Source organism: Photinus pyralis, unplaced genomic scaffold (genome assembly GCF_008802855.1).
Source record: "Photinus pyralis isolate 1611_PpyrPB1 unplaced genomic scaffold, Ppyr1.3 Ppyr1.4_LG3a, whole genome shotgun sequence".
Taxonomy (NCBI): Eukaryota; Metazoa; Arthropoda; class Insecta; order Coleoptera; family Lampyridae; genus Photinus; species Photinus pyralis.
Window position 1 is genome coordinate 12024556 of NW_022170509.1, and position 144179 is coordinate 12168734.

At 35.5% G+C, this 144179-nt stretch overlaps 8 protein-coding genes and 1 long non-coding RNA gene across 10 annotated transcripts in view; 6 read left to right on the plus strand and 3 right to left on the minus strand.

The window, feature by feature from the left end:
* LOC116165764 overlaps window positions 1-1329 on the plus strand; it is a 5617-nt gene extending 4288 nt beyond the window's left edge. The window contains exon 3 of the mRNA XM_031480432.1: window positions 365-1329. Within this exon, the coding sequence (XP_031336292.1) occupies window positions 365-1329 (965 nt within the window). The remainder of the gene's footprint in view (window positions 1-364) is intronic.
* LOC116166023 lies at window positions 1325-9312 on the plus strand. Its single transcript, XM_031480844.1, has 4 exons — window positions 1325-1949; window positions 6628-8433; window positions 8488-8751; window positions 8805-9312. Exons 1-4 carry the CDS (start codon window positions 1346-1348, stop codon window positions 8999-9001), a joined length of 2871 nt encoding a protein of 956 aa, XP_031336704.1. The 5' UTR covers window positions 1325-1345; the 3' UTR covers window positions 9002-9312.
* Window positions 9313-20098: 10786 nt separating this feature from the next.
* LOC116165446 lies at window positions 20099-20619 on the plus strand. The gene is made up of 3 exons (XR_004144149.1): window positions 20099-20197; window positions 20248-20379; window positions 20459-20619. It is a non-coding gene; the product is annotated as an uncharacterized LOC116165446 (long non-coding RNA).
* Window positions 20620-33187: 12568 nt separating this feature from the next.
* On the plus strand, window positions 33188-35577 carry LOC116166033 (insulin-like growth factor-binding protein complex acid labile subunit). Its single transcript, XM_031480856.1, has 2 exons — window positions 33188-33341; window positions 33494-35577. Exon 2 carries the CDS (start codon window positions 33531-33533, stop codon window positions 35463-35465), a length of 1935 nt encoding a protein of 644 aa, XP_031336716.1. The 5' UTR covers window positions 33188-33341; window positions 33494-33530; the 3' UTR covers window positions 35466-35577.
* A 6289-nt stretch (window positions 35578-41866) lies between these two features.
* LOC116166099 lies at window positions 41867-76492 on the minus strand. The gene is made up of 3 exons (XM_031480938.1): window positions 76381-76492; window positions 43015-43707; window positions 41867-42964 (listed from the first exon to the last, which is right to left on the minus strand). The coding sequence occupies exons 1-3, from the start codon at window positions 76396-76398 to the stop codon at window positions 42020-42022; spliced, it is 1656 nt and encodes a 551-aa protein (XP_031336798.1). The 5' UTR covers window positions 76399-76492; the 3' UTR covers window positions 41867-42019.
* Window positions 76493-88346: 11854 nt separating this feature from the next.
* On the plus strand, window positions 88347-89336 carry LOC116165984 (ADP-ribosylation factor 1-like). Of its 2 annotated transcripts, none has more exons than XM_031480783.1 (4): window positions 88347-88531; window positions 88619-88834; window positions 88885-89010; window positions 89061-89336. In XM_031480783.1, the coding sequence occupies exons 1-4, from the start codon at window positions 88460-88462 to the stop codon at window positions 89142-89144; spliced, it is 498 nt and encodes a 165-aa protein (XP_031336643.1). In that variant the 5' UTR covers window positions 88347-88459; the 3' UTR covers window positions 89145-89336. The 2 variants fall into 2 exon arrangements, with proteins under 2 accessions (XP_031336643.1, XP_031336642.1); XM_031480782.1 differs by having other exon boundaries at window positions 88347-88526; window positions 88572-88834; window positions 89061-89334.
* Window positions 89337-107340: 18004 nt separating this feature from the next.
* LOC116165855 (vegetative cell wall protein gp1-like) lies at window positions 107341-109327 on the minus strand. The gene is made up of 3 exons (XM_031480561.1): window positions 109255-109327; window positions 108600-108760; window positions 107341-108182 (listed from the first exon to the last, which is right to left on the minus strand). Exons 1-3 carry the CDS (start codon window positions 109267-109269, stop codon window positions 107357-107359), a joined length of 1002 nt encoding a protein of 333 aa, XP_031336421.1. The 5' UTR covers window positions 109270-109327; the 3' UTR covers window positions 107341-107356.
* A 10566-nt stretch (window positions 109328-119893) lies between these two features.
* On the minus strand, window positions 119894-120970 carry LOC116165735 (activating signal cointegrator 1 complex subunit 2 homolog). The gene is made up of 2 exons (XM_031480399.1): window positions 120887-120970; window positions 119894-120813 (listed from the first exon to the last, which is right to left on the minus strand). Exons 1-2 carry the CDS (start codon window positions 120896-120898, stop codon window positions 120061-120063), a joined length of 765 nt encoding a protein of 254 aa, XP_031336259.1. The 5' UTR covers window positions 120899-120970; the 3' UTR covers window positions 119894-120060.
* Window positions 120971-142851: 21881 nt separating this feature from the next.
* Window positions 142852-144179, plus strand: part of LOC116165938 (nose resistant to fluoxetine protein 6-like) — a 13469-nt gene continuing 12141 nt past the window's right edge. Inside the window, exons 1-2 of the mRNA XM_031480710.1 lie at window positions 142852-143461; window positions 143628-143809. Of these exons, the coding sequence (XP_031336570.1) occupies window positions 143128-143461; window positions 143628-143809 (516 nt within the window). The 5' untranslated portion in view covers window positions 142852-143127. The remainder of the gene's footprint in view (window positions 143462-143627; window positions 143810-144179) is intronic.

The window sequence follows — 144179 nt, forward strand, 5'->3', positions numbered from 1 at the left end:
TTTAAATTTTCCCCATTGACGGATTGACATTTGTTAACTTAATTTTCCGTACTTGATAATGAACATGTTGATATGTTTGAAACATATGTCTTACATTATTTTCAATAAATTTCGATACATTTATGGGGAGATATTGGTTTTGATTCTGTGACAACTTCGTCTTGGACCCCATTTAGAGAGAGATGGACCGACACAACGTTTTAACTTTGCCCGTTTAAGCGACTTTGTATTTCTTATGGTTTAGGAGATCCCAAAGTAAACATTGGAAAAACTCATCCTGTCTGGCAAGGTTAGAAAATGTGTGGATAAGGTCTTATGTAGGATTCAAATTTTAATACATGTTACATGTAGGTTGTTGTTGCAGCATTATATTCCGACAAACAACAAGGAGATGAAGTTTCTGTTGCCAACATGATACAACATGATAATTCATTTAAACGTCGTTTAATGCTTACTGCTGCAGACAAAACAAATTTGGTGAAAACCTGCAGGAACAAGGACAATAACTTTACAGAAACCGCTCTCCTTAATAAGGCTACACAAGAAGGTGTATCTAGTTCCCTGCCATCTTCTTTAACAAAACACAGTAGTAACTGTTCCTCTGAAATTGGTTTGGTAACTGATGCTTTCACTACATCGCCACCTGACAGTCTAACTACATTAATTCCCCTCGATCCGACTAGTCCCTCCACTTATGATGCAGAAAATGGATCCGTGGAAATAATTTCCAGAACCCGAGTAAACATTTCCCCTGATATTATTCGTTTTACCGAAGAAAATAGACAGTATGATATTAATACTAATTTTTCTACTGCATCTATGGACCGTTTGCTTTGTCACAACGAACCATTAGTTATTGAGGGCAAAGTAGTAGATTACTCTAATGATTATTTTGAAATGAATGACGTGGACTTGCAAGACGGTGTCATTGCGAATGTATCACATCCCGTACAAAACACCTGGAATCTTCCTAGTGATTTGGAAGACGCAACTTTTATTAATGGAGAAACGAATGTCATGGACTTGCAAGACACTGTCATTGCGAATGTATCGCATCCCGTACAAAACACCTGCGATGTTTTTATGGATTTGGAAGACGCAACTTTTATTAATAGAGAAACAAATGTCATGGACTTGCAAGACACTGTCATTGCGAATGTATCACATCCCGTACAAAACACCTGCGATGTTTTTATTGATTTGGAAGACGCAACTTTTATTAATAGAGAAACAAATGTCATGGACTTGCAAGACACTGTCATTGCGAATGTATCACATCCCGTACAAAACACCTGCGATGTTTTTAGTGGAAGACGCAACTTTTATTAATAGAGAAACAAATGTCATGGACTTGCAAGACACTGTCATTGCGAATGTATCACATCCCGTACAAAACACCTGCGATGTTTTTAGTGATTTGGAAGACACAACTTTTATTAGTGGAGAAACATCAGAAGGCACAGCTTTAAAAATTATGTCCAGAACTTCAATACAGACTACCCCCGTCATCAATACGCTTTTTACTGCAGAAGTAGATGGGCAATGTGATACTAACGATGTTCATTCCTCTCCTTTATCAACTGATGCTTCAGTTGCACATGTCATCGATGATTTACATAATTCTAGTTCTGCATGTCCTGTCGCTACAGTTTCTATACGGAGTAAAAGAAATTTGGTCCAGATGGAAAATCCTGAAGTACAGTGCAATAAAAAAAGAAAACCTACTCCTCTCACTTATGATAGAAATGTGGTAATCACACCATCTCATACTTCAAACGCTCAAGTACTTGATAACATACCTGCCACTGCTTTATCTGAAAACAAGAAAACTAACCCGAGGAAATACTTCTGCGTATATTGCAATAAGTTATATGCAAAGTTTCCTCAACATCTGCAAACGTCACATAGAGATGAACCTGCTGTGAAGATGTATATGTTTTTACCATCGAGTAAGTTTATCAAATCATTTTTATTTTAAGATTTTTGACTTTTTACATTAATGTATGGATAATCCGAAGAGAAAGTTGGCGGAACTCGTTCAGATGACTCATGTTACCGGATTATAGAATTCATAATAAATGATATCTTTAAGTTCCGTTTGTAGATATACTTAACCATATACAGGGTGGGTCATTAGTGTGTGGGTGGAAGGTTCTGGGTTTAGTAACGCACATATTAAAAATTCATTATCAGGACATGTTGGAAGGATTCGTTAAGGCTACAACCTAAAGATATTTTTAACGAAATTGCAATTGTCATGCAAGGTGATTTATAACGAAGTTGGGTTTTTTAAATAGAATCCCCTGTCTATTATCGCATATTTCAATCCTTTGTTCAATTTTAGTGTGACTTTGTATCACATGCTATCTAAAATGAGTCGTTTCGTTGCAATTCGTAATTTTTTTAAAAGAGTTGCCCAGTAAAAATTAAATATCGCAGTTGTAATAAAACTTAAAAGGCTGAGATTCTTCAGTGTTACTAATCATGAAATGTACTAATATACGCCGAACAGTTAGTTACTTTTAAAAAAATCACTCGATCAATATTAAAAATTTTTATCGAGGACAACTTGATTTTTAGTGCACTTTTAACATTTAAAAAAAAAGTGCACTATTGTCCTCACAAAGTCTGTCCGTCCGTCAAGGTTTTCTCAGCGTGTAGTGGACCAAATTGGTCAATTCCTTTTGCATTTCATGGGGAATTTCAAACCCTCCATGCAAACAAGCCTCTTTTTTCCAAATTTTTCTCAAAAAACTAAAAAAAAGTTAAAGCGCACTCCCTAGCACACTCCGTGGGCTTTACAGAAATTTTTTTAATATACCAAGTTTTTTTATTCTATCAAATGTAGGATTTGATTACCTTTCTAATGATATAAGCATGTCGGTACCTTTAACTTTTTTTGTTATTCAACAATTTTTGATAGTTCAGTGTTGATTTTCAAAGCCTCTCGGTGAATTAGTAGGCTATTAAAAACTATAAACGCCTCCTTTAGGATTATCCATACATTACTGTATTAACCTTACTTGAATCACGATAAGCATGCTGGTAGTTCTGTGCATTCTTAAGCGAAAGCGAAAGTCCATTGCCCAGCGTGCCTTTGAAAGTATGGAATATTGTGCATATATATTTCTTCATAAATATCAGTTTTATCGAAAAATTGTTCAAATAAAAGTTATTTGGTATTTAATTTGTCATAATATATTAATTTTTAATTTTTTTAAAGTAAGCGCAACAGAAAAAAAATTTTATGACAAGATATATTTTTCGATTAAATTTGTCGAGTGTTTTATTCTTTTTTCAAAAATTTAAAATATTAATCTGCTTGCACCGGTAAAATGTTGAGAAAACTGCGAAAAACCGGTGTGTAGGTGTATTTTAACAATGCTCATTAATCTAGTCACTCATCTATTTTTAACAAATTTCAAACTCTGCCTGCGTCCTTCATTCTCCATAACCCAATACATTGAAAATTTCAGTATGTTGCCTTTTGGTTAAAAATGAGTTGTTTCTGTTCACTTTAAAAGCATATTTCACTCTCAAAAATGGATGCTTAACCCATGGCGTAAATATAGAGGGTGTGTGCATACCGTAACTTCGCGCAGCTCGTGTGACGTCATCTTCGAGTCTCGCGTCATCTTCGAGTCTCGAAGATAGCGCTTCGGTGTAACAAATTTACAATTGAGCGTTATTTAACAAATTCCTAAAAACTTGTTCTCACAATGCCTTATTGTGCAGTAGGAGGATGTTATAATAGTAATAGAAATACCACAGGAGTTAGCTTTTTTCACTTTCTCACTTATTAATCCCCCTCTGATATATTAATGAATATAGCGTAGTATGGAATTCAAATTTATCATTCTACATGGAGACTTCTTCGATAAAAACCCATTGGTTGTGACGAGAATTTTAAGTTCGTTGAAAGTGGAATTTTAAAATTTTCCGGAAGAACTTTTGCGATACCTTGTTAGAACACGCACCTATATCAGAACTAACAATTTACACTTCGTTTTCAGGGCGTAAACAGAGCAGATACATCGAAAATTGTAAAGAAAATGAGGAAAATTATTAGTACCTAGTTACACGGTACATTATGAAGTATGAATTAATTTATAATTAGTCTACTAGCTACGTCGCTGTTATTGTGTAGTATTTGTTTTGCGTTTTAAGCCTAACCCAAGTACGTGTTTGTGTACACAATTGAACAACACTTTAGTTATACGGATGAGTTTTACTTTTTCGATAGCGTAAGCCGTAAAGCATTCTATTCTATTCATGAGGGGAGCCCATCAAGGCAGCACTTAGGCACATCAAAGGCCCATTGTGCTTACCCCCTTTCTTCGCAACTAGGTTCAGAGCCCGTTAGGACCCTGTTTAGCCTGAGTTGCTGAGTTGGGATATTAAACAGGTCGCCCCCTTACTGTGCTGCAAATTGCTCTGTAAGAAAGTTACCTCGTCCATCACTGATGTACTAAGTTCCTCCCTTCCCTAGAGATGCCGACGGTTCCGACCCCTTATCGGAGCCGAGAGCCGCCACACGAGCCAAAAGCTCGTCGACATCTTGTATAACCTCTGAGGGCACCACGGCCCCTTCGAGGTCTACATCGAGGGATTGAGCTCCCTCCGTCGCAACGGAACTGGGTCCCGCCACCTCGGTGGAGCCCTGTCCCTTTCCTGGCGCAGCCGGAGCCCCCGCTTTTGTCACAAACGTGACGTGCGAGACCCCCGCGTACGCCTGGAACTTCTGCCGCTGGAGGGCCTGATAGGATGCCTCGTCGACACCAAATGCGAGGAGTACCCTACCAGGCTCTTCCTTGCGGAAGTACGTCCTCCATAGGCTCGACCTGAAACCAGGATTTTGCCTTTGGAGGCGCTTCAAAATGATGGCCGTGTCATCCGGGAGCCCGTGCAACACAGCCATCACTTTGGTTACCCTAGGGACGTGCCTCTGCACCTTCTGAGAAGCACCATCCCAGGGCCTGATAAGAGGGACAGTCCTCTCCAACCAGTCCAAGGTCCACTGGTCTTCGCATTCGGCCACGATGGCACCCTGCGGATTCCAGCGGAACCCTGCCAGCCGAGGGAAGGGCCCCCCCTCCATCTCGTCGACGACTGCATTCAATGCAGCCATAATGCACTGCGACTGAGGCTCAGTGATGTCCACGTCCGGGTGCGACACCGGAACAATGGCTACCCTGAGCCCCGCTGCAGCAACTTGCCCATAGGTCCTTTGTGCACCCGCAGCTACAGGTGCACCGGAGCTCTTGGGCTTCTTCTCAGGCTGCCCTGAGCCAGACCCTGGAGCACTTCCCTCCGATCTGAGACGCTTGGTCCCTGTCGTCGGGTTGTCCCCCTGAGCCACCGGCCCAGCCCCAGCCTTAGCCTTTGGCGCAGGTCCTGCTTGGCCCGAGGTTTTACCCTCGATCCGGCGCTTCCTGGCCATCGCCTTCTGTGCACCAGGCCTGTTCTTCTTACGAACAGGAGCTGGCCCACTACCAGGTCCTTGAGCAAGGCCCTGCGTTGGAGCTGTCCCCTCGTTCGAGGAGCCTACTCCGTTACCAGGCCCCTTTTGAGGGCTCGGCTTGTTGGTCCCCTCTGACGAGGAGCCCTGACAGGATATGTTAAGATTTAAGTCCATACAATTCCCACGAGTAATGCGGAAAAGCGGTCTCACCTGGGCAGAGCCGCTTGCCCAGGGCTTGGCTACCAGCCCCCTCCCGATGGATGGGAGCCACCACTCGGAGGTCGCCCGGTATCCGAGGGGCACCGTTATCGACACTGCACCCCAGTGCAACGCAGTCCTTGGCACGGTTGCTAACACCTTGACTTGGGAGGTTGGTCCGCGGCGACGTCTTCGCCGCTACCAGTCTGGATTTTATCCCAGACGAGCCACTTATAATCGCCGCTACCCACACAAAATCACGAGTCACTTCACGATCATTCAGGTGTTTGAGTGGGCCTCCCCCTATCCGCCACCTGGGGACGCGCCCGATGGGTGCCTAACCACACGGGAGCCGTAAAGCATACGCCATTATCAAAGCCCTGATTTAAAAAAATACGAAGTAGGTAGCAAACTTTACGCCATGGTTCGGAGTCTCGAATCTCGAACGTGACGTCATGCGCGCCGGTTACGAGTTTAAGTCGCTCTATGTACACACCATCTATCTTAATTACGCCATGGCTTAACCAACGTAAACTAGTAAGTTTGTAATTCAGTTCTAAGTTCTAAGGCGCAATCAATTGTTTCAATTAGATGAGCATAAAACTGTTATGGGTGACCATAGTTTAATGAGCATTGTTGAACGTTGTTAAAGTACACCTACCTGCAGTTTTTTGCGGTTTTCTCAACATCTTTCTAATATCTCAAATTGGTACACCTTCTACAAAATTTTATTACATAAAGAAGAGCATAGTTAAAAAGACTAAACAACCTGTTGGAACATATTGCCGAAAATAAAAATCTTTAATGTACTGAATTTGTTGCTGCAAATTAGAGGCTCGCCCTGTATATACATTCTAACATGGGACAGATTTACCAAATTGAAAGTCACTCTTCGCTATTGAATTCTGAGAATTTGTAGCACCTTTGATGTACTAGTGATAATGACTACAACAATTTTCTCGTTTCAGAATCTCCTGAGAGAAGGAAAATCATAGAAACCATCAGAAGGCGTGGAGATTTTGTGCACAACACTTCTACTGATTTTAATTCGGGTCACCTATTTGTAGCAAGACGTTCACATTCACAGTCAGATTGTAATTCTAAAGATTATGTACCGTGTCCACATTGTGCTGCTTTTTTTAACAAGACAACTCTACGCCTGCATGCCAAACATTGTATTCCTGCAAAAGTTACAGGTCAGAGAAACATACTTTCTGCAAGTCGATCTCTACTGTGTAAGCTACATCCAAGGGCTAGTGAATTTTTGAAAACAAAGATATTTTCAATTTTTCGTGATGATGATTGCGTACAGTCTATTCGATACGATTTGTTGGCAGTATTATATGGAAATTATATGTGTAATAAGTATTCCTTGCAACATCATCACGACATGATCAGGAATAAATTGAGATCTATTGGGCGTCTATTAATCGTGGCAAAGTCTATGGACTCCACCATAAAGGATTTTGTGAACTTGTTAACGCCAGAAAAATTTGATGTCGCCATTGCTGCTATAAAACAAGTGGGAGGTCTAAATGCTACTAATACACATTACAAAGCTCCAACAACTGTTCTTACATTGTCCACTGTATGTAAGCAAGCATGTAACATTTGGAAAACCGAATGTATTAAGAACTCTGATCCTATTGCAAAACAGAAGGTGGAAGACTTTCTCGTTCTTTTCAATGTTTCATTTCCTGCGGAATTAGGTAGAACCGCCATCGAAAATCGTGTTGAGCAACAGCGTCATAAGGTGGTCGAGTTGCCTATGAAAGATGATGTAAAAAAGTTAGTTTCGTTTTTGAGACTTAAACGAAGAGAATGGTTTTCAAAAATTCGTCGAGGGAATGTGCAAGATTTCAGATATGCCTTACAACAACTTGCTTCTTATACTCTTGTTTCATTAATGGTTTTTAATCGCAGACGTCCAGGTGAATTGGAACGCATAACTCTTACAGATTTTGCCAACTTGAAGTCTGCACATACTATTTCCACATTGGGTGGCCATTTTCAAGCAAATCCAGATGATGCGCGTTTAGCAAATCGTTATAAACGCTTTGAGATACGTGGCAAACTTAATCGAACTGTACCTGTTCTGGTAGACTTTGAAATCGAAGCATGCATTAATTTAATTATACAAAATCGGGAAAAACTTGGCATCTCTTCTGACAATCCCTATGTTTTTGCTTGCCCTTCAAATGATGGCCGACATAAATATTTACGTGCTTGTTACCTTTTGCGAACATATTCCAATACTTGTGGTGCTTCAAGATCTGACCTGTTACGTGCTACTTTTTTGAGAAAACAAATTGCAACTGAGTGTGCTTTGAATGATCTCGCTGATAATGTAATACATGATGTCGCTAATTTTATGGGTCATGCTGTGGACATCCACAACAATATTTATCGGAGGCCGGTAGAGAAACGGGATATCTTACAAATGTCCAAAATCTTAGAAATGATACAGGGTGATAATAACTATATACATGAAACAAGTGCGAGTAATAATGAACCCATAATGGAGAATTCAGAAAATGCCGCTTATGATAAAGAAGCGGGTTCAAGTTTGCAAAATAATGAAGTACAGCAAATGCGTATTTCTGGAACAGCTGATTGTTTGGAGAACACTAACTTCAATACGGAAACGACTACTTCGACAACACATGTAAGCAGTTCAGATTCTCCGCCCCACAATGACCACCCACCTCGTGATGATTCATCTTCTGATGATGATTGTATATCGACGACTAAAAAGAAAGGCAAACATATTAATGGTAAGTGTTTCGTTTATAATTTTGACTGCATTTACATATCCTTTCTTCTGATAGGATTAACACGTGTATGCGGCCCAAAACGGTCATGGACACCTGAAGAAATAAAAGCAGCATCTGAGCATTTTAAGAAGTACTTGTTATCAAATAAGCTTCCGTCGCTTTCAAAAATATGCCAAAAACTTCCCCTCATTACACAACTAAAGCTGCGTTCTCCGACTTCAGTTAAAACATGGCTTCACAATGAACTGGTACGTCAACGTGGAAAAAGACTTCAAGATATCAAAACTCCACACGATATCGAAACTCCGCACGTTAAAGGTAAACTTTTACCTTTCACTAATTTTTAAATTTCTAAAATATTATTTTCACAGTTAGGAGGACACGTTGGACCCCAAACATGATGTTCCAATTGAAGAAAGTATTTGCAGATAATTTCAAGTATAGAAAATTGCCTTCTAATAGTCAGTGCGCTGCTGCAAAGGATAACTTTCCTGATTTTCAACATTTAACTATCGCCGCCATAAAGACTGCAGTTGCCAATGAAATGGAACGTATGAAGAGAACGTAATTTTGTAATTGCTACAAGAATTTGAATTTTGAAAAATTTCAAGATTGTTTTTTTTTACATTTGTTTGTTGCGGTATACATAGTTCTAGTAACATGGTACTTGGAACACTGGTTTGCATTTTGTGTGTGTTGAAATGACGCCAAAATTCGGAAATATTAATTATAAGTCTTGATTGTATACCTTTTTTTGATTTTTCTCTGATATTTTATACTTGTATACAACCTTAATTAAATATGTTTTTGTAAATGTCATCACATTTAAGTTTGGTGTATTTTGAATGAAATTTCTAAATTAAATGATTATTAATTTCAGTGTTCCATTTTTGTTTAATCTCAAATATACAAGTTGATGAAAACCCCGAATTGGTTCTTAAACAATACGGGCGACTGTAGTAATGCACATGCAAAATTATAGTCCTTGCGGGCATGGTTCAAGCAGCCACCTATTTGTGAATTACATTTGCAAAGTTTAGAATGTCTCGATTCTGCATGTAAGGGAATCATCATTAATTTGAGTGTAATGGTCACTGCATTTCTCAAAAACATTTTGAAAAGTAGCGCTTGGAGTTTAAACTAGGCAGATTCATTAAATCCTTTACAACATAGATGAAAATTTCTAGTGATCCCAAATTTTTTGGTAGTAATGGATCATTGCATGATAAAGTATCTTCATCTGCTTTTCTGTTCTCTCGCTTCTTTTAAATGCAAAATGCTATTGATCTGAAATTTTGGCAAAAGGTTCCTTTAGTGGATCATTATAGGAGATGGGGATTTTCAACTATGATTTGCAGCTTTAATAGTTCTCATTAGCAGCTATATTTTGCACTAATCAAAAAACTAGGAATTTCATATGCACTTGATTATTTTCATTTTTCTACAAGTGAATGTATTATGGCACAAGGATGTAAAGTATTATGTACCGGTGATGAACATATCGCTTTCCGATAAAGGAACCTATTCTGTAACGATTATGTTGCAATGATGGTTTACCTGTACAACAGGGCTATTATAGACAGTTTCAGATATTCGCAATATGTTTTAAATAACTTCATGTCAAAAACTATTAGATTGCACCATTACTCAATCAATGGAACGTGTGGTTTAAAAATATTGAAATTAAGAAATTTCTCCCTTTACCACAATAAGTTTTAAAAAAGTTTACTGCAGATTTTGGCGCGTTTTTCGCATTTGTCCTTACCGGACACGGGAATTATCCTGACGAGCGTACTTTTCGCGATCAATCTCCAGTGAATTTTACCCTACTGATGATGACCACTTAGTGGTCGAAATACGTATTTAGGTATTTTTTTCAAACTTATTGTGGTAAAGGGAGAAATTTCTTAATTTCAATATGCACCCATTACTGCTGATTTGTTTTATGGTAAAACTTACCATGCGGAACTTTAGCAATGATACAAAAATAAAAGAAAAAATACATTTTTCACATGGTTAACGATTTTTTTATTTTATTTGGAAGATAGGTACACAACTTTTCAGTATACAGACTTAGCAACCAAAGGTTGTTACAATTTATTATTACCTCAACTTGCAGCTTAATCTAATTATTCCTATGCATCTTCTTTTATGTTTGTTTACTGATTCTGATTATGGGAGATTTTCCATTCCGAACTTAGTCTGTATGTTTTCCCACCCGTGAAATTTCGAAAACCTGCGCTACTGGCTTAAAACGTTTTACTCTAGTGATAACTTTGACGAATAGTTGTGCTCTCCAACGAACTAATATATAGCCTCCTGTATCAAATATGTACTACAAACTATTTTAAGATAAGTAAGTATAGGTAAGTACCTAGCTACTAACCTATATCCCTTTTTAAACGCATGGAGTACTAATATTACCCTAAGTTCGTTTCCTATCAACACATATAAGAAGAGGTAGGCGTAGGTACCTACTAACTTCAACTTAAATGATGTGGGCCTAATACTCGTAAATAATACATTTATACTGTGATAATACTAACATGCAATTGAAAGGATTTCAAATTTATGTTCCATACTTCAATATAGGCAACTTACGTAACACGTATATTATGGCCACAAAATAATACGCACCTAAATGACAAATCCGTAATTACGAAGCTATAACAGATATAAATGTTTATAAAAGCTTATATAGGATATTTTTAGTGTGATGCTGCGCGCTTATATGACAATGATACTCAGTAGCGGCTACGAGCTTACTATTTTTGCGCGCGAAACGTTTTACGATCTACTTTACCCACAATTGCCTAAGCGCGTAGAATACTTTGGACAAATATATATATATATATAGTTACACCCAATTATCACAAAACTCCTCAAATTCTTCAAAGGAGTAAAAAGAATACTGTTTGCTTTACTTTAGATTTAAAGGTCTTCAACGGTAAATGCTTTATATCTGCGGGTAACCGGTTATACAATGACTGCGACTGGAATGTTATGCCATTCTGTGATTTGGCTAACCTACAAAACGACAATCGAAGATTATCTTTTAACCGGGTATTATAAGAATGCACTTCTGATTGCGGTTTCGCCAAAGCAATATGTTTTTTAATGTAACACAATGCCTCCAGAATGTAGAGGCATGGAAACGTCAGGATTTAGTTTAGATTTCATAGAATTGGATTTCACTCTTCGCCATTGTGCTGATCTGAATAATTACGTCCATTTTCTCAACTCGCTCACCTCTTAGGTCTTCGAATTTGCAGGTCTTCCTTGTCACTGATATATGTGAGCATTTTGTTGAAAAATGGGGACCTATATCAAAATAAAGTATCCAATAGAGTTTTCCAGGCATTTTTTTTATCAAATTCTAGAAAAAGGCATGCAAATATTTGACAATATAACCTCACTTTATTAAACGTGAGCTCACTAAATAAATGTGGCGATCTACGTCTCAAACAGCTTTGTCATTAGATAAATTAAGGTCCCAGGAACCCAAAAGTGTACCTATCCTTGGGTAAGAACAAATGGAGGTTGAAAAAATTCAGAAAAAAACTCTTACGTTTACGTGTAAATTTCAATATTGAAAACTTTTCAATTATTGAAACTTTTTGGTGTATTGGTATTCAGGGGGTCCTTATGCTTGAAAAGATTCCAACAATATTCTTTTCAATATTGAAAAATTAGGCAAGCAATTTTAACACTTGCTAGACAGTTGTTTATTTTAATCTTTTATATATATATATATATATATATATATAATTTTTCAAAATATTTATAGATTATCAAGACAGTCGGCTCATGTTATTACTGCACTTTCTCCTCATTTATCCGATAACACACAGGCAGTTTGTTTATACCTAAACCAAGGAAAGTGGGTATGATTAGGTATCTAAAACATTTTACAATCTTATACTGTTATATAGGTTATAGTGGCATTACATTTTTTTGCCCAAGGAAATTACCAGAAGTCGGTAGGTAAAGATTTCTTTGTTCACATGAGCCAGTCATCTATAAGTAGATGCATATGATATTAATACTGCTTTGGAGCACTTTTACCATCTTATTAAATTTCCAACAACTAATGCGGAATGTGAAGATGAAAAACAAAGGTAATAGTAGAACTGATTTAGAATAAATGATTATCGTAATAAAAAAATTATTAGATTCATGCAGGTGCAAAATGGATTTCCTGGGATAATCGGAGCAATTGATTGCACGCACATTGGTATATCCTCACCACCTGTGGATGATTTAAATTATCCAGCAATTGTGTTCTTAAACAGGAAGGGATATTACAGTTTGAATGTACAAATAGTAGGAAGTTAAGCTTTAAGATATTTATCTAGTGTTTCGCAGATATGTAATGCAAATCTAAAAATTTTGGCAGTCAATGTTCGTTATCCAGGGTCTGTACATGATTCGGCAATTTGGACAACTAGCCAAATTAGAACATATGCATCTTAATGGCAATACAAATTCCTGGCTTATTGGTAAAACTAACTCGTAATAATACGTACGGAAAAGATAAACTTTATATATTTTTTTAAGGAGACTCGGGATATCCTTTAGAACCCTGGCTTATGACTTATAAACTCTCCACATTTAACTGTAGCAGAGGCAAATTACAATAGAACACATAAAAGTGTGCAAAATGTAATATAGAGGCTGAACGGTGTATTGATAAGAGGGAAGACTTGTAAGGAATAGATTATTACAGCTACATTTTCATTAAGTGCTAAAATGTATAGTTTATTATAATTAATTTATTGTTAATAGTTTTTTTGCGCGATCGGTCATTTCTGACTATTTACCATGGGTGTTTCCATGACAGTACGTAGAATTTACCAGTTGCTATTATTACGACGACGCCAAAATTACTTACCGATCTAAAAACAGAACAGCAAAAATACTTACCGACGCCTTTTTAAAAATCAACAGTCTTACATTACATTTAATCTTTAATTATTGCTAGGTACATTAAACGTACAATTTGTGCTGTTGTTTCCTATAGCAAGACGCTCATAAAGTCATAAAGGAAGTGCAAAGCTAGTAAACTACATCAGACACATGCACATTTTTATGAAATTATTAATTTCAATTTTGACATTTAAACTGGTTACCTAGTCTAGTGATGTACACCATACCACTTCGATTATTTCGATTTATTCTGCTCGTTAATTTCTTAGTGCATATTTATATTGGTTGGATAATTTTAATTTCGATCGCGCAAAAAATGTTATAAGCACGTCGAACGTTAAGGGTTACCGTTCTCAGACAATAATTGTCTTCGAACGGTAAAAATCCCTTACCGTTCTCCATACTTAATATACTATTAAGTTTTGATGGCAGTATATTCAAAATCTTTCACAAGCAAATAAAACTGTAAGACAAGACTGGAAGAGTATAGATGTATCATTGTTTTACTTTTAATTCTATCTGAAATTATAAGGAAGGCTATAAGAATTAGAAAACAAAGACAAAACAATAATGAAGTTTTTATTATTTTATCCAACACCTCTATGTTATCCAGTCATTATCATGACGAAATTAAACGAGTAAGGTATAATATAACCCACTAATGAGTTATGGACGTAAAATAACTCACTAGCAAGATAAAGTACAGGAACCATAAGTAAATCCATATAAATTTTCTGACTAAATTTTTTGTTGTTTATTATATTCCCCATAGCAACGAATTATTGCTTTTGTATTCCATGCACTCTAGCTTTTCGCGGAACACGCAGTTTTTAAGATTTCCACGTTTTAAACCAGCTTGAGGAGGTGGAGGATAAAGTTTTGTATGGTGCACGTGTGTTAATTACAAATAAGTCACTTGAGAAAATAACCCCACTCGGCCTGACGGCCTCGTGGGCTTACTTTTTTCTCGCGTGACTTATTTGTAATATAACACACTTACACCATAAATAACTATTAAACCAGATCTTTATTTTTTTCTAAAATGTCGCACAAACGATGGATACCTTTAGCAATAGAGTTCCACCCTGCTGCAATTTCTCCTAATCCTTCCTTTTGTGTATTTGCGGTTTTTATGTAGGCTTGTAACAACTTATAAGACGCCTTACTTTTTGTATATCTTGTTGGTTTTAAACATTTTAATGGAAATACATTTAGAATTGGTTGTCGAAACATCATTAATACTTACTGTTTTGCTCATGCACTTCTTGCGTAGGAGCTGGATTTGGGTCCTCACTTAGTCTTTCTGTGTGATGGGAGGTACTAGCAGTGGATGCAAATTCATTGCCAATATTTTCTGTATTATCACTCTGTAAATGTTTAGAATAGTTATACATAGATTTTAAGTAAAAAATTATACTTAAACATAATATTCTACAATAGCATATGTGGTATATTATATTTCTACATCCAGTCCGAAGACATAACTTTGAATACCACGTAGTTCGCCTATACCTGAGCTTTCCACAAGTGTTTAAAGATAAAATTGCAACGCTGCCCTCGTTCCTTCCCCCGCTCTCCGACTGCTCCAGTACGCCAACGGCCTGAGCCGTAGCTCTCATTCCCTTTCTTGTGCTTTCCGTGTGTGGACGCTCCCCCCCCCCCCCTCCCTAATCGAAAACGATCGTGAGTACACTGTCGTCACTATAACGTTTCCCTTGCAGGTATCTCTTTTAGATTATGGGCAAATCAGGAAAGAGAAATCGCTCTCACAGCAGAGATAATACAAAGGAGATGCTGAAGAGAATTAATACACTAGAAGAACCACTCGAAAAAACCGAGCGTTTTGCCAGAGAGAGGTCAGGATCACGGCAATCGGTTGCTTCGATCTATTCGAACGGACGGCGACAGCGAACTCGCTCAAGGTCTCGTTCTATTTTTAGATCAGAGAGTCGCCGGTTCCGGCGCCCGGAAAGTAGATACGATAGCAACGACGGTCGGCGGCGTTGGAACTCTTGTTCTAGCGAGGATCCCACGGAACCGAAAAAACGCAATGAAGCAGATCTCGACCTGCGCGGCGAGGATGCAACATCAATATTGAATAGGCGGCCTAGTGTAGATCGTTCTCTGCGCGGGGCGACGAACACTTTGGATCGTGATGCCCGTAACCCGCGAGGTTCGGTTTCACGAGAGGCAGGCACACCACCTAGGCGCTCTTTGAGTCCGGAAAATGCACCCGATGAACTTATTATTCATAATACTGTCAGTCTGGATGAAGAACTGGAAAAATTTTTAGGGGATGATCCTGACTGCAATCACCGAAAAGGTGAAAAATCTTCCTGAATCTCTGGCAAAGCGATGGAATCACACAGTTAGGAATGGTCTGGATAAAGAGACAATAAATCATACTTTAGAACATTATAAAGTACCAGACAATTGCCCAGGCTTGTTAGCACCCACGGTCAATCCAGAGGTGGCAACAATCCTAACTACGGCATACACAACTCGTGATAATTTCCATAAAGAAATCCAGGATCAGATTGGAAAAGGTTTGACGGCCCTAAGCAGGGGTGTGGCTGTTATTCTGGAAAATTCAGAGAATACCCAAAAGCCGTAAAGGAGCAGTTGCTATTGCCCCTTTGTGACTCGGGTAAGATATTTTCGAATACCTTCCACAAACTGTCAACAACCCGACGTCACCTGATTCTTCCATTGCTCAACAAAAATGTCAAAGACATAGTGGAAAAATCTTTTCCATCCGAATTGCTTTTTGGATCTGACTTATCGGAACAAATCAAGGAAGCTAAATCGAGGGAAAATACAGGTAGGGAGTTGAAACTGGTCTCACAAAGTCGACCCCTACAACAAGCGAGACCGCTCAGAGGCCAACCCTCCAGAGACAACTTCAAGGAGATCCATAGGAAGAGAAGATAGACGAGGTGAGTCATTTTACAGGGAGACTGAAATATTATCATGAAAAATGGGTATCGGTAACATCTAACTCCGTGGATTCAGGGATACAAATTGCCTCTAAGTACCATTCCAAACCAAGTCTTTGTACCTCCTTCTGGCAATGAGTCGGAAGATATGAGTAGCTATAAAAGAGCTTTTTCCCAAGGAGCTATAACAAAATGCAATCCATACTCGGGCCAGTTCATATCCAGAACATTTCTCACCCCCAAACCAAATGGTAAGAAACGGTTCATTTTGAATCTCAAATATCTCAACAATTTCATTTTAAAATGGAGGACGTCAGATCAGTCATGAGACTGATACAAAATAACTTTTACCTAGGATCCATGGACCTGAAGGATGCATATTTCTTGGTCCCTATTGATGAAGATCATCAAAAATTTCTCAGGTTCTGGTTCGATCGTAATTTGTATCAGTTTAAATGTTTGCCCTTCGGACTATCTTCAGCCTCATATGTATTCACGAAGCTCATGAAACCAGTGGTTCAGAAACTTCGTTCCAGAGATATTATATGTATTAATTACCTTGATGATTTTCTTATTATGGGGGCATCGTATGAGGAATGCTCGTTACATTTGAAAACAACCCTGAATCTTCTCGAGTCTCTGGGGTTCATTATCAACAAGGCAAAAAGTGCTCTTGAACCTAACAAGAAATGTAAATTCTTGGGTTTCTTTTTCGATACCGAAAGAATGAGAATTGAACTCCCAATCGAGAAAAGGCAAAAAGTGAAAGTGGTTGAAATTCTTGAAATTCCGGCAACATTGCAAAATTCAAGAATTTGCCCAATTCATCGGCCTACTCATTTCAGTATGCCCAGCCATAAAATATGGCTGGTTGTATACTAAATGCTTCGAACAAGTAAAGGTCGGCGCTCTGAGGGCCAATAACATGAACTATTCCGCATTTATGGCCCTACCAAAAGCTTTGGCAGGGGATTTCGAGTGGTGGGAAAATAATATCGACAAATCATTCAATGATTTAAAACAGGACTTATTCAAAATCGAGATTTTCACAGACGCATCCTTGTCAGGATGGGGAGTTTTTTCAAAAGGGGAGACGACTTCTCACGGCTGGTGGACAGTACAGGATAAAGTCAAACACATAAACTTCCTCGAACTCAAGGCAATCTACTTACGGCTTCAATGCTTTGCCCGTGATATGAGAGACTGTAATATCCTGATACGTTGTGACAATACGACAGCAATATCATATGTCAACCGCATGGGGAGTATCCAACACCCCAACTTAGCTGTGATGGCGAAACGACTCTGGCAGTGGTGTGAGAAACGAAATTTGTGGGTATTTGCTTCATATATAAGCTCCCAAAATAATTGGCAAGCTGATCAAGAGTCTCGCATCCTCCCACCAGAAACCGAATGGGCCTTAGCACATTACGCTTTCAAAATTATATCCAATGAATTCGGCCCCCCAAAAATTGATCTTTTCGCTTCAAAAGAAAATACGAAATGTCAGGTATATGTATCATGGCTAAGAGATCCGGGGGCAATAGCGGTAGATGCATTTACAATTCCTTGGGGTGAAGTGCAATTTTACGCATTCCCTCCGTTCTCTTTGATCCTTAGAGTTTTGCAAAAAATCATAACTGACGAGGCTACAGGCATATTAGTTGTCCCACGTTGGGAATCTCAAGCCTGGTACCCACTTTTCAGGAAGTTAGTGATAGGTGAACCTATTCTCTTCAAACCATCTGAAAATCTGATATTTTCTCCTTTCAGCCGAACATCGCATCCCCTGGCAAAACAGCTTACCCTGGTGGCAGCCAAGTTATCAGGGAAGCTTTCAAGCTGAAAGGAATTCCACAGGGCGCAGTTGATACCATCCTCAAGTCCATATCTACTGCAACAATAGCTCAATACAATAATACTTACAAGCTTTGGTGGAGGTTCTGTGCCGAGAATGGAATCCTACCACTTAAGGACAAGTTAATCACGTCATTTCCTTCTTACAAAATCTCTTAGATAATGGAACACATACCTACGGATCCTTCAATAGCCACCGTTCAGCGCTAGCGCTAATATTATCAGAAAACTTGGGCGAAGATGCGGGACTGAAAAGATTCCTCAAAGGAATATCGAACCTAAGACCATCGAAACCAAGGTACAATACCACCTGGGACCCCCAGGTGGTTCTTTCTTTGAGAAATCATCCGACAGGTCATTAGATTTCATGTCCAAAATATTAGTGACTTTACTGGCCCTTATAACAGGTCAACGAATTCAGACCATTTCCAAAATCAAACTCGACCAAATAGAAAAATCATCTACAGGCTACAAAATATTCATCACGGACCATATAAAAACTTCAGGAACCAACAAACTCCAACCTTGCCTTAACATTCCATTCTTCAAGGACAAACCAATATTACGCGGCGCAACAACCCTTCAGGACTATTTGGAAAAAACAAAGGATATTAGGACAGAAGACTGCCAATCACTCTTTCTTACTTGCAAGAAACCGCATTCGGCTGCTACAAAACAAACCCTCAGTCGATGGGTGAAATGCATATTGAAATCGGCCGGAGTCGATACAAATATTTTCAAACCTCATTCGACTCGACATGCCTCAACATCGGCAGCACTCAGATACGGGGTGAACATTGACACCATTCAATCGACAGCTGGTTGGACTCCAACTTCTGCAGTGTTTGCGAAGTTCTATAATAGACCACTAATGCAATCACCTCTCAAATTTTCAGAGTCAATTTTAAACATCTAAAACCGATTTTTTAGGCACCAAGAAGCTACAATATCCTTAGATTTAGGTTTTATGGAGGAACAGTAGTTATGTTCAGTTCGGATTTTCCCTTTAAGTTACCAAGGCTAGGCCTTTGTTTTGTAAACTTGTTAATAAAACTTTGGCTCAGTTGACTTAGTCCCTGATTAAAGACTACTGAAGCCATTTAATTATTAATGACGTTCTGCACAACTATCTATACTCTGTTTTAGCATTGGACATGCTTATGTTTTGTATGGGTATGAATTTACCGGTTTGCCGAGTAGAAAAAAAGACAGTGGTGTCGCGTCTACACTGAAAAAAAATTAGTAGTCAAAACAAAAAATTATAATTAGATAAAAGAAAACTGTTTAAATAATCTACATTTTTATATAGTCGAGAAACGTGAATTTGATGATACATATATTTCAAATTAGTTGGTGATGCTATCGCTAATTCATCTTACAACATTGGCTAAAAGAACTATTATTTAGTTGTTTTGTTAATACCTAATGCTTTTTACTAAAAATACAAAAACTTATTGTATATTAAAGCTACATAACTTTAGATACATTGTACACTAAATAGCTCCTTTACTAAATTTAATCAATGTGTCACCATATTTTGCAAAATCAACTACTAAATGGCTGTATTAAAGAAAGCAATTCTTTGCTATTTATATCTCTCCGCTGTGCCGTACAAAATAAAATAGTCATTCCGGTTAAAGTTGACGTTCGCAGTTCGCATACAGTATTCTTGAAGAAGTTACTTGTACCTACCTATCAACATAATTTATTGTTGTTTAATTAAGTTTGTTTATGGATGAAATTAATTGTGAAGTGTTGCTTCGACAGTGGGGGCTGGAGGAGCTCATTGCCGACTTTGAAGGTAAGCATTTAAGCAGTATTCAATGAGTTACTAATTTGTTTCAACTATGATTTAATTTTCTCTGTTTTTGTACTATGTAGGTAATTATTATAGTTTGTATTTATTTTAGCGAAAACGGAAAAAGATTGATATCGAAGTATTAAAAGAATTGACGGTTACTGACATCGACAATCTCATTCCATTAGAGAAATTTGGAGTGAGAATAAAATTTAGGCAACAGTTATTTGCTTGGAAACGAGATAATGTATGGTTTAAAATTACTATTTAAAGCAAATATTTAATTTCAAATTGTAGGGATATGTTACACCGCTTGCAAGTACTGTTTCTGTGAGTGCAGATCCATCATTTAATGCAATTGAAAATTGGTTAAATACAGTTCCTGTTGTTTTAGATGAGGTAACAGGGTCCGAAAATTGTGTTAAATTGGTGAGTATTAATTAATTGCAGTCATTTTAATTTTTGCCAATCTCCATTTTTGGAAAGTACTTACATGAAATATTTTTAGGACCTACTAAGCCTAATGAAAAGTTCAGTTACTGGAAAAGTAACTATCCATAATTATAATACGCATAAAACATTATCTGTGAATGATAGAAATACTGTCTCAACTTTAATCGCTGAGTTTTGGTTAAACAACAATATTAAAGTGTCTCATAAGGAATATGAAACTGCAGCTAACCAAATAAAAATCAATTTTCCTTCTGAAGATGAGGTAACAGTGCTACTGTTTTTACTCGAATTTATATAATTTGTGTTTTAGAAAACATACTTAAATAGTATAAAACAACGGGGAAAATTAGCTGAAAAGTACTATAGTCTTTGCAAAAAATATCGTCAACAAGGACTTAGAAAAAGTAGATACAATTTGAAACGAAAGGCAGTAGACGACATAAGTTCGTCAACCAGTGAATATAATGATGACTTGGAAGGAGGGGACAGTTTTGGAGATTACGAATGGTTACGGTACAATACAGCACCCCCTAATTTAGTATATGAAAAGTGGGGTAGGACCTTCAGGCAACGTAAGAAAGATATTGCTGGAGATGTTAACATTTTTGAGAGATGGCCCATATTAAAGCAAGAAATTGCTGTTTCTTTGGTAAGTTAAATTTTTAATTGAATGTTTAAAAAAATCTTGTTTTTACAGATTGAACTGGACTTTAATAAAATTTATCCTGACAAAAACACATTGCTCTTTGCAAAATGGGATCAATTTGCTATTAAAATTAAACCTATATACTTACGAGATATTAAAGACAAAAGATGCAAATTATTATTAGATTATTTAGAATCTCCGACAGTTAATGAAGGTTTGTATACAACTTTTAATTTATACAAGTAATTAAAAGAATTACTTTTAGATTCTAAACATTACATACTGTGCATAAATTTAAATGCTTTATTTATTCCTCATATAATAAAAAAGGGGAAAGAAAAACCATATAGACCATCTATTTTGGATGCTCAAATTCTTTTGCAGTTCACGTTACGGTAAGGTAATTTTTGAGTTTTATCTTTATTTGACATTTTTGTATTACAGGATAAAACGTATGTACAAACTTACATAGAAAAACGAAAAACGGAATTAGAATCGCAAAACAGGACATTCCAACCCACCATCATTGTGGTAGGTGACTCTATTCATAATTTGGTATCTTTTTATGTATATATTAATGATGTCTTATATGAATGCAGTTCATTTTTAAAAGCTGTTTCAACTACATTTCAGATATATCATGTTTTTAACCTAAAGTATCCGTCTGAATGTATGCAAGTGTGGCAGTTTTTTGAAAATTATTTTTATGAATTGCCCAATTTAACTAAAATTAGTACAGCGCTAAATGCAGTTATATCTGAAATGATTCGTTGATCTGTCCTTCTTTTGTCAAATCATTGTTCTTAAAATGAAATGTTTTTTATGCAATAATACATTTCAAAATGCAAGCGTGTATATGAACCATTTAAAATTAGTACATAAGTGTAAAAACACTTTATCAACATTTTCATGTACAGATTGCCCACAATCCTTTCAGTCTTTATACTCATTTAAACGTCATATTAACCACCATTTAAACGCCCTTAAAAGTTGTGTCCAAGATCATAAAGTAGATAAACCAGATAGACCATTACAACAAGAAATAAGCATTGTACCCACCGAAAATGTAAACAATATTTTAAATGAATCATGTGCAGGTTCTCTCATAGATCATAGCGCAGATATACCTCAGCCAATGTTAAATTGTGCTGATTTGGAAAATGATTATTATGAAATCATGAACCAAATTAATGGTTTTATTATTAATCTTTTTGGCACCATCTCCTTAAATAGAAAAACTGTTATACAAATAGTACAGTTTATTCAAAATTTAATTCTACTTCCTTTAATGGATTATATAAAACAAAAAACAAACCCCGACAGTAAGGACGTTCAGTTAATGATCAATGTCTTGAAAAAAATTACAAATTTATTTGATATGTTTAAATCGGAATATAAATTAAAACAATATCTTTCAAAAAACGACTTGTATTCTGAGCCTATGGAATTTATAATAAACAATAGTTGCACGCCAGACGAAATGTTGAACATTTCGAAAGGTATATTGTTGCCTCTAGAAGATAATATAAGAAGATTTTTAGAATCTCCAAAAGTTTTTCAATCAATGCAAACAAATTTGGAAAAAGTTAATAATCAAAGCGAAATTACTAACATATGCAGTGGTAGCGTTTGGAAAAACAAAATTGATCTAAAATTTGATAACAAATGTGTAATACCTTACTTAGTATATCAAGACGACTTTGAAATCAACAATCCATTGGGATCAAAAAGCGGAGTTCAAAAACTTTCAGCTGTATATATTACTTTTCCGTTATTAAATTCTGAAGATATTTCTAAATTGAATAACATTTTTGTAGCGTGTCTTACACGGTCATCAAGTTTAGAATTTGGCTTGGCTAAAAATTTTGGACCTCTTTGCTCTCTTTTAAAAAATTTAGAGGAAAATGGTATACAAATTACTATTAATTCCAAACCTAAACGCGTATATTTAATTTTATCTGCTCTAGTAGGAGACAATTTAGGCTTAAATACTATAATGGGGTTTACACGGTCTTTTTCTGCAAACTTTTTTTGCAGAATTTGTCGATCTCACAAAGATGAAATGAAAAAACAAACGGTAGAAAACAAACTTGTCTTAAGGACGGCAGAAGACTATTGGCAACATTTATTTCAAAATGATGTATCTCAAACAGGAATCAAGGAAATGTGTGTATTCAATGCTATACCATCGTTTCGTGCCGCAGACAACATATCGGTAGACATAATGCATGACATTTTTGAGGGGATTTGCCACGTAGAACTTTGTCAAATTTTAAATTGCTTTGTATATGATAAAAAATATTTTACATTATCAATTTTAAACAACCGAAAAGCAAACTTTCAATATCATCGTTCTGATTATGGTAATAAATCTGTTTCTATTACAGTGAAAAACCTAAACAGCAATAAGCTAAAAATGTCTGCTAGTGAAATGCAGTGCTTTTTACATCATTTACCATTATTAGTTGGAGAGCTGGTACCAGTGAAAGATCCAGTGTGGGCCTGCCTCCTCTTGCTTATAAAATTAACAAATCTATGTTTTCTTCCATCGTATAACGAAAATACATTGAATAAACTACAAAACACAATAAAAAATCACCACGAGCTTTATTTGGATCTTTTTCAAAAAGAACTTACTCCTAAGCATCATTTTGTGGTGCATTATCCAAATGTTATACGTAAACTAGGACCTTTAAAAGGATTGTGGGTAATGAGACAGGAAGCTAAGCACAAACAAGCAAAATTATATTTAAACAATATTGCGTGCAGAAAAAATGTTTTAATGAGTGCAGCAATCAAGTGGCAATTTAATTTGGCCGGACATTTACATTCTCTGCAAATGAAATATCAAACAGATTTATTAATGGGAGAATATTTTGACCTGAGTGAAAAAGTTTTTAATGTTAACTTTGATAGTATAGAGTTTAATTCCAATTTGTTGAAAAACGTTTTATGTTGTTCTAAAGTACATGTATGTAACACAAAATATCAATTAAATGATGTTGTTGCTATCAATTCTAATGGTTTAATATCCTTATATTCTATAGATTTTATTATTTGGGTTGAAGGAAATTATTATTTTCTTACAAAATCTATTCAAATTAAACGGTATGATAAACATTTACTATCTTTTATTGTTGAAAAGCCAACTTCCAATATTGACACTATATTAATGTGCAATAAAATTATGTACCCACCGACAAATGTGGTAACGTTATATGATAAGTCGATGGCTATTAAATTAAAACATTCTTTTGGATTTCAAGTTTAGTGCATGGAAATGTTTACAACATTGTTTGATAAAAAAATTATATACATGTAGACTTTTGAAAGGTATTAATGCATAGTTCTAAACGTAATTAGTGTGTTTAAATAGTATACTTAAGTTAAATTTAGTACTAAAACTTTTTCTGTTTTTTGTATCTTACTTAAAAAAAATAAACAGTTATATTTTAATAGTGTTTTTATTTATTAAATGTAGTTTAAATATCTAATCAAAATGTTTTACACGCTTCTTTAATTTGAACAAAACATTAGTAAAAATGTCTAGTTTATATTAATACATTAGTCATAACAAGTGTCTGAAACTTCAAATAATAGTTAGATATTTTATAAACAAAAAGGTAAATTAACTAAATCACAAGAGTCGAGTAAGCTAAATAATATGTCTAGTATTTAAAAAAAATTAGACAATTTTCTTAAATTTAGTAGTTAAATGAAACAATTATGTAGTACCATATATCTATTCAAATTTATAATGACAATTATTCTAATTAATTGTTTTTACTATTCGAGTAGATAAAACAATCACATTTCTTAGTAGAAAAAATACAACTATCTAATTAGATTAAATGCCTAACTGCATTTTTTGGCTAATTTTTATTGAAAGATTTTAGACAATGAATCTAATCTTTTTTTAGTTGATCTACGTATTTTTTTTCCGTGTAGTGTTGATTGTACCGTACTCGACTGCAATCGGTAGATTCAGGAAAAGTCGCGGATACTGTCGATACGGTACTTACTTAACAGTGCGCAGGGGTTTTGTTAATTCGAATTTAAAATTCTCGCACATCGCCCGTGATAGTACTACAAGCATCTACTTACGCCGCTTATTATTCAGAAAGTTTACGTTTGCTAGCAAGATTATTCTGTGTGAAGGGTTATTTATGACTTTATCGGTTATACGGTTATCATTTCCAATGTCATTGGTTGACATGATTTCATTATTTATGCTTTTCGGTTATTATTTGGTAGGAACTCCTTTATATTATGCATACATCATACTTCTTGTTAAGTTATTGAACAAATTCAGAACAATGGAATTATACTCATATTATTATACATCACAGTTCACTGCTATATGTATAAGCGATTTAGTCACTTGTCTTCCGAAAGTTCACTAAAACTGTCACTGTGTATCCATTAGGCCATCCAATCTACATATCTTATTTTCTTCCTTAATGCACCTTCCTTGCACACAATTCCGCCAATCGTTAGAGCTCACATATGCAACAGCGTTATGACCACCGGAACGTTTCGTAGGGGTAACAATCCCACTACTTCGATATTCTTTAATTATCCGGCGTACTATAGATCGTGCAACTCCTAATATGTGTCGCACTTTAATAACAAAATATATACCTATATACATCATTATTTACGTTACCTGTGGTAGATTAAATCTTCAACACAAGCATGAAGCGTAGCAAAATTCATATCCGGAATATCAGACAACATTTATAAGTGTTTATAATAAACTGCTTCTCGGAGACTGATAAATGCCCCAAGTTTAAGCGACTACGTTTTTTCAAAGGAGACAAGCTTGGTTTACCGGTACATACTTGGAGTTGAATCCATCACTAATGCGTTATATCAACTTTAGTTCTTAAAAAGACTGTTTTTTTTTGTTAAAATTTATGCAAATGGACTAAGAACACATAAAAACTGAAAAATAAGTACAGCAGTTAAGGACGAGAATTGCGATTAAATTTGACAGTTAAATCATGTCAATAGCAATTTTACAAGGTGTAAAACGAGGGCAGCGCGAGCCATTAGAAACTAAGACTTTCTGCGGGAATTTTTAAATCCGTCTTCCTAGTTAAAAAACAGAGACCCTGTAGCTCGTAGCATGCGATTTTCTAATTCACTGATTGGTTTTCCACCTCTGGCCTTCTTTCTGACTATACTCTTCCATTCTGTGAATTCCTGTAAAAGGATTATATTTATCCTATACATAATTTTGTGTACATTTATTAATAGTAACATACCTTTTTCCACCCATGAATGTCACGTTGAGGGCCATCGCCGACAGCATTTAATTTTGCAACTAATTGCTCCCATAATACTTCAACGTCCTTTGGAGACATGTTCGGCGTAAGCTTCCCACTTCTCAATACGGTATGCTCCTCAAGCATGTCGACGTAAGTAGTAAATTGATTTTTACTTGTTCGCGCTTTTTAGCGCATTTTCCAACGAAGTAGACGATTGTAGACCGGGATCAGATGTTCTGTATGTAACAGTTTAGTTTATTCATATTCAAATTTCAAAATTACCGCTTGCTAGGTTAGGTAGGATATAGGTGAGATGGCGTCACTTGTACGCGTGTTTCTTTCCTCGCGCAGAATCGCGTTATTTTTTCACTTCATTTCCGTTTTAAAGCCAACGAGGTTGTACTTGTTGTAGAGCGTGGCATTGTGAATTCTTCTTAAACCAGTGGGTAATATTTGCCATCATTCACGTGAAATCTCTGGCAATTTTACCTTTTCATTGGCGTTGTCGAGTAGTGTAACTCAGAAGCCGTTTTCTCCATTGCGAGGCTATATCTGGTTGAAGTTCATCGCCCTACCTACATGTAAGTGGAATGGCGTTGGCTTTCTTTTACGTTATGTTATCTAAAATTCTTTCAGATTCACAATTTGAGGTTGGATAATTTCCATATTTCATTGATTTAAGTATTTTTCATTACCCTCCTGACGATTTCAGGTATGTTATTAAAAATCTCGTTAAGGGAGTGTTACATCTTCATTACTTTTAGGGGGTCCATGTAGTAGATGAATTCTTGTACCGGTCAATCCTTGTACAGACGAATCCTTGTATGGTATAGTTTATAGTATATCCTTGCACATTCTTGTGTGCGGAGGACATTGACCTGGCATAATTTTGGGATAGTGAATGAATTTGCATCTTGCGAATATTCCGGAGTACGAACACCTGTTGATTGCCGGCAGCTATCCGGCGTACCACCGAGTAGATAAGCGCTAACACCTAAACGATATCGGGAGCGACCAGCTGATTGTGGAATTTTCGGAAGATACGATCTTTTACACAACCTTTTTTATTTGCTTCAATACCGTTAATCTAGTGTAACCTTCCGACGATTTATGATTGGAGCTTTGTATTTTGTTCGCGTCTAGTGTTTGAGGTCGTGGCTCTCTTCAAGAGCAACGCACCTGTATTTAACGTATGGGTAAACGAGCCGGCTACGAGTAAGCTATTTTTTTTGGCCCTTCCGGCTCATATAATCGTTCCGAGCGTTGTAGCTTGGGGTTTGTTTTTTTGTGTTACAGAACTGGAACTTCGAAGGAGAGCTCTTTTTCGGAGGAGACAGCGTATGTGTTATTCAAGGTAAGATTTTTAATTTACTTGTACCCAGTGTTGCCTATATGAGTTGTTATTCGGGTTAACTTAATTCAATCTTTGAATCCATTGAAATTTTAACTACATTTTTGCTCGATCATTGTTGTAGGGGTCTGGTAACGTAATTATTAGGGAAGTGTTCATGAATTTATTTGGGTATTATTTTTTGTCATTTAAAGTATTTGTTATTGTCGTATTGAAGATACATTTTATTTGCCGATCCTGCACCGTTTTGCCAGGATTAATAAATCAGAATTGCTCGTAGTGAATTTATTATTTGGCTTTCTTGTGTTTTCCCAATTTCTATACAGGAGAGGTCAGAATTTGTGCAAAATTGGGTGGCGCTCAACTAATCATTTCTAGTAACTACCAAAGATCAGAACTTATGTTATATGCCCAAACGAACCAACCGCTGTGGAAGATTCTCATCTCGAGCCCTTCTTTTAATTAAGAATCTGAGCTAGCTGGCCGTTTATGCGGCGGGGTTTGAGTTTTACAGCGCCGAACTAACCTCACGTTATACTTTATTATACTTAGGTCGTGAAATATACACTTGTAATGGAAAAAAAGTGACTTATATGCAGTTTACAGATCTCATCTGCTAAACTTCGGAGAACTTTACTTAAATGTTGCCACTGCAAAATTTTCCATTTAGTACGACATTATGTAGTGTATGTGTATATCAACTCCAGGATAAATAATAATTGGGAATATGTGATGTGCCGTCCTTATAAGAACGTAGTCCCTAACACGCCTTATACTTATAACATGCCGATCAGTTAAATGCTATGTGAATATTGTATTGTATACTACATATTTGTTCTAATAACCTTATTAATGTCCTGTAAATATTTATACTTTCAAATTGCATATGTAGAGTAGTTATGGGCCAATCTAAGAATATTAAGATGAAAGGAATACCGTTCATTCAAAATAATTTTTAATTAAAAATGAGTGTCTAACGAACTACTTACCTAAAACACACATTTAGTTTGAAATTGACACGTGATTGTGACAAAACGAATATTCCCCGCACATCCAGGGAATATTCAATACAGAAAGATTAAGGAATATATTGATAGTGTGTTCTCAGTATATTCACCGCCGAATATTCTTGGAATATGCCAGACTAACGTATATATTTATGGAACATTCTATGGATATTTGGAATATTTACATACATGTTAAAAGAATAGTCTAAGAATATCCAATGTTTTCTGAGTATGGTTCCGCGATCCTATGGTTTAGATAATCTAGGAATGCATGGAACGATCTGGTAAAAATGTTCAATATCTAGGTCAACTCTGTTTATTACATCAATGTATTGACTTTGGTTAAGATTGGATTAGCGGAAACGAAACTGGTAAACGACCATATTCCGAATATCCGCTCAATAAAGATCGATAGATAAAGTCATTCAGTATTTTCTAATATCCTGTACGGTTTATTTTGAGATAAGATCCAGTTTTACAATTAAATTTATCATGACGTAATATGACTGCAGCAATAATTGATCACCATAGTTACCATCTACATATAAATTATTGTTCGATCATAAAATATAATTATAATGTGGCTTCACGCTGATTTTTTTTATTTTTCTTGGTAATATAAAACGTTAAACTCGCACTATTTGATCACTAAAAAGCACTAACGTAGCACTAGCGATCGTATGTGCGTTTTTTAAAACCAATGGCCAACTTCACACAATATTTTAGGTTTTTTCGTTTTTCTTGGAAAGATGAAATGCTGGCAATTTTCCAGCACTAACGTAGCACTAATAATCACATGTGGTTTTATCTAATTAAAAGTGTATGGGCGGGGCCAACTTCACACTTGACTTTTATAGGAACAGCGAAAGAATTTGAGATTCTGTTTATCTGGCATTTAACAGCACTAACACCGTATGTGTTCATTACCCCAATTTCTTCTCGTCTATATTAGTACGTTGGGTACGCCAAAAAAACTGTACTTTTTGATTGGAATATGCCACTTTCTGTGGTAATAGTTAATACCAAAAGGCAACTTTTGAGATAGGGAGCCACTCGAAAATCCGTGCGGGAAACCAAAATGGTGGCCGTCAAAATGGCGCCATTAGCCGCAATATATTTTTTTGTATCTCTGCTCCTAATAGTCCGATTTTAATTTTTTTTTTGTTTGAAAGCTCTTGTAACGAAGAAACTTTTTTGTTATATAACCTTTATCTCTTAAGGATTTAGCACAATTTTAAAAAAGTGTTTTTTTTACGAATTTGAATCACAAGTAAGCTCAACCCGATTTTTATGTGTAACTTGTCCACGTCAAATGTTAATATGTAAGGATTTGTATTATTCAGCACAATATTCTGACTCTTAAGGTCTGATGATGAATCGGTCTATACGATTCGAAGTCGATTAGCTAAAGAAATATTAAAATTCAATTATTTGAAAAACGAGTTTTATTGTATCAATTTGTATCGACAAATAATTCACTACGTCAAGAAAATAGTCTCGAAAATAGTGGTTGCTAAAACAGTATACCCCTTTTGACCGTGTATGCATGCTACTGACCCCAAATTGAATGTACGTGGATTGGTAGCAAACTTTTTATAATTATGGATGTCATAAAAAGCTTCTTTAAAAAATGTTTTGAAGATAACATTTTTACCCTGTATAAAAAGCATATCCGGAAAACCGTTAGCCTCGCGGTTAGCAATACGAAAAACAAGTTGTAAATCAGCATATGCATGATTAAAGCGCATTTTTGGTAATGCAGGTCAGTATTTTATTAACGAAGTTTAAAATTATCGATCTTACGAGTAATTTTGGCTGCGTTAAATAATTAATTTTATTTAATTTCAATTGACGGTACGTCTTCATTTTGTAAAACAAATCACAAAGTAAATAATAAGTGTTTATACTGGTAGCGCTATCTAACGGTAAAATTATAGCACCTCCGAAACCCATATCGAAACTATTTTCTTCAATTATCGATCTCACAAGTAATCTAACTCAAAATAGACTAGTGCCTGCACATCTACACTATAGCAGAAAGCTTTTAGTGAAAATTTGAATTTTCTAGCTATTGTAGTTGTGGAGATCTCACGCGGACAGCCGGCCTGCCAGCCATAACGAATATAATAGCGTATTTTTTTCAAAAATGCGCTAAAAACCGATTAGACCTACAAAAATAATTCTTTTGTTAACGGATACCCGGGGATACCTATAAAAAATATCAAAATGTATATAGGCTGAAAACACCCTATACACCTAAAAATACGTTTTAGGCTTCCCCTCAGGCTTCTCGCACCAACAAACCGTTACCATTAATCTCAACCATTGAGGCTCTATCGTCCGCTTACAGAAGGTGAATTCCTTGTATAATAAAAATGAAATGATTCAACTTATATGAATAGGTATCTAAAACTTGGAAATCATAATATTCCGTTAATATTCTTAAAGAAAACCCGAGAGAAAACACTCGAAAAAACCCATGATCTGATAAATAAGCACTCCAAATTTCACATTCGTCGTATCTTAAACCAACTAGTTAAATAAAATAGGATAAGTAAGAGCGAGAGTACGAGTTAAAGTATCTGGAACCGATGAGGGTGAAGCAACTTAGGCTAAACAGGGTCCTATCCTTCATTGAGAGGAACGGGCTCTGAACTCAGTTGCGAAGAAAGGGGGTACGCACAATGGGCCTCTGGTGTGCCTAAGTGCTGCCCGGTCGGGCTCCCCTGCGAATAGAATAGAAGAGTTAAAGTTGATATACTGAGTGTTTCTTTAATTACTTTAAAAGCAGAGTGTATTTTCTGTTTTTCAGAGAAAAAAATTGACGAGGCTTTTCCTTTCAATTTTCATAATGCTTGATCTCGTGTCTGATGAAACAAATATTGCGCATTTTAAAAAAAAAACATGGCGGATTGAAATTTTCCGAATTTGAGGGGAAAAACAAGGAGTTTTGGGGTTGAATTGATTGAATTTCTAAACGGCCTTTTTTGTCGAAAAGACCGGGATATTGCACAATTAAGAGCTTACTTGTGATTCAAATTCGTAAAAAGACACTTTTTTATAATTGTGCTAAATCCTTAAGTTTTAGAGCTAAATGTTATATAGCAAAAAAGTTTCCTCGTCACAAGAGCTTTCAATAAAAAAAAAAGAAAATTAAAATCGGACTATTAGGAGCAAAACAAAAAAATATATTGCGGCTAATGGCGCCATTTTGAAGGCCACCATTTTGGTTTCCTGCGCCGATTTTCGAGTGGCTCTCTATCTCAAAAGGTGCCTTATGGTATTAACTATTACCACAGCAAGTGGCATATTCCAATCAAAAAGTGCAGTATTTTCCCCATTCTAACCATGTACCCGACGTACTATACACGGTGTCCATTTTTCGAGTGCCACTATGGGGATCTCGCTTATCTTAAGAGCTAGACATTTGGTTAAATGAGGGCAAAGTTGCGAATTTTCGTGTTGAATAATAATCTGAAAAGAAATTTAAAATATCTTCAATAGTTTTGAAAATATCGCAAAAAAAAAGAAAATTTCTGATTTTCGTTTTTAATTTTTTCATAGTAAACTAATCGTTCTAGACATTTCTAATTAACACATTATTCAGACACTTTTTAATGGAGATTTCGAATATGGCATCCCGTTTTCAATAACTTTTAAGATGACGGAGAAACAGGTGGTAACTTTAATTTTTCTTATGGGCGCCGCTTTGGATTTTGACATTTTGAGATTACGTCTTTTTTTCTCTTTACAACGATATATCACACATGGTGGTTCAGTAACACATTTTTCCTAAAATTACAATTTTAATTTTCTGCAAAGAGTGCTTTGGAAAAACAAAACGTTCTTTTGTTGTGAACAAAAGGTTGACTTATTTCAAGTAGTGTAATTTACGTTTGTGCTAGATTTATTGCGAAAATATTATTTCTTCTTAAGTATTTTGTTCTAATTTGAATTATAATTTTCTTGCAAAACGAAGGTTCAATTATATTCAGATGAAAATCTCAACTCAACTAGTTCCCTGCCAACGCTCTAACCAGACAGATGGATCAAACTGTCATACTTTTGTTCACGATAAAAGAACGTTTTGTTTTTCCAAAGCACTCTTCCAGAAAAATGTGTCTGAATAATGTTTTTTTGCGATATTTTCAAAACTACTAAAGATATTTTTAATTTCTTTTCAGATTATTAATCAGCACGAAAATTCGCAACTTTGCCCCCATTTAACTAACTCTCTATCTCTTCAGGTAAGCGAGATCCCCATAGTGGCACTCGAAAAATGGACACCGTGTATATATGGTTAAAAGTTATTCTTGGTATGAGGGGCGGAATTGGCTCAAGAATTTGTCGTGGTGGAGTGCCGATTCAGATACTAACTTAGCCTACCTACCTGGAATCTTTTTTTTGTTGTCACAAGGCATCTTGAATAATGAATTTTTGAGTAAGCGCTACAGCCGAAAATATTCAATTTATGCATAGAAATTAATAGCACGCCATTACCTGTTAGCCTGTTTTATAAGCGCAAATAATTATTTTCAACGAAACAAATGTCAAATGTTGGAATGTGTTTCTATTTCCGTGCAATAAATAAATGTAAGTGTGGCTCGCTTTTTGCCATATAGTCAACATCCAACTGCTGTGGAAGATAGTGAGGTTGTGTTAAGGTAATATTTAATTAATATGAATTTACGTACTAATCATTTTGCATTAACTACTCTATATACTAAAGTTCGAAAACCTCTAGGGCATTCTGCCAAGTGTTTGTTTACTGAAATTAAATGTGCATCGCTTGTATTTACGCGACTGTGTTTTTCAGGTGCGGGAATGTGCCTGAAGCTATTGTAGCACATACCATGTACAACATCTACCCCTGGTATTATTACAACACCAGTTTGGATAAAGACACAATTAAGCTTGTGGAGATAACCGGCGATAATATAAAGGAGGAAATGGAAAAAATAGAAAACACAAACACGACTTCCTCGCCGGTATGCTTGGGAGACATCCAAAATCTAATATTAAAATCAGATAAAACACTCGAACGAATGCTAATCGAACAATTCCATAATCTGCAACATCTCTACATCATTTGCAACTGGGAATCGTTTGCTACCGAAGCCTTTGAAGAATGCCAAAATTTGCTCGGTTTGTACGTGCGTTGCAATAGAAACTTACGCTCCATACCCGCCGGTACATTTGAGAAACTGAGAGTTTTGAAGAAATTAGTCATAAGCCACAGCAATTTAGATACGATCGAACCTGAAATCTTCAAGCGACTACCGTTTTTAGAAGATCTTGACTTGCAAGAAAACAACATTAGGAACATTAAGCCCAAATTCCTATGCGAGCTGCCGAAGTTGACTCGAATTAGTTTGGGAAGAAATAAAATTGAGTTCCTACCCGCAAATGTGTTCGATAGCCTCTTTTCGCTGAGCAAAGTTGACTTAAGCCACAACAATTTAAACCAATGGTGTTCCGTTGCGCAAGAAAATAACAATATTACTCACTTGAGATTAAACCACAATAAACTAGATGAATTGATTTCAAACTACTTTAGCACCCTGTCTTCGTTGTTGCAGCTGAATTTGGATGACAACAATTTGTCGATCGTAAACAATAAAGCATTTGGAGGACTGCACAAATTAGACTACTTAAGTTTGAGTAACAATAAAATATTCGGCGTTGAACCAGAAGCTTTCGAAGACCTAAAATCTCTCCGCGTCCTTCAATTACAGTGCAACAAGCTCACGTCTTTGAGCAAGGATATGTTTAAGAACTTTGGATTTCTGAAGATATTGTACTTGAACAACAACAACATTGAGGAGTTATCGGTTGATAGTTTTGAACCACTCTCATCGATAGAAAATATCTTCCTTCATTCCTCCAACATAAAAACCATCACCAATCACAGCCAAACGGGCTCCAAAAGTTTGCAGCATCTCCACCTCGAGGGCAACAACATACCTCGATTAGTCTCATCGGTATTCGTCGGGTTTTCTGCTCTCCTCAACTTAGATCTCAACGAATCTAACTTAGAAGACCTAGAAACAGGATGGTCTACAGGACTCACATCTCTAAAGTATTTAAATTTGAGTGGAAATAGTTTGAGAAAACTATCCAAGGATACTTTTTCCGCGCTCGTTGCATTGCGTTCGCTCAATTTGAGCGGAAATAAAATTGAGGAAATCGAAGAGGGCGCGTTTTCTGGTTTGACCAACTTAACCAACCTAAATTTGTCTGACAATCAAATCTCCCGCTTAACGGCGGACGTTCTGAAGCACCTAACTTCCATGCGAGCCTTGGCCGTCGGAAATAATCTAATTCAACGAATCGATGCGAGTTCCTTAGGACACTTGGACAGTTTAATCTACCTCGACTTATCCGAGAACAAAATAACCGAAGTTGACGAGCTGGCCTTTAGTGGCGTACAGAATTTAACGACGTTAGATTTGGGTTATAACGGACTAGGAGTGATTCCCTCCGCTCTGGGACATTTGATCGAGCTAGGAAAACTGGTGCTCAGCTGCAACTGCCTGAACGTCCTGGACTATGACATCTTAAACAAGTTTAAAAATTTGAATAAGCTTCATATTAACGGTAATGAAATTTCGGATATTGATTCCGATGTTATTAAATCGTCACCGATTGTTGAATTTTTGTTTGATGAAGATAAAATTGGAAACGAAAAGTCGCAAGACATACTTCAAGCGTTGAAGAGTCGCGGGGTTCGACGGCGAAGCTCTGTTTTTTGTAGTTCAAGAACGAAATCTCGAAAAGTGGTTTTGTAGCTGTAAACGTAACTTAAAAATTCGTTTTGTTGTCGTTTTAACTTCGTTACTATTTTACTGCTTATGTTGTTTTATAGTCTAATAAAATCAAATTTAAGTCACGTTACTGACACATGTGTAGTTTGCTGCACCTACGGTAAGCACCATAGGTTTATCATTAGCCCTGAATTCTAGATGAGCAATAAATCCGTACTGGTTTCTATCGGAGTAAGTATAGATCTTTCAATTAGTGCGAGCGTTTTCAGTTAGAAAACTTATGCTTCGTGTAAATGGTGATTCTTTATAAAGGTTTTAAGTTGAAAGGTGCGAAAGCTCGTTTAGTGTCTACTCCTAATAACCGACATTCTCGGAAAGGTTTCCTCACAATCTCTTTCGGAGGAAACATTACACGCCATACCCGAAACTCACTTTGAAGAATAAACCCTAGTCATACTCATCATTGGTATTTTACTGTTAAAGCGGATCCCTGATGGCTGTTCTCCATGACCCTCTATCCTCTGCTCATATCTTTACTTCTTCCTTCTTCAGGTCGTCAGTCAATTTCCTTCTTCTTCTTCTTCTTCTTCTTCTTCCTTTCTCTCAATTAGTTTCTTCTCTTGAAGTTCTTTCTTAGTACTTGTCCAATCGAGTTCATTTTCCTGCGCTTTAGGATCTTTAACATACATCTTTTCCAATTCTTTAATACCTCTACGTTATCCGTCCATTTGATGTTCATCATTCTACAGCATATCCACTTTTCAAAAGCTTCCAACCTTTTCTGATCCCTTTTCATTGTTGTCACGTTTCACTAGCGTACGTTACTCACCCCTTTCCATTAAATGTTTGTTTTGCCATCGCTATCCTGGTCTCAATGTCTCTTTCGCTTTTCCATCTCTCTGTTATCTCTGTACCTAAATACTTTCCTCCAGTTTTTCTAGCTTTATCTCAAGTTTTTCTCCCTCTAAGTAAACACAATCAATCAATCATGTCTTCCGCAAATGGTATACTAACAATCCTCATCCCTCCGATGTTGAGACCACATTTTCTCCTTTTCCAACATATTTCCACAATACATATAACGAAGTCGGTGATAAACAGCATCTTTGTTGAACTCATTTTAGATCAAACCGAATCGTATGTCCACAAAAGTTACACAGAAGGTCTTTTTTTCTTCGAGGTACCTTTCTCAAATCGTTCTCACTACTCCTATCGTGTCTCTCGTGCCCATTTCTCTCCTGAAACCAAACTAATCCTCTTCTATATTAGCCTCCACAACTTTGCTTAGCCTTCATCCAATATTCTCAATAAGATCTTGCTCTGTGGATCCCTAGGCCGATTGTTCTACATTCTGAACATTTTTTGTACCTTGTTTTTTAAGTAGAGCCACTATTTCCCAACAGAGGAAGTTCTCTGCCCACAGCCCACTTTCGTAGATTATATGACAAAGAGATGTGACTTCTTTGAGACATTTTTCTTTCAGACATTTCAATAAATCTATGAGGATATTATCGACTCCTGCTGCCTTCCCATCCTCCATTTCTTCTATTGCTACCATCACTTCCGTTGCTAGAATGCCTTCCCCAATGTTGTCCTTCTCCACTTATTATCCTTTGCTCGATACAATTCCTTCATATAATCTTTCCCAATACTCTTTCTTCTGTCAAAAACTTATTTGTATCCCTGTCATAGTACCACAGTTTTTCTCCCTCGTCTGTCCTTAGGATGTTTAACTTTCTTCCTTTTCTCCACCTTATATCATTTCTGTTGTTATTTAAGGTTTCTTTATTCTGCTCCCCCTTGTCAATTTTTTTACACCTTCCTTTATCCTCTCCCAATTTTTCTCCTAACTTTCTTCCGTCCTTGATGCTCTATCCCACGCCTTTATTTCGCTTTCCATGCTACATCCTATTTCGTCACAGCTTTCCTCATTCTTTTCAGTCTTATCCCTAAATCTGCAATGTGCTCGCTGAATATATCAGCTCCTGGTAGCCCACAAACGATTTTTACTCCATTACTATATGTATGTACTTTCTACCAATATAAAATCTATATGTTTCCTAAATAGTTTATCTTTATCCTGGTGCTTTCCAGGTGTAGCGCCTCCTTTTATGGTTCTCAAACCATATGTAAACCTAACTTTCGATATTAATCGGCTACAAATCCTAAAGAACTACATGAACGTCCTCTGCATAGTCCCGAGGTTACTATATTGTGTGCTGTAGCATACTTGTTGGAGAGCTTCCTGATCCCTGATCTTCAGAGCAATCGTTTAGTGCGCAGGAGCTTGTGAGTCCAGCAGGATGGAGCGACTGCCCATACAGCCAATGGGGTGATGGACTTTTTGAGAAGCAAGTTCCGTGGCCGAGTCATCTCGCGTTTTCGGGACATTGCATCGCCGGCTCGCTCTCAAGAATTTAGCGTTTGTCATTTTTTTTTCCTTTGGGGGTTCCTTAAGGAAAAAGTTTACATTGGACGAACTGAAAGAGGACATATGCAAAGAAATCGCCAACCTGTCTCTGTCTGCAAAGAAAGTGTTTGACATTTTCAGTCCAAAACTGGAAGAATGCTTATTCAAAAAAGGATATCATTTAAAGGGCATTATCTTCAGACCTTAACGGAGGAAATCGGTTGTTCTGATGTTATTTTCATTCATTTACATTAACATCAACAATTGGTACTAACCACTTTTAATTTTTGTGTTGTTTTTATTTTTAAACTGTCAGATCTGTTGGCCGTACTCTCCGTCAACCACAAGACCAAGACTACAAGGGATAGAAGAACGACTCCAACATTGATAAGAGGGAAGAAGGAATCTCCGTCAACCACAAGACCAAGACTACAAGGGATAGAAGAACGACTCCAACATTGATAAGAGGGAAGAAGGAATATATACGACTATGTATAGGAAAAACCGTGATTGTAGGTACTAGGAAAACCACATGCGATGCTCCATATACAGTACAGGGTGAGTCAACGATTGCGCGGAGTAACTTAATGCTTTGAAAATAAGATTTTCCAATAGAGTGCTGTTGTATTATGATATGGTTGAATATTCTCCACATTTTAAACATATTTGGAATTATACAAAGTGTGCTCACAAAGTAGGGCACCAAAATGGTGCATTTTTTTAAATGGAACCACCCGTATATAAATGTGTTTTTTAATTCTACGTGTAATTGTAGAACATTTTTTACATGGTGAATATCCGAAAAACTAGTTAAAGATAATTCGATTTGTAAGAAAAATTTGGCATCAGTTTCTTCTCAAAATTATTACTTAAGTTTTGATTCCAGGCTCTATATCTTTTATCCTGGGTAAAGTAAACGTCGAATAAATTGATCTACAATGAAACATAAAAAAATAGCTTACAGAGGGTATTTTTTACGTAGGTCCAAAGTTACAAAACTTCATATTAAAAATCTCACTTTTTTAAATGGAACACCCTGTATATTTTTCTGTCATCTCTGATAGTATTCGATATATCCTGGTTTTCCTGGTTTTAAATTCTAATCTTAAATAAGTTATTAGTTATATGTAAGTTACGAGTACATAATAACAAAGTGGCCATGCAAAAAAAGACATTTTTTTTCCGCCTCGTCCAAACCAAAAATCATATCGATTAATTCGTTTTTCAAATAATTCTTTTAAGTTTAAAAACTGCAGAATAAATTTGATAGTGAAAACATTATATTATACATATTTTGATTTTCCTAGTTTTTATATTTTATTCTTAAATAGGTTATAATTTACGTAATAACTAGGAAAAAAATGAAACTAATGTCACTGACTGGATGACATTAAGAGTAAACTTTGTTTTGTAGTCAAGTGTTTTTATATATACTCCAGTTTGTAGAATTAAAATGAATTGTTTGAAAAATTAATTTAAAATGTACCATTTTACCGTCTTACTTTGTGAGCGCACCCTGTATAATTCCAAATATGCTTCAAATGTGGAAAATATTTAACCATATCATAATACAAAAACGCTCTATCGAAAAATCTTATCTTCACAGTATTAAGTTACTCCGCGCAATCGTTGACTCACCCTGTAAGTACAGCATTTAATAAAGACATCATCTATTAGGGAGAAATATGAAAGAAGTAAGTACTGGGAGACGACCGAAATAAAGCATAAGAAAGCTAATTGCATTTCTTAAAATTATAGGATTGTTCAAATAATTAAAAAGAATGTACCACTGGTATAAATTCAGATGTAGAATACAAACCAATCAAAATTAAACAAAATGTAGAATTAACTTAGAATCTGGTCTTCTAACTGAGTAGGTGGATTAGTGGATAAAAATACTCTAGCTCTTTTTTCAAAAGTGCCAAAACCATCACTCATCTGATAAAAAAGGTCAAGGTTTTTGAAAATATAAATAACGTAGAGGTAGCCCACGAAGAGAAACAATAAAGGAAAGGAAAAAATGACTTTTACCGTAAATCTCATGTACCATTTCTGCAGTGCCAGAATAAAATGAAGGTGGGAGTATCTCCCAGTACCCACCTCCCCAAAAGGCTAGGTCATAAGGGTATAGAGAGCGCAAAATATACGTGTTTCAATATTACTACGGCACAAACAGATATTAAATGATAGAAGGAGTTGTTTAACCCCCTATATAATCCACTATCAAAGCAAACGGCTAAGTATTTAATAGAATTTGTTCCGTTTAGCTTTGCACAGTGACATCTAATCTTATTTTATCCAAAGATATCGTGGAAGATATGAGGGTTAAACAAATTAAAACCCTCGTCAATTCCTTGTTCGAACCTGAGTTGAGGTGAATTTTTCATCTGTGGCAGAGATGGGAATATCCTTCGATCAGTTTCGAGCATTCTGCCGGCTACTCCGAATTAGGTTTTCCTGCAGTTTTCCTAATTCGTAAGGTAAATACAGGAGTCGTATAGAACAACTTAAGACCTTCTGCAGGGGAACCTTTAAAAAGCCACTCTGTGTCACTCTGTAATTGGGCGTAAGCTTGTTGAGGGCCTAGAACAAGAGGGACAATAAATTAAAAAAAGTAAATCACCGTCAAAGAATGTAACAAACCCAGAGATTAGGTCGTCCACAAAAAATAAGAATAGAATGGGACCCAAAACCGAGCCTTGAGGCACCCCGCTTTATTTCACTGTTTAGACCTTTTGGAATTTTGCACTATTGCAGGGGAATGCCTCTAATTCCGATCGGTTAGATCTAATTATTTTCTCGTATATTAGATCAAACACTAAATAGATACCCGGGGAATATTGATTGTGTCCTATAAAGGAAAATCTCGCAAAGTGCCATTCGAAGAATATCCCTAATGATCATTTGTAACGAAAAATTCAAGCTAAGGCTTAGCGTAAGCGCAACTTAAAGTCCAAAGTAACCATTGTAGGTTTAAGCTATACATATAAGCTAAGCTTAGGTTAAATTTTTCGGTGAAATTGCTATAAATGCGAAATAATTACGGTATTGTTATAGATTTTAAGAAAAACGGTATCATTTCAATAAAAAAAACCTACTCAAAGCTGACATTTTGACTGACTGGTAAAAGACAGGAAACGTAATATAATAAGTACTTATTGCTACCGTATAATTCTAATCTAGAAATAACGCATGTATTACCGTAATTTTGCAAAAAAAAATAAAGAATGAAAGTTTTATTATGTCACTTAACCAACCCATAAGCGGCCATTTAAAAAATAAATTTCTAATCACTTTCGCTTCAAAACGCTATTGATAAATTATTTTATTTTAAACAATAAACGTGAGTTAGCATTAAAGATGCGGCTATTAGATCGAGTTCCTTAAATTCGCAAAAACTACATTTTCTAATCCCATTTCGTTACGTAAGTTAATCAATTTTCTCGATAACGGTAACGCTCCATGAAGCTTGAAAATTCCGAGCATGTAATGAACGAACAGGTGGTTCATGCGTAATTCGATCTAATTGGTTAAAACATGTTAATGCACTCATAACCGTTAATACATTTCACTCCGTCTATGGCTAGTTTAATGAAAGTTACAAGAAAATGAAACTGAAAGTAGCCGTACTTAAAATTCTAAATGGAATTGGAGAACATTGGGATCGTTTCGTAGTTTTGTTTACATTTTTATTAATAAGTGTAGTGGTTATAACTCATACAAAATTAATAAACAATTAACTTACAAAAATGTATATACATCACCTATACTACGTATAAATAGACATATTTTTAAATGACATATCGCACATTTCGCAATTTTAATTATCAACTTACGGCACATTTTTAGTTCAATCGAATTAAAGGTAAGAAAATGGGTGAATCATGATATTGGAAAACAAGGACGTTCATAACGGAAATTAAAATCGACCTTGCGAATGTCACTCTATATTTTTGTGGTTAACGGTATATCAACAATCGGCTTCTTTTGTAACGTGAAACGAAATTGTTGACTTAAAAAATTGCCTCTTAGCCTGCGTGTTGCATAAATTGGGTGTGATACGCTTAAGGATAATCAAAACACGAACACTTTCACTATCCGGAACGCGTCACGTTTATTAAACGTTCTTCGTTAACGTTCACCCATTGTTCTATCACATTTTATAACACTAAAATTGAATATTCTGCCCCCTTAAAAACGCGTCGATCGGACTTCCCTGGACTAGTGCTTGGGGGTGTTGAAACGACGATGGCTGAATGTAGTAAAACTGTTGAGGTTGGGGTGGAGGGCTCGATTGCCTTAGCTGTATTCTGCTCTGCGACGCTTGTTGCGCTCTGGCGCGTTGCTGTTGCTGATGAGCGAACAGTTGCGCGGAGTTTTGGAATTGCAAATCGGCTTGTTGCTGTTGGTAAATCGTTTGAGTGGGTTGAGGTCTGAGCGCTCTGTATAATGGGCTCTGCTGCTGTAGTTGCTGAATGTTTAGTAACTGATGCTGGGGTTGGTGCACGTACGGCTGTATTCTGTGGCTCAACGAGAATTCGCCTTCGGTCTGAGGTAAGGTCTGATAGAGCTGGGTGTTATATAAACCAGATACGGGGTCGTAGACTAATTCCGATGAGTATACGGGAGAGGAGTTTGGTGGTGGTGCTGCTGAGGTTTTGTGGGTTTTTGGAGTGGTTCTCGCTAGCGCTGATATCGGACTTGGAGACGGTGAGACGTGATTGTCGTGTTGGAAGCGCTGAAATTCGGATTCAAAGTCTATTCCGCCCCTTGTCACAGATAGAGGAATCGAGGACGGGGTTGAAGAGATAAAGGACGGTCGCGCTGTTTGCGTTAGCTCCTTGGTGTAGAGTAGTGCCGGTCGTGGAGTTACAGCGACTTGCAATAACTGGGGCCGGTAGGTGGTCGCTGGCAATTCCGAACGAGGCGTCACGGAAGGAACTGGTCGCGGGGTTATATTAATAGGCGTCGCGCTTTGTTTGTATACTACTGATGCAGGGGTGGTATGTGCTGAACCTCGTGGATGATGATAGGACGCGATCTCCTCTTCCGAATTTATTTGCTGTTGGTAAATTTGAGGACGAGTTATATACTGGGGCCGCACGGGCAGTGACTGAAACAAAGACGTATTAAAACACACGTACGCGCAAATCCCAAGCTTACTTGAATTGGGTGCGGTTTCAGCACCTGTTCAGGTTCGGGTTCTTCATCCTCTTGCTGACTATAAGTGTTATGGAAGAGAGTTACTGCGGGTTTTGGGGCAGGCGTCACTGGCCTCAGGGGACGAACGGGTTTTGTGGGGTAATTAGCCGGTATATTCTCAGGCTCGTTGCTGTCTTCTTCCGGAAGGTCATCCTCCTCCTCCTTAGGCGCGTTGGGATCACAAGGATTTCCGGAAACGTACGTAAATTCTCGTTTGTTGCCATCAGGATCTACATAACCATACTTTCCTCGCACAACGCAATCGGTACCTCGCGTTTCTTCCTTGAAACTACCATCGGCAGCCTCATAACCGAAAGTGAACGAACCATCATCGTTGACTTTATTATAATTTCTGATGGTTTGCACCGGCGGCGCCTTCGCCGGTTCTTTGCCTCTAGATTTCAGATGAGAAGACGAAACTCTGCCTTGAGGTATGTAATTGTCCTGGACGTTTCTAGCCGGCGCCGTGGATTGTCCAAAAAGTCCATTGTACTGATCAGCGGACGAAACGTAGACAACTCTGGCGTCCTCTCCGTCCCTCGCTTCGGCTGCGTAATACTCCACTGTTTCATCTTCTTGGGGCTCGGGACGAACGCGAATTCTCCGCCCTTCACAGCACACCAAGGCGATGGCGATTGAAAAAAACAACCACAACTAAAACGAGAAGGAAAAAAATTAGTTCAGACGATTATGACAACGCACTAATATTTTGATCGTTCATTAATCTAGATCAGACCAGAAATTTGCTTGAAACATAAATTCAAATTATAGATCACTTGGTTAAAAAGTAGAAAGTGCCACCGGCTGTCAAGTATACCATAATATATGCAATTCGTAACACATTCCGTATCTCATACGTAAACAGATTGGTATCATTAGTTGTGTTCCACTTGTAGGTCTTCTGGTCAAATTATTAAAATTATTATGGCATAAATTAATGAAGGTAGTTTGGATTATATCATAGGAATATCAATTTATTTTAATTAGAGAAGTGTGCATAAATGAGGGTAATAAACAACATTAAATTTGAAATTTTTTGACGTGGAATAAAAATATTTTATGATGCAATATTTAAAAAAAGCTCCCCCACGCCAGCTCCTGGGCTGATCTTTCTTTTGCTTTGACTTGGAAGCGTAAAATTCGGTTTTGCACAAAAATGGTTCACCCGCAGATGATTGAATCAACGTGACTCATAGTTTCATTGCTGATGCATAAGAGAAAAAGCTTCCGGACGTTCAAGGAAAGGGTGAGGTTTACCTTGATCTAATGCAAGACAAACTGGTTTCAGTTCAAAATATGTTTGTCTTGGTCACATACTCATTACAATACCTATGTTGCGAAATTGTTTACACTAAAACCACATTAATTCGCATTTTTAACCGCTAGATTCTCACCTTGATATATATGATAAATCAATACGATCGGAAGTGTAAATTTGAAAGTAATTTTAAGAAATGCGAATTATTACCTTGTGGCGCTTCCAGAATCGTTGGTTTTTTTAACGTGTTTAAGACTCAAGCAAAGGTTGAAAATATTGAGTGATAGGGCAAACTAATACAACTATTTCCCTAAGGGATTAAAATGTTTGGTTGACATCCAGATGCACCACAGTTTTTTTTTTGCCTTTTTCACAGATGCAACTAATTCACCTAGACTTTTGAATATCCTTAGCCTCATTGGTAAACTGCGTAAATTCATGAAATCTCAAATTGAGATGCTTTTGATATCTAGTGAAGAATTTCTCACTCTCCACACAGTAAAATTCTACAAAAAAACTTGTATTTGATGGACTATGAGACTGACCATATGCCCTTTTACGATTTTGTGAAGATATAGGAAGTAGGAACATAGAAAAAAGAATCTTATTTTAGACCCCTCCACTGCCCAATTCTCTTTCACTTATTTTCCTTTCCTCTATTGATAAAAAATACTCGTAAATTAATTTTTTTTAATGATGAAAAATTAGTACTTTGTAGTTTCTTTACTATTTCTGCTATTTAATACATGCTTTTAACACCATAATCCATCAAATCTTGTTACTGTTCAATCTGATAACCCAAGTAACAAGGTCTACTTCTCCACCAGTTAACCTTAGTACGGTAGTGAGCTAGAACCGATTTTATCTATATTGTACTCTGACCACATACTAAGTCGTTAGATCATTTAGAAACAACATTAATTTTGACGCAATCAGTTGGCCCCACTAAAGTCAAAAAATAGTCAAAGTCTGCCAGTAGCTTGGGTCAAAATGCTGACGGCCACATTTAATACATATCTGACTTTTTGCTGAAAGAATTTTTACATCACATTCCAATGAAATTACAACGAAACATATCCAATATAGGAAAGGTACCAATAGAGGGTGTAGAATTCATGCAACTGGCACGCACGATTTTGGGTAAATTTTGATATTCAGTGAACTTTTAGAAACCCTCTTTGAAGCCTTCCAGGAAACTTTGCCTTCTAAAGGTTTTTTTCTATGACACTTCCATAAAAAGCGATTTCGCAATCTTCTAGTCATTTCTTTGGTGGAAGTCATCTTGTAGATCTTCCACAAAGTCTACCTAACACATTTTTAAAAAGATCTTTGTAGAAACTGATGTGCAAAGTGTTTTATAAGCGTTTTTGGAAACCTTAAAGCAGTTGAAACCCGTATACGGTTTACTAAACTATTATTGTAGTTTCTTAGTGTTTTTATGTTTCCACTTACAGTTATTTTCGAAATCTTACCAGAATTCTTTCCGAGAATATTGGTAGAACAATTTATTTGTATCTTAAAAACTTTAGAAACCAATTTCCAAACCTTTTTGGAAATATTTTTAGTGGTTTCATAAGAGCATAAGAGCATAGATTTTTTTTGCATAGTGATCCTTAATATCCCATAATTGAATAATATTTAATATTTATTGTCAGCCAAAAATTGAGCTATTGTTCGTAGACAGGACTAAACGCTATGGAAAGGCTTAGTCAAAATCGTGAAAAAGAGTACCTACCACGTTCCATACGACTTTTTGACAAAAAAAGTTCGGTAATTTGACAACTATGCAAAAAATGGGGTTTTTGTAGGTTTTATTGAAAGTCGAGTTACAACAAACTTCACTAGAAACCTCTTTCCAGGATCTGTAGAAAATTTTCTTGAAATCTTTCTCATAAAACCTTCTCTAAATTTTTTTAGGAATTTATAGTCTTAGACATATTTTAAAAGTCCTATCTTCGCGAAAAACTTTCTACTGTCATGTTGTGGTCGTGAAGTTAGCGATATATTTCAATGGCTATGTTTTGGTTTTATTTGTTTATTTATTTATATATTTATTTATTTACCGCTTCTCTTGTTCTGGGCCCTCAACAGGCTTGCGCCTAATTACATAATGCTTTTTTTAGAGGTGCCCCTTCAGAAGGTCGTGAGTTGTCTATACTACTCCGGTATTAATCTTACGAATTAGCAAAACTGCAGGAAAATCTAATTCGGAGTAGCCAACAGAATGTTCGAAACTGGTCTAAAGAAATTTCCATCTCTGCCATAGATGAAAAATTCTTACCTCAGCCCTAGTTCGAACACCCAACCTCCGGCTCTGTAACCCACCGCTACACTGAGCCACATAATCGGATGTATGGTTCAAATCACAAAGACTTAAACCGACTTCAAGCTCCTTGACGTACCCTTGAAAACAGTTATAAAAGAACTTTGTAAGATAAGGCTGCTGGTGACAATATTAATTAATAAATTGTTCGCGTTGTCAATAAGTTGTGAATATTTTCGGTACGGCTCTTCTAAATAAATTTGATATTTTACCCCTATAATATACGTACCTTATAATACAACATTTACTAACGAGATTTATTAGAATATTAAAATTATCGCGATTAAAATCCAAAAGTTCTGTCATTTTAACGTGTAAGGAGGAGATCGAGCCACAGTTCTCTTTCCCCAAATAATTTTCGGAAAACCTTTATGAGAAAACTTCTTTCGCAAGAAACTGGCGAACTACACTGGGAATCTTGGAGCAATCTGTCTAGCTTAGATAGATCTCTACACAAGTGCGCTAGAAATTCTTAAAAAATCTTTTTTAGAAAATTCTTTGGATCTCGGAATTCCTATAAATCTTTTTAAAACCTTTTTGGGAATCTTCTTAGGAAGTCTTTATAAACTTTTCGCATGCATTTGCTTATATAGAATCTTCTTAAAATATCCTTCAAAGAATCTTGTTACCTCAAAATCTTCAATTTTACTAGAAGGTATTGGTAAATCTTAGAAACATTCCATTAGTCTTTCAATCGAGCTTTGAATAAATACTTTTCGAGTTTTAGTGATTTTCAAAAATTATAAATCTCTTTAGCTATCTTCTTTCCAGGGATCTTCCTCTTTTGAAGCATTCCATGGGCCCCGGGAAACTTTCCAAAAACAACTTATTTCAAATTTTAGATCCCTTACTTTATTAGTGATCGGTACTAACTTTAATAGAGATCTTTCTCCTTTTAGAATTAGAACCCTTCTTATAAACCTTCTTTAAAATATGCTTTTTCCATTTAGCCAATAAAAAAATTCATTGTAAATCCACAACGTGCTTATTTATTAATCTATTTTGATAAAGCGTCCAAAATCATTCTAAATAATGCCTAATTGTTTAGAAAAATTAAAACAAATTTAATTTCATATGCATAATTTCCATCAAATTTAAAATGTTACTTATACGAGAGCAAATTGATTAAAATTACAAACTGAGGTTTTAGTGAGGGCGGATATGGCCATTTTCCCTTTTTCGATGACATATTTTCTTGGTACACTACGCACAGAGGATAATACTTGTTGCAGCCTTTACTGAGGTAATTTGTGTACATTTGCAAGTCTGATACACTCTAAAAAAATCATTGTCCTCATAAAATTACAAAAAAATGACTGAAGTACATTAGCGGGCGTGATTGTCAATTAAAATTCAAGTAGGTCATATGGTCACTGTCCGAGAGACATTAAAATATGGTATTTTATCGCATACACATACCGTAAGTGCGTGGTATCTCGTAATTGTAGTACCAGAAGAGAAATTCTGTAATTAATTTCATATAATAGGTACAATACTGTGGTTTTAAACGTGTTGATGTAAAAATGGGAGTTTAGGTTTAAATAATACGTGGTAATTTGTACAGGATCTTTATATGGGAAAAATTGTCAATTGGTCTGTTAACTGTAAAGCTACGGCCAGGTCATTTCACAAACTTCCCTGTCGAAATTGACCTCGTGAAGTCACCCAACTGCGGAAGGGAGAAATATAAAAACTTTGATACAAAGAATCTCTGACCTTTATATTTATAGATTCTAAACAAATGCAAAGTAAAGATACGTTAATGAGCACCTTGCACCGTAATAATTTCGAGAAGAAGATTGATTTTTTCTGTTTTTCTACAATTAGAAAACACATTTTTTGGTTGCGTTCCAAAATAGTCACTTACAGCAACTTTCGAATCACCATCAGATGGAAATAATTGACCTCGTAAGTGTATTTTCACCTTGGAGAAAATAGTGGTCGCAGGGTGCTAAATCCGGGCTTTAGGGCGCATGGAAGCCACATTCATCGATAAGTTAGCTGTGATTTGGATTTTTTGTGGTAGGGATCATCTATACGCCTACTGCATTTGTTCTTGCTGGAAGACCACAGTGATACACTCAGGTTTCATCGTCGGTAATCATTCTTGAATCTTGTTTTAGAGCATCCTGACAAAATTCTGGCCTGATCTGGTGTGAAGAACCTAGGAATCCATTTCGCAAACATTCTGTTCAACCCCAAAACTTGGGTAAAAGTTTTTAAACTGCTGCCTCGTGCTGGCAGGTAAACCACCCCGTATGTTAGTAGGTTTCTATTTCGCTAAATACCACATCCTTTGCACTTCCCTTACAAAAACTGAGACTTTAATTTTACATCAAACATCAAAAGATTGCAAGATAATTTGTAACTTTTCAAACGTAAGTAATCGAAGCTACATTACTTATGAAATTTCTGCGTACATGAGAAAGGAATATGTCTGTGCTAAAAATCATTTATTAAATTAACAGCAAATTAACAAAAGCAATTACTTACACGCCACTTATTTAATGGTACAATTAAATAAATATTAAGTAAATATTTTTTGGCAATAAAACACCCCTCGAAGCTTATACTTGAACGCCAAAATTTTGACAGAAAAGATCATCACGATAACGAAGCAACTTTATGACAGAAACTGAACAATGTTCGTATATTATTAAATAGTATTTAAGCCGGCAAGCGACTGTACTTATTACCTACTTTCAGGATAAAAATGATACCGTAGAAAGGACACACTTTCAGACAACAACTAACCCCGTTTTGAACATGATATTGTTCTTTGAAAAACAATAAGCGAAAAATGAAAGGGGGACTTCACTGGTTCTTGCTCATTCTACATTTTAGTATTAATATATGTAACTATTACAAGATCATACCCGAATCTTAAGTGATTGCATAAAGGTTTGTACACGAAAATCGTTTTACGGAGGCGACGACGATCTGCTCCTTAAGTCCTTACATGTATAACAAACCACTAATTTTTTTGTGAAAGCGCTAATTTAAAGAAAAGTGAAACTAGTGTAGAATTGAACACGATACAAGTAATCCATACTGTTCTCATCATATACAGATCAAATTTCTCAATTTCTTCGAGTCTTTGTCTTTCAAGTTTATGATTACATTGAGATTAAATTAACAATGCGTGTATAGAAATTACAGGATAATTAAATGACTTTAAATTATTTCCGTATGAATACAATAAGATTCAGTTTTTAATTATAAAGTGCACAATATTGTGCAAGTCTTCAACCTTAGGTGTTGATAAACAACAACGCATAAAAAATATGAAAGTTTTTAATCACATCGTTACCATGAGAAAAATGTGCACAATAACGTTTACTTCCAAAAAAGTCTTTTTGTATGATAATATGTTTCTCTTTCGCCATTCATATTGAGGAACTGCACTGCTAGTCTGGTCGTAGATTTTCACAAAAAAATTGGTCACCCATGTAACGACTGTAGTACAAGTGTAGTGTTTAACCATACATTTTGAATAGCAATAGCGCGATCACCAAAATACACCCACATTATTTATGATTTACAAACGACATATGCTATCGTGGATTTTTTGTCGAAAATTTACACCTTCTGCAAATTTCTTTGTATCTCTTTGTGTTTTTCGTGCGTTTTCAATTACACACGCACGCGCGATAGTGATTTTCGTGCAAAAACACCACAAGAGCGTAAGACTGAGGTCAAACTTGTCGTCTTTTTCTTATATGGCATCGATTACCAAGTGGCGTTGCCCAGCAGTTTGTACATCTTATACATTAAGCTCCAGATAAGCCTGTAAATTCGTAGAAAGATCTGGCAACTCCTCCTAAATCCCAAATAAATGGGTAGATTTACGGAATGGATCTTTCAATGGACGAATCATAACTCATATGGCAACGCTTACGTAGAAAGCGACTTTCCAGAAGGTCTAGACTAATTTCTACGCGGAAGATGATTTATTTAGAATTCATTGTCCTGTCATGTCGAAAGACTTTCTTAAGACCTAAAAATATTTTCAGCGAAATTGCAATTGTTATACAGGGTGATATATATCACAGTTGCATGTTTTAAACATACCGCCCTGCATATTTTGATTCCTTGGTAAAGTTTAGTGTGACCTAATGTATCTGTTGCGTCCCCGAACTAGAATTATTATCCTTTAGTTTTTCCTTCAGGAAAATTTCCTAGTACGCCTTGTACATAACTATTTTGCATCTACCTGTATATATTCCCACTTGTTATGTGTGGCGCATGAGTCGCGGAAGTTAGAATTGTACTGCATCTGTGTATGTATTCATCGATTAGTACTTCATCGAACAACAAAATCAAGATGTTGCCGTACAGACAACAATAATAATGAGCGTGCTTGTTAAAAAGCAACACGTCATTTTCATCCGAGTCATTTGTACGGCACCATGCAGCCGTCGTCATAATCGCCTTCGTCGAAGCCTTTTGCCTTCGTTTGTATTGACCTACTTCGAAACAACAAGTAAGTTCCATTCATATTCCTTTCGTAATTATACCAATTTCTAGTATTGTATCGACGTACCAATTGCCAACCAGGATTTAGAATAAATTACGAGTACTTTATTTCCATTTTTTAATAATAAACACGTTAAATTATTCGTGTCGATATTTTTTCATCCCTCTCATACAAAGGCAGAGTAAGCAATTAGATTTCATGTCCATTACATTATAAATATCGTAGCCGCTTCATTTGTACTCTCCGATATCTAAAATGAGTCGTGAGCCATAATTTGTCATTTTTTCAACCCTCTATAACAATTGTTGTGCCTTAAAAGTCCTTCAACAAGCCCCGACAATGAATTTTCATGTTTTATTCAAACTTGTCTGATAGGTACTCTTTCAATTCTTTAGCAAAGCGCTAGAAAGGCCCAGAACATTTTTGAAAATATTAAAAGAATTTGAAAAGCGTATAAGGACTCTGGAAAAAACGAAAGTAGGGTGGAAAACCCTGGAAAAGCACCGTTGTCACTGATGTCAATGCTGTTACTACACAGCACTTAAAAGAGAAAATTGTTGAATAAGAGTGAGGCAAGGGTACGTTTAAATCTTGGACACGTTAATGGCTCTTTTACTATGTATCGTTTTTTCTAAGAATACTGCTACTATCTGTTACTAATATTTCACTTCGACAACTCTGTTAGAACTAATCTGCAGCACAATTAAATTTTTCCTATATTTATTTATTTATTATTTATTTATTTAAACAACACAACAAACACGTCATATTTCCCCGAAAGAATGCGTCACATACGCATTCGTTTCTTATCCCCGATGACTATCCTTTACGGTGTCTCGATGTCTAGATAATTCGCTACAATATCATGAAGTGGTCACAAAAACAATGCCGAAATATGTTCAGATTATTAATTCAACATCCACTTTCTACGTGCTCTCACTTCTAAGATTTAAACATTTAGTCTGATGGACGCTAAAACACATTATGGCTAAATAAATGAATAATAACATACTGTAAGTCGCGGAATAAAGAAATATCATAATCAAACAAAACTACTTATGTACAAGTGAATTGGATTAATATTTACACCAAACAAACCTCGACCCACGTTTTCCTCTGCTATTTAAAACATTCCATCCTCTCAGTTTTGCTCCTCCTGCCTATTTATCAAAATTCAAGCGTCATCGAACGAAAAAACTGCACCTGCTCATTATCTCGGCAATAACACGCTTACGCAGAAAATAACCTTATCGTAACGACCGGAGATAACATGATTCTAATTCCGATAGCAAAATCACATTGGCTTCAAGTGATATGATCGACATTACATTAAATCTCAAATAATGGTGCACATTTACGCTTAAAGAATCTTCAGGCACATTACTGTAAGTGCTGAAGTCAAATCAAAGGCTACATGACGTCGTTTACACAACAGTATATTATACTATAATGTAAAAGATTTATCAGTAAATAAATAACCTTAACAACCTAATTAATTAATACTGATACCGTGCCCACAAGGCATTTAACTGCCCTATTTTTTGAGAACGTGCTAATTTGTATTCTGTCTGCTAATATTGCCAAATATTTTAAAAATTTCAGAGATTATTCTAAGGATTTTGATGGTTTTCCAGGTTTTGGGGGTTGTAAACGTTCTAAACCTAAAGAATTCATAAGAATTCTAAAAAGACTTTAAAGAAATTTTCATTCTAATAGCCTAACAAGCTTTCTAAGGGCGCTAAAAGTCCTGAAGATTCTGGTGGTTCTAAGGGAGATTCTAAGCAAATTAAAGAATATTCCATGGCGGTCTTAAGGAGAAGAAGAAGAATATTCTAGGGATAGGCAAATTGCAGATTTTGTTTAAGAATGAAGAATATGACGTAGAAATTTCAGCCTCATAGGACAGTTGCGTGCAAAAATAAGTATAAATTGTACACAAATTTTGTTAGTAAATAGTTATAGATTAAAGCTGATATCATACTATCATGCTATATTTATCTTGCAAAATGATTAATTTGGAGGGAGAGATCTTTACACATAAACATTTAAAAGCCCCATGGGATACATTCAAAATCTACGCTATATAATGCAAGAAGAATAAAGCCCTTAGAGAAATTCTCCGAAATATTGTTTTTCCTTTTGTATCCAACATTTGAAGATATTCACAATTAAGTTTTCCATCACCCTTTATGAGAAGCCCCCTCCGACATTCCGTTCTGCAGATATGTGTACCAAAAGTGTTGACATCCCCAGTAAACGTTTTAAAGTAACATGTGTTACCCCTCTCCCCTTCAACCATGAAGTACCCCCCTCCCTTCCATTTTAGAAAGTTTTACAAAGCACTACTAGAGGCATGCGTATGCAAAATTGGTTATCCCATGAAAAAGTTATGTACGAAACTGCATCTCGGAAAATAATAGGGTGACATCCTTTAAGAAATCAAAATTTGAAGGACGTGTGGCCATCTTCAAGGTATATGCTACCTATCGTAAAAAAGTCCAGGCCTCAAAGAGAATTCTCCTAAAAGTTCTTCAAAACTGCAGAAGTGGGTTCAGATGGGCGGATAAAACGCAAACAATAGCATTTTTTTAGTTCTTAAAAAATGCGCTAAAATCATGTTTTTCTTATGTATGCTTACACCCTTGCTTACAGCAAAACAACCAAAAAACTTCATACTGGATTATAGTTGAAATATCTGCTAGATGGTTTACTGGAATTCCCTTATTTACCTACTTCTATTTCAATTGTAAAAACCTTGGTAAAAACGAATCAAGTGTCTAGTATATGCGAAAAACAGCGTTAACCAAAATGCATGATGAATTTGCATTTGCATTTGCATATTATTTCAAAAAAGCAAAATTTAATTTAATACAATCTCCTAGACATTAAGCTCATTTTGATTTCATGCAATTCGGTTCATAACTGACATAAATGTCAGAATGACCTTCCTTATCTTTGGTCTACATTGGATCGATAAATCCATCCGCAAAAATTTTATCGTAAATCGGTTCATTCGTCGCTTATGGACTTATGATAGAATAATGGATTACTGTGTGAGTATGGAGATAAATTTTGAGCCCATTAGAGTCCCATATGTGCTATTGATAATAAAAGTAAAAATAAATATCATTATTTTTGGGGAATGCAGTGTAATTTGAATTGTATTCCAAGATAGATGTCTAAACCTTGGTCATCATCGTTTAGCAACCTGCCTTTGTAAACATTCTCTTCATGTGATAGTTTTCACAGTGTTAAGGTTACAAAATGAATGTTACTTTTTTATCACTTCAAGAGTTTTATTAAACAAAAGAAGGTAATATAACTACCACCAGATTGGCTAAAATTGTAGCACTTTATGATTCTGCCTTGAGGCGCTGTATCATATGTCCCTTGATAGAGAACAAACACAAGATCAAGGCTGTATTCGTTTTTTGTTAATGTATGAAACCGGCTCATACATCAGTTTATGGACATTGGAGGCGGTGCTGTCTCCCATGGACGTCAAAAATGAATTTGGAAATAAAAGGAAATAATAAGTGGGTTGTGGAAGTTGATCTTATTGAAACAGTGACAGGATCCTTATTTAAAGGCTATAATAAGGCAGCGATGTGATTTATGCCCACGTTAAATTTATGCATTTAACACCTATCGGAAACAAAACGTTTCAAAACCATTTCATTATGCAATCTATATCTACCATTAGTATACTAAGCGAAATGATTGATTGGCGTTCTTCTGGAAGGCATACACATGCCGCACCTACATCCACAGAAATCCATCTCAATTAGAACTATAATAATAAATTTTTTTCACTACTAGCGTCTGATGACATGATTATTAACCTTTTTTCCACTTGTAAAGTAGGCTTTCTCGGCATTTGTTCAAAGTGGTTAATAGTTTTTTATTATTAACTAGTAGTCAATAATGAGAACTGTCACGCTGTCACTTTTAGAAAACACAACCCGAAATTTCGCTCAATGAACGTTTAGACAAGTTCTCTAAAACGAATAATTGCCACCATTCGTAATTTCCAGAGAAATTACATACCTAAAATTATCACATTTTGAAAAAATTCGAACGAAATTACTCTTTGAAAATCTCAATGACAGAACAAAATACGGCCTGTTTGACTTGTACTTCCACGTACTTGATTGACATGTTAAATTAATAAACAAAAATTCTGTCCAACCGTTAACTTTCTTATCAATATAATATGTTAATTTAGAGGATTTCAAGTGCTAGTAGTGAAAAAAATAGTATATATACCACGGTAGAGAAGTCTATTATTGCCTTCGCACCTTACACCCCTCGGCGCAAGCGCCTCGTGATGTAATCTTGGTGCTCAGGCAATAATATGTACTTCTCTACCTTGATATATAATGTACTATTTTTCACTACTAGCGTCTGATGACATGATTATTAACCTTTTTCCACTTGTAAAGTAGGCTTTCTCGGCATTTGTTCAAAGTGGTTAATAATTTTTTATTATTAACTAGTAGTCAATAATGAGAACTGTCACGCTGTCACTTTTAGAAAACACAACCCGAAATTTCGCTCAATGAACGTTTAGACAAGTTCTCTAAAACGAATAATTGCCACCATTCGCAATTTCCAGAGAAATTACATACCTAAAATTATCACATTTTGAAAAAATTCGAACGAAATTACTCTTTGAAAAATCTCAATGACAGAACAAAATACGGCCTGTTTGACTTGTACTTCCACGTACTTGATTGACATGTTAAATTAAGAAACAAACAATTCTGTCCAACCGTTAACTCTCTTATCAATATAATATGTTAATTTAGAGGATTTCAAGTGCTAGTAGTGAAAAAAATAGTATATATACCACGGTAGAGAAGTCTATTACTTCGCACCTTACACCCCTCGGCGCAAGCGCCTCGAGATGTAATCTTGGTGCTCAGGCAATAATAGTGGACTTCTCTACCTTGATATATAATGTACTATTAATTTGATTAACCTTGACCACCTTTCGCTTTTTTTGTTTCAAACGGAACACGAAAATTTTCTTCGAACAATTCCAGAAATGTTACCGTTTCTTCTACAACAACCGGTTTACGGATAAGCTCTGTAGATCATTAGGTGATTGGGTGAAGGACGATATGAAAGTCAGGGCGTGCCTAATTATTGCAAGCTTATTTCCAAACATCTACGTGATATTCCTAAACAGGGTGTAAACGATCTTGATTAATCTTTGAGCTAGATTAGAGTACAATGGTCGACCTTCTGTGAGTTCTGCTGCAGACAAACATTAGAAGAATAAAAGCGAAATACAGACATAAAAAATATATAAGAGGTTGGTTGTTCTTGTGTTACACGAAGCACATTTAATTGTTCTTTCGCTTGTTTATTATAAACAGATCCGATTTCTTTGGCCTTGTCGGCAGTGTCTAATTCGGAAAGGGCTCCTAAGGTCTCGCCAAAAAAATGGGATCTGGGCGGTACCGTTAGAAAAACGAAAGTTGAAAATCTTGTGACGATTAAGTATCCACTCGACCTATTGACTGGGTACACTAAGCAGAAGGTCTCGCGATGAATGTAACCATACTAGATCATTTTTCATACTTTCTACTCCAAATTTCTTGAATCAAGATAAACACACCATATACCCGGTTTTGCTCTGTCGCTTGAAAGTTGTCTAATGGAAGAAAATATTTCCGTATATTTTTACGAGCGGACTTACGGTTATGTAATGTCCCAGTTAGAAGGCGCAACATTAAAATTGAGAGCTATGAAAATAATTGCTATCCTAGCATGATTACGCTTTTCTTTTGTTGTTGCTAATTATTGACCTAATAGATCTGCGATATCATTTAAGATCAATGTTATTAAGTTGCGAACACAAAAACCTATTCATTTGTGGTGGCATGCATATCCTGATAGAAAAGTGTTTTACATTCCTTTTTCATTGAACTGGTCAACCAAAAACAACTAACACAATATTTTATCCAAGGATTCCTACGTCTTAGTTTTATAATGCATGTCAAAAAATTTTGAATAGGGAACCACAAGATTAGATTTAAGCGAGGTATATACATTTTGCGACATAAATTACAGTCGAAAGGACAACAGCAAATACCAAGGATCCAAAATTTTTCTTTTAGGAGGTACGGGCATTGACAAAAGTAATGATCGCCTAATAAGTAAACTCTGCAGCATAAGCAAAATATAAGTCGGGATTATAAGTAAATACCGAGATATAAGTCGGGATTGTACTTAATCCCGAGATTAAGTATAATACTCACTTACATCTCGAGATTAAGTATAATCCCGACTTATATCTCAGGATTAAGTATAATCCCGACTTATTTCTCGAGATTAAGTATAATCCCGACTTATATCTCGGGATTAAGTATAATCCTCACTTACATCTTGGGATTAAGTATAATCCCGACTTATATCTCGGGATTAAGTATAATCCTCACTTACATCTCGAGATTACGTATAATCCCGATTTATATCGAATTATTTCTCGAGATTAAGTATAGTTTGAACTACCTTGTCCGTTCTACGCTTTCGTAATTTTTGGCAAGGAAAATCCGAAAATTTTACAAATAAGTAGGTAATAGCTCTTCACGAGTCTAAAAGATTTTTCAGTGGTTCAAAGTTCAAGAGCAATTTCGTAAAATACTGGGCATACGTATTGCACGGCCAATTAAATTTTAATTTTAATAATAAATACTTGTTTGTTAAAACCAATCTTTGGAACAGGGATCCCAATTGCAATCCGACAGGGAAACAACACAAAAAAAGGTTTTCTACAGAAATAGAGAAGAAAAAATTCGGAGAGTACCAGTTTAGAAATCGACCTGTTTGTGCCCATTTGTGTTTCCTCCAACATCTTCTTCTCTTCCATTTATCTTTCTAGTCTTCGGTATCTTTGCATAGATTCCCCTATAATTTCCCACACAATCGTTGTTCCCTCTTTTGAATCGGCACAATTACCACTTCCTTCCGTTCTTCAGATAACCCTCCCCTTTCCGTACTTGTTTACTACATTTCTCATCCTTTCCTTGACCCTAACTGTGCCAAAAAAACACGCCTCATTACCTATCTCGTTATTCTCTTCTGCTTTCCCTTTCTTCAGTATTTTTAATCACCTCGCTTCTTATCTAATTCCTTCAACCTCATCCCTTCTTACCTTCCATAGCCTCCTTTTTCTCCTTCTTTCCTTGTAGTAACTTGACAACATGCTGTTTTCATTCCTCTAATTGTATTTCCCTCCGACGTGCTCTGTTTGTCTTTTTTTCTCTACTTAATCAACTTCTAAAAATCATTTTCTATTTTTAATTCCGCTCTTCGTATTCTTTCTGTTGCTCCATTTTTTTTCTTTTGTACTTTTTTTCTGTTCTCTCATTTCTTTTGCATCTATTTCCCTCTTCTTTGTTTCTCCATCATTTCTCTATATATATTTCCCCTTTCTTACGCCCTTTTTCACACCGTAGAGTGGTAAAACCTCTTTAAGGTTCTGAGTATCTAGAGGGTTTTTGGAGTCTCGCCGATGAACTACTCTTGAAGAGTATGAAATACCATTAATGGGTCGTTACACAACAAAAGTATCGCGAAGGTTCTAAAGCATTTAAAGGTTCTCGAGACTCTTTGGAACCGTAGTAGATTCTTAAGTGTTTTAAAACTGTTAGATACCTACTGACTTAAACACAAACACAAAGAGCTCTAAAAGACTCACAAAATCTCTTCAGAAGCTGTTAGAATATTCTTAGAGATCCTTGGAAGTTCTTTAAAACTGTTTGTGACTTTAAAGGCTGTCAATTTTCTATAAAATGTTTCTAAAAACCCTTTAAAAGTTAAAACTAATACTTAAAGTATATTAAGGAATTATAAAGACTCATGAAAAGGCAACTAAAAGCTCTTGAAACTTTTAAAAATCCCTTGAAATCTCATGGAAACCCTGAATACCCTATGACTCTACAAGGTTCCAAAAAGTTAATAAGTATCTTTAAAGACTCTTAAAGGCACTACATATTCCTAGAGACGCCTGGAAGCTCTTAATAGCTCTCCGATTTGAAAAATATTTAAACGCTTGACTTTTAAAGAGAGGCTCTTGACAGTCCATTAAAACCATTAAATGGTCTTTTAAACTCTTAAAGAATCTTCTAATTCCGATTTAACACTTTTAAAGCGCACTAAGGATTTTTAAATGCTCTTAAAGACTTTCAAGGGCTCTTAAAGATTCATTGACAAAGGCTTTTAAAAACTCCAAGGTTACTAAGATAAATAGTTCCCTTATACCCCTAAGATTCTCAAGATGTCTGGACTCAATTGAATTACTAACAGTTGTAAGCTTCCTAAGATACCTAAGACTCCGAAAATTGCTAAGCTTATTAAGATTAATGTTTTAAGGCTCCCAATCTCCCTAAAGATTTTCAATAACAATTCCTAATATTCCTCCTCACTCCTAGTTCCTAACGTCCTTAAGGTTTCTATGACGTTACCTTTTCAAGAGTCATCGGATGCAAGTAGATAAGAAATGCTCGACAGAATTTAGTTTTAGTTTTAGAAACCTGGTAGTTTTGACTCAAGAAATCGACGATTCCGCAGATTCCAAAAAGAATCATTCAAAGGAAAAAAAGAAATAGATTTGAGGAAATGGAAAAATTTGAGAATCCGGAAGATCACAAGGATCTAAAAAATAAGCAGCAGCTAAGGAAACTTAGGAAACCTAGTAATGGATTAATTCAATGGGTAATTTCTTAGGAAGTAAATATTAATCCAGTTTATTCGAAAGATGTGATGGATCAGTGCTCGGATCAGTGGAACCAAAAGAATCCACAAGAGGAATTGTTCAAAATTAAATGGCTTAGAAATCAGAAAGAACCGATAAGCTGAAAAAGTTCCAGTAATTCAGAAATATCCTACCTAGGGTTGCTCCAAACGTTTGGACTTATTATGCCTTGCCTATTTAATAAATTTATTTTCAAATTTATTTCGGAAAAAGTTAAAAATATAGAAGAAATCCACTGAAAGATATTTGGGTTAGTTGATCAATAATGGAATGGAATCGAATTTTTAGTAAAAATGTTCTGGTTTGATTGGGGTAGTTCAGGAGCTACAATCTGAAAATTGAATATCTGCTGGATAAAAAAGGTTCATTGGCGTAATAATCCCAACAAGACTGTGTTAAAAATTGAAGTGTATATTAAGATAAGGTAGTTGATTACCTGTAATGTTATGTTAGTAGGTAATAATAGCTTACTGATCCTAATAATGGTCTCGCCACGATTCATATGAATCAAAAAGAAAGTCCAGGCGAAGTCATTATGTTTAAAGTACTAATTTCTATATTAACCCAAGCATTGTTTCCGACATATAAATAAAAATACATCCATTGTTAATCACACACGTTATAGCGCCATTATACTGCTCAGCCTCAAGCCATGTTACGAAAATTCGACCAATTTTTAACGAGTAAAACCGGGAAGAAGTTGGTGACACGTCAAGTGCCAGACCAGTACAATTTTGAAATTCAACAATTACACCGACTGTATACTTTAATTGTGTGCACTCGTGAGAATATGTGCCATTAACCGTCATTGTTCAACTCGAATCGAACTACTGACCTTTCTGTTTTGTAACCCAACTGGTACATGGATTGTGCAAAACTCGCTTTTACCCACATCAGAATGTAGGAGTCACGTGGTTTTTTATTATTTTCAAGTACGCGTTGTACCTACTAATTTGGTACAGTACAGTACAATGAAAAATTTAGAACATATGTCTAGTAATTGTTATTAATTCGCGTATAGATATTGCGTAAAAAACATTTATCTGCAGTGAGTGAGCGTACACTTTTGATTAATTAATCATATACAAGAAGTACATAATTACTATAATCACGCAAATTTAAACTGATAATTAACACAGCAAGGTTCAGTAAATTTATTGCAGTCACAATAAGCTTATACAACGGAAAGTGCACACTGGAGGTGGAAAAATTGCAAGAGATGTCGGGGTTATGGGTAAAATTGTTCATTTTTTGTATCATATGATCCAATGGTGATACTTGTCAATAAAATACGTTACATGTTTTTATTATATTTTTGTGAAAAATTAGTTTTTTTATGGGGGATAACAAAATTTTCACGTAGCCGCTCCTAAAAAATATGGTCAATCATTTGTAAATGAGTTAAGGCCCGTACTTAGGAGTAACTTATTTGTTAATTTGCTATACATCGCACGCACGAACGTGATTTTTTTTTGTAAATACGTAGCCCTTTTGTTACATAACCTCAATTACGTTTATAAAGATTACAAATTACGGTGTAGTCTTTGATTCTTGGGGAATTTTCCCTTAACTAACTAGTAATACATCTTTGTGTAGTTAGATCGAGCGGAAGTTTTCCATATACGAGTATATTGATATTTTAACAACTTCCAAGACGGTGACTTCAAAATTTAATTACGATTTTTGTTATCGGCTTGTGTGAGGGGTTGGAAACACCCCACCCCAAAATTTGGGGGCGTAAATTATTTGTTAAGGACTGTGGTATTTTCCCAATATCTTATTGTGGATAAGTATAAAGAGACTATTTTTTCATGACTCCCAAATATTTATGTTATTTGCATACTGTTATGTGATGTACATGTTAGACCAAAGGCGGGCGCCTGAGTTCAAGCCATAAACACCAATGCAAGTATGTTATATTGTGTATATTCTGCGTCCGTGGGATCATGATTGGAATGTCAAGCTCCGTTACCTAACAGCGTAAGAAATATATTCATTTCCACGAAAAGTGGTCGCAGGCCTAAAGGGCATCTTTAATTTCGCTCTCTCCCGTTTCTTGCTTTTATTTATTTTTGTTTTATCGATCCTGCGAGTGACACACACATCACAGCGTAAATCATATCACTAGATAGGTTTGTTACTTGACGACCATGTGCCATGGGGTTTCAGTGAGTTTTTTCAGAAGTGTTGATGTTTGGTTTTGAGTTGCGTAGTCGCTTCTCGGCTGGACTTATAACAATCATAAAAGTGTAAAAAGAATTTGAAAATTCAAATAAACTCGCAGAACCTTAGGAATATGAAATATGTACATACACATACATTGGAAAGAATTTAAGAATGCATCGGATCTGAAGAATGGGGAGCATCCGATGAAATAACCCATCAACTCGAGGGCTAACGAACCTGAGGAAACTACAAACATAAAGTAAAGAATTTTAGCAGAGGAAGGTGTCTGAAGTATCTGAAGAATTCGAAGAAATCTTAACATTGGAACAACACAATGTTGAAAATTTGAAGCTCTCGAGTAACATAGAACATATTTTGAAAAGTTTGAGGTATTGGATTATTCCGAAGAAGTTAATGAACAAGAAAAAAGTCGAAAGAAAAGAATCTGCACAAACGGAATTTGAACAAAAATAAAAATTGTAGAACCCATGGGGTCAGAAGAAACAAGTTAAAAAGTAATTGTAAACGATTTACATAAAGCGCATTTCCACTTGCATTCATTTCCTATTTGTAAGATGCAACTTTTGTTAAAATTTCAATTTCAGTTTATAAGAAGAATTTCATTTCAATGCTTTTCTAGATAAGAAAGTTGGAACTGCGCATGCGCAAACTTAAATTTTGAAACTAATGTTAAATTTTCCTTTGTTCCAAGCGCCAAAGTATCAAATTTCATTTAAATGCTTCCAAAAATAAAAAAGTTGACACTGCGCATGCGCAAAACCAAATTTTGAAACTGGCGTTAGAGTTTCCTTTATTCCAAGTGCCTATGTATCAAATTTCATTCAAATACTTTTATAAGAAAAAAAGTTTGCAATTCGGTTTATAAATGTTCGAGATGCGAAGAGGGCACTGTGAATTTTGAATCGATTCGACTCAACTTTTGGCATTGCGTATTATATGGCTAAGGCTATGCCCATATTGAATTTCATGCAATTCAGTTCATAACTAACGGAGATGTAAAAGCGATCGGACATTTCTAAACAAAATTATCGTTCACACGGACAGATAGAGGGACAGACAGGCAAAGGAACAGACGGACAGACAAACGACAGACAACAATACAAAATTATAAATGATCTCTAGGATGGTTAATAAACGGCAAAAGTGTAAAATTATGGAACATGTAAAAAACGGTTTGTGGTTTTTTTACAATAACTTTTTTAGCAATAAACGAACTAGTAGCGTCGCAAAACGAGCGGACGGACGGACGGACGGACAGCCGGGCAGACGGACGGCCACAATAGCTATTAATCTTTCGAGCATCCAAAGGGTTCAAAGAAAAATTTTAAAGATAAATGGTGAAAAATGTAAACATTACACTACTGCAATACATTAAGGGCGGCTATGCCGAATTTAAACTAAAAACCACTGAACGCACACAGTAAAGTTATTTAGAAATCTACGCAATTTATTACAGGGACCTCAATTTTTGACATGGGTTTCGGACAAGAGAAAGCGGAATATTTGCTCATACGAATTGGTCACAAAAAAATGTGTGCTTCACATGGAAATATAGTAAGCAAAAGATTCGGAATTATGTCGCAACTCATGAAGTACGTATAGTGTAAAGAAAGCATAATTTATTCGCTCTCTGCCAACGGCCACGTAAACTGGAAATTACGAGTGAAATCATTGCGTTTCATATGAAAACAATTACCGCTACCTAAAATTTGTTATAAAAGCGGGTTGGTCCTATAGTTAAAAAGGGCCTAACACGAGGGAAAACAGGGAAGGGAACGAGATCAAAGGATAGGAACATCGGAAGCCAATGAACGCCCGGAGAAGAAACTATCGCTAGAAAGCAGAGTTCCCTCTAAGGCAGAATACCAGTGGCGAAGCTGTGGCCGTACCCGTTCGGGTCGGATAACACCCAGTTAACCGCCCCCCCCCACAACCCCCCCAATCCACAAAATCCATCACATGTCGCGGCCCAGCGCGATGGCAACAAAGTAGTGGAGAAACGTCCTGGGAGAGGCGGCGACGCCAGGCATATGTCAAAGTTTCAAGTTTCAAGCGGGTTGGTCCTATAGTTAAGGGCTGGATGAATTATAAAAGTCAGTGAAAGAGAAGAAGTTTAGTGCCAATATTCTTCGACGAATTTCATTGTCAACATCTTAAAACTCTTTTAAGTCAACAATTTGCGAGTAGCCACAATTGTTTAGAGTCGAGGCGAAAGGACATCGCATCAGTGTGTCATAAAAAGGTTCATAGTAAAATTGACTAATGTGTCTACTGGACAAATTCTTAAAATTATAAAACAAGACGTATTCCTATGCAGGGTATAAGTTTTATAGAATTTGCTGAAAATGATTTTGATCGGAGATGAATTCTGCGAATTAATGTTCCAAAGATTACCCTTCAAATTTGATTTTGGAGATATTCCTGTAAAGAGAATTTTTTGGCCTTTAAATTGATGTATTATTCAATTGAAATATTGCTATTTAAAGTGGTTTATACCCTCATTAGCATTAGCATTACTATCATTAGATTATTAAGAAATAGCCAATAGATTGTGCGTCGCTAACCAACGGAACCGTCTCTTTATTTCTATTGGCTATTTCTTAATGATCTAATGATAGTGAACTAATGCTAATAATGGTATAAGCCCACGATTTAACATTTGTAAGCGCAAACTAACCTGTACTGAATTTTTTGGGAGCGAAATTTCCTTGACAAATTTACGGGGGCGAATTTACTAGTGAGTAGGTTTTCTGAATATAAGTCTTCCTTAGAATAACCCTTTAGGTTTATATGTGTAATAGTGTCTTCTTGTATAAAGGTAGACGTCTTCATTTCACCTCACTCTTAATTGGGAATTTCATTTATTTAGGCATAATGTTATGTAAGATATGTTGACCAAAAACGTCTGCAATTGCACATTCCGCGCATTGTACGGCTTTGTTATGAATACTAAGAACACCTTCATATTAATTAATTCGGCTATTACTCAAATGCAATGAGTAGGAAACAATTTTCAATGCAATACGGCCACCATTTGTTTCTCGCATTCCAAAGTCATCAATGCATTGCATACGGGGCTTATAATTCACTTAAATGCACCGAGTCTGAGCGTACACAGTGAAAGTGAATCCTGCTCATAACGGAAAAAGTGGAACATTGCAATTTGGTTAAGTAAATAATAACTACTAATAACGACATTGTTTTAGTTCTGAAAGTAAGGTGCTTTGCAACTGCTCGCCTCCAAACAGCTGCGACATGTGTCAAGAACGCCCATTAACTAATTTTTTAAGTTGTTTTTCACAACTCTTCCTAAAGACAGGGCAATTACGCACAATGGCATAAGTAAATGAAAGATTAGAGTGGGACATTGGACGATACAGTGGACCATATTGCAAAAAGGAATACATTTGAATTTCAATAAGGTTAACTTTTCATCATTGAAAAAATGATGGTTATATTATGTAAATGACCTCTAACTTGATATAATTCCGCTACTTTTACAGACGTTGTTGGGTCTACGACACTCAAGTAGAAAGTGCGATTGTGCAAGCTTAATATTTAGGTTGGTGCATAATTCACACCAAATGAGGTGGAAATTAGGGAACGGTGTAACTCAAAACGGCACCGAGACATTATCTGAAATCACCAGCATATTCTCATACGTGATTTCTAGTGAGAATTGCTCCCCCGAACAGTAAATACCCTGGTAAGTAGTGATCGACACTCCCCAAGATCGATAGGCCAATATCAGCATTTATGAGAGATCATCCCAGCCAATTTTCTTTCCGACAAATGAAACTGTGACAAGTGTATGCACCTCAGAAGCCCAAAATGACGAATAAACAATACAAGTAGAAGATGAAACTATGACAATATGAAGTAGAAACGTTCAACACGAAATCCTCAAAAAATTGGTGTTTTAATTTGTCTTGTGCTTGAAACCGTATCGGACAATATATAATTAAAAGGAGCGTTTGTAGAATTAACACGATCCCAGACACGATCCCTTGTATAACACCATCTGCTTTTAAATACCTATGGCCTTTAGGTTGAAACAATTCCGACAATAAGGGTATACCTTCCTGGGCTACTAAAGAATGCGCATAAGTAGCGTAATTTTAAAGTTATGTGAATGGGTAGCGACACACCCTGTATTTAACATTACTCAAAGTGATCAGCAAATCTGGTGGAATTTTGTTACAAATAGGCGCATAAGTGATGAGTTTTATTTAATTTTAGTTGTAATTGTACTTTTACTGTAAAAATTGTTCAATAATCTAGTCGGTTTTAACTGTTTTCTGTAATTTAAGACGTACAAGTTAAGAAACACGTGTGTAACGGAATTATTGCGTCTATACAAGAAGTATTTGACAGATATTTAATAAGGGGAAAATTTAATTGATTTAGGTAAACCACCAGAGATAAAAAATGGGATAGAGATGGTCAGGACTTAAAAAGGTTTACGCGCAAATGTGCATTTTTCTGGCAGTCAGCTGGGGTTTGGAAGTATTGTTTTGTCAGTACAATTAAAAAGAGTTAGAGAGATTGCTATCCAAAGTTGGTGTTCACACATTTAGTTAAAAATTATTGAGGTGGAAGTGTTTCGTCAAGTTTGTACCCGAGCCGCCATTTCAACAATATCAATCGTTATATTATAGAACCAGTGCTGGTGATTAAAAAATGAAGAAAGTTTTGTACACGGTTGTGCTTTTATGTTAAGTAATTCTGTGAAACTTGTTTTCGTCGAATACCGCATTTGTATAGGCGGTTTCAGACCAAAGATTTGGTTTATTACAACAAAGTAGTGAGTACCTTTGAGACTTATTTTTTCTATATTCGACCGTTTATATCGAGGTAAAATTTTTCAATAAGGTCCTGTTAGCCTTTGGAGTTTAGATTATTTGTTTGTTTTGTAGAAATGTAGAAATAAACACTTTCTTCCAAATAAACTAATGAGCCCAAATGTTTTGTTTGTTTTATCTAAGTGTCCTAAAATTTGCGTTTCGTTTTTAATATTTGCAGCATTAACATGTAGAAGAATGAATTTTAAAGTATTATACCCATTTAAGTCTTGGGCCTTTGTATTATTTGGCAAAAATGTTACATGTTTTATACACCCTGTATAATATTCTCAAAAATGTACTTCAATAACGAATGACGCCATTTCTTCGCGCAAATTATTATAAATAGAGCAAGGTTTTGGTAATAAAATAATACAGAACCAGGGTTTACTGTTAGGATTGTACTTAACCTGATATTCAAAGGTTTATCAAAGGCTTAATATAGAAACTTTAAAACATTTATAATCTAATCACAAAAGGTTACAAGAGTTCAGTTTTAGAGGACTCTATCAGCTTTTGAAAGACCATTTGCACCAATTAGAGCCTAATTGCCATACTTAAAGGCTCCTAAAGGCATTAAAAATATTTAGACCTTGAAGAACTATAAAAGTTCTTATTGTCTCTTCAAGGCGCGCTTGTTGAGCACTGCTTCAAGCTCGTAAAGACTCTAAAAGTTTATAAATATCCCAAAATCTTTTCTAAAAATCTCTCTAGAATCTCTAGAAAATGCTCTTTAACGTTTATGATTCGGCATTCAAACTTCTAATGACTAAAGCTCTTAGCTGTTCTTACGAGCTTACAGTTACAGCCTTTACTAAACCTCGTAAAAGCCCCTTGCGCTAATCGTGCCAGAATGCCATCGGACAAATTACCCGAAAATGGAAAATTGTCAGGTATTCTACGAATTGAAATTTTCTCATTTTACTCCTTGGAAAAATGGGAAAATTTCAAATTCAACCTAATGTACTCGTTAGACCTTCAATACACTTAGAAATTCTTAAAGTTCCTAAATAATTGAAATATACAGTGTGTCCCAGGTCGCGTGGGATTGCATGGGTAACTTTGTTATTATTAAAGATAGAGAATTGGTTAAATGGGCAATGTTTTGCAGTTTTGGATGTATTATTTAAAATTCCCTTATGGAAATTCAAAATGTCGCATAGGTTCGACGTAAATTCAAAAAAACTAAAATTGGTCATTTCCTTGAATGTCTTATATCATCGAAAGTATATGAGATATAAAAAAAGTTTTATATAAAAGTGACTGTCTTTGATACGCTTAATTTAGAATTGATGTCAAAAAAAAATTTAAGATGGCCACTTTTGAGGAGCATTTACCAACTTCCTAAAGTTAAATGGGCGCCATATTGGATTTTTAGATTACTTGATAGATTTTTTAATTCTCTTTTCAACGAGCATTCATAACATAAGATTGAAAATAAGATACCAATTATATTAACGGTTTTTGTATTTTAATCAAGTAGTCTGTGAGGAATAAAAAAACAAAACAAAATCTATTCGAGGCAACAAAACAATGAAAATAATTACACCAGATGTTTAAAATACTGGCCATTATTAGTGAAACACACTTCAAGACAGTTTAGTTTAGGCAACGTGTTGCCATTGATGATTATTATTATTATTGTAGTGGTAGCTACTTCCACTTTACTTTTATTTTTTAATTAAGTACTTACTTTTATATTTTAATGTACTGTACATAATTCGTGAATTGTGACCTGAGCAGCCAGCTTGTTGGTAGGTAGCATAAATCAACCCTTTCTTCGAAACATACGTTGTCGAGAAAAATCCTTTAAGGAAGTTTATTGGAGAATTTGTAAATCATGGTGAGCAGTTAAAGATCCAACAAAGATTACCGGTCCAATTACATGACTTCCCATTATGCCATAAAATACATTAATTAAAAAAAAGATTCATCTGTCCATAGGACTGGTAAAACTGTTAGTTTCGATATTCTTGCGGATAAACCACCTACTGACCTACAAAATGTGACCTGGGACAATGCATCAATGGTAAAATAAAGCAAAGTGTCTTGAAATGTGTTTAACTGGATAATGGCATGACATTTTTTCGAGGGGATAGTTTGTAGTTATACCACCATTTGTAGGTATGTAAGTATGGATAATAAGATAGTCAATAAGTGATGTTATAAAAATCAAAATTTTTCTAGGCCTACTTATATAAAATTTTGGAGGGAATTGTAATGCCCAAACCCCCCTCTCATGAGTGCGCCCCTGATTTTTTAAACATCTCATGTGATTATTTTCATTGTTTTGTTGGCTCGAATAGATTTTGTTTTGTTTTTTTTTTTAATTCATCACAGCCTACTTGATTAAAATACAGAAACCGTTGATATGACTGGTATCTTATTTTCAATCTTATGTTATGATGGCTCGTTGAAAAGAGAATTAAAAAATCTATCAAGTAATCTAAAAATCTCATATAGCGCCTATTTAACTTTAGGAAGTTGGTAAATGTTCCTCAAGAGTAGCCATCTTGAATTTTTTGACATCAATTCTAAATTAAGCGTATCAAAGACAGTCACTTTTATATAAAACTTTTTTTATATCTCTTATACTTTCGATGATATAAGACATTCAAGGAAATGACCAATTTTAGTTTTTTTGAATTTACGTCGAACCTATGCGACATTTTGAATTTCCATAAGGAAATTTTAAATAAGCATCCAAAACTGCAAAACATTGCCCATTTAACCAATTCTCTATCTTTAACAATAACAAAGTTACCCATGCAATCCCACGCGATCTGGGACACACTGTATACTAAAACTTATTAAACGTTCTTGAATATTAAAAGCCTCTAGAAAGCTCTTGGACAATCGTTTGAAAGCTCCTGAACTATTAAAAGTTGCAGAAGATTTTAGAAGATATCTCTAGAAGAGTCTCTAGTATTTACAGGATAATAAACATTCATGTGTTTAAAATCTCTTAGAGGCTCCCGGAAGCTCTTGAAGGACCACCAGTGACTCCTAAGGCTCTCGAATTCTCTGCAAGGCTGCTGTTCTCACAGACCCTTAAAAACGTTTAAACCTCTTTTGGGATCCTTAATCACTCTTAAATACTCCTAAATAATTTCGCTTAATGGCCAGTAAAGGCTTTTAGGCTTCCTAAGAACTCCTGGATACTCCAAAAGTAAATTTCACGCATTTTGATTTGGTAGAAATTCTTAAAATCTTTGTCAGCCTGCTTTGAAAGGAATTATTTCTAAAATACGTGTTAGAATTCTATGGGTTATTGAAATTTAAAAACGATACAGTGATAGAAGATAACGATTTCTGGTGGAACCACATCCTACATTTTTCCGGTAGGCCTTAATCTACATTTTTAATGTGCATTTAAAGCCGGAAGCATATGTAATTTAACGTTTAGTGACTGCGGCAGATACAGTGGAAATTGCATTTTAAGTAGGGAAGTAATTAGACCATTTGCAAAGATAATTATTACGAAGGAAGGTACACCTACACCTACAAAATTTAAATCGACACAGGGTAATGTCGTAATAAGCCATATTTTTCCACATCCATTTAGATTGTCGGAGGAAGCACATTGTTAATTAAATACTGAAGTGTAGTGGAAATTGAGAAAATGATTAGTGAGACAAGGTAACGAAAGTAAAAGCTATTAATGAATAATTGTTTTGGCTTGCGACATGCGTGTATTTAGCAGACGGCCGAGGGACATTTTTAACTGGTGCGCGGATCTTACGTAATTTCCAATAAGTGAGACAATGCGGTTTTGAAAAACTTAAAAAAATTGCATAAGGCGCACAGATACTGTGGGATTCGCGAAAAGTCTCACGAGAGGTTATTAAATCTTGATGTATGAAAGAAAACCGCCGAATTTCCATAATTTTAATTATTCTTTAGCAATGCGTGGAGGTTACGCGTATGGTAGCCGATTGGAAAAAAAGGTTATCCGGAGGTCAAGGTTGTTTAAGAAATAAAGCTATTGTTTCTCATTTACAGTTGTTTGAACCGAACGATCACCTAAATTTGTAATTTGATTAGTGGCTATCTACTAGTTTATGCAAAGATCGCTTTTCTTTTCGATCAGCGAAAGCGGTGCGTTTTCTAAAAATTTCCATTTTTAACCATTTTACATATGTACTATAAAGGGAATCGTATCTACACGTTAGCACTATAATAAATATGTTAAAATATAACATTAATAACAAATATAGGACAAAGCAATCACACAAATTGGTAGGTATGTCGCGGTGAAAAGATGTGAACACTTTTCCTAGTTACGTAAAGCTTTGAAAAACATAGCAAAGAGGAAATAGTTTAATTATAAATCCTTGTCCGAATTAGGCAAATACTACCCCTTATCTCTGCAGTTGGTATTATAGTGCCATATTTTACAATGAAAAAGTCCCTATTATTCCATACAATTGTCTGATGTACACCGTCGAAGTGCAAAAAACTAACCACCCCTACAAGGTAAGTGAAAATGAATAGTTTTCCCAAGATAATTAGCCAGAAAGAGGACTCTCTAGGATGAAAATATTTTGTCACGTAAGAGGCGGATTTTCAAAGAAGTAGTTTTTTTGCATTTCCACGCTCTCTGTCTCTTAACGTCACTCATCACCTGCATGTCTCTTGAGCTTTTCGTCCCTTCTCCCTGATTTATTCTCATCCTCTCAGAATTGCTCTGCAATTCCTATAATTATGTAAATGCATGCTTCACATCTAAGTATGTGATCTTCCTCATCATTTCAAATTTCTGTTCCACTTTCTTTCTTTTTCTCATTTTATCCGCGACGTTATTAATTTATCAATTGTAATAAGAGTCTGCTTCACAGCCCCATTTGACTTTCCAAACTGTTCCTGCACTGTTGCTTCCTTTCTTCGTAATACTCTACCATTCCCTCTGTAACTAGTGGTCGCTTTGGATTATTTTAGTAAGCACAAGGGATATATACCGCTTTATAGCGACCAGACACAAAAGTATGTCTGGAAATAAACGGCGATAACAACGCGTGTATTTTCAATAAAAGGTTCTGGTTGTTTTATCTTTGGGGGAAGGATCGTGTATGAGAGATTTTTAGACAGCAGACGCGGTTTTGAATTTAAAAGAGTAAGCATCATACTACTTGTGTCTGAAAAAAAGAGACGCGCTAAATTCGCAAACAGTTACTATCTCAGTTGTGCTAAATTTTTGTTGGAGAAAATTTGAACAAACCGCAGTAAAGGGTTAACGATTTTTTATTTTGAGTGAATAATTCCAACTAAGGGCGCTGCTGCTATTTATTTTTATCAATCGTGTATTTAAGAACGCGCCGTTAAGAAACGCTTTGTGACAAAGTGATAGTTACCTACAGGCACGGAAGTTAGCTTAATTTATACCAAGGCCATTCGTTTGAGTGATAAAAATATACGCAAGGGAACATTTTCGAATTGGATACACGCGATCTTCACGTAGAACCGGAATTAAATCTACTGAATTAAAAAAAAAAACTCGTGCTATGTAGAGATTTTCTATTCATTTGCGTCGCTAACTATCAAGCTTTTGTAAAACATTTGTGTAGCGCTTTGTGTGATAAATAATTATTTGTACACAACATCTTTCGGCAAGAAACATTTATTCACACCATAAGACTGAATTAAAAATTTAATATCAAGATCAACACAGTGGAACCTTGACGTTTTATTCCAGTGCATAATAACAATATCACGTATTCATTTCGGAAATTGGAGCTGGTTTGTTGGAGTTCGCAATACGTATGGACATTTTTACTTGGGATTCACCACGAAGATAACGTTACCAGGGTGGTACAAAAAGTGAACTGTATCATTGCAGCGGTCTATTTCCATCTTTTTAAAGGGATCAGCATTTTTCCGGGGAGAGGGAGAGAGAGATTCTCGGCCACGTCACTTACAGTACGTTGTTTTAAATTTTTTGCATTGTATAAATTAGTGATCGGTTATTTTTAGGAATTTGAATATTGATTTTGGTATTTCTATGAGAACAATTTGTATAAAAAGATTCTGTATTGTAGTTCAGTCATTCATAAGAAATCAGACCCAAGCAAAGGATGTTGATTATTTTGTTTCAATGAGGGAATTTTATTAGCATTTAATTTCTGTGTTGTCATTCCTTTGGTTGGATTAAAACTTTATTTAGTATTGTGAAGGTGATTTCCACAGAAGGATGTATCAGTAATCCATTATATCTACAGACACGCGATCGCGAAATAGGCATTACATTACCATTCCCTTAGATAAGGGGTATGAAACATTTTTATTACTGAGTTAGCCGTGAGCAAACTAAAAATTAATTGTTATATTCGGATTTCTGCCAGTGTCGTAGAGGCTCAATTTTATTTTATGCAAGTGGGGTCTTTAACCCCTGCAAATGTAACTAGCTCTTTACACCTCCCTTCTTTGAATACTCGCAAAAGTTAGTGCCACATGAGCAACTGGCATGTCAATTATGCTATTTTTTGCCATATTTATAAAACGTTAGAGAGGAGCTAAATTTTGTTTCTTAATTTTTTAGGCATAACTCCAGGATTATTTTTGTCAATTTAACCAATCCTCTATCTTTGCTAATCAGTGAGATCTTTGTACTTAACATGAAATTTGATACAACCTGTACAATAAGATATACAGTGATATTAATTAAGAAACAAACATAGGGATTTCGTGTATTGGTTTTCTCTATGGTTACTTTTAAATGACAAAATCCTTCTGAAGGGCGCCTAATTTTATGCAACCAAAATATCTTCTTAAAACAAATCTGGCTATTATTAATTAATCTACATATTGTTGCTTTGGCCTCACATAAAATAAATGTCTTAAGCTCCTTAAACTGTCACCGGCACTATACCAATTGACAATATCAACTTTTTCTTTAGTTGAATACATCGCACACGAAGAAAAAAAATACGAACGCTAAAGCAACAATATTCAAATTAATTAATTTGACAGCCAGATCTTTATTTATTTTACGAAGTTATTTTAGTTTCATAAAATTAGGCAACCTCTAGGAGAGATATTGTCATCTAATAGTACACATAGGGAAATACAATATGCGTAAATCCCTACGTCTACTACGTAATAAATATCACTGTATAAAAAATATAGGTTGTAATACATTAATGTAATCAAGAAAAATAATGCGAAAATTTATGTTAAGATATACAGGGTGTTGCATTTAAAAAATACCAACTTTTGCCCAAATCTCAAAAACGGCGATCCAAACATTTTTTTTACTACACCACTGGATTCTACGTAGGTAAAAATATCTAAAATAGGCAGTTTTTACCCTTTTTCTATCTTACATGGGTAGTTTTCACCCTGTATTTCAGAAACAAACGTAGATAGATTGGTTCTGTTTGCGGTATTAAAAGTTTCACAAATAAGTGGTAGGTATTTTTCCATCTCTTTTGACATTTACTGAAGACTATAATTGATCCGGATTACTATTAGTACTTTTCCCTTTTGCTTTATCTTTGCTTAAGAACCCTGAATATTCCCTCCGATCCACCTCTACTTTGCCTGGGCTTACCGTTTGCTAATCTCAAGGAATGTTGAAAGGATATAGATTAATTCGTTCTAATTTTGCTGATTAAAGAGAGACATATGACTCATACCTAAATGCACCCCAAGGTACAATATACCACCACATTTTAAGAATCGTGTCTTATGTTAAAAGTTGAGTAGGAAAGAGCATTAATAAAAAGCAGCAATCGGAAAAGTTATTGCAATTGAGTTGTTACCATCCAGTTCCAAAGCTTCTGACGAAGAGCAAGGAAACAGGTAAAAAAAATGTAAATAGACATTGAGTACTTTTGTCATCCAACTCTCAGTTTATGCTCAATTGGTTGCATGGTCACCTTAAAAGTATCTGCAGTTTGGTTCGGTGGAAGAAACTTGAGTTCACTTAAAACATTTTTTGCAGAACGTCAAAATAAGGGGGAATAAAGAGTAGGTTACAGGTATTATTAACAAAAACCCAAGAGTAAACGTTCCATGAGGATACTGTACTGCATGGGCATTTTAAAAAGTACGATACCACAGGAATTTTTCGATTTACGAGTATCGACGAGGGTATAAAAATGATAAATGGCCAATATTTTCAATGACTCCGCCACATGCGACCCCCTAGGCCTAGACTAGGTATATCTGAAGTGTTTAAAGGGATGGGTCAATTATTTGCTCCAAGAGTTTTACTGCAAAATGTTTCATGAATTGGCAGAAACTACAATTTCATATCCAAAACAAGGGGTTGCAATTTTACGAACTACGGTCTTAATTAATGTTGTATTATATTTTTTGAAATCAAATTCACTATGTAATGCCATTGGAAGCCCTTGAAATATCTGAAATTTCAAGACAGAGTGGAACATAATGCACTTGATTTAATTAAAATATTCTCACTCAATCTAGAAGTCAGCTAATATTCTTGCTAACTACTTTACAACTGTAAGACATTTTGCAATAAATTTGCCAAAACTTGTTCATTACATACATAAGGCACGGTTATTTATAAGAAATATAAATTTATCGACATAAGAAACTTGTTTTTATTTACATAATTATAGAAATCGAAACGCAATAAATCTATAAGGCAATGCAGAGCAGAAAGATTCATGATTATATGGCAATTAGTCTTATTGATAATGATATAACATTGGATAATATAGCAATCATCAAAATCTTCTAAAGAAAAGTGGTTTTCGAATTTATGGCAATGACCTGCAGTAGTAGCAGCGCACGTAAACCATATGTCTTTCCGGAATAAATTTACTCCAGATATTACACTTTCATTGGTAGTGCACATTTTATGTAAAAGCGAGGCAAATTCGCGCGCCCCACTTTAAAATTGTGATATTCATAAAAAAGAAACTATGGGGGAATCAATTGCAGGTGTGAGAAAATAAGATCTCGTTATAATTTTTAATTAAATTGCGACCATTTCGTCTACAACTATCGCTTTTACTATACGACAACCTCAATTTCTTTCTTTCCATTATGTGAGCCGAAAGTCAATTTGTTGCATTCCTGAAGCTGGCGTTTATTATGAAATGCTGCAGCACTAATGATAGCGGTCAAAGAGTTTTGCAATTTGAAGGCGGATCAAATATCATTCGGCATTATTATTTAAATGTTTCAATAATAATAAATGATATGTAGTTACGTTACATTGTACTCCCATTTCCGTCTTGTTTTCAGTTCGTAATCTGCGATCTATTAAAATTAATTGATTCTAAGGGTATTGCGTTAGTACCTCGTTACGAAAATACCAAATATTTAGGTCCATCGAGGCCCTATCAATTTTAAATGACTTTAATTGAAGAAATAATTTACACTTGCAATTAGTAAGCGTTTTATTGCATATATAAATAATTAACTCAGAGTGTCTCTATTAACCTACATTGCAGAAAAATATGATTATCCCATTTGCGAAACTGATAAAGTTTACTGGAAAAATCTTACCTTTCTTGGATTCGTCATCGTTTAAATCCAATGAGCACAAACTGGATCACCTTCTTGCACAAATTGACAATGAGAAAATCACTAGAAGGTGGATAGGTACCGTGTTTTGCGTTAATGTATACGATATTCTCGTACCACCTTACTTTATAACTTACGGTAAGTGAAAGAAGGGGAAATTTCAAACATAAAGAAATTTGTTTAGATAGAGGAATTGCACTTCGACAAACTCGACGAGGGTCAAACATTCTTGTCCAGGAATGCGCCTTTTTTATTAGTTAAATTGGGGTTTTCGCCACACGCAAGGAATAAAGCGAAAATGTGCATTTAGGTATTGCCAATTATGTTAAGTATCGACTAACAAACTGTAACGATTGGTAACAGCATTAAATTATTACACATGAGAAGATTTATTTTTGTTTTCCATTTTTAAATGGTACGTGGCAAAATATTAGTTCGACCCAATTGGCAATTACAAAATGAGTTTGAGAGAAAGTATGCATTTGCGATTAACTATGACTAATAGATAAACGTCTGACTTTAATAGGGTAGTTAAAGGTAAACAAAAATTCTGCAATTGACGCAACGAAGTTATTATAGGTATTCGATTATCACAAATGTGAAATTCTTGTTTTTTAAGTACCTAATAAATAGCACTGTTTTTAACAATGTTTCATTATAGAAAAATTTCCCTCTGAAAATTCGCCTCCCAAAATTTATCCCCCGTCAAAATTCATTCCTAAGTAAATTCCCTCGAAATAGTCACCCAAAAAAATCCGAAAAAATTGTGTCCGCTGCCCATCGTAGGGAAAATTTGACCACAGGGACTGTCCCCTGGACTGTCCTCATTTAATTTTGACAAAGCTGCTGAGCACTCATGTAGCCATGGGTTGGCCTAGATAAGCAAGTGCCCACCCTGCGTATGAAAATTGCCGGTCTAGGACATTAGGGCGCCGCCGAAAAGGCGCGACCGTTAGGGCGCGAGACATAAAGGCGCATGGACATAAGGGCGCGAGGACAAATGCGCGCGGGACAAATGGGCGCGGGAAAGAATATTCTCTAAAAAATATATTGTGGTTATAGTTAGTTAGGGCGTTCGAGATACCAAAAACATATAATGCACAATGCAATGTTGAATCACACCTTTTATATGCATCACTTTTACTCCTACTTCTATGTTTTTAGCGTCGAGTTGTTTAAACGAGTCTTATGCTTTTTCTCTATTGCTCGACGTTCAACCATTAAAATTTAGAAATTGTGGGTTTCTAAGTGGAAATTTAATACTCTGATGATAACATTTCTCAAGTTTAAACCTGGAACTGTTGAACTTCAATATTGAAGTTTAAACTAGAACGGTTTTAAAGCTTGGTTGAAGCTTTATTTTTGTTTTTATTTTATTTATTCTTTTTTCGCATCTTTCGGAGCGGCCGCTTTGTGCTCGATAGTCGAGCGTTTAATGTGCTCGGCGATCGAGCCCTTTTTCCTGCCCGTGATCGATTTTTCGCCTCAAGAGCGTTTTTGTTTTCGCTCGAAAGCTCTTTTTTCGCCCTCAAGCTCTTTTTCCACTCCTGAGCGTATTTTTCCCGTTCCTGAGCGGTTTTTTTTCGCTCCCGAGCGCCTTGTCCGCTCCCGAGCTCCGCTCCTGGGTGTTTTTGCCGTTCACGAGCGCTTTTTGCGCTCTTGAGCTCTTTTACGCTCACGAGCAGTTTTCCCGAGCGCTCGCGATAGACCGCTCGAGCACTTTTAGGAGTGCTCGGAATTCGCAAACAGTTTCGCTTTACAAAACAGCTCGATGCTCGCGTACATTTTTGAGACAATTAAAGCGCTCATCGCTCGAGCGGTTTTTTAGAACGCTCGATCCAGCTCTGACCAGTGGTGAGCAAACTTTTTGAATAAAGGGCTACAAAATAACTTTTCATTGAGGTAACGGGCCAGAATAAAATATGCAATAACTTTTATCTTTTATAGTATTTTTCATTTTAATAAAAAACGAAACATTTTATTTTAAAGAAAATAAGCTCATTATTAAAATTAAATATTTCGTTATATTATTTTATTTGTTTAGTTACCATAGGTTCCGGTTCAATTCATCGTACAGTTTTCTGATAGGTAACATTTTCATTCATTGAATATGCATTTACACTAATTTTTGGTAAAAAAGGAAGGTTATACACTGCCCTTTTTTGAGCCCCGAGAGAAAAATTGTCTCAGATCGACCGGGAAAAAAATTTTTCTTATAGAATGTGCCATGTAGAACCCATAATTTCAAACAGTTCGAAGATTGGGCTACTAGTTCAAAAGTTACAGCCCTTTGAATTTTCTTTCGAAATTGTTTTCTAGTCTATAACTTTTGATTGAGAGATCTAATCGAAAAAGTACGAATTGTTTTGGATTCTACGCCCCAAAATTAATAAGAAAAGGTGTTTTCCCGAGAAATTTTGGTTGGGCTAGTTCAAAAGTTACAGCCCTTTGAATTTTCTTTCGAAATTGTTTTCTAGTCTATAACTTTTGATTGAGAAGTCTAATCGAAAAAGTACGAATTGTTTTGGATTCTACGCCCCAAAATTAATAAGAAAAGGTGTTTTCCCGAGAAATTTTGGTGTAGTCGATTTTTGGTAAAAAAGGAAGGTTATGCACTGCCTTTTTTTGAGCCCCGAAGAAAAAATGAGATCGACCGGGAAACAAATTTTCTTATAGAATGTGCCCTATAGAATCCATAATTTCAAACAGTTCTAAGATTGGGCTTTTCTATAAGAAAAAATTATGGTCTATGACGATATATAATGGTATGATCTACACTAATTAACTAAACGATGCATGACTACGATTTTGTTTCGCTTTTAATTAAACTAAACTTTTATCCTTCTATCACCACTTTCGCTTTTGTTACAGTGATGTAATTGACGCTTTAGTATCGAGTATAGGTATTCGACATTTATCTTGTCGTAGCCGTACATTTCTTGAACCATTTCTCTACGGCTATACCGATCCATTTCGATACAAGCAAAGCATGTAGTTCACCCCATTCCTGGGTAATTACACTGCCTCTCTCTATAAGGTTCTCATACTAATGTTGCAGTTTACAGATGATGAAATGTTAATGGTTGATTCGATGTATTTGAATAAGTAGAAATTACAGGGATGGCAACCTAGTGGTTTTTAAAATCCTAAACAATTTAACCTTCATCAGTAACATTTGAGGAACAATAATTTAAACATGCATTAAAAATTCACAAAAAAAAGAAGACACAGAGGAAGCACACAAGACTTGTAAACAACGTATCACGCACAAGGGATCGATGGAAAAAATGGATTCAGCAAATCTTCCAAAATGTTCGGTCTCCACGTTTCTGGGCAGCATTCAAAAACGTGCCCCATATCGATTGCATCTGGAGCATATGGCCTGTGTTTCGTTTTTCAAGGGTCTTCTTTTCTTTTTCCAAAAATTCAGCAATTATTTCTTCCCTACAAAGGCAGCAATGACCCTTGAAGCGAAAACATTTTCTCACAACTGACCTGAGTACCGGTCATCCAGAGCTCGTTGATGACTGCTGGACCGAATCATCTATTCCACTACTTACGATTCGTATATGAGCGGCTATCATAGCCTCATTGCAATATTTTTATGACATGTGCTATGAAATGCTATTTCCTCTTTCTCCGCTCAGATGTGTAGATGGTACTTTTTTGCCATTTTTTTAGCTGATTTACGTAGTGTCAGTTTCTGAACGTTTCACTGTACAGGTGAGGGCTCTTTCCAGATTCTTGTTGCAGATTAAACATTTATATTGTAATCTTCCATTGTCTGGTTCTGATACCATTATCAATGTCCACAAACAGTATTACATTCACTCCGTTCGAAAATGCGATTTTTGTGTATATCTCCGTAACTAACAGTCCTAGGAACAAAATTTTAAGACTTAGCTGATAAGAAATTTAATACTCTACGACATTGAATAGAATTCTTTTGTAGGTAAAATGCACCGAAAAGAAGATATAAACGGAAATCTGAAGAAAGTTCCGGTTTTTTTAAGTTTTTTTCCATATGGCGGGGAGCACGGAGAGAAAATAATTGTTCATTTTACATTTTAAGCATTGCTAACCATCCTAGACAACATATCCCCCGCCCCCCCTCTGCTCACTGGATTATTAATAACATTTTTTAAATATTGGTTAAAACAAATATTATAACTTAAAATTGTTTCCCGATCGCTTTCAGGCATTAATCCAGCCAATTTATTTAAAGTAGTGCTACTCCAAATGCCCTAAAACCATACGAATTTATGTAAACCAAACTAAAACGCCGGAGGCAGATAAAAATTAATTAGAGTTGAAAGAAGGCGGTGCCTGATGTGAAATTGATTGGCACTTTCTGTTTGTTCAGATACTTATTTTTAAGTGGTTATTTTTGTACTATAAATTAATATCTAATTTGTTAGTTAAATCATGAAGCACGATTATAAATTTTAAGATCATTAGGATTTAATTTATTCTATGTTATTGAACTTATCTAAAAGGAAGTTAGTGTAAATGCTTGTGAAAAAGGGAAATTATTTCAGTTGATGGAATATTGTGTAAATCACGAATGGATACGAACACGCACTCATGATTTTACGGTTGAAGTGTGAAGCCTTTTTGTTGCTTGGTTGGGTGTATAATTGAAAGCTATTGGAAAAACTAAAAGAAAATTATGCACCCTTTATCGTACCAAACTTCGAGGGTAACAAGGAGATTGTTCTTTGGACATTTGGGCCACGAGGGGTTTTTCTAATTATGCATCCGCCTAACATGTGACTTGATCATCCCGGAACTGCTATTTTGGACCAAGATATGACTCTTGCGTAAAAGGCAATTTATTTTGATAGAGTAATTGTCTATAAAAATGTCTCCATTCCTGATACAAACAGGGTAGTTTTTGTAAACGAACATTCTTTCCAACATCAACAGCCAACTGGCCGATGATGCGATAAGGCATTGGACTATCAGCTATTTAATTTTCACGCTGTTTACCGTATCGAACTAAATATTAAATGAAGCACAAAAATCGGTTCTACAATACAAACGTTGGGACTGTTATCTAACCGTCAATCAATTGCACAAATTACAACTGGCCAATGTTGTCTGTGCACTTCTCTTTAATAAAAATGTAACAATCGCAAAGTAAAAGTTTTTATAGCGTAGACTAATTCATCTTTATAGTACTTCACTTACACTATTTTCTTCATTTCTTATTTTAAATTATGTAATTAGTTTCTCTTAGTCGTTATAGATGTTGGTGTGTAGTTTTTTTGATTAAATATAACGCGATCAATGGCGATTAAAGTTGGTAAAGCAGGCATGCGAAAGAAATTGATTAATCAATCTAATTAGAGGATATTGAAGTCGATTACTGTTAAATAACTATTGGCGCATGTACGTGCACGAGTAGTGAAAGTAATCATTTTGTTATTATATTGTCTTTCTTTTTTACGGCCTTTCAGTGAACATATAAATATGTACGGCATTCTTTCAACGAGCGTGTCATTAGCACTTCGATTCTTTGTCTTGGTAAATGGCTGTGGTTAGTTAAAAAAATACTGATTGGCACAAAGTCTGAAGTATTAAAGCTTTAGGCGTTAGGCACGTTCTTTGCCCCCACTGTTATTCCTAAAGGATAGAAAACATGATCTGTTAAAAACCTATCATTTGCAATGATTCCTTTGTCATTTCTAGTCATTCTACAACAGTCGTCTTTTCGATCTCATTCATTTTTTCCAGCAATTTTAGTTTTTTTTAATTAATTATGTACACACCTTGATCTTCCCTCTACATTATGCTTGTATTTCACCAACCTCTTTGGCTCAATAAATATGAAAAAGTGCATGTTCTTTTACTCTGTGGAAGCCAGTAGAAATTAATAGTTTTTTACTGTGAATAACGCCGATACTCCTTTATGGCACTTTAATTTTAAGGTCTCATTGGACGCGACATTGGACAGAATTGGAAAATTTGTTAAATAGTCACTTTAATGTCAGTTTTTTTAAATTGTACGGTTCTTACGTAATGTAAGTTGAAAAGATGCAAAAGGCAAGAACATCGTTGGTTCAAATACGCTACGGTAAAAATGCCAACGACAAAAGTTAAACGCCAAAAACAAAAAGGTCCCCTCTAATAACTGTTTTACTTTTTATAAAAATGGCTATGCCACGGAGGTTCGACGGTTTTTCCAGCCGACACAGCGTGTTCTTATGATAACGCTCGAAAATTTCTGGTTCCAACTATTGGAACTACTGGTATATCATAGACATAATATTTTTTCCAAAATTTGCTTTTGGCACATACAGATTTTCCGCAAACGGTCTCTTGCTTGTCCTTTACAAGAATATTTGCACGGTAAGTATTTGACACACTTATGGATGAGTAGAACCACAGCAATTGTCGCCGTGTGATTTACATAAACCTCTACAAACAAGAAATGGAAGTGGCATAAATTAATACATCAGCCTCACCTTACCTTAATATTAATCATGGGAACCGAAGCAAAGATATGTTAATAAGTTGATTTTTTAAACAATTTCTCACACTTATGAAAATGAATCTCAGCAACGATTAAAGTGAGGTTTTTCTTTCCCCTTCCCGTTTACCACTCAGCTACGTTCTGCGGAAAACAATTCGTTTGCAAATTTTTCATTGCCATTTTACACAAATTATAAATAAACGTGAAACGCAATAATCTGCACCAATTAACTGCGAACTTAAATAACTATTTTTCGCATAGGTGAAGGTTATTGCCAATTAATTCGTTAAAATGTGAATATGTTAAATATGTTGTGAACTAAATTACCGAAGGTGTGAATCTAATGAGTAATTCTGACCGGAAAATAATGTCTTTTATCTGTGCTCGATGCTCGTACTCAGGATGTACCATATGTTGCTATCCTCTTACTTTAAGGACGTAAGTGTACTGTAATGGAATTAGTGGAGCGAAGCATTCAGCATCTTTCGTGCACTCGTCTGTCCAACAAAGTAGCCACTAGCCACAGATGCTTTTGTCGACGATGTGGTCCGAAGTTAGTTGGTGTACCTGCGCCCTTGCAGTGGCGGATTCAGCAGGGGGCAAAAGAGGCAATTTCCCCCTCCGACAAGCCAAAAAAGGTTATAGACAACTTAATTTACAGTATTTCCATTACATTCCCCACAATCTGTTCTCCGTATCCATAATTGGGCGAAGAGCAATGTCCCCCTCGAAAAGTTGCGGCCTTGTAATTTAATTGGTTCAAAACCATGGGTACCTTTTTATCATCATATTCAGCATTTTATCCCTAGAACAAGATGACTCGGTGCCTTTCCTGTTGACTGTAAACAAAGCTGGTGCAAACGCGTAGTTGAACTTGTCTTCCTATAATGGTGAATCAATTAACTCAAAACGAGTGGTAAAGGAGACGAAAATAAGTATTTTCTCCAAATTAGCCAAAGGTCCAAAATGACGCGTTTCTTCTGTAATTTTTTCTGAAGAATTGAAGGATCGAAATGTGGTTAAAATCACCTAAATTTCTTTTGAACGTTGGCATAATTTTGGATAGAAAAAAATTATTACTTCACTACCGTTTATAAGAATTAGAAGTAAGGTTCATTAATTGGTCTCCCCAATTATAAGAATTGCGACGAACTTTTTCCGGAAGTTCGCGTATCAGCGGGTGCTTTGTTTCTCCTTTAGACCAAAAATTTGCTGTGGCTAGTACAGGTACCATCCGCACACTTGCGCATGCGCGACTCTCTCCTTTTATGTCCAAGTATATGTGTATCAAATTTGGTTCCAATCCGTTCAGCCGCTCCGCCGGAAATGAGAGTACAGACAGACAAACAGATAAACCGACCGATAGACCGATCGAAATCACCGAGATTTTGGTTGATTCGGATTCCTGGTGCTTCAAAACCTATATTTCCATAAACAAAGGGGGCGGGGGGGGGGGGGCATTTTATACTCCAATGCAGTATCTCACCACAGATCTAAAGTGTTTAGATCTGTGATCTCACTTACTAACCTGATGCGAGTGGTAGTAAACGGTATAATGACAAAAATGAAATTTAAGGAAAATAAAAAAAGAAAATTCAGCGGTCATCTACGGTCATTTTAAGTCAAAATCTGTAGACGGTGCTGCGGCGGAAGAAGGCGGAACGGGAGTGCTTCAGGTGCCATCATAATTTTTCGGTCTCTTTTGCTACTGGACAAGAAGCGGTCGGTGATGGTAAGCTTCAGGTAACTCGAATGGAGAACGGGGGTCCCAGGAATTCTAAAGGACAATGGGTGGGCGGCTACTGGTCAATACCTACCACAACAAACTTAAAGCGCAAAGCAATTTCCCTAAACGGGAACAATGAATAATTGTAGTCGTTAGCGAGATAATAGATAATATCCCCCCCCCCCTCTTATAATTAATGAAACGGCAAGTACCAAAAAGGTTACCCTATAATTAACGAGATGGTAGGAATTACTGTGAAAAAAAAGAACAGAACGATACGGCAAATTTAATGCAAAAGGCAAAAATTAGACGATCTGAATGCAAAATAAATTTACGGAAATTAGCCAAATTTAATACGGTAAACCACCAAAGGCAAAAGATTTTACGTTTCAGTAAACCACCAAATGCAATAGAACTCCTCTAGATCCAGGAATTACTTCATATAAAATTCGGCTATGCTATGGGGGGAACGCCGGTTTTTCCAACCGACATAGCATATTCGGTTATCTACATCTAAAAATTACAACTTCTTTAATTAATTACGTTCTTCCCAGCCGTCTTAAAAATGTGGGACCGGTGTCAAAATGCAAGTTTTTTATGGGCGCACCTAACAGATGTAATCTCTGCCGAAGGCCGTTACCTGTAACGTACTCAACTAATTACGGTTAATTATACTTATCCAAATAGTCGGAATAAAATCTCCAAATTTGGCAGTCCAATAATGCCCTTTTTCCCTTGGAATTTTAGGTCAAACGGCTATCACGTTGTTATTTCCGTAAACTGCACGACCTGTTTTAATGCTGGATTGGATCCCTCTTTTTAGCGTATTTTCCTCAAAATGAAAAATCGCTATTGGCTGCACTTTGACGTTCGTCCGTCCGTCCGTCTGTTCGTCACACGTACTCCTTCTACATCACTGAACCGATTTTGGCGATATAGGACTCATTTGAAAAGGCTGGGTCCAAGGATTCCGTGCACACCCATATTTTTTTGGGGTTGCGCATGCGTTGTGCCAAAAATTTGATTATTTATGAAGATATTTAAATGAAACTTAATTTGTAAACACTACGAATATAAGTAAAATTAACGACGTTTTCAAAATGTTGTCTTGCGCATTCACAATGCCAACTTTCTTATTTATGAAAACAGTTAAATGAAATATCATATGTAGGCACTTTGCCTACGGGTACTTTATTCCGGTCCTAGCTTTAATATTATTAGGAGAAAAATACGCTCTCATCATTTATGTTTGCATAATGACTTTTTAACTTGTTTTTAAATTTGCGCGTATACCTAAAGCTTAGTAAAACATGTAAAAACAATTTTGTATGCACCTTTTCATTCTGAACAACTTTACACTCTACAGTTTTTTCTGAAAAATGTACAGGAGAGTGTAACAAACTGCGAAAGTATAAATACGGAGCACCAGAGGGGAGTTGCCCGCCGCCTTTTTACGGAGCAACATCTATGTCAGTCGCGCCCGCAAAGTTATAAGCGTGGAGTTTAATAACAGAGCGTTAAGGCGATCTTTGTAAGAAAAGAAGCAAAAGAACCGAGTGAAATCATCTCCATCGAGCCAGCGCAGAAGACGAAAACGATTCTTCACAGCGCACCGACGAAAATGGAGAGTTGCGAGATTACCGAAGACGACTTTCCTTGGCGCTTGTTCCGTCTGCGGTCCGTGCGTAGTCCAGCTAGAGAGTACCAAGCGAAGACCAAGATAAACCAGCCTGCCTGTGATTGGTCTAACTAAAAAGCGAATAGCAGCCTGCAGTGGGCGGTCCGAATTCATTCGACTTCCACATCGATCGTACGACAAAGTTATCCTCCAAGTCCGGGTGCACTTAATGAACTAGAGGTATTTGTAAACAATATTGCGTTGTAGTTATTTTGCGTTGTTATTAGCCCCGTGGTAGAATTATTGCATTGTAGCTTATTTATAGAACATTCTAAATAATATTGCGTTGTAGTTTCTGTTGCGTTGTTATTAGCCCCGTGGTAGACTTATTATTGTGTTGTCGTTTATTTGTTATTACAAGATTATTATAAAGTGGTGTGTTTGTAAATTCGATTTACTTATCTACTAGTGTTGCATTCAGATCAGTGCTTATTAGCACTGTGCTCATTTTAACGACTCGAGCCTGGAAGCGTTACTACACGCATTTACAGCAGTTTTGTTTTGACTTTCGATTAAATTGGATGATCATTTATGAAATACGAATTAAGTTTCTGTCTGTACTCAGCGGTTTTGGAGTAAATACGTTGATTTTAATTTACGTAATAAATACAGATTTTCCTTTATATGCAGTTACTTTTTGTGTATGAATGAGTTAACTTTATTTTCACAGGAGTGTACCGCCTCACCCCCATTTCTCTTAATATGTGTTATTTACAGTTAAAAGGCGATTTCTAAGAGAAAAAGAACTTAAAAGGCTTTAATAAAGATTACTGATTTTATTCATTTATCCTTTCCCCTCTTCTTGAGGCCAGAAGAGTTATCGACTGAAGCTAGCCGGCGCCCAACAACCCTTAATGTTTATAAGAAGAACCACCCCCAAATAAATCCTAAGAAGAGACGGTAAGGAGAGTTGAAAAGTAACCAGCCGGTTACAAGGGCACGATTTTGAAATTATTGCAGGTATTACAAAAAATACTATAAGAAACGTGTGTATAATTGGTCTTACTTACTTGCAACGTTTAAAGGTACTCCCGAGGGTACTCCGCTACGTGCTACGGTGCTTTGAAAACTTAATTAGGGATACACTTGTTCCTTAATATACTACTCAAGGAATTAAATCGCATAAAAAACAATCGTTTAAAACGAAATGAATTGTATAAGATGTTAAATTAAAATGATATTTGATTTATGGTTTAAATTTCCATAAAAGCAATTCGTGTTACGGCTTTGGTCTAATTTCCATTGGTAGAACAGGATACAATTCAATGCCAAAACTTTATTAAGAGAAGCATACACTCTGAGGTTAGCTATCTATACCACAAAAAGGCGGTTAGTGATGTATTCTCTTAATAATTTCCTTTATTGCCTTTTTGGTTACTCCAGTTTTTGGGTGTTGCAAATACGATCTAAGCAGGGTCTTAACAGCATATTGTTTTCTCCATGGCGGTAAGTTTTGCATATTCCAAGCCTTCGCCAAACATTCGAAATCCTCTAATTAGCTTTCAAGAGGTTTTTTTTCCGGTGCACGAATTTTATTATAATTACTTTGAACGACCTTCAATAATCCGGTAGGTTTTGTTCCTGGTTCAAATCAGCAATTGATTTTAATTCCTTTTGAATAACATTGATTATTGCCCCTGCATTACACATTCCATTTTAGCATTTCCGGTAGGATCCACCAGAAAATAAGATTTTGACATAAATTCCACTCTGTGATGGTGTTATTTTGAAACGAAAGGTAATAATTAAAACTATCGTCTGTTACCACAAGCACAGTTGATTTTATTACTTTGATTTATTTTAAGTATAACCTATCACGGCATTTTACAAGCTGCTACCAGTAGATGATGTAATTTATTGCTTTGACCGGTTTCATCCACAAATGTCCATTTCAACAGCAAATAAAACATATACCTTTCCTTCTGTGTTTCCGGTTAGCTTACTTTGCAACCTGAAAATGGTAACTTTTAATTAAAGTAATGACGCTGCAGTTACAGAGGAAATAATTTTAAAATGTGAGGGGATGTAATTTACCTAATAGCATCCAACCGCAATAGTTCCAAGAATTAGTTCCCTTTATAAAAATCGAAGATTGCGTTTTTACAAAGCAACAAATGCTAACAAAAAATCTTCAAAAACCCCTTCCAAAATTGTCGTGTACAAGACACATTGAACATACACAATGGGCCTAACAATTTCCACCTTGCTAACTCGCCTGTTTGGAACGAAGATGATGCGGATTTTAATGGGTGAGGTTAGGTTCTGTCAAAGCTTCTGTCAATACTTTTTTTTAGTGGGGTTAGACGCTGCAGGTAAAACTACAATTTTATATCGATTAAAGCTTGGCGAAATTGTCACCACAATACCTACCATTGGATTTAACGTGGAAACAGTTGAGTATAAGAACATTTCGTTTACTGTGTGGGATATTGGCGGACAAAATAAGATTCGCCAATTGTGGCGTCATTATTTCCACGGTACCGATGCTGTTATATTTGTCGTCGATTCCAACGATCGAGGGCGGATCGATGAAGTGAGGGATGAATTAACCGACATGGTACCTAATGGCTTATTAGATGGGCGCGTATGCTAAATTTGCCATTTCAGATGAAGGATGATGAACTGAAGGACGCCGCTTTGTTGGTATGGGCTAATAAGCAAGATTTACCCCACGCAATGAGTTTGGCACAGATTGCTAGTAAATTGCAACTGCACGACTTACGTGATCGTCGCGTACGTTTTCGTTATTCATTTTCTTCTGTCTAATTATAAAGTTATTTCAGTGGCACATCCAAGCTGCATGTGCTACACGGGGAGAGGGCTTGTACGATGGATTAGATTGGTTATCAAATGAGTTGGCAAATTGACTATATAGGTTGTTAGAAACGCGTACTAACTGTATACCCATTACCATAACTATAAATGATTTTTCTTTAACTAGTACACAACCTTTCGTAGGAAACTCATTTTATATAGTTACGATAGATAATAGTTAGGATGACCGGACCAAAACAAGCATTTTTCTGGCTCTGTTTCATTCACGATTGTGCTCACCCCAAAATAAAGACAGAAATAGAAAAAAATTAATTTCCTTGCGATTCTGTTATTTTTTTTTACCAAAAATCGACTACACCAAAACTTCTCGGGAAAACACTTTTTCTTATTAATTTTGGGGCGTAGAATCCAAAACAATTCCTACTTTTTCGATTAGAGTTCTCAATCAAAAGTTATAGACTAGAAACCAATTTCGACAGAAAATTCAAGGGGCTGTAACTTTTGAACTAGTAGCCCAATCTTCGAACTGTTTGAAATTATGAATTCTACAGGGCACATTCTATAAGAAAAATTTTTTTCACGGTCGATCTGAGACAATTTTTTTTTCGGGGATCAAAAAAAGGCAGTGTATAACCTTCCTTTTTTACCAAAAATCGACTACACCAAAATTTCTCGGGAAAACACTTTTTCTATTAATTTTGGTGCGTAGAATCCAAAACAATTCGTACTTTTTCGATTAGACTTCTCAATCAAAAGTTATAGACTAGAAACCAATTTCGAAAAAAAAATCAAAGGGCTGTAACTTTTGAACTAGTAGCCCAATCTTGGAACTGTTTGAAATTATGGATTCTACAGGCCACATTCTATAAGAAAATTTTTTTCCGGGTCGATCTGAGACAATTTTTTTTTTCGGGCCTCAAAAAAAGGCAGTGTATAACCTTCCTTTTTTACCAAAAATCGACTACACCAAAATTTCTCGGGAAAACACTTTTTCTTATTAATTTTGGGGCGTAGAATCCAAAGCAATTCGTACTTTTTCGATTAGACTTCTCAATCAAAAGTTATAGACTAGAAACCAATTTCGACAAAAGATTCAAAGGGCTGTAACTTTTGAACTAGTAGCCCAATCTTCAAACTGTTTGAAATTATGGATTCTACAGGGCACATTCCATAAGAACAATTTTTTTCGCGGTCGATCTGAGACAATTTTTTTTCGGGGCTCAAAAAAAGGCAGTGTATAAACCTTCCTTTTTTACCAAAAATCGACTACACCAAAATTTCTCGCAAAAACACTTTTTCTTATTAATTTTGGGGCGTAGAATCCAAAACAAATCGTACTTTTTCGATTAGACCTCTCAATCAAAAGTTATAGACTAGAAACCAATTTCGAAAGAAAATTCAAAGGGCCGTAACTTTTGAACTAGTAGCCCAATCTTCAAACTGTTTGAAATTATGGATTCTACAGGGCACATTCTATGAGAAAAATTTTTTTCCCGGTCGATCTGAGACAATTTTTTTTTCGGGGTTCAAAAAAAGGCAGTGTATAACCTTCCTTTTACCAAAAATCGACTACACCAAAATTTCTCGCGAAAACACTTTTTCTTATTAATTTTGGGGTGTAGAATCCCAAACAATTCGTACTTTTTCGATTAGATTTCTCAATCAAAAGTTATAGACTAGAAACCAATTTCGACAGAAAATTCAAAGGGCTGTAATTTTTGAACTAGTAGCCCGATCTTCAAACTGTTTGAAATTATGGATGCTACAGGGCATATTCTATAAGAAAAATTTTTTTCACGGTCGATCTGAGGCAATTTTTTTTTCGGGGTCAAAAGAAGGCAGTGTACCTATTAACCTTCCTTTTTTACCAAAAATCGATTACACCAAAATTTCTCGGGAAAACACTTTTTCTTATTAATTTTGGAGCGTAGGATCTAAAGCAATTCGTACTTTTTCGATTAGACTTCTCAATCAAAAGTTATAGACTAGAATCCAATTTCGACTGCTTCCCAGAGATTGACGTATCTCAAAAGTTCTTGGGGGGATTTTCAGAGATTCTTTAGAAAAACTTCAGATTATTCAAGAATACTTCAAAAACGTGTTAAAGATTTTTAAAGATAGTTCAGAAACATCTTTGAATATAAAAAATAAAGACTGTGAAAAATGAAAATTGTCGTGTATTATTTATTCTTTCACTGTACTCACAAAGTGCCAGATTGTGTGTGGATCTTCTAAAGCACTCACCAAACATTTTGCAGAAGATCGCTTCAGAAAATATTCTATAGGGTTTTTCAGACATCCTTCACCCGACTATTCAATTAAATTGCACAAAAATAAAAATTAGATTTCTTAAATGAATCTAGCGTTTTATAGACACATTTCTGTGGGATATTTGGAAATTGGGGGGTGATTAGAAAATTTTTAAAGATTCCAAAGTATTCTTCAATGATTCAAGTAATTTTTCTTAAATCTGTGGTAGACAGTTAAACAGTTTTTTTTTATATTTCTTCATTGACTACTTGTCTCTTAAAGGTATGTAACATTCATCCTGGAAACTAGTTACGCGTACTTACTAGAGTGTATGTTTAATTAAATAACAATGACCAGTTAATAATAGATATTTTTTGTGCTCGTTGAAATACTTCTGATTTTAAATAGTACATATACAGGGTGTTACATTTGAGTTCTGCAAAAAAATAAGGTAGGTATAATAATAGAGTGAAACAAAACAAACATTTTTTAAATAGGCAGAGGATCACATATGTTTCGTGTGGAAGCTTAATAAAAGTAGCCAAACTTTTAATTATCAAGATGAATGGACCTCTGTTTTTCTAGCAAGCAAAGACGGTACTATGCTCACCAAGAGAGAAGCTCTCGGTCGATCACCATACACCAGGTGGTGACTTGAACAACGCACCATAGAAATTTCAATTGTAAATTTTTCATTTTTGATTATTGGCTTCCCTAATTATTTCAGATGTAAAGTCTATTTAGGTTTTTGTAGAGAAAAAAATTACGAATCCATGCATACTAGTGCTTTCAATTTTTTGAATTTTGAAACCAAGAAATTGGATAACTATAAAAACTGGCGATTTGGAGAAAATCAGTGGTGCCAGGGCAGTTTGAGATAAAACATGGCAAATGCAGGCGCTTTTGTTTGATTTCTTAATTGCATGGGCATTACCGACTTTATAATCGCGACAGTTTTTAATTTTTTATTGTTTCTGAATTCATAAAATAGGGAATAATAGTATGTACGGGTTCGTAATTTTTGTATCTACAAAAAACCTAAATAGACTTTATTTCTAAAATAATTAGGGGAGCCAATGATCGGAAATTAAAAAATTATCTACTATTAAAGGAGCGTTCCGTGCCCGTTCCCCTTTCCGTTAGGGACCCGTCTGTAAACCACACGAACCACTACGGTTTGAGGAACAGGCAATCTAAGTTGAGATACTGCACGTGACAAAGAACTGAATTGGACCAAATATATCCAGCCGAAATAGCAAATAGGTTTCTGGCGCGCAATTGGCAAACTTTGGGTACCATCCCTGCCGACTGTCCGACCCGAATTTGAGGCCTAGGTACGCGTAGACCCTGTCCACCCTCCTGTCGTAATTCAGAATCTGGAATCCAGGCATTAAGCAAATATCTTTCGACTTATTGCTAATATATTACTTGCTCCAGAGTGCTAAATCAATTTCCACCATAATTCACTAATCTCACTGACTTTTCATTTCCTTATTGTTGCCAATAAATACGTTAAATCTTGTCATAAATTGCACTTTGTTTTTTACATAAAAAATTAGTTGGAATCAATTAACATCGAATGTACTGTAGACTTACATGTTTAACGAACCTAAACAAAAAGTGAGCCTAAATTTAATAATAGTCATTACAGTGTAACCACCAATTTAGTATTAGCAATCGAAATTATCACGAATACAATTTAATTACCAACTTATCTGATCACATCCACTAAAGCAAGTGAACCTTCACTCAGGTGAACGTAATTTTTACCGATACAGAAGTTCTCTTGCGCCATTTCTAAGAAGGTCAAAAGGCAAATAAGGTTAAAGGCGGCTATTGTCTGAAATGGCCTGACCCACCGGATGCTAATTAAATTTCGAATTGCGAATTAAAGCCAAATTATCGCTTTGTGGTATTTCCGAAATGTCAATGAATAATTTTGTAGTTCAAGTTCAGGTAATTGGTACAGTTTATTTTTTAAGCGCAATGTCAACCAGATTGCATAAAATCCGGTTCCTTGCATTTGGATTATCGGTGCATTCACGAACAAAAAAATGATTACTGTAACTAAATTTAGCAAAGAAATTTTAAAATTATAGATTTCGATCATGTCTTCGTTTTGTAATGTCGATTACTATATAGAATAATTTCAGTGTTGCATTGTTGGTAGTTGCAAGAGATGGTACTTTAGATGCAGTGCTGCTTTTTTTGCACAATTCCTGTTTTTTTTGTATTGTACAAAGGAACCCGATGTCATATGCCTTGAGTTTAGCGTAATTGTTTGTTGGATATGACGACAGTACTTGAATACAGATATAAAATTACTTTAGTATAGTATTTCACAAACACCTGCGATGGTTATTTTATTGAAATGCAAATGAATTTACAAAATTTTCCGCTTTGTCACTTTCTAAAATGACTTAAGATGCCATTTACAGGGCCGTTAAACCTCCATAGTGCCTAAAATCTGTACCGGGTGACCCAATAAGTCTGTTCCTCGGCCATATCTCGGGAACCGTTCATCGTATGACTTAGGGGTAAAAAAATTATTGGGTCAATCGGTCATGAAGAATCGCTGGATAATATTTTCAAGTTCTAAAAATGACCACCAGAGGGACTAACTGCCATCTTAAATTTTAAAATTGCCTTTTCATTAAATTTCGTATAATAAAGTACAAATTTTTTCAGCGCGGAATAAACGACTACCAATTTTGTTTGCAATAACCAAACGCTTCACTCTTGACAGCTCAAACGCAGTTTTTTTTCGAATTTATTCAAAAATCATCGAAAGCGGTTACTTTGGCCGTGATTACGACGCAAATTTATTTAAACGTTCGCTTTCCGATGGTATCGTAGATCCGCGAAACGAATTAATTATTATTTTCCCATATTCACGCACCCTTGGAGTCAATGATCTCAACGATAATTTCATCTCAAATCTTATCTAAAAAACTTACCCTTACTATTGTTGCTAATAAGTATTACCTCTTTTTTATGTCACGTGTTGCTGTACCAATTGGAATCGTTATATTTCTAAAAGCACAAGAAAAAGAGGTTGTCATGAAGCACTAATATTCCACTGGCTCGTTTCTAATGAGTAAGAGAGTGACCTAATACTGATACAACAACTGCAACTCAATAGTACTAATTAAGAAGACGAAATATGATATAAATTCCAGACACCTCGGTTCGAGGAGCTTTTCGAAACCCATTAAGAAACACTGCTCTATTCAAATTAAACAACGCAGTAAAAATGAGCTGCATTTCCACTACGGTTCACAAATTTATTTTTTGAATTTTAATCAAGAATACTGTTTATCTCGAAAATCAATTCAACCCGCTAAATTTCGATGCCCAAAAGTTCCTTCCCTACGAAATTTCGAAAAATAAATGCAATGTAAATCGGTAAGTAACGAGACATTAAATGTAGGTACTTCTTTGAAGCCTAGAAGGAAGGTTGATTTGTCGCTTTTTGTTGCTTGTTTTGCTGAGCATATAATTTTTCTTTTTGTTACCTTAATGCTTATTTCTCAGTAGTCCGCCATCCAGGGATACGAATGTGTTGTGGCTGCTGGGAAAAGAATAAAAATAAAACGTAAAGTAATCTTTGAAAAAGAATCTCTATATAATCTTTTGTAATCCATTGAACCTCCAGAAGCTTGACAACTTTTAGAATCTGTAACGGTAGCTCTAAATTTGAATTTAATTTTTCGAATTTTATAGATAGGTAAAGTTGAGAGTTTTGGAAATTTTTTTAAAGTTTTAACAGTTTAGGCATTACATGCCATAGAAGATCTACCGGGTGTCAAAATTAGAGGGCCAATAGAAGTTTTTGAAGGCATTCGGTCTAATATTACTATTGAACCACGTTTGGTTGATGCAAAAAATGTTGTTCCGAGTTTTTTATATAACAAATTTTGCCGTATATATTGTGATTAGATTTGAATTTAATGAAGCACTAACGTCCATGAAAAAATCAATCTATCTTAAAGTTAAAAGAAAGTTGTAAATAGAAAACCTGCGAAAAGGAATGAAATCTGGATCTATTTCAATATTGATTTTGTCGTTAATTAAAGCTCCGTCGTAATTTGGTGTTTAATTTAGAAATAGAAAATTTTGGAAAACGGGTTCTGAACTCTATTTTCATAGAAACAAAGAGAAATTTTCAGTAAGTAACGAACCCCATATACTAGTGTAGACTGTATATGGTTAATTTGTTTGGATCTTTGTACGGTGTTTCTCGTAATTCGGTAGAAAATTTAAAAAAAACGTTCTCTTTGATTAATTTATTTACTAGACCGATTTATTTTGATACCTAGTGAAAAACAAGAAAATTGTAGTAACTTTTCCAAAAAGGTTCTTCTCTTCCTTCTTTTTATCAGAGGTCGTGGGAATCCATTTTAGTGAACTGAATTACACGACGTTTTTCTACAAACTATTTACTAAAGAAAGACATTTATTTACAGAGAGTAATCAAGCGTGGTATTGAATTTTGCTGAATTGTAATTTTGAGTATGTGTTCTTTTACAGTTTACCAATGTGTTTATTTAGTGTTACAGGTAAGTAATTAAATTTATTAGGTGTAGTGAGCTAATAATACAGTGGGCTTTTATTGGCAATAAAATAATTAATAAATGTCACCTGCTATTTCTATAACGCGTACATTTTCGCACGTTATTAAAAAAAAGTTTGTAAATGACATTGAATTTGATTATTAGGAAATAAATTTAATTATATGACTATAACCACTGATTTTTCTATGATTGTCTGCGGTTACAATTTTTAGGCGTCCAAATTTCAAGTGTGAAGATCGATGGTAAATATGTATTATGAAGATTTTGGAATTGGTTATGCTTCAGCCATAAAAGATTTTGTATTCGATTCCAATGCACGTTAAAATAAGTCCTGGTATAAATTTTCAATAAAGTAAAAGATACATTCTTCGTGATATTATTCCATATCCAAAACGAAAAAAAAACCGCGGTTTATTCTATTTGCTTTGGTTTGTACCTACTCGGTAATGTATCTCAGGAATTTAAATTAAGGGCTTCCTTATTTGAATTCAGTTGTTTTCTTATTGCGAAAAAAAAATGCCAATGCTGCTGCAATACCTTTGGAAACGCAAGAGGCTATGCATAGTACTAGACTAGGTAGAAAATGATTCGGTGATATCTTGATATTGTTGTTCCAAATGGTACATCTCCGTGATTCAGATATAAGTGAGCAAGTATTACCTAATATAAACACCTTCAAGGAGTGAATAATGGTCAATAAATTACTTCTAAAGTGCTAATTCTCTCCTTCGTAGTGAAGCGCCCATGATTTAGTTTTATTGATGAGATTTTTTTGTTCAATAAATTTCGGGAGTCAATAACACAGCTTGAAAGTGTAACAGAACAATAAATTTGTTTAATTAACTTCGAAGGTAAGGATTTCAATCAATTGTTCCGTAGGCAGTTTCATTTACACAAATGCGATCATAGTCCTTCTGATAATATTGTTTGTGGTCTTGATAGCCATCTTTGTAACATAAACTTTAATGTCGTAATAATCTAAATTGACTATTCGTCAAAAAGCAAAAGAAATGCTCAATTAATTATTATTGACATTTAAATCTGGTTTTCTCATTTACAGCATTAATTAGTTGTAATTAATATGCTCCCTATTGGGATGGTTTGCCAATATTGCGGCATTGACCTGCATGCATCTTGCGTTCGCAATATCTACATGTTTATATTTATTTGATTAACGAGGCAATATATACGTGATGTGGGCACACAAAAATTTCACGCTAATATGGCGTATGCAGTGTGTTCACTAACTTTCTTATTATTTTAGGTATGATGTCTGTTAATTACCACATACAAAGCATTTTTCCTTTACTTTAACATTTGATTCACGAGATATTCAACAAAATAACATTTTTTAAATGTAATATTCCCCATATTCTTACGTATAAGGTAGAGAAAATGAAATTCCGAATAAGAAATCTAAAGAATAATTCGTTTACCTAATTAATAAAGTAGCTGCAAAAACAATCAACGAAAATTAACCCATTCTCAATAAATCCCGATGATCCATATCGATATACTTTTGGTTATCTTAATCATGAGGAAAAATGCTTTATACAAATTGTTATATAAACATGTATTTTGTAATTAACTAATTTATTTTAGATATCTTGATGAAACAAAAGTTAAATAACAGGAACGAAGAATATAATATTGTACATTCTAGTTAATTTTACCTACTGATATATGCAACCTTTATAGCACCCAAGGAAAAACGTTGGCACTAAATTCTACACACAAGACAAGATTACAGAAACAGTATATAAGTAAGATCGTTTGGAAAAAACGAACATACGTTACTTAGCTCAAAAATAAAAGCGTTTGCTGAATCCTGTCATGAAAACAAGTGTTTCTTATAAATTCTAAATGAGAATGGGTTTTTCACCCACTCATTTTGTCAATGTTACCATCGACTTAGGATGAACTAAAGAATGTGAGGATACTGCACAGCCCATCTTTTTTGTCTAGAAACCATAATATACATAAGCTGAATTTTTATTGATCTGTTACATTACTGAACAACTTAAGACCTTCTGCAGAGGCACCTCTAAAAAGCATTATGCGGGTCACTCTGTAATTGGGCGCAACCCTGTTGAGGGCCCAGAGCAAGAGAGGGATAATAAATAAATAAAATATAAAACAACAAAATTACTTATAAATATGAAAATAATTAACATTACCATTGTTCTTATTTTTGCTGGTGCTAACCTATAAAGTAAAAACGAATAAACAGATAGTTAGATCATGGAAAATCCAGACTATAAAGAAGAGGCAGCGTATTTTTGTATCAATCCGCTACTTCTTCAATATTTACGTTTCTGTTCTCTCTCCACGACCGAAATTTTTCCAACTCCTAAAAATACAAATAAAATTAGTTGAATAAGTTGACGAGGAATTTATTGTGTAGTTAATTTTAAGTCGAACTGACATTTAGGAGACTGCAAGAATTACCGACAATATTACAAAAGTATTTTCATCCGAGGTGAGTATTCCAGAGACATCAGGGCGCCATCGCGGCGCCATCAAGTGGATAAAAGATTAGTTACCGGCGAAAAAGGACGCAAGTCGATGCGACGCATTCTTTCCTTGAAATATGATACGCTTTCGAGAATCTTCCGAGATTTTTCTATAAGCTTTCCGTTTGCTATATAAGCAAACTGAATTGTGTTTGATGAGCAGGATATTGCATAAAAATAATTTCCCATGTTAAATCCCTATGTTCCTACTTACCGTGCACCACCCGGTATAAGTATAATTACTAATTAGTTACGTCATTAATGCGGGAACACGAAATGGCGATGTTGCAATGCAAAAACCTGGCGACGCCATTAAACAAAATTTTTGAAATAGGATCAATATTGAATTGAAGAAAAGAACCCAATTTATATAGGGCGGGTCTTTTAAAACAATCACAAGTTAGGTAGATCTCTAGATTCTAAAATAGTTCAAAATTGCATAGTTGAATGTGAGTATGTTCATCTCAATTTATTGCACCCCCTTACTATATTAACTCCGCCCCATCAAGAAAGGGTAGCAACGTTTGAGAAACGCTGAAGTAAAACAATAATAAAGAAAAAGGTGTCACTTCCCATCTGGCCATCTGATTGAAGTGAGAATGTTTACTAATTACTATGAATAAAGAATACCTTTATTCATTGACTAATTATTAAACAGATGTATATGGAAAAACAGTTGCTAGGCAACAAGCATATCATGCTTGTAGTACAAATGTAGTATTCGTTATAAGGAGTATTCAATTCCCTAATTGGTGTTTTTTGCATGAATAAAATAAATATTTTGGTAAAAATATTTGGTCGACCACAAATAGCGTTAGAAAGTGAGGGGAGAATTTCGTGTCAGGTGTCTGTTGTATTCAGGTCGTACAACCGACTATCTGCATTTAAAAACATAAATGTTAGTGCTTTTTAACGTTACCTACAGTTTTCTCGTCAGTAAAATAGAGTATTTTGTACAATTTATTCGCTCACCGGATTAAATTATTTTGATTTCAGTATTTTTCGACACATCCAAATTTTTGGATGGCAATGAGCAATCGTGACAGCTTTTACAACAAAAATTTGATATTCTCAAGCTACCTCTAAAAAATTCGAGAAGTATTAACCGATCTCCTAGCTGAAAGAATTTATTCAAAGGCTGTTAAGGATCATCTTTACTGGTTAGTAAAGTTGAAAACTAAGAAACAATATGGAATGTTTCAGAATTAATTTTTTATACATTTTCTAATTTGATCAATAATAATGTGTAAGTTTGCAAAAAGACTTTGAAAACCCTACTTACTAGGGATTATTCTTGATTCCATATTATGCTAATACCCACTGGGTAACGAAGAAATTCGTTTTAGTGTTAGCATGGGTGAAAAAATGGAATCAATAATCATCATTCATCAGTTGGAAAGTTGTTGGACAGTTTTTTTTAACCCTTGTCTCAGTTTAACCTTTATGACGAATTACTCCCTATTTAAATAATATATTCGTTTCCATGAAAATTATCTTTCGGATAAGTTTAACTGAAACTGAAGCTTTTAAAGTGTTAAAAGGTAAAAGTCACCTGGATAAGTGATGCCTCAATGCCCTCAATGCTTATTGTTTTCTTATCAACCCTTGCAAGGTAGATCTAGGTGCGCTGAAGTGCTTAGCGCCACCTTTTGAGCTTAGTCTTCTTTTCGAAACAGCCTAAACTGCTTGTTCCACAAATTCTTTGTAACGGTTTATTTTCTCCATTACAAAGCATTATTATGATTCACAGTATATTGTTCAAAGATCCTCGTAACTTTTAAATAGATGACTTCATCTATTATAGGAATTTTAACCACGCAATTTTACCGCGCAGTTGTTGCCGATTGTCATTTTCACTTCCTTTCTGTCCAGAACCATATCCTGTTACACTTCATTTTCCTAAAACAGCTGAAAGCGTTAGTTTAGAACGAATGGAATTTTAATTTTCATCATCAATATTTATTAATCTCTGGCGATTGAATTAAATTAATGATTCCGCAGTAATTAAGACGAATTCAACTATATACTCCAATAGTGAGGATATAATTGTGTTTTCTCTCTTATCGTATAAGTACCACCATTTGCATTTTCCGTCCCTAATTGAAGTGTATCTTTCTCTAGGTTCGGCTGTAATTTGTGTACGACAATTTTTCCATCGACGATAAAAATTACTGATTCATCTACAATTAGCCCTTTTATTTAAGGGGTATGTACATTTTATGATTTCAAGGAAGAGGGTTTCAGTTTTTAATGTTAGTCGTAATTATAAGTAGCAGTTTAAATACCAGATACGTTACGTTACATACGATTTCTGGTTCGGTATACGAATTTGGGTAACCTTGTATTAAGCTCACCATTTGTCATGCCGACGCCCTTGAAAGAGCTTCCACCTGCTGACAACGAGCGGACATTTGTTGTTAAATCGGTCAACGGGTCATAAACGAGATTAGAAAGTGCAACAAAAGGATGAAGAACAAAAGCCCAGAGCTGTGAGAGATCTCAAGCTTGTATTTTCTTCTTTAACCCTGAGCTAGTTGGCCATTTATGTGACGGGTTTGAGGAAATGGAGCGCCAACACAGTCCTGCTTGGAAACTAGTTGTCCCTAGTTCAAAAAGAACTGACGTTTTAAAAGAAAATCATGATAGTCCACTTGCTGCTCACCTTGGTGTATTTAAAACATATATAAGAATCACAGAACTATATTATTGGCCCAGACTAAAGCAAGACGTTGTCAAATATATTAAAAAATGACCCGTCTGTCTAGCGTAAAAATCTACAACTTCCGCCCCTTTAGGATTGATGGGTATTCGTAGATAAATTTAGTTATGGTGGATGTGTAAACTGCTGATTTGGAATGTATTAAGTTCTTCGTGTACCAAAAATCAAGGAAAACACATACATTTTACGTAATTTGATTTCACATGCATCTGATGATTTGACGTTGACGCCTGCGTTGACGTCTTGGCGAACTGCCAACTTAGAGATGAAAAGTTACCAAAAACAATGTTACAATGGAACTCATTGAAACACTGTTTTTGCCGAAAACAGTTGCACAAAATTCTCATTGTAACACCGAAATAGAAATAGTTATTTACATAATAAGTCATGAAAGTGGTCGTTTACATGACGCGGAGGCATATTGAAAAGTACGAGGACGCGTAGCGTCCGAGTATCTTTTTAATGCCTCCAAATCAGGTGGACTCACTTTCATGACGTATTATGTATAAAATTTTACCTGAAACCGCAACATGTAGATAACTTTTCCAAATTAAATTATTCATATGTGTGAAATTTTGATACCTAATCACGCATGCTAAAATGACATTAGGTAATTGTTTCCATAGAGATTTCAAAATAATTAAAACAATCAGTGTCATTTTTAATGCAGTTTGCAGTTTATGCTTTGTACTTTTCAACTATACAGTCTTAATAACTAGGTACAAAAGCAGGTATCACAGTGAAGAAGAGTACCTACGCGAGACGTTGTTGTAATGTAGCCGAAGATGCGGCCGCCGTAGTGCAATATTCGCTCCCCACAAAGTCAAGAAAGCACGAAAAGGCATACAAACCTTTTAATGATGGCGCAAAACTAAAGGAATAATTATTACTTCCACACATATTCCATTAATTGTTATTAATTAAAAAACCATTATCCTTTGTGTAGGTATATTCATATTTAAAAATATCCACATAGTCTGCATTATAATTATCCAACGTTGATTGAATAACTTATTCAATGAACGATCTAATTGTTATTTTGCAAGTACTAGGACTGTAATGGGAGTCAGGCAAAAATATTACAGTACTAGTCAGGTAAATATCAACTTTCTAATGTCAAAATAGCCCTGAAATTTAGATTTTCTTGACGGTTTCAGGTAAAAATACAAAAGTTGCAATTTCCGGCAACAAAATAATCCAGTGATTTATTTAAAATAAATGCACTTCCCAAATGACGATGGCTTGAGGAGTCAAAATACTTGTATTCCGGTCAACGATCGACTGCGTTAATTAACGTGTTGTAAATAATCCTCCCTAAAAGGAGAAGGCACACTCACATTTATACACGACCAAAATCAATTCGATCGTGCATCAATAGGTTAGTGAAGCTAACTAAAAAGGTAACTACTTCAGCGGTTTTTTGAATATTCATTTCTATACAGGGTGGTGACTTGCGTAACGCATCATAGGGATTTCAATGTAAAATTCATAACATGCGATTATTGGTTCCCCAAATTATTTTAGAGCAAAAATGTATTGTTTTAAAAAAAATTTTTTTTTACGTCAATTAACCGCGTTAGTTTTCAATTTTTTGCATAATAAAGATGGAAAATTGGAAAAATACAACCCCGATCTTTTTCAAGGTGTCTCTTATAATAATTTCGCATCTAGCACTGAACCCATTCTGTATGGAGTACCGCAAGGGTCGATGCTAGGACCGGTATTGTTCTTATTGTATATAAACGATCTATCAAATAAAATTCATCCTCACAAATGCATTCAATATGCTGATGATACTACCATCTTATGTTCCGCTATGGATAAAGAACAATTAACATCTAGCGTAAGTCTAATGGAAGAGAGAGCACAGGAATGGTTGATTACAAACAAACTAAAAATCCAATCCAAATAAAATGCAGAAAATAACTTTTACTACAACAAAAAATAAAAATAACAGATCAAATGTAAAGTTATTGGGGATACTTATTGATCCCAATACCATGTATGTATATATATCAAGTACTACTTGAAATACATGCACGAGTAATTCACAGTAAACCAATCTCGGATAAGCGGCATCACGAGCACAATACAAGATATAAGGAACAACTTTTACCACCCGTGTACAGGTTATGTTTATCAAAAAGTAACTCACTTGATCTCTCGCTCTATAATAAATTAAATAAGGAAATAAAAAAGTTACCATTACGGGAATTTAACCGAACATTAAAAAAATATATTATAGCAAATTGCTATTACAGTGCCGAAGAGTTTATGCTTGCCCCATAACCCTTCATTTATGTTAATACTGTTTGTTTTATATTTATTGATGTGTTTGTTTTATATTTTATTCATGTTTTTGATTGTTATAAACCTACTTATTTTACATGTTAATATCCGGGACGAGACTAAGCAGTGTCAACTGAATGTCAAAAATAAATATTATTATTATTGTCGGTGTTTCTTGTGAGAACTCAGGTCTAGCCTGGTTAACTAATCGCACGGATTAAAATCAAGTAACGATTAGTGTCTGTGTCTGGTGAAGTTATGTAGGGTTCTAAAGAAAAATAAACAATAAAATAAATATTCACACACTCACATTGGAAATCTAGAGATAGTATGTAATTCATACTTACCAACATAGCTATTAATGGCCCCAATAGTCAACGCTATCAGGAAAGAAGAAAACAAAACAAAAATATTATAATAATTCCTGTAATTTTATTAAATAGAGTTTATTGTGTAAGTGTTTCTTTGGCTTTGCGTTTGGGTTGAATACGAGTGGGTTGTGATAACGTGGTGTGTTTATGTGAAAAAGGAGTTTTGTGTTTTTTAATTGTATTTATGGTGTTTCTTTGTTCCTGAGGTCGTATTTGTGAGGTTGTTTGGGTTTTTGGTGGAGATATTGCAGTATTTTGTGAGCCTGTGGTGCTGTTAAGGTTTTTGCGCTTCGGTTGTATACGAGTGGGTTGTGACAATGTGGTGTGTTTCTGTGAAGAAGGAGTTATGTGTTTTTTAAGTGTGCTAGGGCGTGTAACTTTATTGGGTGGACCTGTTTTTGTAGTGCATGTTGCGTTACTTGTATTTATGGTGTTTCTTTGTTCTTGACGTTGTATTTGTGTGGTTGCTTGGGTTTTTGGTGGGGATATTACAGTATGTTGTGAGCATGTAGTTCTGTTAAGGTTTTCACGTTTCGGTTGAATCCGAGTTGGTTGTGATAATGTGGTGTGTTTCTGTGAAGAAGGAGTTTTGTGTTTTTTAATTGTGCTAGGACGTGTAACTTTATTGGGTGGACCTGTCTTTGTAGTGCAAGTTGTGTTACTTGTATTTGTGGTGTTTCTTTGTTCTTGAGGTTGTATTTGTGTGGTTGCTTGGGTTTTTGGTGGAGATATTGCAGTATTTTGTGAGCTAGTAGTGCTGTCAAGGTTTTTGCGTTTGGGTTGTATACGAGTGGGTTGTTTCTGAGAAGAAGGAGTATTGCGTTTTTTAACTGTGCTAGGACGTGTAACTTTATTCAGTGGACCTGTCTTTGTGGTACATGTTGCCTTACTTGTATTTATGGTGTTTCTTTGTTCTTGAGGTTGTATTTGTGTTGTTGCTTGGGTTTTTGGTGGAGATATTACAGTATGTTGTGAGCGTGTAGTTCTGTTAAGGTTTTCGCGTTTCGGTTGAATACGAGTGGGTTGTGATAACGTGGTGTGTTTATGTGAAGAAGGAGTTTTGTGTTTTTTAACTGTGCTAGGACGTGTAACTTTATTCAGTGGACCTGCCTTTGTGGTACATGTTGCCTTACTTGTATTTATGGTGTTTCTTTGTTCTTGAGGTTGTATTTGTGTTGTTGCTTGGATTATTGGTGGAGACATTACAGTATTTTGTGAGCCTCTAGTGCTGTTAAGGTTGCTGCGTTTGAGTTGAGTACGAGTGTGTTGTGATAACGTGGTGTGTTTCTGAGAAGAAAGAGTATTGTGTTTTTTAGCTGTGCTAGGCCGTGTAACTTTATTGGGTGAGGGCGTCTTTGTAGTGCATGTTGCGTTACTTGTATTTATTGCGTTTGTTTGTTCAGGAAGTTGTGTTTGTGTGGTTGGTTGAGTTAAGGGTGGAGATATTACAGTATGTTGTGTGTCATGTTGTGAATCTAAAGTGCTGTTTAGGCTTTTGCGTTTGGGTTGAATACTAATGGGTCGTGATAATGTGGTTTGCTTCAGAGGTGAATCTCTGAATGTAGTATATGTTGTATCATTTGTTGTACTTGTTTGTTCGGTAAGTTGTATTTGTGTGTTTGTTTGGGTTAGAGGTGGAGATATTACAGTATGTTGTGTACCGTGTTGTGAGGGAGTGCTGTTGTTTACATGTATACGTTGTGGATCATTTCTAGTATCTTGTGTTATGTTTAGAAATTTACGAACAATATGGCATGTGTTGATAATGACTGCTTTTTGTAAATGTTTGTATGTGTTTTTGTCCAAACCTAATAGTTGTAAATTGTGGGGTATTGTCTTTGGTATAACTCCGGTAGCACTAAGAATAATGGGAACTATAACAGTAGATTTCATTCTCCATTGCGTCTTAAGCTCGATAGCTATATCGGTGTATTTGCGGTGTTTTTCTGCATGTGTTTTAGTTAATTTGTTAGTGTTGGGTATGGCAATGTCTATAATACAAATGGATTTTTGCGTTTTATCTATAAGTGTAATATCTGGTCTATTATTGTGGATAGTTTTGTCTGTGAGTAGTGTCCTGTCCCAATATAATTTGTGTGTGTTGTTTTCAAGTATAATCTGTGGCGTGTATTTGTAGTATGGTGTCTTATCTGTTATGAGATTGTGTTTAAGTGCTAATTTTTGATGTATGATTTTAGCTACCTGATCGTGTCGATGTTTGTATTCAGTTTGTGCAAGTCGTGTACATGCCGATATTATATGTTGGATTGTTTCTGATGTTTGTGAACAGAGTCGACAAGAATCGTTTGTCACTGTTTTGTCTTTATGTATGTGTTTTTTATATTTTTATATTTTTATATTTTATTATTATTATTATTATTATTATTATTAATAATCTGTTATGCCATGGAATTTTATGATACAAAACCTACGCCAATATCCGTCATGCCATGAAATGTCTGCTATAAAACAAATCACATTCTATCAAAAAGTATTATATTTAGAACAGCGAATTCAACATAAAGAAAGACCAAATTACTAAAAACGGTTTCCTAATATAACAATTTACAATAAATGTTCGAATAAGTCACCATTAACTGCAAGACAGTAACCAAGTCCATCATAAAATCTATTTCGAACTGATGCTAATTGATAAATGGATATCTTTTTGTTTTAGAAAATTCCGAGGAAAATTCCATGGCATCGCAGATTATTAAAAAAGATGCGGGTTTTATTTTTCCAATTTTCCGTCTTTATTATGCAAAAAATTGAAAACTAATACGGTTGATTGACGTAAAAAAATTTTCTACAAAAAAACCTTAATACATTTTTGCTCTAAAATAATTTGGGGAGGACTAAATATTACTATTTAGGGGACCGCGCCCACGGAATTAAAAGTTAAAACATATACCTTGCCCCATTTTCATATCCGGTCATTGAAAAAATATCGCTTTTAGTGGTTAGGGCCAGTTTGCTCTTATGGAAATCCACTGGGATAAATTATCATGGATGGAAATAAATCCAAAAAGTTTTAACAATTAAAAACGAATGGAAATTTCGGACATAGTAGACTAGGTCAGGTCACTGACTAGGAGGGTCAAATGGACTGCACTGCGAATTTGTATGGCCGTAGTAGTATTATAAATATAATGTAGTCTGAGAAAATCTGCATTGTAGGATATACCGTTTTGTTTGCGAGTGGTAAGATATTTTTATTAGGTAGAAAAATATTCAACACCCCCACTTGCATAAAGAATGTAGATGGAGCATTTCCTCATTGCGATTAAGTATGGGTGGGCGCTACAAATGCGTATCGGTGCTTTGTTTGCAACGCTCCAATTCCTAACGAACGACCTTTACATAATAGAATTATTTATTTACACACATACAAGGTACAATTTACAATAAAGTTAGTAAAACTATCACTTTATTCTTAATTGAGCATTAATTGTCTATACTAACTTTTGAAGGGTTGCGTATAGGAATCATAAAACCAAAGAGAGGGTGTGCAGTTGAATATCAACTTTTAAACTCCTGAAAGGAAAACAGGACTAGTCAAAAAATTGTCTCAATAAATACGACTAAAATTTAATAATATCCGAAGCTAATATCGTGAAGGGCGGGTGCTCCGTTAGGAATGGCGTAGTCTTTGGCTAACTGATCTAAAATTCCGGGACCGCCGCCGCTTTGTCTTGTCACGGGACCTGGTCTTGGTGCAGGTGCCGATTGGTACTGGGGACTTGGCGGTGCCGGTCTGAATGGGGGTAGAGGTGCGGGTCTGGGTTGGGGCGCCGGTCTAAAGGACTGGACGGGCACTGGTCTGGGAGCCGGAGCTGGTTCGGCGTAATTCTCTTGCTCTTCGATGGGGGCGGGTTCGAAGGAGAACGATTGGGATGCTGGACGGAAACCGTGCTTAGTGGGTTGGGGCGCGAAGCTTCGGCTTGGTGGTGCTGGTCTGGGTTGTGGTGCGCCGTATTCGATGTCGGTTGTCAATGAGGCACCGCCGAAGCCTTGTTGTGGTCTGGCAGGTCCGGGTGATGCTGATCGTTGCGGTGCCGGAGCGAACTGTAGGGGTGACGAGTAACCGTCGAAAGAAGGTTGAGGGCGAGGTTTCGGCCTTGGTGCTGGTCTCGGTGCTGGTTCTGGTTGGTAATACTGATCGGCGTACTCGGGATTCAAACTGCCGTCTTTCAAGGTGGTTTCATCAACCAACGTTGGGGGTGCAACGGTGATACCTTCTCCTTGTGGCTCAAACCCGTACTTAGTGGCGCCATACTCAACAACTCGAAGTTTTCCAACATCATCTACGAACCCGTATTTCCCTTTCACTTCACCTGTTGGTAGTTTTGTTTCAATTTTGAATGATCCATCGGCACTTTCGTAGCCGTATGTATATGAGCCGTCTTCATTATGCCTACAAAAAATTGGCTCGGTTAGATACAACAGTGAATTGCTAAGCAAATTTATGCATTGATCCACAATCCCGTTTTCCTTGTTACAAATCATGCCATAAACTCCGCCTTAAGAAATTTATATTCAAGTAATTAATAATGTTCTTGATAAAAGTATAAAGTTCAATGAAATTTGCAACTGAAGCAAGGACATTTCTTAATGAATGCTACTTGTATTGAATTGCATTGCCGTTGATGACAGGATACGAAACATAATACGCCATTGATTAATAAGACAATAGGAATAATAAAAAAAGTTGTAACATTCAGAACGTAAACTTCTACTTTTCAATTTAGAAATTAATAGTGCGCAAAGAAGCCCGTGTAACCGAAGAAGAATGACACAATCTAAACAACGTTTAAATTGTAAATTGGCGTACCTGTTTATTTGTTTCAAGATGGCAATGGGTGCCGATGGTTTAGACGGGGACGTTCCCGAAAATCCCGGTCGAATTCGCGTTGGTGCCGGTCGTGGTTGCGGGCCTTCGTCGTAGTCAAAATCTTGAGCGATTGTCAAGCACGCGAAAGCGATCACTATCACCTGTAAGCAATAAACGTATTGTTACATATATGAGGTAATCATTTGTAGGTTTTTAAGTCATTGAAAGTAAAACTTTAACGGTGCAAGTGGCAGTCATGTGTAAAAACAATTTAATGTAGAACCACGCCTGTACCAGATATTTCTTTTATTTAAATTAAGAGTTGAGCATGCCCAACTTTCATTTTATGGGCAAATAATACTGCATTATTGGACATAGGCATAAAAATTTCTATTTAGAAATTTTAATAATCCATTTCCTTGTATTGCCAAGACCGAAACCACATAAAAATCGTTCTTAAATTTGACATTGAAAACTGCATTCTTCTAAAGGGAGTAGTCAACAACTCTCGTAACTACTCAAGGTAACTTCCTTTGACCTTTTGCGAAGGTAGGAAGTGGCACCCCTGGCTGTCTTACGTTGGCAACAGTTTCAAATACAAATTTAACCGTTAACTATACAACTATAAGCTAGAAGCATGTGGTAATTTACTTACAATTTTAGCAATCATGGTGTTTGTGGCAAGTGAACGCAAAACTAGAGGTACGCGGGGGTCGTAGTAAGACTTATATAAGTTCTAAAATGCCAGAAGAAGTAGGGGCAAGGTCCCAGTGTCTGGCAAAGCCCCGGTTCCTGGTCTGCACGTAATTATATCAGATCAGGTTGCTAATAGAACCTTTCACTGCTTTGTTATGGATATAGTGCTCTCGATGAGACTGTTTTGAATTACCAATAGCAATAGTCAATTACAAGGCTCATTGCTTGCATTAAAATTTGAATTGCTGATAAGCCGCTAAGACTTGTACCTAATGTGTAGAATTTTAACTTAGGGCATGGATTGAACTATCGGAAACCCACACTCAATGCCATTTATTGTGAATGCACTTACATAAGTAATCTTTAATTACGCGTCTAAACAAAATCGAAGGAAATTTTAGCAGTTATTTGAAACGCGGGTGGAATTACCACCGTTAACCAAGGGCAGGTGTGTGTTTGCAGGATTATCGACTTTAAAAAACTACGCCAACTTTCCCCATTTTTAAGATATGAATAGAGACACGGATGTAATCAAGTGCTTTTATAAACTTTGTCGTTGGAAAATTGCACGAAAAATGATACGCTTAACCTTATAATAACTGCATAAATAAATTCTTTAAAAAACAATTAATTATAAACTTAACAACTTCCTTGTACGCTTACATTACATTAACCCTAATGCAATATTTATCCAGGGAACTGATGGAAGGAGTTAACCTTAATAACAAATATAAATGGGTCAAGAATTGCAAAATCAAACAGTACAACCTATGGGTCAAGTAACGTGTAGTATAAACCAGAGTCAATATTCTCTTAGTGCGGCGGTCGTTACAATTAGAGGGAGTACAGGGGTCGCATAGTTAAAGGGGTGAACGGCCAGAGCAGATATTTACTGTAAAAGGTTTTCATAAACTTCTAACTCAGCACCCCGGAGTCTATAAACGTGAAATTAACTTGATATATTCTTTAATTTTAATTTTTAATTAACTGATGATTTCATATCAACTTAATGGCAAGATAAAATAGACCAGGAAACCGGATTATTATCTTGGATCGTTAGTATATACGATTGGTTCTGTTATTCAATAACCGGTGTAAGATTATATTTCGTTAATTTAAAATAAAAAATAGTGGTTGCCGACTTGGAACCGTTAACTAGCGTTTGGTCAGATGTCCATTGATTGACGTGCGATGGGTCAGCACAGATACCACCCGCACATTTATGAACGAAAATTTATGAACCAAATTTGGTGCAATTCAGTAGATAACCAATGTACTATGTTCTGGACCAGGAAGTGACGTCACAGCAATCTGAAACAAGGTCGTGATGTCACAACCAATCAGAGACGAGCACGCACGAATACTCCCCTCCATTTCAGGTTCGTAAAGCGGGCCAAGACCTTTTTCTACTGGTCCAACAGCTTTTCCACCCGGTTCAACAGCCATGTGGATTAGTACCGGCATGTTGGACCGTTTCACGAACCTGTTGGACCAGTTGATTGGGTGTGATGCCACGACCTCTTTTCTGATTGGTGTGAAGTCACTTCCTGGTTCAGAACATACTTTGGTTATCACATCTAACTGTGTGGGGATCGTAGAGGCGACTCTTAAGTGTGTAAAGATTTTTAAACAATCATAAAATCACTCTTAGGGCTCCTCAAGGTTCGAAAAAAATATAGGATGTCATACATAAATGTAATCAGAAAGAAGTATGCAAAAAATTTGAGCCAAAAAAGGTAGTCCAAAATTTTTCTTGGCTACGCCACTGGATTTTACTGAAAAATATCTAAAAAGGCAGTTTTTACCTTTTTTTCTATTTTACACGGGTAGTAAGATCTGATAACATCTAAAAAAGAAACTTTTCTTTTTCACCCTGTTGTGTCAAAGCTCTTTTAAAGGAGAAGGAGTTATTTCTTTTGCACGGTTTTGATTTTCAACAATAATACCCCATAAGTCGGTACCATTTCAAAGCATATAGTTAAATAACATTTAAATGATGTATCCCAATATATTTCCAAATTACCTCTAAAATTTTCCTATACGTATTTCCAGTAGGCATATCCGCCTTTGAAATTGATTGATTTAGCATACCAAGCCGTAAAGAATAATGTATGAACTGTCCTTTAGATCACTTAAAGTTGCGATTTCTGAATCATAAACTAATATTTTTGTATAATCAACCGGTTGTCGTCAATAAGCAATAATTTTACAGATCGTGGTGCGTGATATCCAAATTAGGCAAAAATGCAAAGATATGCTAATTAAAAATAAAATGAACTTTGAAATGTCACCTTTCAGTTGGCGACCGGTAAAGTCTGATTATTAACACCTATACAAATTGGCGAAAGTGAAATACGAATATAAGTGAACACAAATTCAAACACCAAATGCATATAACAATAGTTCTGATCTTTATGAATCTGAAAGTTGGAATGCAGTAGGTACCTACCATGTTTTAACCTTTAGCAATACGTCGCCTATTACTTTTCTAGGTTTCGCGAAATAATATATAGGTAATGGGTGTGACTTCCGGCTCAGTGATACACAATTGTTCTACAACTAACTCATTAACAGTCAGACATTCGATATTCCTGTTCAGCAAGAGCAGGTTCAAATTAGTAAAATTATTTGACCAAATGTTGTCTGAAATGCCCCTAGAACTCTTTAAACCTCTGTTTTTTTTATAAAAGTGTACCAGTCTATTAGACTAAACAGGGTCTTATTCTTTATTGAGAGGAACGAGCTCTGAACCTAGTTCCGAAAGAAAGGGGGTATAGGCAGAATAGGCCTTTGATGTGCTTAAGTGCTTCCTGGTCGGACTTCCCTATGAATAGATAGATAAACAGAACGTTCAAGGTGTTTAAAATGACAAAAAAAACGGAAAAAGGCATACCAACAGATGTTCTAAATGATGCTGGGATTGTAGTATCCAATTTGTTGTCAAAATCGCAATAAGTTCACCGAAAGAAATGTAGGTAAAATGTTTTGTGAATCGCGAAGGTAATAAAAAATGTGGACGTTGTAGCGAGGAAGTACTGTTAAAGTATCTCTTAGGAAAAACGAAGAAAGTAAAGATTTTCACTTTGTGCTCTCCATGCTCAGCTCCGAGCATCTAAAGATATAAATATTCTAACTTATTGCACCGTCAAAATTAAGTATCCCTTAAAGTTAAGCATAACTTAAATACCATAGCAACGATTGACTTAATAATCGTTGCTATAGATTTTAAGTTCGACTTAACTTTAAGCAAGGCTTAATTTTGTTGGTGCAACTGGGGCTTAAATTGACTATTTTGCAGGGTTTCAAGGCTCATTGCTTTTATAAAAATAATCTTCCAAGAAAGAATTAAAAAAGATTCCCACAAATTCTTATCGGCAGCCCTCAGTGAAATGTACTTATACATATTACTTATATATACAACATTTTTATGATCATTCTTGAAATTCCTTTGATCCGGGAAAAATTGCATTATAAACGATTCTTTTTGCATTATACTGTGAGTAGTGTCGATTTTAACATATTCAAAATCCCCATTAATCCTTGTCCAAGAATCAGTCAAAATTCAAGATGTTATTTCAATGAAATCTGGCAAAAATGATTAAAATACAAAAACGAAGGTATAAAAAAATAACCACGGACTTCATTTTTTTTTCAAAATAGCGGCCATTTAGTGAAAATTAAAAATCGCCTCAAGCTGTAGTCCCTACAGTTTTTGTCCGAATTCAATGCAACAAAAACCATATTTAATTAGACCCGTATGTGGACTTCCTGACAATATTGTGTGCCAATAATGCACTTATAAAGTAATTCTCAATAACAATTGGTAATGACGGCTGCTATAATTTCCAAATAAATTTAGCGGGCGTAGAAATGATTAGTTTAAGAAGTGACACTACTAATTAAACAAATCCCCTAAAGAGTAAATGTAATTTATATTTTATAAAATTTAAGAATTCGACTTGCATGCTTTAATTACGCTCTCACAGCTTCAGCACCAATGTCAACGTTTGTATTTATTCGTATTCATACACTTTACGTATTCATTTGTTGCGATAACCGGTCTCAAAGTATACATACAGGATGGTCATTATACTGTTACATATCTAAATGCAATTTTAGCTTCCTCGAAAGCAGGAGGAACACAACAAATTTGATGAACCTTATTTACTGTCAGGTATCAATTTTATATATAGATATTTTATATAGATTTCCTAGTGTGAACGCATGTAAATTATTTGATATAATTTTTCCGAATATTGACATTCCACATTAGTCGAAATTTTCAGTTTTATTATTCATTAATTTTGTTTACGCTTTAGATTGCATTCCAAGGTTTGGTATTTATATCTCTTAATTTAATTAATTTAATTTGTTGTTATTCAAGGCTTTCTGCCTACTACCGAGTGCTATATTCACACTGTGTCAACTTTAGAATTTCTCTTTCATTTTGTTTATATACCATCGTGTACTCTACATAATTTATTGTTGCTCTGTAATTGGAAAACGTTTTTTTTTATTCGACAATAAATATAATATTATATTAGTACTATGTGATTAACCGACATAAAATTCTTTAAGGGTAGAGTTGCAAAAGTAAATATATAAAGACATTCTTTGAATATGGAAGTAAATGTGCCTACTGAAAGAGTTCATCATTACGCGTTACAGAAACTGTAATAAAAACCTATGAGTGGCGAAATTATAACTAAGATGTCGATATTTTCAACAATAAAATCAATTCAATCGGTTTTATTGTGAGAGACATCTTTGAAATCATATTTGGGTGCACGTGCTTACTGAGGATTTCCTCCAATTATACTAAACAGTATCAACGTTCATTAAACTGATTGTACGCAAACAACGTCCTTGGAAGTTAAATTTCCATTTACCACTAAGAAAAACCAAACACCGAAATCGAACCCAATGCAATACAGAAAAATTCACTTTGACGCAATAAACATTACCAGAAGAATTCACTATCGATTTTCCAAATAGATTTTCCTCTGAAAGAAAACATCTCAAAATGTCTCAACTCTACTATCCAGCTGTACCTAGGTCTTAAAAACAACACATTCTATGAACGAGACTTGAAGTCCAAGGTTAGTTCTATTTGTTTTTGTTTAGGATGTCAAAATATACATTGAATACCTTTAACAACTATTGTGAAAAAAACTTATAAAATTTAACGTAAAGGAACCAATTTTAAATTCCTGATATAAATAGTAATGCGTAGAAGGAACATAAATCTGCAAACAAAAAAAAACTCCCAAGCTGCAGAGCCTTACTTGTAGTAAGCTCACAAGTAAGATACTGAATCGCCCAACCGCTTCAGAAGGAAGTGGAGGGTTGACAATAGCATACGCCGGGCTAATACGATCGTCATCTCACAGAAATCGCAAGATAATAAATATAGATTCTGACGTTAACCAAATTACTTACAAGTGATCACATATAACCGGGAGGGGACAAAAATAGTTATTAATTAATTCGAAAAAAGTTACGGAAGTTGTTTCTTGTTTGTGGATCGAATCTTGTTATCAAATCTGGTGCATGACCCCGTGACCAATTTTCAGGAAATGGCGGCTCCTATCAGCAGATACAAAGGCTGTCAAACGCTGTTGGCACTCCTGCGCATCGATGGTGAATTTACTTCAAGGTTACCCACATGCGTATGTAAAACGTATCCGAAATTATACTTAAAATGGTATTGGAATACCAGTTGGAAACTGGGATTTGCAATTAAGACTGCAATGAAACACAATCGTCGATGGAAAATTGTATATGAAATATCAACCTACCTAAAGAAAAAATATACGTCAAGTGGATGTAATGCAAATTGCGGATAGAAAAAAACGCAATTATAATATCCTCCTATCGCCAAAGATTACTACACTAAGAATTGCGATAATTAAAAATCAAGTGCACTCTATCACAGCTTGCAGTCGAAAGAGAGAAATTAAGGTCGACAATCGATAACCAATGCGCGCTAAAATTGCATGATCAAAATTCCAACGATAGATGGATTCATCTATTCGAAGGTTACGACTGCTTTCCAAATTCATCAAAATATACCATGAACAATAATGTAATTAAGAAAATAAACCGTTAGGTACAAATCTCAATACGTAAGATATGAATTTCTTCGATTTGTGTTGACCTCTGATGTATTTTGATCAAAATATGTCAAAATCGCATCGATCTTGCATCGAGATCGTTGGGGAAAGGACTAATGCCCGTTTGCACCGACAAATTTAAGCGGAGCTTAGCTTAAAACCCATGGCAACCATTGTATCAATAATCGTGTCATGGATTTTAAAGTAAGCCCTACTTAAATTTGCCGGTGCAACATAAGAGCATTATCTCAATGCCCACGAGATTTTGCATTTTTAGCGAATTTTCATCAAAAGATGTCAAAATCGTTATTCGTGTGCCAAGATCGTGTGAAAAAGACTTAGAGCATTATCTCAACACCCAACACACGAATTTGATCCATTTTTGTCAGATATTTGCTCTGATTTTTGTTGACTATTATGTATTTTGCAACGTTAAAGTAAATGGTCGCTAAAAAATTAATGATAATACTGGGGATCCTTCGATATTCCGTTGTATCGGTTTCTTTTGTTCAGTTTTAGTTCAGAATTTCGAAACTTTGTTAAAGGAAATGGAAATTTCAACCCTTTCATATGTAATAGTGCATTACAACTTTCCGACCTTAACTGTTCATTATACCTCTTAGTAATATTAGCACAAGTACCATTTATGTAAATACATTACTGATGCAATAATTTTTTTTAACATTTTTGACATTTGGTAAAAATCTTGTATGATAAACGTAAATAAAAACCATTATCCACTCAAAATCATTATCGCGTCTTGGCGCGGATAAAATTTGACCTGTTCGGAAAACAATTGCAGTTGAATACTTTTTATATCCATGAACCTAGCAGAGCAAGGTCAGCAGAACACAATCAAACATATTGCATAATTAGGTGTTAATTAGGTGCTAATTAAGTGCCCTATCCTCGAATTAAATGCTCCTTTTTTTAAAATTATTACATGTTCTGCCAGGTTCATATGAACTCATCAGAGCACTGCCTCAAAAAACTAAGAAAATGAAAAGTGAACTAACTATAATTAGGTACTAATTAGGTGCTAATTAAGTGCCCCTATCCCGGATTAAATGCTCCTTTTTTTTAAATTTTTACATGTTCTTCCAGGTTCATAATTTAAAAAAAAGAAGCATTTAATTCCGGAATAGGACACTTAATTAGCACCTAATTAGCACCTAATTATAGTTAGTTCATTTTTCATTTTCTTGGTTTTTTGAGGTAGTGCTCTGAGTTCATATGAACCTGGCAGAATTGTAATAATTTAAAAAAAAGGGAGCATTTAATTCGGGGATAGGGCACTTAATTAGCACCTAATTATGCAATCTGTTTGATTGTGTTCTGCTGACCTTGCTCTGCTAGGTTAATGGACATACATATACTTTTTAGAATCCTATAATCCTATCTGCATTTTTGTATAGGGGCCAGCTTGGGGTATAGGAGTTTTGGAAAGTTGAAAATTTTGAGAGTAGGCGCCCACGATGACTGAAATATTTTGGTATCCTTTACCATTCATTTTTATCGCAAACTACTCCTTTACTATATTGTTCTGAGGAATACCTGACTTTTTGTGTGCTTACTTTAGCAGATTCTTAACAACCTAAAAGTAAGCACGAAATATGACGTAATATGAAGCCTAGGCAAGCTTAGGTTGTGAAGTATTGATCCATCAAAAATTATCGAGAATTTTAGTAGGCTATAAAGGCTATGAAAAACAATTATGAAGACACCACCTGTTGAATAGGTCCTGTTGAAAATATCTTCAAGGACTTCATCAGAGGTATTCGAAAATAACGCATTCGCTCATATGGCAACACACCTAAATAATAAGAGAGCACAACAACAATATTTCAACAGTATATGCCCACAAAGAATGCATTCTCATCCGTTATTTCTTTAACATTCTAAACAATGTCACATTTTGAATTATAAAGTCCTATTTGAAATTAATTCATCTGCACGGAATTTAAAATAGAAGGTCAAAAATAATAAAATATATATCACAGGTGGCTTCACAAAGGTAACGTACGATCTACTTTATTAGCGATTAAATTCATCCGTAGGTACGTGATTAATATGTAGGTAGGGTACGTTTCGCTATAATTCTCTGCGTTTTCAAGAAATACGCAAGTATAGGTGCAAATAGTGCAATGCATAACGCAGATTGGTATTCTTATCAAACACCTAATTATTACCACACTAGAAAGTGTAGCTTGACCGGCACGTACGAAAATTTTTTCCATATTACGTGAAAGAGAGTATTTAACATTCTAAAACCGAATGTCCGCTTTAAATTTGTAATTTAGAGAAGTGAGATTAGTCGTCTTAAGAGAAGCTATTGGAATGCTCAGAAAGAGGTTAGTTCTACAACGCGCAGGTGCGAACGAAACCGCTATTCAAATACTCGTAATGTCCAGTGACACCTTAAACCTTTTCTGAAGCTGACAAGAACCTTATGTGCCCCCCAAGAACCATATCAGAATCAAAAGCTCCTTAGAAAAAATTTTAAAGGATATACGTAATAAGTTGCCAGCTCTGGAAAGGGTTCGAGAAACTTTAAGAGCATTATCATTCCCATTCTATTGTGTTCCAAAGTAGTATCAAAATACATATAGCTATTTTCATTGTTTTCTACGTTTTTTTCCTATTATTCCAAGGCTTTCTAGAGTTTTCAGAAGCTTCTATGACATGTGGCGCCTTTTTGGTGAAAACACAAGTCATAAATATCCATATCATCCAAAATAGGCCAAAAATAATCAAGCCTCTGTAGAGTGTACCTGTTTAATTTTGGGCCCAATGCTAACCCCAGACCACAAAGCACACAATACAGTCACACGAATTGAGTTGTTTAAGAACTTATCGTGAATTTTTTGATGCCCAGGTGCCGCAATTTTGTTCATTAGCATACTAATACAGCTAAAGAAAGGCGTCATCCGAAAAATAATAATATTTCGTTCTACTGCGCCAATGTAAAAACATTACATAACTGTAATTTTACCCTATTTTAAATCCTTCCACATACAGGGTGATTCCTATAGTACCTGCCACCGTTTGGGAGCGTGTAGGTGGTGCGTAGGGGAGTATTTTGATATAGGACACTTGGGGTCGGAAATCTAAATTAAGGGTGCCAGAGCCAAATTTACCTTCTGGAATTTCGCGCCTGTAGGTAGGCAACCCAACCGGCCGGCGGTGCACACGGAGCGATCTCAGGCGGCGATGTGTGGCTGACACTTGATCAGAATTTTGTTTAAACCCTCCGCGTCTAAATGCACATAATTACCTGATTTTCCTGCGCGAGGTGCTACCAGAACTTTTAATGGATGTTCCAGTGAACTTGTACTGGGACCACTGGTTCCAGCACGATGGGTGCCCTGCTCACTACGGGCGGCAGGTGAGGGAACACTTGGATCAAACCTATCCGGACAGATGGATCGGCCGTGTAGGTGCGGTGGAGTGGCCTGCCCGCTCGCCCGACATCACCCCATTAGATTTTTACTTGTGGGGTGTGATGGAAGCGCACGTCTACGAGACTCCCGTCGAATCCGAAGAGGACTTAATTGCGCGCGTCGTCATGGCCGGAGAGGCTGTTCGCCAGAACATAGGAGTCTTCACGCGAGTTCGAGGGGAGTGGTTGGCTAGATGTAGGAAGTGCATTGAGAACAACGGTGGCCACGTTGAACACTTGTAAACGTTATTGCTTTTGACTGTCGTTTTCCCTCCTTCCCTCCCATGTCGCTTCCTCGCGCTAACTCGCTCTGCATCGCTCCGCGCGAAACGTTGGTCGGTTGGGTTGCCTACATACAGGCGTGAAATTCCAGAAGGTAAATTTGGCTCTGGCACCCTTATTTTAGATTTCCGACCCCAAGTGTCCTATATCAAAATACTCCCCTACGCACCACCTACACGCTCCCAAACGGTGGCAGGTACTATAAGAATCACCCTGTATACAGATAGGGCAGGTAATTATAGAAACTGAAAACCCTGAAACCGGAAAATGGTTTCGTGGGGGAGTTTTTTGTACTAAAATGATTGAAAATATTTAAAGATATCGGTCACTGTAAGCTTAATTTTTCACATTTCCACGCCGGTTCCTTTATTGTGAAGATGTTGCACCTACAGAAACTATTTGTCAAGGATAGACAGTTCGCGTCAAATAAAATCGACAATTTTAAAATCTGTCCCAGACATGTTCCGGTTTTATTGAATGTGAAATAATTTGTTGATCACAAGGTCGATTTCGTATCTTGAATCGATTGACAGTGTCGATGTCAACTCGGTTTAAATTCGGAAGCTGCAACAAATTTCTTTGAAATGTGTCACCATATTCTCAAGGTACCAATAAATACCTCCCATGCAACGAGACTTTTTTTCTAATTCAAGGCTCTCAATCTCCACCTATATTTTAAAAAGGAGTACCACAAATACTTCGCGAGGTTTCTCAATGTTATACTTTCTATAAATAACTCCTTTTGTGTGAATGAAGAAAAAAGAGAGCGTTAGCTGTCGTTTTTATTTCGATTATGTAAATGAATTACGTATTCGCATTCTAATAAATAATTGAAGTATTTACAATTACCATGCACTTCTTAGATACATCACCGTGTGCGAGGGATCGCTTTAACAAGAACTTAACAAAGGTATTAGGCGTGCGGTTGCGATTACCGTTTTCTGTAATTAACCGAGTAGGAGCCGTAGTTAAGGTCAACGTTTGTGGCCGGACCGAATCCTCCTTGATAGTGTTGATTGTAGGCCGGACGTGGATTGTAGTAGGTCGCCGCCGGTTGTGGCTGTTGCTGTTGGGGTTGGTGGTTGGAGATAAAGTCATCGAAACTGAATTTTGTAGCTTGTCGACTTGGTTGATGGTACGTTTGGGGTTGTTGATAGATTTGCGGCTGTTGGTACGTTTGAGGTTGCTGGTATGTTTGGGGTTGCTGATACGTCTGCTGTCTTTGGTACGTTTGGGGCTGTTGATATGTTTGAGTGTACTTCGGTGCGGCATAATTATTTTTCTGCTGAGGTTGATTGTATGTTTCATCCTTGTAGTAAATAGAGGGGTCCTCGCGGTATTGTCCATCGTCTTCTTCATTGGGGCCAAGAGGGCGTATTGGCTGATTGTTGTGAATAGTTGGAGGGGGTACGTTAATGTCGTTACCTTGTGGTTCAAACCCTCGCCTGCTTGCTCCATATTCAATTTCTCTTAACTTCCCTGTGTCATCTACGTAACCGTATTTTCCATGAACCTCCCCATTGGGATACTTCGTTTCAATTTTAAACGCACCATCGGCACCCTCGTATCCGTAGCTGTACGACCCATCCTCATTGTGTTTATTAATTTGCTTTAAAATGGGAACCGGCGTCGTGTACTGCTGGGCTTTAGCAACCACAAAGCACAACCCGCTTATTAACAGTATCTGAAATTATCAACAATTATTTGTTACACATGCACCGTTTTCACGTTTCACTAAAGTTGGCATCGTTACTTACATAGCAATTCATAACGCTTGTTGTAGAAGCACGAAATTGTAAACAGCCTCGCCTTCCACGCCAAACGTTTTATAGCTTACCCCCACAAAGCAAGGTTAATCATTACATAGTGGAATTAAATTAAAATAATTCATATTTTTACAAACTGCTTTATACCGACAGACAAGTCGCTATTTTAGGATTTCCTCATTATACAAAATTGCTAGGGAGCCTCTAATCGAAAAAAAATTACTTAAAATATTTAATGTGCAGTAAAGCACGATAGGACGATAGTTTGTTTACTTAAAGGTTTCATGCTCTACTAATTCTTTGTGTTAATACAAAGGTTATACAACCGATCTTTAAATAATTTCGTTTACGAATAAGTGTCAATTGTAATTACCGTTAACTAATCGCCTTGGCTTGGAAAAATTTTCCCAAAAAATTACAACGAACCTATTAACCTCATTATACACAAGACGCTACGGGTATTCATTCATGTGAAAAGACCATTGTCAATGTCCACGTGTGAAATGACAATGTAAAATGGCCCGAAACAGAGTAGGTACCTACTGCAGGGCCACAGTTTGTCATTTCATATGAGTGTAAGTAAAATTTGCACTTCCTATGGCCGAACACGTCAAATTTATGTTAAAGTGAATATCTTTCAGATGATCTCTCTAGGTGAGGTAGCTCCATCCTTGAAGTATCATAGCGTATTTTTAAGGTAAAATTAGTCACTTGATTTTCAATTATTATTTTTTGCGTTTTTCTACAAAATTAAAAAGAAATCGCTATTGTAACCACTTTGTCCGTCCGTCTAGCCCAGTGTTTCTCAACCATTTTGTGAATGTTATTTAGCTCTGTGGCCCACCTCCGCGTTAGACCCGGGGGTATGGAATCCCCCCTGGAGAGGGGAGGGGGGGGGTCATACCCCGACAAATTTTGGAAATTTTAGTAACTTTACACAAGTTTTTAGACTAATTTACGTCTTTCTCCGACTTGCACAAAAATGTATAGAATGTAGGCCATTAAATGTGGTATTTCAATATTTTAACATTTTAGATTAGATCAAAATTAATTTTAGTTATTTTTTAGTTATCAAGAAACCATTTTCATTTTGTTTTGACGAAATTTAAAAAAAAAATGCGTCTTTGAAAGTTGTAAAAAACTAATCCTGGTAGGCGGTACAGGGGTGTTAGTCGTGTTAGAAAAAATAGCAAACAATCCGGTATCGTTTCTACCAATTGCATTCTGCGTTTGCCATTTATAAACAATTAAAGTTGTGATTACAATTTATTGTACATTGTAAGGTACACTGAGATAACACAAACACGGATATTTAAATTTATTTAATTTTAATATTTCAGTAATATATTGTAGAAGTGAATTTTCGTGGCCCCCTGAAAAGTTTCCGTGGCCTACCAATATTCTGTCTTTCATTTATGGCCCCCGTTGAGAAACACTGGTCTATTCCAACGGCTGTGTCGCTATTAGATCTTTATCGCATTGCTAACTTTCTCTTATTTGTGGCCGGATTTTTACGAAATTTTAACAGAAGTTTAGGGATTGATTACTAAAAGTCAATAAATCTACAGAGTGAGCAGGCGACATAACAATTTGCCGTGTCTAATCATTTCATCAATTCATAATTTTAAAGAGAGGAAAGATTCAAAAAAGGTTTTTAAAGATCAAAAAGGGTCACCATTTGAATCTTTTTTTAATTTTTAAACATCTTTTTTTAATCTTTTTTGATTTTTTTAATCGCTTGAATTCTTTTTAATATCATCCCTGGTGTGCTATAGTTTTGAAAAGGGAATTTAGTATGCTGTCTGTTTATATCTGTTTAGATTAAAATATATAGGGTGTTCCTTTTAAAAAAATGAGGTTAGGTTCAATAGGTCTTTTACTTGACCTCGTATACTTATTTTGAAAATAGATAGTAGATTATGCAACAATCATTTGTAATACACACATTTCCAATAGCTTAATTAATTAAGAAATAAAAGGGTCTAATCTAAAAACAAAAATTCCATTTTTTCCCATATGTGAAAAACAAGACTGTAGGCTAGTATAGTTTTGAACATCGAGTTTAATTCAAAAAAATTAACGGGCACTGCGAGGCCAATTTTTTCTGTCAATTATAGTAGTAAAGGAATTTGGCAGCCTTTTTGCTGGGGTTTAATTGGTCTTAACCGAGGCTTCCCTTTGGGTTTTTTGGTTTGAACAAAGTGGTACCGGAAATTGCAGTAAAACGAGTTGTCGAAGTTAATTTGTGCCATCCCGCATAATGTCTTTGGTTGTGTCGTCGATATATTTGAGCGGTTCTGGTGAGATTCCCGGGGGTTGAAATTTTAACCGCAGATGCTTCTAGTAAAGACAAGCATATCGCATGTTGTAAAAATCAGATGTGCGTAGGCGATAACTGCGCAATGGCATCTTTCTTATTTAAGCAGATTTTTTTTTGAAATTTGATTCAAACATTGACTTGAAGGTTGTATTGTAGTAGATTCCGGCCAACGTGGAACCCATTTCGTTTCCACTGAGTTAGTGACACGGTGTGCTGCTGAACACTAGATACGGAGAGGTGACATCAAATGTAACTTAAGGTACGGTGGTATTCGTCTTTTATTCTACTTCGCATATTAGCCAAGTTGGCGTTGTGTACAAATGTGTTAGCTAAATGTGCTATTGCGGCCATCTTTTTGCCCCGATCCGTCCGCCCGTCTCTATGAGTGTGTCGCTTTCACATCTATCTTAAGAGCCACCTTTTTTTGCTATTTGGTTCGTTATGGTGTCGAAGTTTGCATTAAGGAAGTGTAATTTCTCCTGTGGCTCTTACAGAGACAGTTTTAGCCAAACATATATTTTTTCGCTTCTCATAATTTTACACTGTTGCCGTTTAATGTGCTTACATTTTTTAGATTTTTGTTGCATTTTGATTTTTGAATATCCAAAACGTGCAACTTGCTTTACTTTAGTGACCATTTTGGATCAAAGAAACCCAAAATTTAATTTAGGAAGTGGTTAAATGCGTTGATAGAGAAAAATAAAATGGGCTCTGCTGGAATTTGGGTCATTTTTATTATGTCCATTGATCGTGCATGCACAGACCCAACTTTCTTATTTATGAGCGGTTTTTACCACTCGCACGTTAGTAAGGGAGGAATTGCATTGTGGTAAAAAACGACCCTCCACTTTTTGACGGAAATATACGTTTTGACGCACCAGGAATCAGAATCAAAAAAATCTCGATGATGTCGATCTAACGGCCTTTCGGTTCGTCTGTACTCTCATTTCCGACTAAACGGCTGAACCGATTGGAACCAAATTTGGTACACATATTCTTAGACATAAAAGGAAGAACTGAATAACTTTTGAGCAGAATCAGTGTGTCAAACTCTCAAACGTCCACTAGACCTCTTCTCAAACAAATCCTCTTTGTACCATTCGGCATTCCATTCATCACCGACTCTCTCTTTCAAACTCTAAAACACGTTTTCAGCAGTTCCAGCAGACCGAGAAGACTCTTCACGTCATCTGGACGCCATCTCATTGTGGCATAGAAGACAAGGTTAACGTTGATCGCCCGATAAATCCCAATGGCCGCCCATGGACACGACTTGAACTATCCCGATCTGAGGAGCTTACTTTGAGTATTATGAAATTTACTGTCATTTGAATTTGTTTATTTAAAATTAATTCGTTACATTATTTACTGGGATAGGTTAAATTATCTGGCCTGCAGCAATATTTTTGGTTCAGTCCAGTAATTAGGTTTTTTGTTTTTTTGATTGCGTATCAAAAATTGTTTGATTTTCGTATATTCGATTTGAGATAATTTAATAACAGTTATTATTATAAGAGATTCTTTTCAAATAAGTACATCCCAATATGGAAGTTAACATTTTTGCAAATTTTGATTAATGAGATTATCAGTAACAGAAATCAGTTAAGTCCTTTCCTATTTTTAACCCAATTTATACAAGCACTTTTTCCAAAGAACCCCCAAAGAAGTGGTAAAATTTGGATTTCTTCTTTAATTTTTTTCTCCGTAATCATAAGAGTTACAAAGATTGATTTTTCCACTAGCCACTTTTGTTAAGTTTTGTTTTAATTTTCTATCTCTATATCATGGTCAAATTAGATTAGATCTTAATCAGAGCTATTACCCAATGCAATGTATACGTAAGAGAAAATAGGATCAAGTAACTTGAATTTTTAGAACCAATAGCGATACTGTTTGCTATTTAAAACTACTCTCGTTTAGACGGCCCAACATATAAAATGAAATTTGGTATCTGGAGACCCGAGAACGTAAAATATCGAATCCCAACTTAGTTTTCCCACATTAAAAAAAGTGTATTGCAGTTCTTGGTTATATATAATAAAGAAATTTATTAATTCGATATTGCGAAATCTTCAAATACCAAATTTGGTCGAGTTTTCCTCTGAAAAAATTAAAGACACGAAACCAAAATGGAACTACCGCAAGTGTTCTGGTATTTTCATTTTTTTGGTTAGTTTTTTAGATTAAACATGTGGAGAGACCTCAATATGATTGATACCTGTTGAAGTTCGCGATTCCACCCTGTAATTGAAGAGCTTGCTTTCTTACCAATCACTGCGCGTTCAAAATCAAAGGGTATGCTAGCGGAAAATACGGATCTTATTTTATATGTCGCTAGTAGTAATAAATGTGCAGAACTCACGGCTTCATACCCAACATGGAAAAGCATAATATTAGACTAATAGAAAGTACCAATTAACAATCACTTTATAATAGCACCATAGAAATAAAATCATAAAGTACATAGTATATGACTTATTCAAGACAGGAAAGTTAATAGTTCTTTCCTTTGTAGCACAATTTATTAAACAAGGTAAGCGGGAAAATCAGTTTTAGCTGACAACTTTAAAGCAGATGCATTACTTTCCTATAGGTACCTATTCAAATTCAACTTGGAGATGATGTACGCGCCGAAAATCCTGATGCCGTAAAATGGAGCTCTATCGGCATTGGTAACAGTTCGAAATGATTGATATGCAACATTGAACAGAATTAGTCTATAATTAAAATTCTGCTCAATGTAAACTTATATAATTAACTAATTCCTGAAAAGAAAGTGCTTTGGGTAACGTAACAATCCTACATCCGCATTAGGTGTTTTTCTTATTGCCCCATAATAAAACATGCATACTTTATTAGCGTAGGTACGGAGGTAAACGTTCGCAATTTTAGTAGCATAATAACATTCGAGTACACAATATTCCAAATGCGAAAGCTCTCGTCAATGCCACCAATGTGATCACTTCCTCCAGTTAACAATGTCACTGCCAAATATGTAAAGCGGAATTTCATAAGTGTCCACAAAATCTAGGTCGCCGGTTTTCTTGTATGGTACTTGGTCAATAATTTTTATCTAATTTGAAATATTTAACAGGTGGAATGCGATCGGAATTTTAGATTTATTTTGCAAATTTTTAAGACGCAGGTTTAGATTTGGGTCATTATTATTATTATTATATAAAGAAAACCAGAATCACCACCATTCTATTTTTCTATGTATGCGTAGCAGTATTGATTATATCATTTTGTTTGTTTTTTATTTGTACACACTGCGTTTCATAAGCATGCAAATATTGGGTGGGTAACCGTAATATACAGTTTTAAAAATCTTAACCGGTTTAAGTTGTCGCTTATACAACACCCTGTATAGTGAGCACTTGATGAATAGCTCAAATGTATGTTTAATCTTAAATCGCGTGCATTAACATTTCCGGCAAAGGTTTTTTTATCATGGTTTCACTATGTGTCTATTTAATTATATTCCACAAAGGTTGGTTTAGATAATATTAAAGCGCTGCAATTTAAATTTCAGTGAAGGATTCGTAGAAACCCCCTCCGTCAAAATTAAATTACAATATCTATTATAAAACCGTTTCCCTAAGATTCTAACAAGTTATAGTAGAAAATAATAGAAAAATTGAAATCCTCCATTGAAAGTTCCATAATTGTAGAATCTCAATTGCTCGGTCGTAAGTGATAACGAAATTGCGTTGAGCGTTGACCAAAGTTTTAAGCAATACAACAAACTTTGTAACATTAAACTTTTCAAAACCAATAGTATTTCAAAACAATTTTATAAAACGCTAGGAGCAGTTGGAAGTACCACAAAAATACAGCACTCACAATAGATCAAGGTAAAAGTAAATCATTTGAACTTGAGCTTTGAAACGGGGAGTAAGTCCTCATAAAAAAGGATTTTTGGTGAATATGTGTGTATTCTCATGCCAAATGTATTAAAATTAAGTACCATACCGAAACATTTTATTTTACAAATCAAACACACTTAAATGGTACCGTGAATCCTGTAGAGTGTAGAGAGAATCAAACAAGGAAACAAGTTGTTCGATGCTTAAAAAAATTACAACCCTCACAATAGGCGAATGATTATGTACCTAACGGTACCTAACTTTTCATTTAAAAAATTACAATTTTAAAACGAGGAAAGGATATTTTTATGTGCACTTGACAAAAAACAAAAATATTTGATGTATCTTGTACCATGAACAGTATAGCACTCACAATAAACTAAGTTTTATGAAAAAGTGAATTTTTTGAAACGGAAAAGTGCTATATTTTATGTGCTTTTAATGGGTGGCGTATGGACTCTTTAAATAAAATCAAACAAGCACACAAATACACCGGGGGAATATATTTCGAAACCCAATATACGCAATTAACATGGGAACAAGTTTTTTTGCAGATTATTGCTTATCGAAAGAAGATCGTTTCTCTCATCATAATGATACGCCAATTAGTCAATAAATTAAATGGAAATTTTCTATAGAAAAAGCTTTCGTTGAGTTTCTAATAAATGTACCTACCTGAAATTCAGTATAAACTTCATTAACAAGGTTCGCATCGATGTTTATTCGAAGATTGTTTATACAAAAATCAGGCCCAGTCAAATGATAGTAGTAGTAGGGGAGCTAACACGAAATCCACTGAACGAGAATGATCAAAATTTTAACCGATGGTGTTCCATTTTGCCCTATCAGAGTATGCTAAAATCGATCGTCTATGCCGCCTCAGGTCATGCGATTTAAGGCGCTGCGGGTACTTCTTGCGGACTGCGGTACCAATTCTGAAAGGTTGTTTTTCGAAAAAATAAGTTATACACCAAATGAAAACGTTGATAATAGCTCTTAAAAAAATATTTAAAAAAATCGCGCGCATTTGATAACTCCGTAAAAAAACAATTCTTAGTCGGTTTTTCATGAACTTTCTACGTATATAACTAGGTTACGGTTGGACAAATGAAGCTGATTTTTTTTATAGACTGATGATAGGTACTACTAATGACGTAACGGTGTTTCGTTTTTAAATTGTTTCTCTAATTACAAGATTATCTTATTATCTTAACATTATAAGATATCTTATAGTTAGAGCAAAAATTTAAAAAAGAAACACTCTCATAGTCATTGGCTGTACCTATCATTAGTCTGTAAAAAAAATCAGCTTCATTCTTCCAACGGTAACCTAGTTATATCCGTAGAAAGTTCGTGAAAAACCGACTAAGAATTGTTTTTTTACGGAGTTATCAAATGTACGCGATTTTTTTAAATATTTTTTTAAGAGCTATTATCAATGTTTTCATTTGGTGTATAACTTATTTTCTCGAAAAACAACCTTTCAGAATTGGTACCACAAGAAGTACCCGCAGCGCCTTAAGTCGTATGACCTGAGGCGGCAGACGATCGATTTTAGCATACTCTGATAGGTCAAAATGGAACTCCATCGGTTAAAATTTTGATCATTCTCGTTCAGTGGATTTCGTGCTAGCTCCCCTACTATAGGAGGTGGAAAGTTTTAGTGTAATTGCTTTTAATCGTTTATTGTATGTTTTTTTGGTGTGCTGAACACACATCTGGAGTTGTCCAATAACAATTTTCCCCACATCTATGAGAAATCACCAAAAAAACTACTAAAACTAATATTTTTTAGTAGTGTCCAACTTATGTATAAGCTATTTTCGGAAAAAAGTAGTTCTGTTGTAAAATAAAGTAGAGAAAATGACCTAAAATTTATATCTCTTAACATTTTTTTTGTATTTCGCTTGATTTGCATTTTCCATGCAAAGTGTTGAAATATGGCCCAATTATTATATTATTTATATTCAAGCATCAAAACTGGACTGGACAGAAAGGCAAGTCTAAAGTTAGCATATAATTTTGCAAAAAGCAATAAAATTGAATACCCAAAGGCCTGGGTAAAGGCGAGAGTGCATTACAAAAAATTGGTTACCAGGATTTTAACGAAAAAGATCTTTGCGAAGACAATAGCTTGGACTTGAATTTCAGTGATCAAAAAGACGACTATTGCAAAACATACTTCACAGGAGCAGACCTTTAGTCAAGTAGAAGGTGGAAGGGAAAAGAGAGATGTTCGTTTATTAATATCGGAACAGCTTCTAAGGTGCGTATTCATTTCCATTTGCAACAAAAGAACAAACGCGCTGCGTCTGCTGAATAGGTTGCAAAAATTAGGTTTAACGCATGTGCAATGCTAAATCCCTAACCATCTACAAAAGTATCTGGGTACAGAAACAAAAGAGAACCATAAAAAATTATTTGTAGATTAATAATTTAAAAGATAAAAATGTAGAGTTATTTTGCATAATAATGTGGTGGAATTTCGTGAGCCCCACCTAGAAAAATACTTGCCACCCCTGCTACTTCATCTTGCATTCAACAATTATTCAATAATTGAGTTGTTCTATTTTATCGGCTTACAGTTGAGCATTGTGTGTTGCTGCTATTTGGGGTAAAAGGTAGGTATTAACTCTCTCTTTTATACGCTCTTTTAAATAATTATTCTCAAAGCTGCGGTGTTTTCGAATTTTGATCATGCTTTCTTTATCAAAACTCTATTTATCTAAATTCTAAAACCTAGTTAAGAGATTAATTGGTATCGATAATCTACACTACACCATTGCAACTCAATTTAAATTTCAGCAAATGATTTTAACAACCCCTCCATCAAAATTAAATTAAAATATTATAAAATAGGAAGCGACTTCCATTTAGTTACCATTTCCCTGATATCTGAGTAAGTTACTAAATTCAAAACTTCGATTGATAATAGAGAAATCGTAACCCCCCATAAAAAGTTTCATCAACTGTGGAGTAACAGCGGCTTTACGTTGGACAAAATTTTAAACAACAAACCCCGTTACATTAAACTTTTCGGAACCTATAGCAGGGGTGCCATTTGAAGGGAGCAGAAAGCCGTGCCACCCTTCCCCCGCCCCTCTGGAGCGATTGCTATCTATACAATTAAGATTAAATCCTCACTATTATAGGCATGCTAGTGTAATCTAGTTATTTTTAAATCAATGGGGTTGTTACTTGTGTAATGTTACCGTTTATTACGTCGATTCGTTTAAAATTTGTTGTGGAATGAAATGTGTGGTATATTTTCAATTATGCATATATGTAGCATTTATTGCATAATACTGTCTCGCAGAGATACTTTCAAAAAGTATTTGAATACTAAATAGTAAATACTTTACACAAATCAAAGGTATTTGCATACTAAATACTTTTACGTCCAGCACAAGCGAAAACTAGATACAGATACATTGAAAAATAAGTATTCAAATACTTTAGAATGTATTCGAATACTTTCAAAAGTATTCTAATACTATCAAAGGTATTCGAATACTATAAAAACTATTCGAATACTTTGAAAAGTATTCGAATACAGTAAAAAGTATTCAAATACTTGTCACTCAAATACATTAAAAATTTAAAATAGTATACTAGATAAAAGGCTGAATACTACTTAAAAAATCAAGTTATACTTTGTATGGGGTCAGCTTTTTTTATATTTCTATTGTTATATACAAATTTAAGGGGAGTAAAAGCGTATTATTATTATTATATTATTATATAGGAGGTACCTACCAGGACCTTTCTTATACCAGTTATATCCTTAAGAATACGTGTACCAGTTTTCAAAGCGATCGTACGTCGTGCACATGATACGTACGCCTTTCTGAAATTAATCTTAGCGATTTTGGAACAGATCCATTTTTGACCATCCGTTTGTCCGTGTGCATGATAACTTGTTTAGAAACGTGCGATCGCTTTGAAAATTGGTACACATGGTCTTAAGGATATAAGAAAGGTCCCTATTGTTTTTAAGTTACGTAGACTATCGAGTTCGGTATTCAGATGTATCGGATTTTTATATTTGATTTTGTGACAATGGAAACTTTCCCTAAATATTTCTAAATTGTTCTCAAATATTTGAATAACTTAAAAGTACTGCCTTTTTTTGAGGCCGGAAAAAAAATTGTCTGAGATCGAGATCGATCGAGAGTCCATAATTTCAAACAGTTTGAAGATTGGGCTACTAGATCAAAAGTTACAGCCCTTTGAATTTTCTTTCGAAATTGGTTTCTAGTCTATAACTTTTGATTGAAAAATCTAATCGAAAAAGTACGAATTGTTTTGGATTCTACGCACCAAAATTAATAAAAAAAAGTGTTTTCCCGAGAAATTTTGGTGTAGTCGATTTTTGGTAAAAAAGGAAGGTTATACACTGCCTTTTTTTGAGGCCCGAAGAAAAAATTGTCTCAGATCGACCCGGAAAAAAATTTTCTTATAGAATGTGGCCTGTAGAATCCATAATTTCAAACAGTTCCAGGATTGGGCTACTAGTTCAAAAGTTACAGCCCTTTGAATTTTCTTTCGAAATTGGTTTCTAGTCTATAACTTTTGATTGAGTAGTCTGATCGAAAAAGTACGAATTGTTTTGGATTCTACGCACCAAAATTAATAAGAAAAAGTGTTTTCCCGAGAAATTTTGGAGTAGTCGATTTTTGGTAAAAAAAAGGAAGGTTAAGTATTCAAATACTATGCGAAGTATTCGAATACTAAATATTTGTGAAAGTATTTGAGTTACAAAAACAAATACTGCTTCCATAAAAGTATTTAATTACAAAGTATTTGAATACTTCAAAGGATTTCAATACTAAAAAGTATTTACAAAATCGAATACTGCCCAGCTCTGCTGTCTCGTTATCGTACTACCCTTATTCATATAATACATCAGCAAAATTCCCTGAGGAACCCCAAAAAACGGTTACCATTATTTTCCTGAAGAATTAGTGACTTTAAGCTTCTTGGGAGGGCTGGAGTCCTTAACTTGCCACTGCATTGCCTCTTGTTTTCATTCAGGATTATAATGATGACCCCACGTTTCATCTCCAGTGACAAGTCGATTGATAATTAAATTTGGTTCATTTCCACAGCACGGCAAGTATCGTAAGTTACCAAGGCATATGTGATTACAAAACAGCATAACGAAAAATTGCATCAAAATTCAAAACGGCCCAGTCCAGGAATATAAAAACGACCCCTCGTACGCTGTTTATCGGGCCAAAAAGGTACAGCCCATAAACGATCTCGCTCGAGGATCGTTCGGTATTCAGTTGAATCCGATCTTTTACTCCGGGGTTCCGTGATGGGAAAATTATGTAATAAGAATGAAGTTAAACCAATTTATAATGAAAGTATCTACAGCAGCTGCTAGGGGATCTCTCTTCCACGAAACAGATAAATTAAACATTTTGTGTTAAGCAAGTAGGTAAATTAATTTCCGGGAGCACACTCAGTTATCCTCGGGGAAACACGAGCCCTCTTTCGATGTTCAAATTTCTGGACTCCCAGTCGGGTAGACAAGTGCTTTGCCGAAGAAATGTAAGAGGCCAACATGAAAGTTTTTCAACTAACACCCACTCTCAAATATCGCGTGAGAAGACATTTTAAAGTTATATATTTAATAGTCCCGTCTTTGTTAATGTACGCAATCGCTTATATACGTAAACGTAACAAATTTCACAACAGGGCCAAACTGTTTGTTCTAAACGATTCTATTACCTTCTAACTGTTTTTCCTTGACAAGAAACGCCGCAACCTCTCTTGGAGATATCTAAAAAAATGTCTTGTTCGGTGTTCCTTGGATAAACTGTTAAATGAGTCAAAGACTATTTAAATTTAAAACGTTCGAAAATCGAGAAATACGCCCAGACTGCAAGGCAACAAGAAACAAGTTTCCCTTTTAACACTCGCAACTTTTGCAAAGTATAAACTTTCCGGTATTAAAAAGAATTTATTTTGTTTAATAAATTGTCTTCTCTGGCAGAAACCCAAGAACGTACACACCTACCCTTTAATATACCAAATTGATTTTGCTTGGTTTGTTGTTAAATCCAAACCCCTCTAAACAGGATTTGGTTACCCAAACATTTGCTTTTTTAGGGTATTTCCCAGTAATGACAGAAAACCCTTGCTTTTGAAGTCAACGAATATGGTCCACCGTGAGTGCCGGATTTATTACTCAACAATCCGTAATTGCTGAAAAGAAGCATCGACAAATCGTAAACACAGCGGTATTTTAATAATGCTTTACTTCTGATTAATACACTCCATTAATATACGACCAATCAGCTTGGTCATTGTTTCAAATTCCAACCAATCAGATGATTCTTAATCTGATTAAAAGCTATATAGCTTTTTATCAGCGATTAAACGTTAGATCAAAATCACATGATAAAATCACTTCAGCTTAAGCTGTCGCGATTTTATCACACTTTTGATCTCTAGATTTTCAGTTGCAACAAAACTTTCGTGTAAAAATAAAATTATCCGATTAAAAATCAAGCTCTTGTGTATTTACCCCCGAATAATTAAACGATTAACAAAAATACCTTCACTTCGTTACTACACTAATATTTTTCTACTGTCATCTTTTTTTTCGCCTGCTTCTTGCGGGCTACCCCTATTCACGGGATTTTCCACAATTACACAAGATTACATTAATTGTAAATTGAAAAACAAACATCCAGTGTCTGGAATACTTTTCTCCAGCAAGCCACCCATTTCAAGACAAGGAGCATTTCAGCTAGTCAGAGAGATCCAGAAGCGAAGTCAACATTCCATTCAGACGGTAGCTAATCTGTGACGTATTGTTTATTTGCATATTAATTGTCGAATCGTCACAAAAATTACGAAAGCTCCGTGTTGAACGTAGTAGTTTAAAAGCTTGTTTCACTAATTTTCAAAATTACATAGATACATTGTAGTTCTTAGGCAGATACAAATAACGAGAGGGAAACTAAAAATAAGATTTCCTCTAGTGGGAGTTTGTTGGATGATTTTCTAGCTATTACATACAATTAGAAAATGAATGTTTAATAAAGGACGAAGATTTGGAAAATGAAAGTCCGTAGACAATTTTAAATCGTGTAGCATTCAACAATTTCACGTGCTCAGAGTTATTACAAGGTAATTCTGTAGAAAATAAGGCAAGCTCAGGTTCTAACTCCTCAATTTCATAATCCCAAACCAGATCTACTGATAGGTTTGGATTTATTTTGAGAATCGTTATGCATAGGTCAAATTCGTCTCAAATCTTCAGCTCCCTTTCTTCATAAGACTAAGTTTGGATGGATAGTGGGTGAACCACTTATAAAAAGTGCTTCTTCTCAAATTCATTTACAAAGTGTAACCATACAAAACAGCTTCCTCGCTTCTGGGAAATAGAGGAGTGTGCTGATTTAGTTCATTCTCCAGAGGGGATAAGTTGTTTTGTTACGTTCACTTTAGGCACATGGAACAAAATTACAATGAGATAAGCACACGCTAAGCTCAGGCAAGGCAGATGGCGGGTCGAGGTTAAGATCAGGGTTCTTATATACCAGCACAACGAAGCAGAAAGGAAAAAGTAGTAATAGTAAACCGGATAGGCACCACTTAGTCTTTACTCACTTTCAAAAGAGAGGATTATTTACCAAAAAGGGGGAAACAAGATAGGCTAAGAGATCCTTGTTCTGGTTTTGATAAGGTAAAGAAATAAAATACTAATGATTGACATCACAATCGAGAGTTATTTAATCAATGATCTCAAAAATAATACAAATAGGATACTGTAATATATAGATCGGTGATGTCAGTATTTAAATTGAAATTAATTTTCAGAAAAAAAGGGATCAACAATACTAAAGGCTGATTCACTCACTAGAAAATTCCGAGTTGTGTTCGATGGGTCTTGTTCTTCGTCCTCAGGCTGGTCCTTAAAGGACATACAAATGGTCGGACCAAACATCCAACAAGAGTTATTTTTCATCTTACTCCGTTTCAGATTACATAAATATGTCGTTTCAGCCTAAAATATACCAACAAGTTTTTAATAAACCTTCACAGATCCTTTGGAAAGAAAAACCTCTTTCAGAATTTCAATTAAATACTGTCACATATATGGCACTTCCTCAGCTCCCTACTTAGCTATAAATTTGTTCCAGCTATTTATCTACCTATACGTATACAGGCAGATTCAAATTCGAGGCTCACCATGGGGATCTCGGAAACTGTAGAGATGTCAATCGAATACGAAAACTCAAACAACGGAACGCTTAATCCAACAGACGCAGACGTGAGTATTACAACCCCTGTATATAGAGCCAAAGTAATATTAAAAGCGATCTTTTTTGTCTAATACGTTACCTATATCGGAAGAAAGTTTGTCTCTGGTGCCTACGTCAATTAATACTATTATGTAAGTTTCTTAATATTCATATTACTCAACATTAATAGTAATCTTATTAATAAAACATTTAAGAGAAAATGTCAAACTTTTGTTAGGTGGAATACTGTACTGTAGTTTACAATATCTGAACATATTGTCTTGAATTTCTCTATTTCTTAATATAATTGGATACCACTTTCACGCGTCATTTTATTTATCATAATTTAGTAACTAATAATTAAACGTCCCCAAACAAACAAGCAATTTGAAATAAGGGGCTAAGACCGGCGGGTATAAAGCAGGAAGTAGCGATTCAAACGGGAATTTGTTAATTTTACCATGGCGCTAGTGATTAGGTAACTTGTATTCGTCGAATTACGTTATTCTGGTTTTAATATTGGCTTTTTTTGCTTATCATCGTTTTGCTCTATAACTCGGTGAATTTGGTTGTGCGCCGTGAAGGATTATGTCTCGTGTTTCTCGTGATATTCCTAAGGGATGAAACCGTAATTTTGTGCAATTCGCGAATGAAGCTTCGAAAAGTCGAGATCTTCCTGTAATTTATACGCTCATCCATCTATTCTGTAAACGATGCTATCATTTTCATAGCGTAGGTATCTATAGCAGAGTGAATTGCTCCGATGCAAAGAGTACATGCAACCGAAGATGTTGTTACGTCACTCGTTGCGTAAAATCTGTTGGATATTACACTGTGCCCGCAAAAAATGAAATTTTATAATTTCAGGGGTTTCCAGTAAATGTGTTGCCCCATAAAACTTTCACTACAGCAACTTGATACCTTTCTTTTACACACTTCCGAATGCCATACCGATCAAGTTGTGTGAATCTGTTCAATAAATAGCGTTATTTAATATGGTGTAGGTACGCTTTGGTCGACTGCACAGTTGATGTTGCGTAAGTTCTGCAAGGAAATGCCTACCTATACCGCGCGCGACCTACAATAAGCAATTGTTTGGGATCAGACGGATATTGCGTGGAGAAACTACCTCGATTCATTTACCTAAGCGTTTGACCTAGTGTGGGTAACTAGGCTAATTCCGATGCAAAGTATCTAAGGCGTAAACTGACTGGGAATTTTAATATCTACATGGCCCACACTGTTATGCTTTTGTGCAAAACGCATAATTATTATATTGCTGCTCGGGTTAGCCGTTAGCAAAGCTGCGACCACCAAGTTGAGAAGTTATAAGTCAAAAAACAACAATTTATTTGTTGTGTTGACGAACTCTTTAGCATATCTCATGTGAACACTAGGTACAACCGTTTAGGAAGATACTGAAAACTTTTTCTACAGGGAAGTGTGATTGATCTGAAATTTTGATGATTAATTGTTTATAACAGGGGCCGTACAAGAAAATATTATTTATTATATTTCACAAATGTAAAGAAATCTGGCCAAATACACAACAAGTGAATACATACACATTTTATCCACAAGAAAACAGTTTAGCATACGAGGCGAACCCGAGTGCGATAATTTTTTTAGTGGATAATGATCTTTATTGAGGTGTTATCATCCACAATTTTTTCCCATTCCCAAGAACGTTCAAAAAAATTGTCGCATCGTATACAGAGTGGCCCAACGAGAAGTATGCAGAGGGCTTTTAGGGTATTAAATTTAGAAATTTTGAAAAATCCTCGAACACGGCAATTTTGTATTCGAGGGGGACAACTTTTGGAATACAAATCACGAACCCAAAGTTTTCACCCCTCTACGTAGGGAGCTTAACCCCTAAAATTTTAAATGGAATCCTATGGCAAATGGCACATTATTTGAAAGCCAATTTAATCGTGATTACTAATCTGCTTTGCTTTTTAAATTCTATTGATTCGTTTCGGAGATATTCGCATTTGAAATGGTTTTTTCCCCCTGATTCAAGTCCTTTAGATTACTTCGTGTGGGGATATTTAAAAAATAAAGTTTATGCTACTCCGCCCGGAACATTACAAGGGTTGCGAGCACGTATAACCATAGTGTAAGAATAGAATACACTATGGTATAACTCAACAATTTCGAGCGATTACCCCTGAAATCTTGCAACATGTTTTGAAGCAAATCTTTATTATTGCATGGAAGCAGGCGGGAGGCAATTCGAGCATTTATTGAAATACATGTTGTGTGTTTAAAGTTATTTGTTATTTTTTGCACAATTTAAACCTTTTTTAATACAAGGTGACTTAGATCGCATTTGTTTTGGTTTTTTTTTTAGAAAAAACCATTTCAAATGCGAATATGTCCGAAACGAATCAATAGAATTTAAAAAGCAAAGCAGATTAGTCACGATTAAATTGGCTTTCAAATAATGTGCCATTTGCCATAGGATTCCATTTAAAATTTTAGGGGTTAAGCTCCCTACGTAGACGGGTGAAGACTTGGGTTCGTGATTTGTATTCCAAAAGTTGTCCCCCTCGAATACAAAATTGACGTGTTCAAGGATTTTTCGAAATTTCTAAATTTAATACCCTAAAAGCCCTCTGTATACTTCTCGTTGGGCCACTCTGTATGTACATACATCATACATGCAAGTTGTGCCCTTTCGAATATGATGAACATTTAAAGTAAGAAAGTTGACACCACTTTCGTTAGGGTTGTATAAGCTAAATGCTTTGAAGTATTCTGTATTTACTGTAAACTGAAAGACTGAATTATTTTTAGAGAGTTTTTATATTAATTTACAAGTTGACGTTTTTACTTTACATTACTAGTCTAGTAGTCTCTCGCCTTGAAATAAATTTCAAAGCGTTTCACAAATATATGTGAAAATATATGAAATGTACATTTTAAAGTTAAAATTGTTCCACATTATTAGGTACCTACTGGAGTTATATTTTTAACCGCACGCTTCTACTCCCCGCGGGATGTTTTCTGCAAAAAAAATCAAAATTGCTCAGAAAATCTGTGTGGAGGAGCTGCGATAAACATTCCACAAACGAGTGAAGGGACTGTTAGTTTAAGTGATATTACAATTTCTAATCCGAGCAATTGCACTTTTAATTTCTATAAATAACGTGATTGTATGATTGTTCTGAATAATAAAAGTAATCGTTGCAAGGGCAAATTTGACAGTTCTGCACCATGAAGTCTAATTAATACTTACCTCTTTTGGGTGCTTATAATAGTTATTTATGCATCAATGGCATTAAGGCGATATTTATGCCGAGGGCGAAAGAGCCCGAGGCCCCCCGGCCCGAGGGATTGTAAGTCGCCCGAGGGTTATATATCGAGTAATGCCTGAGTTGCATAAAAAATTTTATTTTTCATCGTTCCAAATAATGCTTTCCAATATACAATAATGTAATGATTATTCTTTGCCCAACAATAAAATGCTTCATACGAATAAAATAGCAACTTTTTTTTACTACATAATAAAACTCCATCAATATATTTGACAGGTCGTTTGAGGGCATAATGAGATGACAATCCATTATGCCTTCTCATTACGCCCTCAGGCGTAAGACTGCTTTATACTCGTACATATATCTCATATGACAGATATAATTGGCATATAGGCAAATGAAAAATAAAAAGGATTATAATCTAATATCTATTTATTAAATAAGGAAGCAACAAAATTTTTATTGAGAGAAGGCCGCGTACATTTTAGGTCACGTCTAATATTAATTAATTTGACAGGTCACGTTAAGAAGTTATCAGTGCTTTGAGTTAAGGAATTGCATTTCTTTTTAGAAACTCAGAAACTGTTTGTGGTTTAAACGAATGTACCTTTACTGTTTGGTCTGAATTTGCCTCCTGTATTTTTATCCTTCATTTTCTTAAGCATTTTCACTTTTTATTGTTTCACAAGTCATAGGAAATTTTCTAAATTGGATGAATCATTTAAACAGTCTCCCACTCCCTGATTCTCACTGGGTCAAATTTTGCACATACTAAATATGTAATTAAAGTATCCCAAGGTTCTGTGGGTTGTCCTAATACTTTGAAAGATCTTCTTACATGGTCCTCCAAATGGCTGAGATTTTTTGAAGATTCTTTTTTGATAGATCCAATATTGACTAAAGCTTTCGTATGTACATGTATTTATGCTCTTTTATCTGTAAATTGTTCACATAGGAACTCCCACGCTATTGAAAAATTGTCATTTGTGACTTGACTATTGGCTATAACTTCAAAACCTTTACCCTGTATGAAAAAAATAACGTGGACATAGGAGATTGAAACACTGTTTCGAGATATCTTATTCGTCTGCCGTATTTTATTACATTTGAAAAAACTTAAGACGTGAATTTCCAGTAGGAAGCGATTTTCTACTTGCCACGAAAAAACTATTTTTAGAAAAGGGCAGCACAATTTAAAATTGTTTCGGAATTTTGGAAATGCTTCGGAAAATGTTTCTTTTGGAAAAATTATGATATCTTTTAGAAGTGACGGAAATGTGAAAGAAACGCTTTTCAAAAATTTTTTTATTAACTTGAAAATGTTTTAAAAACGTGTAGAAAAGTTTAAAAAGGTGTAAAAATGATATAAGTACTGGAATGTTTAGAAAAATTAAGTACTAATTCATAAATGATGGAGATATGAGGGAAACGTTTCAGGAAGCCTTTTTATTTATTGATCAATATCAATGCAAATTTAATCCAGTACCTAACAGGCGAAGTGGGCTATCCTATAAGGGCGGCGGCGCTTGAATAGTATGTATCTACACTAGCCTTTCCGTGGCAAGTGGAAAACCGTTTCCGGATCCGCATGGCTTAGCACTTATTTATCGATCGATATCGACGAAAATTTAATCCAATATATCAGACATAATAGGATTTTTTTCGTATCATGGTTTGCCATAGGGTGCGCTTTGGGTTATACGGACTGGATTAAGTTAGCACTCTTGAATCGACACCCGAATTTGTTACAGCGCCAAAATATTGTTCTCATTTTGTGCCAATTTGTGCGCCTCTCGTTTACAAGAAAATCAAAAATTTCCGTTCACTTTCTTATCCACATTAACGCTGCACCCCTAATAATCGGAAGGACTTGAAACTATGTCATAATTCTTTATCGGAAATATTTGTATGTCCGTATAGGTCAGTATTTACTAATTTTTTTACTGGGGCACAGAGGCCTCTGATTTTACTGATCCGAGGCCTCCACACATCTAAATCAGGCACTGGCCCTTCTCACTGTCTGTTGGAATGAAGGCTTATATCAAGAACACATTATTATTGATGTAAACGTTAGTGGCGCTTGTGTTCTAATTTTTGATGGGTGGAAATAATATCAGGATCTAAATTCCCAAGATTTGGGATTATCTTAGCATAATTTGGACAATACACGGTCACAAAAAATGCATCGTGGTGTATAAATAACGATTTCGTCAGGTTTTGATCACAATACACTTTGTCGGTGAAATTTTACCAAGCGCGTGTCTTGGGCATTAAGAAGGTGCCATTGATCTTATTCCCAGTGATCTTGCTACGTAAGGAAAGAATGTTTGTGGAATTTAAATATTGTGTTAAATTTTCGACCCAACATTAAATCATGTTGCTTAATTTTTTAATTTTTATTTTTCTTAAAGTTTTGGCGATAGTTATTTCGAATGTATGAAAGCCTTTTCCTTTTTTTTAAATTTTTCCGAATTTGTTTTTAATTTAAACTATGTTGTCTGAATTCTCTTGAATTTGTTTTGGTTTGAAAGCTATTTTTTTTATTTTTTGAATGTTCAGAAGGAATTTTTCTGATTTTTTTAAGGATCCGGAGAAATCAATTTTTTTTGTGTACATTTACTAATGTTTATTGTCTCGTACTTCATTGCTATGAAATTCTTTGAATGTTTTCATGGGGTGGTGAAATATTTATGAATTTTTAAAGCATTTTTAATTTTAATTTTTTAATTTTCGAATTTTTTACTAGTAGACACAATTGTGAACTATAGTAACATGCAAAAATTCGTTTAAATTTTACATATATTTTACAAATTCTCTTTGAATTTTTGCGCGAGTTGTTTGTAGGTACAAGTCTTTTGAATTATTCCAGATTGTTATGAAATTTTATTTGTTTCAATATCTAACAGCATTGGATCCTTGTCCACAGTTGCTTAATTTTGTAAATTTTAATTTTCTATTAAAGTTTTGAGTTTTAACTTTTTTAATTTTTGAATGTTCCTGACCTTTTTAATAAATGAGTGAATTATCAATATTTCAAATCGTTTAACATTGTTTGTTTTTTGATTGTTTTCTTTGCGTTTGCGGATTTAAGTGAACAAAAACGAAACAAAATTGAATAGTATATTTTAAATAACTAGCAAAAACTTAGCATTAAATAGGCATAAAATAAGAAGAATGAAAGCGTTTTAATGTTAAGTAAGTATGATATTAGTATATTATACTTTTTTATACCCACAAATAGTATCAGCACAACATTTCAAATTGGTTGTACGAGTATATAATAACTGGGAAATAACAATCATGGGAAATTTTACTTTGGACACCAGTGGGAAATTGTAGGATGTTGTTTTTCGTGAAAATCTAAACACATGTTTCAAAGTTTTTGGGATTTTCCGATGTCACTTCATTACCGGGGGCAATTTCACGGTACTTGGGTGTCGTTGATGGCTAGTACTCTATTGTTCGGCTGTCGGACCGAAAATTAAATTATATATATATACGAGTATACAAGGTGTTTCCTGGATTGAATTTGTTGATATCAGGAAACTGTCATCAGGTAGGCGCTTGTCTCTTACGCATTTTTAACGCGGGCACTTGTTTAGGAATGGCTTTAATGCCACCATAGCGAATGCTTTTAGGCCGAGATTGGGAGAACAACTTCTAGCTCCTTTCACATGACGCAGCTTTCGGCACCAATTGTTTTATTACTCGATAGAATAAGAAATCCTCCCCGAACACGTTTTTCACAGGAACGTTCCTCTACAGTTCTTCAGGACAGGATCCTACTAAATCTCTTCTGGGGTTATCTCAGGACCTTTCTCATGTTTGTTTATGCAGGTTGATAAAGCTCCAGTGCAGGAAATAATGGTTACTTTTTATTAAATAAGTAAAGATTATGGGAGTACTCATATTATAAGATTCATGCAACACTATTCCATGAATAACAGTTAACTTCTGCAGGTGACTGACTACCTATTGAATAACCATTCCAATTTCAAGATTTCCTGAATAACCAAAGCTGCGTAAGGTCGAATTAAAATAACGGACGATACTTAATTATGGAAACGTACATTTCACCTCCAAAGAGAAATTGTCATAGTTACGTAAACCGTGCGTACCTACAGGTAATATTTAAAATTTTGCAAACAAAACCAATCTTTAAGTAGTAATTTATCAGTAACCACTCCGGTGATGATGAAAAGATGCTTAGGTAGAAAGTGCAAATATACTATCGTTGAATAATAACTTTCTCACTTTGAAGATTTGTCAATTCAGTTCATCTTCACGATCAGCTGAATAACAATAATCGTTCGAAATAGGATTCGTGGATGTTAAAAAATTCCCTCATTGAGTAACAAAATTGCGTCAAGTGGGGCAGAACTCCTTTCTCTCATGGAGAGATAACGTTTCGGGGGATAACTTCGGTTATGATCATCGTCTGTGTGTTACAGTATTGAACGGAAATTGACAGTGGATGTGCAGTATTTAAAAAAGATGGTTAGTTTATGTGACGATAAGACATAAGATGGCCAATTTAAAAAGATGTGTTGGTTTCGTGGTGGTGGTTGTGTCAATAGTACAAAGTTATTGTGCGACTACGAAGTATGTGTCGTACAATTCTACGGACCTTTCGTATTTATCGAATGGAATTCAAATACCGGTACCTCCATCCGTAGAAGACGAATCCATCGATCAAGACGTATCGACAGAGCAATTACCGGATATGGAGTGGATGTCGCGTTTATATAACCACCATAATTGGAAGAGACGACTAACGAGCGTAAAGAATCCGGAATGTCGCTCTGATCTATCCGTCTATTTGGATGAGCTGCAAAATAACACGCTTTGGGCTATTAAAAGTTGGTCATTCTTACTAGTATTAATATAATCGATTGACCCAGCCGCCACACGGCATACATAACTTTCTCCTCTTTTTCTTTCGCGTCACGTTGCGTAACTTGTTTGCATTTCGTTAAACGATTATTACATAGCGATTATCTAACGTAACCTTTTATCTTTACGCAGTGCACGATGCATCGGGAAGATATTCTAGTCAATTTTTCTTTGGGAACGACTACTGGTTGGGCTCCAGCACCCTGTGCGCGGAATTGGCAATCCCTGAAGAAAACGCCGTTCTTCCGCCATTTCCTGTATACTTTTATGTCGGAATCATTAGGATAAACGTTAACGTTAACATTACTCCGGTGGTAAGTCAATTTTTAATTACTCCTATACCATTAAACACGCATAGTGGTACTAATGAGTATACAACGTCGAGGAAGGTATTATAAAAACGCTCTCTTCGTTTGCAGTCCGTGAAATGATTAAATAACCTTCTCTCACTGGCACTGAATACCTTTTTGCTGAAGAATAACTAGTATCTGCTACTGGAAAGCTTTTATTATCATAAATTCTCTCAGTCAATTCAAGATTTAAAAGAGGTAAAAGCAAACTAATTCTATTCTTAAATATTATCATCCATACCTAGTACTTTTTCTGGAGACCGAAAGGGATCAACTTTCTTCGAACAAAGGACGAAGAAGATCTTGCAATATCCATAAAAAAATTTTTACCTTG

Coding starts and splice junctions, on each gene's coding strand:
- LOC116166023 (XM_031480844.1), top strand. CDS start 1,346: ATGGACTTGCAAGACACTGTCATTGCGAATGTATCACATCCCGTACAA. Junction 8,434..8,487: donor GAAAGGCAAACATATTAATG/GTAAGTGTTTCG, acceptor TTCTTCTGATAG/GATTAACACGTGTATGCGGC. Junction 8,752..8,804: donor CGAAACTCCGCACGTTAAAG/GTAAACTTTTAC, acceptor TTATTTTCACAG/TTAGGAGGACACGTTGGACC.
- LOC116166033 (XM_031480856.1), top strand. CDS start 33,531: ATGTACAACATCTACCCCTGGTATTATTACAACACCAGTTTGGATAAA.
- LOC116166099 (XM_031480938.1), bottom strand. Junction 42,965..43,014: donor TGAAACCGCACCCAATTCAA/GTAAGCTTGGGA, acceptor TCTTTGTTTCAG/TCACTGCCCGTGCGGCCCCA.
- LOC116165984 (XM_031480782.1), top strand. CDS start 88,460: ATGGGCCTAACAATTTCCACCTTGCTAACTCGCCTGTTTGGAACGAAG. Junction 88,527..88,571: donor GATGATGCGGATTTTAATGG/GTGAGGTTAGGT, acceptor ACTTTTTTTTAG/TGGGGTTAGACGCTGCAGGT. Junction 88,835..88,884: donor GGGATGAATTAACCGACATG/GTACCTAATGGC, acceptor TTGCCATTTCAG/ATGAAGGATGATGAACTGAA.
- LOC116165855 (XM_031480561.1), bottom strand. Junction 108,183..108,599: donor ATCTTGAAACAAATAAACAG/GTACGCCAATTT, acceptor AATTTTTTGTAG/GCATAATGAAGACGGCTCAT.